The following is a 116,984-nucleotide window of genomic DNA, read 5'->3' as shown; positions in this document are numbered from 1 at the left end:
ATCCAGATTGTAAAGCAGGACCAGATCCTAAATTTGTTAAGGGCGTGAAAGATTTCCGAGATGACTTATAGCTACGTCTAAAAAGTCCGTGATATATTACGTCAAAACGTTTTGTTACGAAGTTATTGTGAAACGTAAGCTATTAAACCAGGGGCGGGCAACGTACGTCCCTTTGCTATTTTTTGTGCGGCCCTTCACCTTCTCCCAGCTATTTTTCCCTAAATAAGGCTATGAGCGTGCACCAATGTTGGAACTTTTGCTCTTTCAGTTTCCTGTTTAAAAGTGCAATGTAACCCATTGGCTACACCGCTACACTAATGCAGTTGTTGAACTCGAATGGGAAGCATCTATTACAAAACAATCTTTATTCATAAAGTTTTACTTGCATCACGTTGGTATGATAAAGAATTGTTTTGCAACAATTACACTTGTCTGTTACGACTTTTGCCGGGCATATTGACTGAGATGTTATGTTTAACAGCTGGTTTTGAATTATTGCTGTTAAATAGTTTGCGTCTATGCACATCTGGCCTGGAACCGAACATTGACAAGTTGGTTCAAAATATCCAACATCAGCCTTCTCACTAACTTCTATTTGAACATACACATGTGTCTGCTATGATATTTCATATTCGCTTGTACTTGTGTTTTTCTAGTAAAAGCTGAAAATATCAATTAATGTTCATTTGATGTGCGGCCCTCTTGTATGCATTATATTTCCTAACTGGCCCTTGTGTTAAATAGGTTGCCCGCCCCTGTATTAAACGAATTAACTGGAAGAAAACCATACAGCGAGTTTATTTTGTTTAAGTTGTAAACTTCAAGAAAAAGGAATAATTTTCTTCGCAAGACGTGAAAGTTTTCTCAGTTTAGAACCGGGACTCTGATTAATACCACGTAAAACTACCCGAGTCCCCACTCCGAGACGGGGATGCGAACATTTATTGCACATTTTTGCGCACATTGTGCAAAATAACGCCACGTCCCCTGTTGCAGTTGGTGGAGCGACGGTCCCGATATGGCCGGAGGTCGTGAGTTCGAACCTCACTACAGGGTATAGTTCTTTTTCTAGCTAATCAGCAGATTCGGTGAGTCTTCGATGGCTTTCGGTGTGCTAATTGCGTTAGCACTAATTGTTGGTCAAAATGCAGCTTCAGAATCACAGTTGTTGAATACATATCTGTGTGTGTCTTTCATTGTAGCCTACAACAGAATGAATTTGAAACACGACTTCACAAAGTTACCCTGTGAAACAAGTAACTTTTAGGAAAGTTGGCTAGGTGTTATTTACCTTTACAACGGCCATAACGCGTTTCAGATTTGCGCAATGCGCAAAAATGCCGTTATTCTAAGATGACTTCGCAAACGAGCTCAATCATAGCCTACCGGTACTTTAAATAAAAATAAGACTGAGAAGTTTAAAAAATGCCTTAGTGTAGCTGTGTCATGTAACAGAATATCCAAAACAAGGTAAAGAATGTCAGGTTAGAGATAAGGTTACGGTCACGGCTAGAGTTGGGACAAGATGGTAGGCCTAATAAAGGATGTAGTTGACCAGCTCCCAATAACGCTGCGTAGCTCCGTTGATAGAGCGACGGTCCCGGCATGGCCGAAGGTTTTGATTTCGAACTCCAACGGCTGGCTTGTAGTTTTTCTAGCCTGGCATTACTTCCACAAAAATCCTGATTAGGCCGACTGATTTCGGTAAACCTTTCCGAAGGCATCATGCAAATCTCACAGAGTTTAACTATACCGGTATACATAATTTCCGACATAACGTGATCAGAGCTAGCGATCATACAGGTCGACGATACAACATAATGTAAGAATATTCTTAGGGCCTAAACTTATGATTTTTTACATTTCGTTAAACCTGGCCACAGTTGCGCTGTCGGTCAACATATGCCCTGAAAATATTGAGGTGTTTCTTCACTTGTTTAAAAGCTTTACTACACTTGATGCAACATTTTACCGCGCAGGCTTTTCTTCTCTGTTTAACATGAAACAAAGTTAGGGTGACCAATATCTTTTGATGTTGTCGCTCACAAGTGGTTATTACTTTAATCGGGTCACGGATTTTTTATGTGTCAAAGACACTTCAGGTTATAGCGCCTCTTGATTAAACCTACCCGAGAACAATTAGCACTTGGATACGTTTTGAACATGATGCCAGTCAATTATTGTAGCTTCCACGATGGCGTAATATATAAGGGTATTTTGTTACTATGGGTAACTGTTTATTGACCTCTGCAACTTACAAACATAATCCGCATCAAACAGCCTTAATTGTTCCAACGAGTGGCCTGCTCGATTTGGTCCAGTATAGTGGTTCCAAACTGATGTCTGCGTAACATCTTTTAAATTCACACACAAACAAATATGATAGCCAATGTACATTCTTTATGTTGAATATGATCTGATAGCTTGTGTTCATTAAGTATAGTTGTATGATTAGTAAATTGAATGGTAAGAGAATCTATTTGCACATTAATTATTAATTTTCGTTGGTATAAAAAGTGTAGATTATATTTACCAAGCAAATACATGGTCCGCCAGATGATAAAGTATGAAAACCATTGGTCAAGTACGGTACCGTACCACCGTTGGGCCTTATTATACGTAGCCTAATACGGGTTAACCAAAGTATTTTGGTATTTACATGTCAAAATATTTTTTGTGACAACAAGAATATTTTGGGTCACAACATATGTTTTAAACCATTTGCTGTTAGAATGAATATTTGCTGTCAGAATGAATGAAGTTTAGACATAATTTTTGTCTAAATGTGCGCCTCGGCGATCGATCAGCGCCATTGCAATTTCCATTTCTTGTTAAATGGTGTTGCGAAAACTATAACCAAACCTAAAGAACGTCTATGGCGATAAAAATATCAACCAAGCCATTGCTCACGGCTTAAGAATTCATTGTAGAGAAAATGATAATAACAGTTAGTTATTTTACTTTATGGGATTTATAAGTTAGAAGAATTATAGTTTTTATTTGACTGTTCTTTGCTATAGTCTGTCTGTTACTATACTACGGCAAATTGTATTGCATATCGATGAATGTTGCTCGCCTTGCTAGCGTGGACGTAGTAGCGCAATTCCAGCAGTGGGAGTCATCTACCCTTTCCTTCCTGTCATTTCACTCAATTCTGACTTGCTAGTGGGTGCTATGCCTGCATCGTGTAGAGATTATATAGTAATCGTTTATCTCATTGTTACAGCCCTAAAGCTATTTTGACAAACTCTTAAGAAATAATGCAATGCACATATGAGTTTGTTGAGTTATAAAATTGCATTTCAACCCAAAGGAAAGGGTAGATTTAGTTTTCTATATTCAGTAGCATATGTACGACTGGTAAATATCGGCATAGGTTTCCATTAGCCAAATAGAAAACGAACATTTAGTAGCCTATGACTCACAGGTAAGAAGTAAGACTGAGAAATTATCATTGAGCAAACCAATAATTTATACATTCCGTTTAAGATTGATTTTGAACTGGATACAATGCACAATTGGCACGTTTTGGTATATTTGTGCGTTTTGCATTCTCATGTATGTTTCATTTGTTCTTACCAAATGGCTACAAGTCATGTTTCATACATTCGTGGACCAGTGGCAGGTTCCTATTTCGGATATGCAGTGGTACCCCATAAATCTGCTGATAAGTTGACGTAAGTGTTATCAATAAATTGTGAGTATATTAACTATTTTAATACTTTTTGGTAAATGATAAAATAAGCATTTTAGGACGGGAGTGAACAAATTTTCAAGATGAAAGCAAAAATATAAAACAGTGAAGCAAATCAATATCTAAAACGTTTTGTTGGATGGTTCGCGAGCAGAATTTAAAAAAACTGGTCGAGCCTGACCCACAGGCCGTATAGTTTGCCAATGCCTGATTTCGTAGCTCGGTATATAATTTATGGAAGTCCGATTCTTTATACCTTTCATTGTTTGGACGTAAGAAAACAATCTTTCATAACATATAAATCACGTTTCACGTAAGTTGTACAACCAAATTTGGCGATTTAGTGGTAGCATATCATAAACTCATTTGTATTGTCGTATTTTTAGCATTATGTTGAAAAGGTGTATTTTGATATGCCGTAGGAAGCCAGAAAAAAAGCAAAACTTTTACATTTGTATTTTTTCATCGTGATATCCTAACACAGTTTCCAATTTTTTTTTAATCTGTGACCCAATTTATTGATATAAAACATTTCTTGTCCACTTGTGTGCCGTAAACCATTTTGTGTACGGCATTTAGCGCATCGTCCAAATTAGATATATCATAGCAAAATCCTCTGTCTGCACTTGAACTGCCGTAGCGAATAAAACCTTGAGTCTAGACTCTAGAGACTACAAACCGACTCATCGAGGCATTAATGAATTTCTTCTCTTTAATTCGGTATATTATTAAGAAATCTTTTTCAGCTTTGTCCTAAATTTTCACCTTTAGCGATGGCTAGTGCACATTAATAAACAACAATTCTTTCAAACTAAAAGTATTTTTATGCCTTGGTATTATTTGACAAACAAAAAAGAAGCTTCAGTAAGTTTTCGACTAGACTAGACCAGGGGTGTGCAACCTTTTATACTGCCGACATGGGCGCCCCCACGAGGGGGCAATGGGAGGCACTTGCCCCTCCCCCCCCCCCTGGAATTTAAAAATGCGATTATTAGTATTATTGGTAAGTGTAATATGTATTACTAATGAAGGTCAGGAATATTATACATTTTTATCCATTGCCCCCAGTGGCGCATCCATGGAGTTGGGAGGTTCTTACCCCCCGTTTTGTAAGTGGTATTATCGTTTTCGTTCGTTTTTGTCACGGTATAAAAAACTATTCTAAGCGGCGTGCTTTATAAGTAGTGTTGGGTCATGCGTCTTCATCTAACGCGAAAATAAAATCAAGCGCAAAACGCCGTTTATCGTCTTTTGTTTGGTCGATTGTAAACGCCGGATTGTTTTTCTCTTTCGTTATTCGTTTAGGTTAACTGATTAGCAGGTGTGTATTCGACAAGTGACAACCCTAAGACTTCTCTCTTTTTTCTCGCTGAAAACATCGAGTTTGGCGCAGTTAATGTTCCTCGCTGTTCGATCTCTGCGCTAATATCCGATGTTGGTGTAACATCGGCATTTGTTAAACTAAAGCAGATTCTTAAAAGGAGGTATATTGGTGACTGTGCGCGTTTCAAAGTCTCCATTTTTATACATAGATAGTTAACGCAAAATTATGCACTTTAAGCATATTCTAAGTCTAAGACCACTTGTTATGTGTGCAATTGACACAACTTATTTTTTCCTCAACCGCAGCTTGTAATTTAACTGACTTGGCACACAGCTCGGAGCAGATGTTGCACTAATCGTGGCATAATAACACACGGCAAAACGATTTTCTTTCAGTACAGCAGGTGGCGAAAGGCTTGCTTGTAATTTAGCGCTAGTCCCGTTTATAGAACTTTTGGAAACTACGCTGCTGATAGTCGAATTATTATTCTAGCACAATTAATCACACATATTTCACGGTCTTGGTTTATTTTTTCGCCAGAAATTAACGATTGCACAATAAGTTGTTTGCATTTGTCGCCTGACAGGGGTGTTACGACGCACGACGCACGTGTTCGCTTTTGCATGGACATTAATTGGCTGTTTCTGATTAGTTTTTTTTCGTCTGTCAATCACCATTTTATAATGTCATACGGTCACTATTTTATGACGTCATTATTTATTAGCGTCAGCACGAAAATAGGGGAATTCCCTAAGTTGAAAATGCAGACTCCCCTGGAAAATTTTCTGCGGGCGCCTCTGACTGCCGGGCCAAATATTTGTATTCGGATTAGACCACGGGCCACTTGCATATCTCATCGACTACATGTTAGTGACTACCACGAAACGAAAACAGTTTTGTTTTTAGTTTATTGCGAATCAACCGAAAAGTTAAAAAATCTCTTTATTGAGAGCTTTGAAGCTGGCTTGCTCTCCAAACCACCCTATTTAGGTTCACTTAAATTAAGTTTTGGCAACTCGAAGTACATTCTCCAAGTGTACATTTGTTTGTTCTGGGCGATGAGGGGATTTCATGAGAACCCCAGTTCGGAAAAAAAATTGTTCACACACGTACGTTAAACCGAACAATAACATGTTTTATGAAAATCTATTTAGATTGAGATGTTTGCGGTGAAAAACCTAAATTGACTAAAAAGTAGTTAAATTTCAAATAAGAGAAAAAGATCAAAAACAGTCATTTTTTATTATGCTTTTGCTACATAGCTATTCAAAAGCATTTCAAGAATAAAAAAAATTGCAGCGCTCACCGCTCAGTGCAACCCACGTCCAGCGTCCAAAACACACAGTTTTGTAGTTTTATTTTGTTAACAGGTCATATTACTTTGGAATTACGTTCTCTTTCTGCTTCCGTCAACCATCGAATTTTTGACTCAAAATTATAAACAAACTAGTAAATAACTGTTAACAGCTACTGTAGCGATTGATCCATGGTTGTTTTGAAACAGTAGCACAACAAAAAGATATTGTTGAAGGCGATTTTACTCGTGGATGAATTAGATGTTTGGTCAAAATGACCGTTGGTGGTAATTTAAAGTAAATCGCTTACTACCTCATACTGTGAGTATTCTAACAAACTAAACATTTATATACTATAAGGCGACCTAGACTTAGGAACATTCAGGAAGTTTCAATATTTTAACAGTTAACGAGTGTTTTGTGTTGCGGGCCACAAACCAAAGCACGCCGCGGGCCACATATTTTGGTTCCGCGGGCCGCAGGTTGCACGCCCCTGGACTAGACTGTTAAACTCCAACCACACTTGGGCCCACAGATTTTTGGAACCACTGTCCTAACACGATTGTGGAGGCCAAAAGCGAATATAATCTACTGAGGCTAATATGTATTTAGCCTCATGCTTATTGATACAAAGTTTTAAAAAGGAGCTTAGCGTAAACTAAACAATATAAATTATTCTGAACTTCATGGATTTTCAGCCTTAATTTTTTCAAACAAAACGAACAAAACCGAAAAAATTAGAAACGCAGAATTAGTTTTGAGTTAACTCCTATGATACAGAAAACCTTGCTGTATATCGACTTCAGGTCGCAGCTACCTTGCCTCTGAATTTACCTTGAATAGTTAATGTAAGGTAGGTTCTTAAACTTTTTGTAATACTTCAAAATTTGTTTGCGCGGGGCATACAGCAGCAAACACAGAAAATAGGTTACACAACAGACTAGAATACTAGATAGTACAAAAGGGCTTTTATGGATGGTGGAATTGGAATATCGCAAAGCATTTATTAAATAGATGCTTCATAAATGTAGGAATTGGTTGTGCAAAGGTTATTGTAAGCCTATTTTTTAAATAACGAACCATTTCCTTCTTTTTTCGTAGTCTCTACGTTGGTACTCCAAGATTTGCAGAAGTTGATTCCTTTAAAGTAAAATCGCCTGCCAGGCAAGGTGCGATATATAAGTGTGACTTCGCCAACAGCAACTTCGATTTGAGAAATACGGATCTTGCAAATTGCTCAAAACTTAATTTGGAAGAAAAAGGCCAATTAGGAAACGCAGGTAAGATTTCGATGCTGTTTTTAAATGAAGACCACGTTTTATTGTTTCGTTGAGGAGGTTTATACGGAAGTTTAAGAACATACAAAACTGGACTTTTAAAGTTGGTAAAAAGTGTAGGCTAAGTGCAAAAGAGGCAGCGTTTTAACAATTTGAAGCCTCGCAAATATGTTGCGAGTCAATAATAGGGCGGATCTTTATGGGATCCAAAACCATTTGGCAGCAGGTTTAAACTTTTAGTTGAGGAGCGCAAGTTAAAAAACAAAGTTGGTAAAAGTGGGCAGCGTGGTAAAAGGGAAGAAGCACTAAGCTTCAACACTTTGTGTGTATTTAGTCATAAAGAAATATTTTTAAACGTTTTTATTACGTAACGGTCGACAAAAATATATTAGAATTGTTTTTTTGCGACTGAAAAAAAAAAGTAGATTAATGATCGACCAGTTCGGTAAAAAAGGGAACAAACGTCACTAAGTGCTTCGTTAGGTATGTCCAGATACAACAGTTGGTAATTTTTATTTTGGCGTGTATGCGAATGTGTTTCGCGTAAGAATTTTTTCCACATAACAAATCTTTGAGGCAACTGGCAGGAGTTAATTCAAAATTTTTGTTTCGGAGGCTATAACATTTGTAGGAATGACGTCGCAAAGTTACGTCATCACGTGACGACATACTAAAACTAATCAAACACCTGTACTAATGAATCTAAAGCGAACTAGTGCGCAAAACACATCTAAAAATATGACCAATCGCGCGAAAATCTAGTAATAGCGCGATTTGACTTAAATTGGCAAAACATTCGAATAAAAGGATATGTAGGGCATTAGCCCCACAAGATTAACTCGCTCATAATCGGGTCAGGGAATTTGGTGTTGAAACCCTTTTTCAGGGAAGAACGTTATAATATGATTAAAAATCCAGGTTTTAAGTTAATTGATTTATTTTTCGGTCTGTTTATATCAGTTGTTCTAAAACTCCGTTAACTTGTTTTGGAACGGTCCAGTCCAGAGCAGCATTTTCCAACTATCGTCATGCTCATAACCAAAGTGAAGACATTTTTCCAGATTTTTAGATTTTTCGCTAAAGTCACTCCTTGTTACCATACCCATCCATAGAAAAAGTGCCTAGGTTATTTTTAGGTTCACATGCGCATGTGCAAAAAATGACGTTTTCCTTTGGATGGGGATGGTAACAAAGAGTGACTTAAGCAAAAAATCTCAAAATCTGGAAAAAATGACTTCACTTTGATTATAACCGTGACGCTATAAGTAATTACTTTCACATGGCGGTCCAATGTTGGAAGAGCGGATCCAGGATTTAGTTTAAGGGGCATAAAGCTTAAAAAATTTAACATAGGACGTCACAAGTTATGTAATAACGCGACGTCATATTTTTTTCTTATTTTATTGCTTATGCATAACATGCTATAAAAGTGAAGAATACTTGCGCAGACATGGGGATCAATGAAACACTGGCATATTGCGCCCCCTGTTGGCGGAACTAAATAAAATTTTGATTGTGGAATGAGATTTTGTATACAGAACTTTTTTGTTTTACAGCGTGCTTTTGGAAATGGTTGATTTATTTCAATTTTTCACTTTTCTAGGCGAAAAATGTACTCTTTAGCTTGATATTAGTAAGGTGTTTTGATAGTCTTTAGGTAATCGTAAGGCAGTGAATACTTTTTTGTGGAGAGAGAGGAAATCTAGGTACATGTTGAAAGTTAGTTTGATTAGTTTGGTTCAGAGTACTGGCTAGCCATGAGTTTTTTTTATTAAAAATGGCGATTAGAGGACCTTTAGAACAATCTGTTCCATTGGTCTCTCGATCATTTTGTGATCATATTCCTAAATTTTAAGGATATTAGTATGCCAACTTTTAAGACATGAACATCTAATAAGGGGTTGTTCACTGATGGCCAGAGCTGCGCAGTCGGACTCGGTACTCGAAGGAGTCGGACTCGAGTAAGAGGTCACGTAAAACTACCAGAGTTCCGAGTCTGACGTGCGCATGCGCAGTACCAAAAACTGATATTGTCGATTGCAGTTTGTAATAGAGAAATAGCATATGGTGGATATTTTCGAACCATTTATTTGTGAGGGGTTATATGACATCCCTGTGAGTGGAGTGCTGCATATCCACCGTATTTAGTTACGTAAATTGGTGAAATACTGGCTCTAGAGTCAGAGTCGGACTCGGGACTCGACGAAATCGCACATTAGACTATTATTATATTTGCAGATATGTTCTCCTAAAAAGAAAAACAATTGACATCATAAACCTGGGTTGCAAATTATAACAGAAATAAAAAAAATCATTTTAGCATTTCATGCTTGTTGCCATGTGTTTTTATTTTATTTCTGAAAATACATTTTCTTGTGCTATTGTTTCTACACCATTATCTGAATAGTTATGCACTTCAGGAATACTTAGCACAGTGTTTTTAAATGCAGTCTTTCTCTGTTCCATAGGTCCCATGGGGTGTTCCATAGGTTCTGTGAGCCTGTGGGGTGGGACCGATGGAACAAAAAGTCACGTTTTTTATATTAAAAAAAAAACTTAGAAGGATATCTAGGATTTTAATTTTTTTTTCATGTAAGTACCCATAGCTGTAATATTTCCAAAGAAAATAACCGCGAGTGTTTTTGAATTGTAATTCGAAAAATATTATCGAAAAAACAAATCCGTTCCATGGGTCCCGCACCTCCCCTACATATAAAGCAGCACAGCGCCACACGGACAGGCCTTTATCCAAACTTGCCAAATGCGTACGTGCGATTAGACGTAACTTTCTCTGATAAAACACGTAAAAATGATCCAATATTATACTTTGAAGATCCCTACTGACGAGTCAAAAAACGTGCAGAAAAATGTTTTACAAAACGTACAAGAAAGTTTTACAGTCATAAAAAAATCAAAAATTTAAGCTACCTAGCATTTTTAACATAGTGACACTTTGTTTTTTTCAATACCTAGCTACAGAGTTATGCCGTTGCCCCCCAATGACCGCTCCGTGCCCACCCCCCAAGGGGGTCGAGGGTCACGGTTGAAAAACACTGGTTTAGACGATTCGCGGTTTACGTATGGTTATGCTAACCACACAAGTAAGACCAAGTTAGAATTAACTTATTTTAAAAAAGCTGACATATTATTTTGAAGGATGCACATTGCACAATGTACATGTTTAGCAGTTACCATTTTACCTAAATTCAGGTTAAATGATATCGATGGTGCAATGGTAAGGTGTTGTATCCAATTTAGTTCAGTTTATTTATTTTGTGTAGTGCAGAAAATACCGACTATCACTCATAGATTGGAACTAATATTTGAATGCCATCTTTGCGAAACCAGGATAAAAATTTTCCGTTTTAAATATAACATTAAATTCAACCTATTTCAAGAAAAACGCGGTGCAGAACTGTATAATAATAATCAATCAGCATTATACAAGCAGTGGTTTCAGCTAAATATGAACATCACACAGTTAGGTTAAAGATGCGCTTAAATGTGAACTGTAAGACCTGCAAATTATGCGTTGTTTTAAACCCAGTGGTTTTATCTAGCTAAACCAGTTTTCTCAACCTGTGGGTCGCGACCGAAAATTGTGTCGTCGTTTGATTTGATTGGGTGGCTGATTTCAGTTTTTTTTTATATGGTTAGATTTATTAGGATTGGTTCTGAAAAGGATTTCTCCAAAATTTTTGGAATTTTGCGAAAACAATACAAAGACATTGCTCATTTTACCTAAATTCGCACTAAATTATTATGTTTGTTTGCTTACCAAAAAGTTCAGTAGGAGAATTGGTCGCCAAAGATTCGTTGTTGAACTTAAACTTTAGTTTTAAGGTCGCCGCGATAAAAGGTTGAGAAACATCATACTAAATGTTAGTATAGCAATGTGTTTATGTTAGTCAGCATCTATAGCAGTGGTTCTTAACCTTTGGTAACCTGTCGAACCCCTATACTATTTTTTTCAAATTATAAACTTGCATTTGTTTAGATTAAATTGGCCGAATTTTCAATTGACAACGTTACATGACACCTTGGCACATAAAACAGATTAGAATTTAGCTTGAAATAACAGCATATATGTTTCAGAGGACGTTCTCGCCGAACCCTTGAAAAAGCTGCGTCGAACCCTAAGGGTTCGATCGAACCCTGGTTAAGAACCACTGATCTATAGGTATAGCAAAGGGGTGGCCAACACGCGGCTCGCGAGCCGCATGCGGCTCTTCACCCAGTTATATGCGGCTCTTACGTTTATGTTGCACTTATGAATTTTTTGAATGTTTTTCATCGTTAAGTTATGGATTATTGTCGATTTCGACTCAGACTGTTTGCCTAAATCCATTGTATTTTTAGTAACACTTTTGAAACAAGACAAACGCAAAAAGTATACCCAAATAATATTGATATACGACATTATTATATCGAGAAATGTGTATTTTTTCATTCAATGCGTCGCGCAATTTTTTAACCCTTCGCGCGATCGCTTTGTGGGAGTGAGTAAGAAATGGAGTGATAGGCCATTCATTTCGTTCCATGTGTGTAAGGTGTCGCTCTTAGTGGTAATCAGGTAACAAATGTGGCATTTTGTATCTGATTAGTTGGCTACCCCTGGTATAGCACATTCAAGTTGCTTATTGTGTCACAATTACGCATTGCATAAAGGGGGTTTTAGATTGCTAGGTGTAAAATCAATAGTTCATTGCCATTCAAGAAAACACGATTTTTTACAACCCAACATATGCGATGGTGTACACGGCGCCTTTAATAGAACTTCCTTTAAATCAGGGGTTCCCAACCTTTTTTGCTGCTCGTACCCCTTTGTCAGGTCAGAGCATTCTTCGTACCCCCAAAAAATTATTATGGAATTTTTCAGATATATATTGCTAAATTGCATTGCTTTTGTACCTATATTAAACGTTAACCTACACAAATCGCAAAAATAAATTAAACGTCAATTATTTTGTTTGTCACTTCTTAGTGGGATATTTGTTGCGACTTCATTGATAAATTTCGCTCAAACGATGGTCGATTTTACTCAAGGAAAATTAAGATATCATAATTGAGATTTTTTTTGTATTCTTGACCCATGTCTATATTTGTTTCGTAAATTGTTCGGTCATAACCTCCGGAGGCACAACCGATTTCTGTGCCCCCAAATACTGTATTTTACACTCTAGTTCCAGAGGTGAATAAGAGTGAACAGTTTGTGGCAGATTTACAGCAACAGTATATTGAATGCCTTTATACGTGCATTTTGTTCCGAACTTTGTGATTGGTTGTTGATTGCTGACTGCAAGTAAATTCATATTAATTTCTCAATCTCTTGAAGACGGACGCATTGTTATAAGACAATGAGGTTTCTTACTAAATAACAACAAATGTTTGTAGATAATTGATTTTTTTTTCAATGCAAATACCGTAATGGCATAATGTAATTAACAATTCCAAAATACAAATGTACCGTACTGTTAAATCTGTTCGAAAAGCTGCTCTGTGGTCCAAGGATCTTTGTACCCCTTGATGTTCATTCTCGTTGAGAACCCCTGCTTTAAACGGTTAAAACTAGAATTACAGGTTCGGTCATTTTAAACGTTTTTGATTTTTAATTGTTTGTATCTCCGCTTACGTAACTATTAGAATACAGTCTAGGACAAGATCACCTTTCACTAGCCTGTTAATCTTCAGTTTATTAGAATAACCACAGTAGGCCTATGAGATAAAAAGATTATTACCTTAAATTACCGCCAAAGGTCATTTTAACCGTAAAGCAAATTCTAATTCCTCCACGATTAAAATCGCCTTAGCTTAAACCAGCGGTCGGTAACCTCTGTCTCGCGAGCCATGGTGACGCTATATGATTCTTTTAATGAGGGAACTTTGCCTGTCGATAAATCAAAGATATTATTCTAGCATTATGTGAATTAAACTGCACGTGGCCATGGCCCTTTTCCAAACTGTAGTTTTCATTTTTTAAACAAGACTATAGTAACAAATTTTTCAGCGCTTCGCGCGAATCCTATTTGCCTCTTGTTGGCTGTTAGTCTGTTTGACGGATCTTTTATTGTTCAGAAAGGTCTTGTTAGTATCATAACACTCTGTATTTAAAGTTATATAACTTTAGCACTTTTTCGCTTAGTATGCCCTGTCTTTCAAATAAGAACAGAACAAACAACCCTTTTCAAATCTCCACTTTGTTTAACATAAACTAGAATATGTTTAAACATGTTATATGACTCTCATCGAAATACAACTAAAAGTATTCCGCTTTTATAGCTCCCTTGGGTAAAAAAGTACCCGACCACTGGCTTAAACGCTAGCCTTTTTTTTGCAGTAGCTGGTAACAGTTAGCTACCCTACTAGCTCAGTAATTCTTATCCTTTTTTTTAACCGACTTTCCCAAGTTGATTTTATTTTGACCTAGCGAAATTGCTTATTTGTAGAGGCCACAGTTCTTCCTTGAATTGATACCAGTTACCCAAACATAATATTTTGTCGATTTCAAACCCAAACGTAATATTTTGTCGACAAGTCAAGGTGTGCATGGATTATAAAGAGTGCGTCGTGTTTTTGGAAATAGATTTAAGTAGCTTGTGTTATTTATTCCTTATGGAAAGGGCACTTTGCCTCGATTTTCTCCGCATGGTACATTCGATAGACACCTTAAATAGAAGGACTAGTATCTCGCACTCTCGGGTTACGAAACTTGGGTCCCAATCATAGACACCTTAAATAGATGTGGTCCCAATATTTAATGTTATTATCTCATATGAACGCCGCCAATAACATGGACAGACTACTCGCATTATGCTGTTAACGAATGGTTACGTGACACATGGAGGGTTAAACTGACTTTTACAATGCCTAAACTATACTAATTAGAACCTTGGGTTGCTCATGTGTTCTTCTCATTTTATGAATGAAAGTAGATAAATAAATGATTACATATTATAATTTTATCTGTTCTTTGGATTCGAGCTTATCACTTAATTTTGGCTATAAATATATTATATACTTTGTAGTTCTCGATTTACCTCGATCTCTAGATTCTCTAGATTTAGTTCTACTGCATATTCGGAACAAATATTTTTAAGGGGTCTCTGTTAATAACACACAATGCCTAAGATATGTAATGTCTATGGTTGTCGAGGCAATTACAGGGAGGAACCGTATTCCAAAGTGGTATCATTTCCAACTTACGAAGTAGAACGAAGCCGCTGGATTAATGTCATGCCAAATGAGCGTTCTAGTTTGCTACAGCTTAAGCAGATATATGCTTGTGCTAATCATTTTGACTGTGAATGGATTTCAGTTAAAGGTGGAAAAAGATCAACCACCGTCCATTTTCCCTGGAGTTTTAAAGTCATGCTTAAAGCAGGTCTCATCAGCACCCAGAACTACAACTATTTCAGCAGAGGCCAGAGTTGAAAGGAACGATTCCGTACCGAAGGTCTGAATAAGATAGCTGACTTTTCTTCCTTTTGTAATGACATCAAGCAGCATTTCTAAAAGGATGATCTTTTTTTTGTGATAGTGATGATATTTACATTTCTAAAACTGATGCAAAAGGACGTTCTGTTATCCAATTTATTCATTTTCAACGCGTGCAATCGTAATTTGGATTAAATGTGCTGAGAAAAGTAGAAGGACATACCTAAAACATTTTTCCAAAGCTGGTTGTCTGTAAAAGAATAGCCGTCTCAGTAAATGGTCACAGTTAGATAAAATTCTGTCATGCATAACAGAGTAATTAATTCAAAGATACAGACTATCTAAAAAGTGCTGTAGAGGAATTGAATAGCACGAGTTGTTCTGATTCGCCTCGTTTCCAGTTTATTTATGCTCAGTTACAGTTACTGCTCACTCCTCAAGAAGGTCTACGTTTTGACAAAAATCTTTATATTCTTGCTGCCAAACTTCATAACATTTCCCCAGCTGCATATGAAATGATACGAAAGTCCGGTTCAATTGTGTTACCGAGAGTGGAACTGTTAAAAAACTACTCTCATGTAGTCTCCATGATGAAAACTTAAAGCAACTTTTCCAAAAGCTTCAACCTCAGCAGTGTCTCGTCAACATTCTTTTTGATGAAGTGAAGCTCACAGTAACACTTAGGTAGCCTACTCAGGTGGTCGTGTTGTTGGTTATGCGCAAAATGGTTCGGTGATACCGAAGTTCTTGCAACACATGCTTTGGTAATTGAAGTTGTCTGCCATTTTGGTGGTCCTAGATATTACGCATTTACCCTGTTGCAAAACTTAATTTAGATCAACATTCTACTGGAAGCTCTAGAAGCGGCAAACAATGCTTGTGGTAGTATAATTTCTTGTATAGGAGGTAATTGCAACACAAATGTGGCAGTTTATGGCCCTGGTAAAGTCTTCATTGACGCTATGAATTTTTATGCTTTCCTTGTTTTTGACTACGTTCATTCTTTTAAAAATGTAAGAAATAACTGGATAACGGTGCATGATAAGGAACTTTCTTTCACAAAAGATGGAAACACATATATTGCACGATGGAAGGACATGGAAGCACTGTACAATGAAGACCGGAAAAACAGCATCCGTCTTACCAAAATCACATACACAGCTGTGTACCAAAATTCTTTGTAGAGACAAAGCGTGCTTTTTGTATGCCAGATCTTTAATGACAAGACAGTTGCTGCCCTTTCAACTCTAAAGGATAAACTTGGCATTAACGAGGGCACCATTATTTTTGTCAAACTCATCACTGATTAATTTAACATGATGAATGTGAAAGATCGATATTCCGGTATTGACATGCGTGATGAGTGTCGTTAACCATGGACCAAGAACTGCACTAGTTTCAAGAAATCCAATGAAACTTGTGACATTATATCCGCTTGTGCATTGTCAGGTGGTCGAGGTCGGACGCAGAAGCTTACTAATCAAACTGCAGAAGCATTTGTGTTAAGTATTACGCATTTTGAGCCATGTACTGTAGTCGTTTCGCACCCTGCGGCTTATTACGTTATTCGCATTCTTGTGCTGATGGCTAATTGATTACAATGCTATTGTGTTGCTATGCTAATTGTTTTCTGTGCTACTTAAACCGTGGTTGCTTTCATTTCTTTGCCTATTACTTCACTGCTCTGATCAAGAATACAACAAGTTGTACTGTCTACAAGAGCCAACATCGAGGCCGCAGAGTTGCTACTGACTCAGCACAACTTCATCTACGTTCTACCCGGTGTGTTTGCTGATGAGGCCCTTGAAAAGTCATTTGGTCAAGCAAGACAACGCAGTGGAGGTAATTTCTATATTGACATTGTAGATATCAAGGCAGCTGCAAAAACCAAAAAACCTCCATGCACTTTTAAAATATAAGTCAACTCCGTGCGAGTCTCATGATGTTCCTTGCACCTCTAACATTTGGATTGATGATGATCAATTTGACATCACCATTGCTGACACTGAAGACCTAGTGCGATCTAATGAAAGTGTCAAACATAATGCTGGATATTTGGAACACAGATATCGAGCTAATATCTTGCATATCGAAACTGAAAATGACGACGACCATCAGATTAATTCGGAGTTTCCCACAAACTTAAATAGAGGTGGACTAACTGTACCTCTACTCTCAACAGTACATTTCGTACATTCAGCCTATAAACCAGTGGTTCTCAACCTTTTTGTTCTCGCGACCCCCCTTAAGTTTTCGATAACTTACGCGACCCCCCAATTATAGTGTATGATATATAAACCTGAGTAAACGAAAAACACATTTTAAATTTGGCCAAATTCAAAAGGGAGAAAATCTAGTTTAGGATTGTATCAAAATTTGGCTACTATCTGCTATGCATAACAAGCTAAAGTTACGGTTTGAGCCAGGGTTGCCAGAAATTGACATTTTAGGTCAAATAATATTTAGCATGAACCTAGTGCGAGACTAAAGGTAATCAATGGAGGTAACTGTTCTTGGTGAGCAGCCAAAATTCTTTACAAATTTACAAAACGGTTAGTCGCTAACAGCAGTGCAATCTGTCTGTAAATTCTATTTCTCTTTGCCAAAACGGCAAGACCAACATTTTATTACCGGTAGGCTATTCTGTGGATGTTTTGGAAAAGGCTATTTAAAATGTTATGATACCGCTGAAAAGTAGAAATACTTTGCCTGTAACCTACTGTAAACCTAGCACAAATTTTATTGTTACTTGGCCTAAATTTCAATTTGGAACTAAAAGCGCCCTATACTACACCTGACGCTTTAGTACTGCAGAAAATTATTGCAGAAATACGCATCAAAATCGCGAACAATTTTTCAATTCACGTTGTTAAAGTTGGTATAAACAAAGTTTGTAGGCCTCGTGAGCCCGTGGTTTCACTTCATCCCACAATGTTTCAAATCAATTCGGTCAAATTAGGACAGAAAGCTTACCGTCGGACACAGCAGCTAAAATAGAAAAATTTATTGTTTTTGATTCAAATTTTAGGCCTTCTGGCAATCCTGGTGCGTCCATTTATTTTTATTAGACATCGTTTGACTGAAGCTAGGCTTGATTCCTCAATTGAAAAGTGTAATGGTGACGTCATAAACGCGACAGGTTCACTGCAGCAAAAGCCGCACAATAACAAATGTTAGACCGGCGGTTCTTTTGCTCCTTCTATACTGCTAAACTGTTAGTTCATAGTGCCTAATTCTTATGATTATTTCCTTAATGAAATTGTATATGGCGAACCCCCCAGACAGCCCTTTGCGACCCCCTTGGGGGTCGCGACCCCCAGGTTGAGAACCACTGCTACAAAACTGTTTGGTAAGTGCAACTTGCATTGCTGCCGAGCTCATCTCAGCCATGCTTTGCGTCGTATCGATAGTCCAATGGTTGTAATTCAAGGAACATGTCTTACTTCACCAAACTTCCTTTTGAAAGCATTTGTGCTTGACAACAGTGACAAAGAAAGACAACTCGGCTGTTTGAGAAAAAAAAATGTGTGTTTCAGTTGTTTAAGTGAGAAAATATGCAATATTTAAAGTGATTTTGCGCTATTTTTATGTGATATGACCTTGTAGAAGGTTAAAAGTATGAAAAAGTATTTCCTCACCCTTCAAAACCCCTTCAGAAAAAAGAGACTCCAGAATGAAGGTTCCACCATGTATTTGAACAGGGAAGAAGTAGTAAGCCTCTCTACATGAGCGTGTTAGCTGACCCGTGTTAGAAAGCGCGCGAATGTCTACAAAAGCGCGGGAAAAGGAATTGATCTACATGAAGCACATTATGCGCGTCAACTTCAAAATGGTGGAAACCCAGCGAAGTTTAATCCATGTTAATCTTGAACTCCTAGGCACCAATTATCAGATTTTGTTGATATTCATCATTAATTTGTAGCGATATGTCTATTTTTGTAATTACATCTTCAAGGATACTCTATTATGCAGTACTATTTTCAATAAACCTAATTCAAATGGTCAAATTGTGTGGAAACGATAACTGTTAATTATTTTCTGCAAATAATATTAATAATACCCATTACATAATGTGTCCAATGTCCATATACCTATTATAGCCTAATATGTATATATAGCCTATATATTAAAATATTGGTGAAAATATATTTAATAGATAACTGTATATAAGTAGAATGAAATGAATTATAATTTTAACAACAAATCGCAAAGTAAACGCCAACCCAATAGATAGAAATTTTCCTAACACACTTATTAAGCGACTAACCTACCTTTTACGAGCGTGCTAGACTTAGCGCGCTTTAGCACGATAAAAACCAGTCAAGCGAGGCGACGTCGCCGTGCGTCATTTTAAGTGTGTCAGACAAGCGCGCTAGCTCACTTATTTTGCTCATGTAGAGAGGCCTAATGTAACCCCCTTCACGCGACTTAAAGAAATAATTACAGAAAAGTTTGTTTAGGTATTTTTTTATTACAGAATGTCAGTAGGCTATTCCTAAAATCCGAACTGGTGATCTCCGAAAAAACCCGGTTTATGAAGAGGAAGTCTTATATAAGAACTATTTAAATACGTAACAATGAATAAACAATAGACAATTTGAGATAAACGTTGCTGCTGATCCAAGTGGGCATTGTGACATATTTCCTGCTTTTATGGGTTAATATGGTTTAATTGTGTCGCAGTTCCTGATTTGCAATGCTTCCACGACGATTTTTACAACAAATTACAGAAACACAAAAACTTTGTCAAAAGACATAATTCGACAAATTTTGACTTTATTGTAAATTTTGACTTTATTTTGACCTATAAACTTCTTAGAAACAGTCACCTAGGTGCTAAAAACAACTTTATTCTTTGTTTCGTGGACAGACAAGGTCGTTACTTATCATATGTAATTTCAATCTAAAGCACGGGACAGTATAAAAGCAAAACTAACAACAAACGCAAGATGAAACCAATAAAATCATTATAACAAGTTAATATTGGTGTTTAATAAAAACACATTTGTTCATCTACTTCAGGGGTGGACAACTTCTCCAATCGGCGGGCCTGGTATGGAAAAAAAAGTACGGCGGGCCGGATTCCTAATCGATATATTAATTGTACTGTCATAGCCTACATGTTTTGTTGCATAATGGCGGCTAATGTTGTACTCTTTAAATACGGCAACACTTTCATTGCACAGCAAACATACTGCTTTCTTGTAAATTTGAGTGAATAAGTACTTCGGCATCCAATCCTTGTTAAATTTGCAACTTTACGTTTCTTGGCAAAATCCAAGGGAAATATTGATTGTAAGTTCTAAAACTAATTTTGGAGCATACGATAAGACCTAAAAAGGACCGATACCTAAAGCAGAGAAATCAATAAAACCATTGTATTAACACCAACGACATAACAAAGCCAAACACGCAGCCGCTAATTTGGCACCTGATTTTCTGGCCCTTTTTAGGGTTATTGGTGGGTAATTAGGGTTAAAATTATTAGGGGGTTTAGCGATGTTCTTAGGGATGGGGTTTGGATTAGCTAAAATGTTTTATAGGCCTAATTGTGGTCATTTAGGTCCTATTTCGACGGGTTTATGGCTTATTCCGATTTAGACTGTACTACGACGATTAGGTATTAGTCCTATTACGGTCTTATTCCGAATAGTGTGCTATTCCGACGTTAATGTTGTTCTTATTTCGATCTTATTGCTGGATTCCTAAAATTTTAACTCAAGACAAAGAACCGAAGAATAACTAAAAATCACTAATATTTGACGTAGCAAGCAAGTAGTGGGGGATTGCGGCAGACTATTGCCGCGGGCCACATTATTATGTAAAACCGGAAGCTGTCTGCGGGCCGCTCAAAATCCCCTTGCGGGCCGATCCGGCCCGCGGGCCGTATGTTTCCCGCCCCTGATCTACTTGAATACTTATGCCCCCGGGTTTCATCATCCTAACTTCCGATTGAGAACAGGCGGTGCTTTGTGACAACGGAAACAAAAGAAAATTATACGCTATTTTGGCGACCTTAAAACAATGCTTACTTTAGTTACATGATCAAGTTCCCAAATTAGTGATGAAAGACGTGAAACTTAAAAAAAAAACAGTTTAAAACGAACGTCAAGAGCAATTTGAAGTAAAGCTTCTTATGGTTAGACCAGCGGTTTTACTGGGGCCGTTCAGCAGTTTCAGAGGGTCCGCAATGAGAATTAGTCTTGTGGTTTTTAAACATTAGGCTTTAGCAAATGTTAAACATATTAGTCTATTTTTTTAACATATTTCCGTCACCATTCTTAGTCTTATTTATGCTTTATTATTCGATAATATAGTGTGTTTTATGATGTCTTTTATGACATCATAAAGCATCTTTTATGATGTAGCTACTACCTGCAATCAGCGAACCGTTCGCGTTAGTTAGAAAGTTGTTACATTGAGAAAGAATCGTGACTGCACTAGTGTACTACAAGAAACATGGGTCAACTCACCCTTGAATATTTATAGGGCCTCCAAATATCAAAATAAAAAGGGACCACGAGGGAAACTATTTAGGAAATTTTGGGAACCGCTGGGGTATACAATATTCAAGGTCGGTAAAGGTCTGATACTAGCCAGCCTAAATCAGAGGAAGCACGATTAGTCCTGTTCACTGGATTCAAGAAATGATGTGCTGTGATTCATAAGTGCGTTGCAAAAGCAGCTAGAATTGTGTGATTTATTTACTTACGTGCCATGTGTGAACATTTATGTTAAACTGTGCCCCAATTGGACGATTTTTTTCATCTCCTAACTAAGTCATGATTATTGGAACCACCTTATTGAATTTAATCTGGCAAAAATACAAATTATTGCCGCTAAAAACACTAAACAGAAATAAGGCTGTTGACTTCGAAACTATCACATGTTGCTTAAAGCCATCAAACACTTAACACAATATTGACACTAATTTATCCGATTTGGCTATGCAAATTTCCAAAGACAGTCGTAATTTTTATAAAATCGAGGATTCGAAGGTTTTGGATCGACGTTTATGGGCCTACGGCTTGTCAAAGTTAGTGCGGTACGGTGTATTTGTGTAGCCTAATTCAGAGCCTATATTCACTGTTTATGTGTTCTATTAAAAAGTGTAAAGTTGTAAACTATTAATTTAAGTAACTTTATTTTTTTTACCAACATGTCTTTTTGCGCCAAAGAAAACAATGCTTTGGATCGGGTTATAGCTATAGGTACATTCCATTACTGTTTTGCCAAGATGTCGAAAAGCCCGTTTACATGCACGTTTCTTAAGATCGAATTAAGTTTTGAGCCGGATGGAAATTTGATCTGTTTCAGCATCGTAATTAAATGGCGCGAAATTTAAACCGACGAGCTTTACTCCAGTATTCAACTTTTTGTAATTATTTTATTGATGTCATGTTACGTTGGTTGTTAATTTTGCATTCCTGGTGCCCTATGCTTTACATCAAAATAATAGATGTTTAAATAAGTTACTTAAAAAAATGGTTCATGCTTTTGCGCAACGCGAACTTTTGGGCTACTGTGTGTCTTTTTGGGAGAATATTTGCTACTTATTGCGGCTGATTTTTGCCTATGTTTAGTCAGAACAGTATGGTATGCCACCCTCTCCACAATCTCTTTTTTTGTCAATTTTAGCAACATAATAAAAAACAATTTTGTGTTTTGCGCCAACTTAACATTCTTATATCACAAATTGCGGGAAACCCAGACTTTTTTTGAGAATGTAAGGCAATAAAGACCTTTGCTAATATGTGGCCAAATAAACGCCTTTTAAAAATCAAGGTACACCACTTTTTGTATTGGTTTGGGTTAGGTTGATTTTTAAGTAATTACTAAGGAAAGAGTTTTGTGACCTTTACTTTATTTTTTTGTAATATATGACTGTACCAAATTTATGCTAATTTCAAAATTAACAATTTGCATGCAAGCTTTTAAATGTTTTTGTAACAATAGCATATTTAAACAAACATGTGTCTTTTAAAAATTAAAATGTTTAATACACCTACTTAATAGGCATTAACTGCTTAATAAGCCTTTTTATTTATTTAGTAATACGAAATAATGGTTCCACGCATGCTAAGGTAGGTTGGTATTTATTAATATTAAAGTTCAAAAAGTACCTTCAGCTGTTGAAATCCATAGAAGGAATAACTTTGATATGGCTGACCTGTTGTAAGCGTTTATAATATTCAGGGACAGATAGTGCACCAATTTAACCACTATTCAAACTCAATACCACTTTCATAAATATATCTGTAAAAATGTCAATACAAAAGACAGAATAACCTACCTAAAATTACAAGTACCTCATTATTAGTAATGAACATCTCTGAATAATATCTTAACAAATATATATATATATATATATGCTATCATAGTAAATATATGCTAAGCACAATGTGACAAAAGGATAATTAACTGTACATTTTAGTCATAAATTTTGTCTCGCTTGCTAAACAGGCCTGTATTGTTTAGGTTTTATAGTAGGTTTTGCTTATAACTTCCTCCAAAATGCATAATTATGCGAATTTTACCACAACTAAAATGTTCTTTATTTGGTTTGAATTCGTATTACTGCATACGATCTAGCTATGTTTGTACCTTGCTGTTCTTTGTAACATTAATTTGTCTATTTCTGAAAAGCAAAAAAATATTTATTTGTATGGTTACAGGCTTACAGCACAATTTCAGTTAACTGATTTAGAATGTTTATGACGTATTGGGATAAAGATTAGCCTATTGTTTGACATAATATATAATTGAATAATTTGGGCAAAACAACAAGACAATTTCAAACGAGTTTTAAGGGCATTGACCTAATAGCTGTATGGAATTTTGGTTTAACTAGAACAGCGGTTGTTAACCGGGGGGGCGCCAAGGAATTCTAAGGGGGACGCGAGCTCGACTTCAATATTTTAACTTTTTGCAGTGATTTTAATGGTTTCGTTTGGGTTAGGCATAATTCCTACATACAAACTCTGTTTTTTGCCAACTTTAACATAAAAACTGCAAAAATTTTCGCGCTGCGCGCCAATCTTCTAATTCCCTTTTAGAAAATCAACGCTATCACCGCCCTATTAAATTAACTTATAGATAAACGATAAAAGCTATCACCCTTTCGGACTATATTCCATCCATATTTTATATATGATAACAGGCTATAGTAACAGGGGTAGTCAAACTTTTTTTGCGCGAAACTATATTGTTTTTGCTATATTGCCGTTGTATTGTGTGTCGTTACATCTTTTGAAACACGATAACGCAATGTTTAATATTTGCGCTTGACATTTTTGCGCTCGACATCATAACTCTTACAACTGTGGAGTAAATGCCCTCGCAACACGTTTGTCAAAATCAACTCGATAAAATCAATTTTTAGAGCTCGCGCAATTTGTTGAGTGCCCAATGCAAAACGCCTCTTCGGTTGCAGTTTAGCCAATTCGACCAAATAAAACTCAAAATTTTTCGCGCTTCGTGCGACCAACGACACCCTTCACTATTTTCCTGTTTTCTCAGTGATATTTAATTGCAAAATGTAGAAATATTTTTATAGGGGGGGGCACAAGGCATGAGAAAATTACCAAAGGGGGGCGCGGCTGAAAAAAGGTTAAGAACCACTGAACTAGAAGTAACAGGTCAAGGGCAATGACAGGTAAATGAACATGCCGAGAATGCCCCTTGCCCTAATTAAATATTTAACAAAAAAATAGTTTTTGCATCACTATTACAAACACTGTTAATTTAAAAAACATAAATACGTTTTCCTACACAAATTCTAAATCCTCCCTTGATACCTTAAAATTCTTCCCTATAGGGGTTGGAGTAAAATAGCGCTAAACCGATTCATAAAACTCCGGTTTTGGTTTGGTATAACTCCTTGGTTTAAGACTCCTTGGTCGCATAACGATTTTTATCAGACAAACCTATTTGAAGCTACATGCTTGCAGTACTGAAGCTACATGCATGCAGTATGGCAGAAAGCTGGCGACTATGTCGGCCGAAGAATCAGACAGTAAACCAAAGATTTGGTCAAAAAAATACAACAAATTTTTATTTTTTTAAAAAGATCGAGCGTGTGCTTGTTCTACACTTATTCAATCCAATATTTTTTTAAAATACTGAATGTGTAGGAACTTTATGCACAAAAGTGGAAATATTTATTTTTGTGTCATTCTGCAAAAAGTCGCGAAAGCAACGTTGTTTAGCAGGGAAAAGCCAGTGTTTGGCATATAGATTGTTTTTTAGTTTAAAAAGTAGTAAATTTTGATGGAACTGTTGCGTATTTTCAGTTTTACTGTTTTACTAGATTTGACAATGCGCATGAGAATAACGAGGATGGCCATGCTGTCCCATCTAAGGCTTAAACTATATTTTTGGCTGTTTTAATTCTGTAAACGCAAAACAAATTTGCGCTTAGAAACTTCGGCCTCTTTTAGCTATGGTTGTGTCTCTGAAGCATATCTATTCAGCCAAGAGATATTATGCATACTATGGATGTTGCACTTCACTGTGTGACAATTTTGGAGAATTTTCGCCAAAAATGCTTGTCACCAGAAGGCAGGCAAGATTCTGCCAGCCTACTTGCTTCCTTGATTGCAAACAAGCGTAATTATTACATCTTTAACACATATAAATAAAATATGGTGGATTGGTTCCATAGCTATGAAGATGCTCTCTGCTAACTTTAGCCTAAAATAAATCTACCGTTTAGAAGTGTCCGCCATGGCGCTAGATTCATGTGATATGTCATTGTTTGGGTTTTGTGGATTTACCAATCATCATACCAGCGATTTCAACTGGACTTTGACAAACAGGTAAGTGTGACCTGATAAAAATATTTTCAAAGTGGGTGTTATGTTTACACACTTTTATTTTCATACTACCCTTTTTGCATTTTATACCAAATGTATTCAGTCAAAGCAATTTGTTTGTGCTTTACTTAAATCGAGTTATTTGACTGAGTGGCTTTTGTATTGTAAAGTAAGTAAAATCTATCCAAACTAAAACTTTTGCAAAATAAGCGGACTAAATGGTGTTTACAAGTTTACTTCTTACTGACAACACGTTCGGATGAACCCTTGTAGGGGAAGGTGACCCTAGATTAGGGTTGCAATACGTCAGGATTTTCCCTGACATGTCGGGGAATTTAGTGTTGAAATCTGCGTCAGGGAGAAATGGCAAAATCTGCTTATATGTCCTGGATTTAACTGTAATGTTAAAATATATGGCTAATACATTTACAATGTCCAAAACGATATTTGTTAATACCAAAATTTGTTTATATATTTGTACTGTTTAATAAATAGCTCAAATATTCACATAGAGTGCAAATACTGTTCATTGTTACATCACACACTACCAAGTTTGGCTTTTTAATAATTTTCTTTTCGATTTTGAAAATAGTTTTTACATATTGCGTTCTATTTTAGCAAGCTTAGTTCGAAACTTTTATTCAGCATGTATTTTCACTTTTGTACTGCAAGTTAAAGTTAAATGTGTCAAACCCTAAACAAGTAAGATTATATATTTTTCTTTATTAAATAGGGAGTTGCAGGTAAACATTATTTGCCTGCCGCTAAACTTACTGTGGAAACACACTTGTTGAGTTATTTAAAACTTTAAAGTATAATTCTTTGGCTACACACAATTTTTTTTATCTGGCTAAGCCGCTGTATATTGTTATAATAAACACGATCTCTTTTAAAGATTCGAGCTGAGTTTTTTTATCTTAAATTTACTTCTAAGAGAAAATGTATATTCACAATGCAATACAAGTAAAATATCCATGCTTCAGAAATGGTAGAATTTAAATGGGAAGCAGAATGTTTAGTTTGCAACCCATCAGTTCTGATAAACCTAGTAAAAAAAAGTACCTGATATGGACTATGGAGTTGGCCAACGCAACTGCAGTAAATTTGTCAGGGGCCCCTCGGGTTGTTTTCAACCGAGTCCGCAGCCCTGCTTTATATGTAACTAACTATAATTTTGGCATCTACGTTTTAAGTTTCTGTGATGAAAGCAACTTATTTAATGATCATTTATACTTTATATAAGTGGTTACTAACTTGGGGTTTGCAGATCCCTAGGTTGTAGAAATTACTTCCAGGTGGTTATTATGGCAGCTGCATTTTAATATATTGCTATTTATTAATATCCTTAACATGGCCTACTGAAAAATTGGATTGGTATTTATTCGGATTACAGGTTACTTACATAAATGTCACTTTATTTGGTGTTAGTATAATGAAGATGATTTAATGTTTTTAACTTAAAGCTGCAAAACAAAAAGTTGGCAACCCGGAATAACACTAAAAGATTTTAGGGGTTTTATGGGTTAATAATGAAATAAACAGAATACATAACAATACCAAGGAGACAACTGTTGCATTTGAAAATGATACAAGTTATGTCCATTTTAATAAGGAGCTATCATTTTCGTTATAGGTTTCACAAGTTTTAACCAGAAAAACTTTAATACAGTTGCTTAAAATTATACTTCTGGTTTATGTTGTAAAGCATTTAATGCATTCCCACTAACCATATAATAAGATTTTACACCCCTGTTAAAGTTAGAAAAAATTAATTATTAAAATTCAGTACAATAAGAAACAGGCACACAGAAAAGATTTGACTTGTGTCATGTGTGATGTGAGCTATTTTACATAGGCAGAATATATACTGGATACAGTTTAGCCAAGGTAAAAAATTGACACACGCCTAAAATTCCAAAAGAGTCGCATATGAGTCGAGCGATTATTTTTTGACTAATTTTGTCAAAATTTACTTGTTAGGTCAAAATTATTTCAAGTCAAAATCATTTTAAAATGCACATAAATCATTTACAAAATTAAAAAAACTATATTCAGCTAGATCTGAAACTGTCGTCCAGTTAAAAAAACCCACAGTTTTGAGTTACATTCAATGACATTTTAACTGTATTATATCTTCATTAGTAAACGCAAGCTTGCTGAATTAACCACTCAGGCCTAGTTTATCGCATTAGACTCAGCATGAACTTCATTTTTGTATCATATAGCTCTTTATCTCTGATTTGGACAAACAGTATTTGCTGTCTTTTTCGCTTGTAACATTTTTTAGGTCAAAAAATCATCGCCCAACTCATGACTTATCCAAGTAAATTTGCATTCGTCCCAATAAATCAAAATTTTTGTTTACCACAAAATATACAGTGAAATTGTTTTAAACTGGTTGGTTATAAAGTTATTTGTTGTAGCAGTTAAGTTAATGTGTTTTATTCCTTGTGGTTAACATGGATCAATTTTAAATAACAGATTCTTTCTGTCCCAACTTGCAGATCATATTGCCTCGTCGTTTGAAACTTTGGTTTCTAACAATTTAGGCAATTTAACAAAAAGTTAAAAAGCTTGATTCAGACTTAAGAGTTATATGTGTTGAACGAGCATTTATGTCAAAGGTATTAAGTAAGCTTGGTATTATTAAAAATCATTGTTATAATTTACCATCACAGGCATCTTTCCCCTAATGTCGTCTCAAAAACCTTTTACTGTCTACTTATATTTCACGACCACCAAACAACAATGCTGGATCCACCACTGTTATTGTGTTGGTATATTTTGCTGTTGTATGATTTTAAGCGAGTTATACTGGATAGGTGATACTAAACAGGTTTAACAAATAAACTTGTAAAAAACAAATACACGTCAATAAAACACACATCATGTTTATTTGAACTTGTTTTAACATTAAATTGATAGGTCAGGTATGTTTAAAAAAGTACGAGGAAATAAGTTTCAAATTCGGAACCAAAGTTGTTCTGGGTGCAAAAGGATATCAGGTCCGCCATCGTACACCGTTAATGGTGAGTAGTACTGAATGGCATTATTTAGCATTTTTTGTTCAATTACTATACTAGAGCATGTACGTACACACACTCTTGACTGTTAGACCCACTTCTAAACTGCACAGGTCCCAGAGATATCAAACTAGTCCCACCTTCTCTGGTTTGGGCTCATATCGGAGCCGATACTCGATGCCAATGGTAGTATCTGTACTCGTCCTTTCTCTGATAGCAAATAAAATTTTTAGCAATGATTGGCAAAAAAAGGAGTACACTAGTCGCCTATTACCGAGTATATAAATAGTTAATAAGGTTAAAACAGCGTTTCTAAATGCTTTTTTAGTGCGCCATGGAATGCTGCCAGGTGCGCCGTGGGCAAGTAGAAAAAAATTTTTTTTTAAATGCATATCATATATTTTTTATTACTTTAAATTTCTCGTTCATCGCACAGTAATTTAAAATAAAGCAACTGTGAGACGTATAAATACAAACATGCCAGCATTTTAAGAGAAAAGCTGGTCTTATTCAACTAAAATTAGAGCTTGTTTTGCTCGCTAGGAGAGCCGCCAGGACATTAGGGTGCGCCGTGAAGTAAGTAAGATAGAAACACGGGAATTAAGAATTATTATTAAGAAAACCCCAGCACTTGGCCGCACAAGTGTCGGAAGGTGTAACCGGCAGATTTGTCGTTTAATCGAAATACAAAAAAGTAGAGGTGTTAAAAGAACAAAGTCTTGGTAACCCGTCTACAAAATAAAACAATGGTAATTTGAAAGAATACGTGTATTTAAGACCGACCAAAATAAATATTCAATGTTGATAATTGATACCAATCAACATTCCTTCCTTGCTCGAAAAATAGCTTACAGTTAGGGATGTCCGTTAATATAGATAGAAGCCAAAACCCGATAACAAGTGGTAGTATCGGTGCGCGTCGACTTTCAGTCATGTTTTCGTTCTAACGCAAAAACGTTTGATGTAGCTTGTTCGCTGCAATACGATAAGCGAAAAGAATAAGCCAGCCTGCCCGGTTCGGTTCTAACATACATTTGAAAAATAAACGGGACCGATGTAGCCTACATAAAATAGTGAAATACCAGTCTAAAGTAGCTAAAGTTTTAAACAGTTAAGAAAATTTGTTCCTATCCCCTAATACATTCCAGCACAATTCTATGACACTTCTTTAGACAAGTACCTCAACGCGGATTCCAATGTCTTTAATGGAAAGGATTTCAATCACCTTGGAGCTAGTAAAAAGTACATACTGGTTTCACCGAAAATCAGAAAATGGAAGAGTTTAACACAATGTTTACGCTTTTGCTACTATGCTTTTTCTGCTTGTCATAACTGTAAACGTAAGTTGAAGGTTTTGCTGATGGATGAATCACGACCATTAAACGGTTCCCAAACCCAACTGTTTCTATTTGATGGTACGAAGCGAAATGCAAGTAGATACTGGGATCACGTAGAAATAAACATCACTTCACCAGTTGAAGGAAACTATCATGTATGTAGTTTATACTGTTGTTTTTTACTGTTATATTACCGAATATAAGTGAAAAAAAATAACTATTTTTGTGAAAGTTGATCTTTGAAGCAACAGTTTATAACAATAAACGAAGAAAATTCAGAATTCCCGGAACAAGTGATATCGTACTGGCGGACATTTCTGTTTCAAATCTTCCTTGTAGCGGTAAGTGACATATATAGAGAAATATAAGCATGAGCTTAACAGCAATAATTAGCCTTGTAAAATAAATTTTAGAAAACTGTTAGTGTTCGTCATACGTGCTGGACTTTTAAAATAAAGCTAACATTTTCATAACGGCCATTTCAAGTCGATGGTTCTTAATGTTTCAAACAAATTTTATAATTCGCAGCACACTACAAAAGTTTCCTTGAAAGAGATGCAAATAGCACAATATATTTTCGGAGTTTGACACCGATCGTTGGATAAATTTGTTATCAGACAGCAAAAACTCGTCAAATAGTTTTCAGGAAACAATGCTTTATTAAACGTAGCGTATCGCATCAGTGAGCTGCCCTTTTTAGGTAAAAATCGCTTAATTTATTGATACCAAATAAATTAAGTAGGCCTACCCTTCTAAAGTTGTTACCGAAAATTTAGGGAAGTAGAATTAACACATTTTGCCCAGATATAAATAATTTGCGTGTTTAGAGCGTGGATCGAATCAAAAAGTGCGTGAAACTAATGAAATGTGTTTAGTTCAAACACTAAAGTCAACTTCTGTCAATTTAACGTAGTTGTTTTGACTATGTTTTCTAATGGCCTTTGGAGAATGTAATTTAATTCAAGTTTTTTGAACAAGGCAGAAAAGAACAGAGCTTTCTTCACAAATCAATTATTGGTTTACCAAATTGGTATCCTTTATAAATGGCATTAAAGCAATCAACTGAGTTTTCTCAGTTCTGTTTCTAGATTATTTAACTTAAATACACAAAATACAGATAGTTTATACTTTTTTGAAACAAAAGTGTTCTCGAACTGTAAATCTTTCAAAGCTGAAGACAAGTGTTTTATTCTTCGTGAAATAATGTTGCTTGACAATCGAACTCTTTTATAAGTTTTCGCCGGCAGCATTTTAAAGCATCTCTTTGAAAACAATGTCTAATTTTGGTGCAATATATGATTTCACGCCAGTGTATATTTTTCACGTTAAGCAACGTACGCTCAAAAGAGATTTTCAAGTGACGCGAAAATTCTGGTAATTTAAAAAACAATTCTATTCGTATAACTTCGGTTTTTTAACTGTGGGTTGCTACGTCATTGTCACTATAATAGGTATACCTACCTGGCCTAGCCTGGGTAGTAAGCCGTTTTTTATACTTGTTTTATCATCGTTCGGTTGCTACTTGTTTGCCCCGAATAACTTATGACTCTATAGTACTATTGTTAATTACGACCCCACAAAAATTGTTTTTGGCCGAACATTTTTCTAGTATAATAGGTTCGGTATTTGCTCGTCAGATGTAATAGTATTGGTGGAATTCAACCGGTTCGCACAGGTTTGCGCAAACCGGTTGTTAGAATCGGTTCTTGAAAGTCAAAAAGTTAGGAGAGCCGGTTCATGGCCAACTTTCTCCAAAACATAATTATCCGTATATAATGATTTTAAGCAGGGTTGATATGGTCTACTTTACCTAAAGAGGCTATACTGCATAGTGAGGCTATAGGTTGTTTAAATTAGCCAACATTTTTGGTTAATTCACATAATTTTTATATTTATGAAAAGCGGATTTATCTAAAATTCCATTAGTATTTATTAGTCCAATGGTGGCATTCAGCCGCTTCGCTCGAATTGCTTTCTAAAAGTGAAAAAAATTAACTTCCTTTCATTGGACTTGTGATTCTAATATAACTTACGTGGGATTATTTGTTGAGGATAGTGTACTGTAGACCTTTCATTAGATTTGTACAAAACGCGATAAAATTGGATGAACTATTTAAAAGATTATACAAATTGGAGAGATTCGGAGTCGTAGCTGCACCAGCTTACGGCCACAAAGAATATAAGTAACTGGAACACTTTCAGAAGGCGCGATAATTTTTTTTATCGTTTATACCAGTGGTTGTTAAACTTTTTTCAGCCGCGCCCCCCTTTGGTATTTTTCCTATGTATTGCGCCCCCCTACGAAAAGCAATTCGGCATTTTTCAACTAAATATCAGTGAGGCAACATGAAAATAGTGAATTGTGTTGTTGGTCGCGCGAAGCGCGAAAAAAAAGAGTTTGTTTGGTTGAATTGGCCAAACTGTGATTCAGGAGGCTTTTTGCATTGGGCACACAACAAATTGCTCTTGCTCGACACATTGATTTATATCAAGCTGATTTTGACAAAATTGTTGTGAGGTCATTTACTCTACAGTTGTAAGGCTGTAATGTCCAGCGCAAAATTTAATTATTGCGTTATCGTGTTTGAAAAAATGTGACGACACACATTACAACGGCAATACTGCAAAAGCATTATAGATTCACGCAAAAAAGTTCGAGTCGCCCTGTTGCTAGCCTGTTCCCATTTATAAAACGTGGATAAAAAATAGTTCGAACATGGGATAACTTTAATCGTTTATCTGTAAGTTAACAAAATTGTAATTAAATAGGGCCGGTATACCTTCGATGGTACTCAAAGAGACTTTGTGCTAAAAAAATCAACAAAAGATTCGCGCGTAGCGGGAGTTAACGTTGGCAAAAAAGGATTCTTTCAGCTGTAAAAGTGGAGCCCAAAAGAGATCCGTGGACAGTAGTGCAAATTTCAAACTTGGGTAGCGGGTTGAAAATACCTTACAGCCAATAACGCATTTACTGATTTAATGGTTTTCACCTAGCTTTCTATGTCTCGAGATATGTTATTTTTCGAACGGTTACTCTTGTGCTCATTTGAGCTTAACTGAAAACGTGAAACTTTCTGTCATGTTAGTTTCTCTCATTTTCTCTGTGATATGACTTCCAGTAAGATTCAAATAAATTGAAAACGACCACTAGATGTGTGAGTTTGACGTTACAGTGAAATTTGTTCTTTTTTTAATTGTGCTAGTTGTTTATTGTCTAATAATTTTAACACAGTTTACGAATTAACATCCAAGCGGAACAATATAATTTATTAAGCCTTGGTTAGTAAACCAATATTTTACATTAACAGTAAACTGTCTTGTCAGAAACATCGACTTACAAAGCATATATACCAATTGGAATGTTGGCAATTGTTTGAGCGTTTTTGCGGGTGTTTATATTTCGTATTAATTTTCTCATTTCAATTTAAAATAGTGCTTATAAAGCAACACTAGCTCTAAGTCTGGGAGTTTTAACTATAAAAATAAGGCCATTGTATTATTAGGATGAACTTTTAATAAAACCAAATGCGCAATAATATCTATGACGGAATAAGACCTAACTCGACAGACTAAAATCAAAACCTGTCAGATCAAGTTTCACTGTCCGACGATAAATTAAATTCAACATTGCAAAACTTTCGAACAACTGTGCTTCATCAGACTAAGAAAAAATAAAAGCAATCGAAACAGCGCAAAGAGCAAAAAGCAATACAATGTAGCTAGCCTCACATCTCTACAACAGCACCTACAAGGGGCTTACATTTAAGCAAAGCATTGTAAAAAAATGTTGCCTATAACGTTAACTTGTAAATTTAGATTTTCTGACGCAATTTTACACAGCATGCAGGCATACACTCAGCCTATATTTACACCAAGCCTCCACCAGCTTTGCGCAGCTAACGCATATCTCTGCGTCGTCTGCTCTACGTATTGACACTTTTCAGTGCTTTATATAATTGTTTTTACTCTTAGTTTGATCTGATTACATCATTGTAAAATTTGGGATTAAGGCTAAAATAGACTAACCAATATGTCGTAAGTCGCGGGCCAAAACCAAACTCAGAAAGGTGTCTGCGGGCCGCACAACATATGTTAACTGAGATTTCGTGTTATTACAATTTTAAAACAACTGTAATTTAGGCGGGCCTTGGATTTTTTTGCATTCTAAAAACGCGCTTAATTACTTTTAGGAAGGTACAGTGTTGGCGCAAAGCGCATGAAAAGCGTTTGCTTGGTTTGACATTCGAGTCCATACGTCGTCATCCAAACTACTAATGCAAAAATGTGTTAAAAACTAATTTGAAAAAACGCAATAATTTAACAGTTAATGTATTTTAGTGTCTGTTAAGCATTTAAATCGTGGAAGACCTAGCGAGCGAAGCGTGCGCGATTTTTTTTGTTTTTTTTATTACATTTTCACAAAAATAATATTTAAAAATTTATGTCCAATATTTTTGAATACGTTTTGCGATTGTCCGCAACGCACTTGGCAGCCTTCCACGGCGCAACGGTAAAGAGGCGCTGATCTAGTTAAAAAACAGCATCAGAACGTAAATAAAAACGGACGTAGAAAGAACATTCGCGCGAATTGCGAAAATTTTTCGCATTTACGTTTAGTTAAAATAGTCAAAAAGTATTAGAAATGGAGTCGTGTCCAGTTTGTCCAAGAGGCGGCGGGCCGGATGAATTACATATCCGGCCCGCGGGCCGTAGGTTGCCGACCCCTGCCTTAAACCCACCATTTGATATTTAATGCAAAACTTAAATACATGTAAATACTCTTCAAAGACCAACGTAAAGGCGTCCTGTAATATGTTCACCTTTTCTGTGTGTCCACGGCCATAATCTGTTAACCGACCAACAAATTATAGTTGGACCACCAAGCATTAGACAAAAAACAACTAGTACAAATAAATAAACAACTCATTCCACTGTACCTTTAAACGCCCCAACCATGGTGTTTGTTTATAACTAGGGCAATTATTTTTTGACTTGTCAAAAAACGTCTAAATTTACACGTCAGGTCAAATTTTGTCAAAATTAGTTAAAGTCAAAGTCGACAAAAAATTTACATAAATCGTTTACGAAACTAAATAGTCTTTCAGTTAAAATTTTACCAAAAAAAGTTAGTTTTGAGTTATATTTAACGACAGTTTAACTGTATTATATCTTCATTAGAGCAATATACGTTATAGCATAGCCTGTGACGCGAACTGGCAGAATTATGCATTAGTTTTTTTCTCTAATTTGGACAAATTTTTCGAACAGCATTTGTTGTCTTTTTTTGCTTGTGACTTGCAACTATCCTATTTTCTATTATGATACCTAGCTCTTTGTTAGTTTTCTTGTATTTAAAAATGTCAAAAATATCAATGTATTTTAAAAATGACTAATATCAACTATAAGCATTTGCATAAACCCGAAAAATAACTGATTTGTGTTCGACCGGTATAGTCAGCCGAACATCAAAAACTTGTGTTTGAGGACGCCAAGACACTAATGCAATACTTTTAAACAAAAATATGTTGTTTAAATTCATGAATTTCTAATAGGTCAAAAATTTGCCAAAATTTCAATTTTTTGAGTCAAAATTTCTCATTTTTTGGTCAAAAAATAATCGCCCTATTTATAACTTATGTCTTGCTGAAAGTCATTTCACAGATAAAATGCAAGAAACTGCAATGACTTAAAATTTTACTTTTTCAGTTAAGTTCCAATAAGCACAAAAGTGACGATACGAAAAAGGCCTAATCTCCAGACATAAAAAGCATTTGAGGAGAATAAATAAGTCATATTTCTCAAAAAGGCTTCTTATACGCAATTTAATAACAACTTTGAGTTTTGAAAATCTAAAATGGCGGCTTTTTCAAATCACTTGTTTCTAATTTTTTCGCAGGAAAAGTGAATATTATCAGTTTCTATCTAACATTAACAACTTTGTTTTACATATTAATAGGCTGATATTTTTTGTTAGAGGAGATAACCAACTTGAATGAGATAGAAAGCGAGCAGTCAATCGGATTGCACTTGGAGACAAAAAGTGGGAAACAAAACGATAGCATTTTCCTTGCTGTAAGTTCCGGTCACTGATGAAAATTACGATCAATTTTTAAATATTGCGTCGCAATACGAACACTAAGAACGAAACTGTTTATATTCTTTGATAGGCCTAAATAACTAAAATTATCCGAATCCCTTTACCTATCATGAAATGTGTGGGTGTAATATGTCATCTTTGGTATGGTAATATAAGAAGTGGTGAAAGTAAGCCCGACCGTGACATTTACTCCGGTAAAAGAACCATTAAAATAAAAATATCTTTTCTCACCAGGTAATCCTACAAATAATTTTGTTGTCCTGTTTTATTTACGTTATTGCAAAAAAATTATTACCCTTATATCGAGCAATGTGCGATTTTTTTCAGGGGTCTTTTGCGTTGTTACGTCCTTCTCAAAATCTAACTTAAACGTCATAAACGAATTTTCTCGTCGCGCTAATGCTTTTTCGACGACTCGTTGGATGTATTTAAACTAAGATTTTAAGCACTCTCGATTTCTTATTATGACGTAAATTTGTGACGCTACCACTAAAAATATTCATGCGTTCCAGGAATAAAAAGTTTCCTGCGTTTCGGTATAGGTAATTATTGTCGGGTGATTTTCAATAATTGTCTGTTTTAAACATTCATTCAACTGCTATAATTTTAAAGAAAATTGAGAACTTATGTCAGCAAACTTGCTGAACGTATGCCAACTAAAGTAATATACTATAAATTTGCACCTGTATTCTTCTGTTGCAGATACTGATTGTTCAAAACTATGTTTATTTGAATGTTAACTTTTGTTTTTGTTTCATGTCCAGACTTGTGGCCCTTTATGGCAACAAAACTGTGGTCACGCCAAAGAAGTAAGTGGAGTTTGCTACGAAGTTTATGCCAACGCAACTCGCGTATTGGATGTCAACAAGTACGCACCAATACCCCAAGGTAAAAATTATCTAGCAATATTTGTAGTTTCTTACATTGCTTTGTTAAATCGTCTTGGAAATTTTAGAGTGCATACGTGGAAAGATCGACATCGTGTTTCTGGTCGACCAATCTGGCAGCGTAAATCAGTGCAACTTTCAAAAAGTTAAGCGATGGCTCCGAAATATTGTTAGAGGATTTACGTTAGGAGTATCCCAACAAGATGTGGGGGTCGTAGTGTACAGTAATCCGGGTATGTCGTGATAAATTTTAATTCCGTATTTTAAAATAGTTTTTTATGTCAAAATTTTGTAAAAAAAAACAAAAAAGTGCATTCAGGCTGTGTTACGTCGGATACTATGGCTCGCGAGCCATGTATGGCTCTTTTGATGACGCCATATGGCTCTTTTATTGATGTAATCTTGCTCGCAGATAAATCTGAACTATTTCTTTCTTATCATCACTTGAATAAAACTGCAAGCGGCCCTGTCCCTTTTTAAACTGTATTTCTTTTACTTTAAACCTCGTCTAATAACAACTTTTCCGTGTTTCGCGCGAATCCTATTTGTCTTTTCGTGACTGTTAACCGATTTGAAAAAAATCCCGTTGCATCCAAAGGGCGTAATCAAAGATTTACAAACTTATCCAATGTATTTTTTCGCGCTTACCATGTTGGCTTTTGATAAACGAACCAGTTCTAATTAATATGTTTGCCAACCTAAACAATTGTTGAGAAATATAATACGGCTCTCATGAAAATACAACCAAAAATAGTCGGGTTTTAGGTTCCCGACCCCTGCCTTAAATGGTAATTTTATCGACAGGTTACACGCGAGTTGTAATCGATTTCGGGTTTAAAAAGTTTGGTAACGATGGAGAAAATAAAATGAAATATATGGTAAACATTTTGAAAGAACTACCTTATGAAGCAGGACAAACATACACAGGTATGGGACTTATTTGCTCACTATGTACCTATTTTTAACATTTTTTTTAAAGGCACTGCCTTTAAAACGGCTAACCAAATGCTGTTTGGGAAAAACGCAAGAGTCGATGCAAAAAAAATTATAATTTTGTTAACGGACGGTGCCACAACGAAAAAAGATCGAAAACTTTTAAAGTAAGTGCAGTAAAATCAATAAGTTAACACAACTGCTTATTTTTTAAAAGCGACACGACAATTAATAAAAAAGCAATATTACAAATCGACAACGCCAAAATGTTCTGTAGTTTCTTATCCTAACAATTTACGGTTTCGCAGGGCTCAGACGTCGCTGTTACGGAAACGCAATGTTACTATCCTAGCTGTTGGAGTCGCAAGGTACCTCGAGTCTGAACTCGTACAGATTACCGGAAATAAAAAAAACTTCTTTGCCGTAAAAAAGTTTTCAGAATTAGAGAAAATTAGGGATAAATTACGCAGTTCTGTTTCAATTGGAAAACTGGAAACTGGTAAAAATCATATATTTTATTTAACTATAACAGGCCAAACAACATGGGAATTATCAAATATTTTTTATTAGGTTTCACGTTATCTGCAAACAATACTAGCGATCAACTACAACAATGTCAAACTGGATTTTCAGCGGGGTATTTTGGCGTAAGAGATTTATAGATCTTTTCGTTTAGTCTTGGATATGTTTAAACATTTTAGCGTGTTTCCTTGTTTATCTATATAAGAGTTTTTAGATGTTTATCGCTTACAGGAAAGTTTGTTAATGGGATCACCTGGGTGTTACGATTCTTTTGGAAATGTCATTCGCCACGATTCAACCAACGTGCTGGTAATTTGGAGAAACTTGTCTTCTTAAATCCTGTGTAATTTTTATTATCCAATTAATTTATGTTTTTAGAATATGGAAATAGTTGGGTCAGGGGCTGAATCGGTCTTACAACAAAAAAATGGTATGATTCAAAACTAATACACATTTTCACGTTTAGGTACTTAAAACATTCAATCTAAAATTGGCATAGTTTCAAAACAAATAACCTTTTAAAGCTTATGCCAACATGCTAAATAACTGTACTATATATTTCGTAGAATCATCTAAAATGGATCAATACGTCATTCCTACGCTGCGCCAATTAAAGCAAGCATTCGTAGAAAAAGTTTCACTTGGAAACAGTTACTTTGGTACGTAGTTAAATTATCATGTTGTCCAAACAAGTTTAAAAAGTTTGGTTTAATTGAGAAGGAAACGCGTTAGGCCTATTGTTATTTAGCGGTCCTCAAACTTTAATTGTTTCGATCAAGTGTAGCCGACCGTAATTTCACATTTCAATACGATGGATGCACAATCACATGTTTGGCTTTTACCATATGGCATATTTGAGGTCCGAACCTACCGTTATTTAGGTCGAATGGTTTGATAGTGCAACTCTCAGACCACGTGTCGGATCCGATTTGTTTCGGTATTGACTTTTAGTTGTGCAGAAAAGGCCTACTCACACTGTTAGGTTGCAACAAATGCTTTCAAACGATTTAAGAAAATACGTTTTCCACTACCATTGTTCACCATGTCACTGAACTGTTATTAAGCCCGTTTATATGCACGTTTAAGCCGGATTCGAATCTGATTCGTTAATTCATTCTCTCTCGTTTTGGCGCTGGAATTAATTAAGTTCTCTCGTTTCCTAATCTGACAAAAGGAGTGGTTTTCAATCCGTTCTCCGCTTAATCTGTTCGTTTCGCTGACGGCCGGAATTGTTTGATGTTGAATGACCTGCTTTAACGCAGTAAACATCACGCCACTTTTGGGGCATTATGACGTAACACGAACGGCTAGTCGTAAACAAACCAAGTTTAGCGCATAAGGAAAGAACACATTACATACACTCGTTAGAATCAGATACTAATTTGTGACATAGGCGCTGGGCTAGAATCCACAACATATAACATTATTTGGGTTAGGATGTGGGTGTGGGTAGGTTTAAATAGTAATAGTTGGCCCACCCTCACCCAAATATTGTACTTTGCTTTAATAATTGTCTCAACGCTGTGGTAGGATTCTAGGCAAGCGCCAAATACAGTTTTCATTAATGTTTGGTACATCTTATCACCTTCTTTTGTCCACTTTGCCTTGTATATAGCGTTGGCCAGCACAAACAAGCTTAACTTTCCTGCACTTACATTCTGTGTGCCAGGTAAACTGAAGCACAATACAGACAGTCAAAAACGTACTTAATCGGCAAACCTAACTCAAGTAATTCTTGGGTTTTTTTCAATGTTAGGTTAATAAAAATGAACAAGTAGCAATAAATTGCTACCGCAAGGAGTAGCATAAGCCGAAAAATTGGTTGTGCGTTAGAGGTTTACTGGAATATTACGTAATAATGCATATCAGTGCAGTTTGTACACTCAAGCTGGCTTGAATTTCGCGCCATGTAATTACGACGCTGGAGCGGATTACTTTTCAAGCCGGCTTGAACCTTAATCTAATCTGCCTGAGAAAGGTGCATATAAACAGGCTTATTGATACGTCTCAATCTTTTATCAAACAAGCCTGCTCTACAATGTCCTGTCGAAGTTAACAATAAAACATGTGACCGAACTAAGGCAGCCGTACTAGGCCTAGTACTGGTAGTGATATACCGTGGATGAGCACTCAGTTTACATTTCAGAATTTTTTGTAACAGCCAGGGTGTCCGGATGCAAAAATTAAAAAAGGCCAAACTTTCGCAAAACAGGCCAAATGTGAGAGAAAAAAAGATCAATTTTTTTTTCGCATAGAACTTCCGGCTAGTGCGAGAACACAGTGCCATTTGGATGCAATATTTAATGCAAAACTCAAATACACGTAAAAACTCTTCAAAAAGCAACGTAATGATGCCCTGTAATATATTATTTTACTTTTTCAGTTAAGTTCTCCAGACATAAAAAGCATTTGAGGAGAATAAATAAGTCATATTTCTTAAAAAGGCTTATTTTACTCAATTTAATAGCAACTTTAAGCGTCTGAAACTATGAGTTCTAAGAGCTGAAAATGTTCGTACCAACCTTGTAGTGGCAGCTTTTCAGCGCAAAAATAAAATATTAATAAAATGGTAATATTTAAGTAAAATGATTAATATTTTTCGCTGTGTGTGTTTTGCTAAATTAACTATAATAGGCCAAAAAAGGCCAAAGACCAAGCAAACATCTGCGGCTATTCTTAAAAGGCCAAATTTCTAGTTTTTGGCTGTAAAAAGGCCAATCTGGCAAACCTGTTAAACTGTTGTTTGCGATACAATAAAAAGAAGGTCGTTTGGTGACGACGTTAGCAAGTTTTTTATGTCGTTTAAACAATAACATTTTCAAATAACGAACGAAACCGGCTTCAAAACTTCTACTATAATAGTCATCGTTGTTGTTTGATTTGGACGTTTCATTTACAAAACCATTGTTTTTGATGGAAACTTAATAACATGTGTTTGTGTCGCTAAATTGTTTGATTAAAAATGGTAGAGTGGTCCTTGTCAAGTAAGGGTGTATTGAAGCACTCCGAAAAGGTCAAAGTTCGAATCTACTCAAGTTTACCCATATAAACAAACTCTGTATAATATTTCTTAACAAAATAGTTTTTAAGGGACATACTTCAATTGCTAGTAATATGTCGTTTAGGCTACGCAATGACCGTTGGGAGATATTTCGGAAAAGACCGCGATGAACATATAGCATCAAGTGCGCCTCGCTTTAATGGAACTGGAGGAGTGCTGATGTTTTCCTATGGACATCAAGGTTCAATAATCAGAAATGAACTATTTCGTGGCAGACAGGTGGGGTGATTAAAAACACATCTTTTTTTGCATATAAATTTTTGTAAATATAGTCTCCAATATTACGACCTAAATAATTAATTTAGTTAAATTACCCAGACTGTTTTTAGAGATATATATTTGCTGAAAAGTGTGTTTATGTAAACGTGCTTTCGATCATGTTTGACTATCTGGTGTTATAACATTAAGAGATACGGGTTACAAAGGAATTTGTTAAGCTTATGCGTTGAGCCTGGAGATGTTCATTTTCACAATCAAAATACATTCGCAACGGTCAGGCGCGCAGAAAAATCTTGTATATTGGGAATTGCGTAGACATCTGGTTCTGTGACTGCGTTAAGTCTACGATAATCGCCACAAGGGCGCCATCCGCCAGCAATATACCAGAGAAAGGTTGGCCCCAAAGCGCAAATCACTATCAGTAGAGAGTTTGCTGGCAAATAACAAAAATACTAGTTTAGTATTACAGATTAGGTAAAAACATAATATTGAAAGTGGTTTATCGTGACTTTGATTAAATGACCCTAAACCAGTGGTTCTTAACCTTTTTTCAGCCGCGCCCCCCTTTGGTAATTTTCTCATGCCTTGCGCCCCCCTATGAAAATATTTCGACATTTTGCAATTAAATATCACTAATAAAACAGGAAAATAGTAAAGGGTGTTGTTGGTCGCCCAAAGCGCGAAAAATTTTTAGTTTTATTTGGTCGAATTGGCTAAACTGCAACCGAAGAGGCGTTTCGCATTGGGCACACAACAAATTGCGCGAGCTCGACACATTTATTTTATCGAGCTGATTTTGACAAACGTGTTGCGAGGGTATTGACTCCACAGTTGTAAGAGTTGTATGGTGTCGAGCGCAAAAAATGTCAAGCGCAAATATTAAACATGGTGTTATCGTGTTTCAAAAGATGTAACGACACACAATACAACGGCAATATTGCAAAAACAATATAGTTTCGCGCAAAAAAAGTTCGACTCCCCCTGCTGCTATAGCCTGTTATCATATATAAAATATGGATGAAAAATAGTCCGAAAGGGCGATAGCTTTTATCGTTTATCTATAAGTTAATTTAATAGGGCGGTGATACAGTGGATTTTCTGAAAGGGAATTAGAAGATTTGCGTTTTTTGCAGTTTTAATGTTAAAGTTGGCAAAAAACAGAGTTTGTATGTAGGAATTATGCCTAACCCAAACGAAACCATTAAAATCACTGCAAAAAGTTAAAATATTGAAGTCGAGCTCGCGCCCCCCTTAGAATTGCTTGGCGCCCCCGGTTAAGAACCGCTGCCCTAAACCATTGTCGAGGTCTCCGCATTAGAACACTAAGGAACTTATTCAACCGGTCCCTTCGTATTATTAAACGTTTTTTAACAACCCGGAAAAACCTTGGAAATGTTTGACCAGTGATTGACATAAACTTGCAAATGTGATTAGAAGGATTTCTTACACCGATAAGTTTTATATGGCGTATTGGCCGACTAAATTTTGGAACTGGTGTAAGGTGAGTTTACTTGTTAGCGCTGTAGGTTATTCTTTTATGAGATTTTATAAAGAGTTTCATTTACCACTATCCAATGATGACATCACTGATTCAACCAATCGGAATAATGTACAATACCATTGTATTAGGGCTGCGGAGTCGGTTACAAAAAACCCGACTCCGACTCCAGAGTCCGGCACTGACTGTACAACCTGTATTCCGCCAATTTAGGTAACTAAATACGGTGGATATTCAGCAATCCACTAATTGGGATGTCATATATTTCAGTTACTCACAATACAAAAGATCCACCATATCCTACACCGCATTTACACTTTGCAGTTGGCGGCCATGTCAGTTTCAAAATTTGGTACTGCGCATGTCCACTTCGGGCTCGGGTAGTTTACGTGGTCTTACTCGAGTCCCGAGTCTGACTCCAGCAAAACAAACCGACTTCGTCGAGCCCCGATCCGACTCCACAGCCCTGGTATTACGACCACCGACATAATAAACCCAAATATTAAAACCCAAGTTTAGAATTTTAGTTACCCATGTTTGGTTAGGGGCGGGTTATGGGTAGGTTAGCAATTTGGTTAGGGTTGAAAATATTAAGGGAGTTAGTGATAGTTCAGGAGTTAGTGATAGTTCAGGGGTTCAGGGGTCGGCAACCTACGGCCCGCGGGCCGGATCGCCAAAGTAATTCATCCGGCCCGCCGCCTCTTGGACAAACTGGACACGAGTCCATTTCTAACACTTTTTGACTATTTTAACTACATAAATGCAAAAAAAATTTCGCGCTTCCCGCGAATGTTCTTTCTACGTCCGTTTTTATTTACATTCTGATGCTGTTTTTGAACTAGATCAGCGCTTCTTTGCCGTTGCGCCATGGAAGGCTGCCAAGTGCGACGCAGACAATCGGAAAACGTATTCAAAAATATTGAACATAAATTTTTTAACTATTATTTTTGTGAAAATGTAATGAAAACTCGCAAGAAATTTAAAAGAAAAGTTATACCAAAAAAAAAATCGCGCTCGCTTCGCTCGCTAGGTGTGCCCGGATTAAAATGGTTAACAAACACTAAAATGGATTAACTGTTAAATTATCGCGTTTTTTCAAAATAGTTTTAGTACATTTTTGCATTAGTAGTTGGGATGACGACGTGTGGACTCGAATTTCAAACCAAACAAACGCTTTTTTCGCGCTTTGTGCCCACCCTGTACCTCCTAAATGTAATTGAGCACGTTTCAAAAGTGCAAAAAAATCCAGGGCCCGCCTAAATTACAGTTGTTTAAAATTGTATAACACGAAATCTCAGTTAACATATGTTGTGCGGCCCGCAGACACTTTTCTGAGTTTGGTTTTGGCCCGCGACTAGAAAAAGGTTGCCGACCCCTGGGTTAGATGAAAGGCTGTATAGGCTTTATTCTGGCCATATGGCTTATTCCGACGGGTTTAGGTCTTATTCCGATTTAGTTCTTATTACGACTATTAGGAATTAGTCCTATTTACGCCTTATTCCTAGCTGCCTATATTTCTGAAATTGATGTCCTCCTAATTTCGGTTTTGGGGCTGGAGTCCCTTTCCAGATATGCAACTATGAAGCTTTTGTAAGAAATACTTGCAAGCAATTAGGTGAAATACCGGTATACCCCAAACGCCTTTGCTTCGCTCGCCAAGTGCGCCGCCACGTTTGATTCAATGTCCGTGCTGACATGCAATGTAACATGTCAAAGGAGTATTTTCCCAAACGAAATGTATCGAATTGCTTGGGTCTCATCTCAAAAATGCTCATTCCCTTCATGCTCCAGAAGAAAGAAAGGACGTAACACAATTAGGGTTTAAGATAGTACAAAACTCCTTGTTCTTATGATTCAGCATGTATTCGAAGATCGGGATAGTCTAGAACAGGGGTTATTAACCTTTCCTGTATGTTTTACCCTTTTTACAAAGATGAATGTCAGATTTACCCCCCAGTATATAAAATAGTGCTCAACTTTAAAAAAACGAAAAAGTAACAAATTACATCAGGTATGATCAATGCGAAGTCTGTCCTTGCTTTTTGGAAACAATCTTGTTGTCAAAACATTCCAGTTTGGTCCTGTTTTTTTTTTTTCAGACTGGACAGTTTTAACTCAAAAAAGAACCTGTTCGGTTTTGCTTATCATAATTGGATGATCATTTTCTAGGTGTAGTTTAAAAGGAGTAGGTTTCATGGTACTGTTTGAAAATGTTTTCACGCACGAAACACACTGAGGAACTTAAAGACAATTTTCAATAAGATATGTAAATCCAAAATTCAAATCATTTTTCTTGTACTTTCTCTTATTTTGTAACATGCCATTTTTAAGATTACATTTTTTGTTACTTTTGCAGAATATATTAATCAGTCAATGAGTTATTTTACCACTGAAAGGCCTTAATCAAACTTGGCCAGTCAAGCCGTACCCAGTAACAAAAAGTAGGCAATCACATGCATAACCACCACTGAAATTTCAAATGGTGTACTAAACCTTACACAGTTATCGCTACTAATTAATAAAGCACTTAAAACCCGCTATCGCTAAACTATCTGGACCTGAACTGCACAAAACTTAAACTTAGTTAACACTGTTTGCTCGCAGACACGTTACCTAAATCTATGTCGTGACTGCCGAAAAAGCTGATGAATTCAAACAGCAAATGATAACGTTAGCGATACAACACGATAAAAAATCAATATGCTACTAGGCTAGCTTCGAATAAGCTGTTAAGCCTGGGAAACTAGGCTACCAATACCTACAGCGGGCACAATTTGTTCTGTCCCGTCAGCTGATGTGGATAGTTTGATTGGTAGCTAATTTACCTCAGGTTAAGAAAGGCTGGTCTAGAAATTGTATTTTCGCCCTAAACCAAAAGGTAACTCATCCAGCTAAAGCTATATACTTTTTATAAATAGTAATTGTACCGCAACATTCTACTCAACTACATCGTCTTCGTTTTATGTCAGCCTTTCTTAACCTGGGGTAAATTTCCTCGTTTTAGGGGGTAAATCAGCTATCAACCAATGTATATACATAGGTTGACGGGACTCATTTTCGTTGTGCATTATCTACTACTTAACCAGACATTGCACAACTCCTTACCTAAAAGCAAGGACAGCCGTCGCTTTGAATATAACTGTAATTTTAATAACATGTAATTTGTTACTTAAGTTTTTAATAAATGAGCACCATTTTATATTGGGGGTAAATCTGATATTCATCTTTTTAAAAGGGTAAAACGTACAAAACGGTTAATAACCTCTGTTCTATGTCGTTGAAATTTAGTGTAAAGCAGTAGTTATTTTTTATTATGGTGTGGCGGTAAAATGTTGGACCAGTTGAAATAGGGAAAGTTTTACATGAAAATAGCTAGCAATTCGACGAAGTGTGTTTAACCCCATTTTTTTTAATCTAATGTTTAACTTTTTTAAATGATTTTATTTTTTTAAATGATTTTGTATTCGATATTTGGTGTTCATTCTGTTTTATCCTGTCCCGATCAAAATTACACATGTCTAGTTAAATAACTGAAGTACAATAATTGTTCAAATTTTTTATCGATTTGCAAGGTTTTTGATAATAACACTGGGGAACAAAAATGTTGTTGCATTGACACTGACACTTGCCCTTACCTAATTTTGTGGTGCCAATTCAAATAGGCAGTTGCAAATTTTGCAATATAAACGCATTATGATCGGGTTTATTTGTAATAGCCATGTAGTCTATAAGCGATTTCATACTCAAATTCCGTATTATAGGCTGCATACGGCGACTAGTATATATAAGCTGCTCACAAACAGTCACAAAACAAGTTGATCAGTAATATCTCCCGTGAAAACTTGGAGTAGTGAAATATTTCGCGTGCTCGGGGCAATCTCGCGTGATTCTCCAGCATTAATCCGTCCCATCTCCCCAGGAAGCGATGCTCCAAGGTCCTGATGAAATCGCTTACCTTGTTTATCGCACCCCAATTATCAGCAAATTCATCGAGGTGACTATTGATGAAATGGAGCTTGATGCTCATGTTGCACCCAAGGTCGCGAAAAGCTAGCAGCATTTTACTAACCAGAACTTTGTAGCTATCTGCATTTTTGTTACCCACAAAGTTTTTTGTAACTGCCACAAAAGATAGCCATGCGACTTTCTCCTTGGTGCTCATCCTTTTGATGAAGTCCTTAACACGTACAAGGTCGAATCGGAGGTCCATTTAACACATCCGCCTTTATTTTGTCAAACGACATGGCAAAAAGTATGTACTGAACCCAGTGACTTTACGGAACTGTTCATCAATCCGAGTTATGTGAATGGGGGAAACACCATCATATAATATAGATTCGCATATTGCTCGAAACAGTTTATAGTTTAACTTAACCGAAATAGCACTTTCTAGAGTTTACAAGTCACAAGGCACAGCAAGCCGTGTATTCATAGTTTTTATTGGCTCAATGGATTTTGGTAAAACGGACGAAAACATAGTTTAAGGGGTAGAATTCCGGAGAAAATTTGTATTTACATAGTTAAAGTTGACAAAACATGTTTTTTAGGTTTGGCATTGCCTGGAGGCTATCAATAACTTTTTTCAATTTTCAAAATATAAACTTCGATATAGCTTTGCGTAGGCCGTCTGGTAATGTTTTAAAGAACGTTCTCGCCAAACCCCTGAAACAGTTTCGTCGAACCCCAGCGGTTTGTTTGAAACCTGATTAAGAACCACTTGTTGTAGACAAAACGACACAACTCACGGGCTACCAAGCCAATACTATAACGAGGTAAATCAGGGGTGGGCAATTAATGTCACATGAGCACCAGAAAATGTTTTGCCATGCCAAAAAGGTGATCTGAAATACACACAATATAAATGTGATTAATTTGAGAAAACCCATTAAATATATATGTTTTTTCAAACTGCAAAGAATAGAAATAGGTGAAGGTACCTCAAGGATAATTTATTCAATTAAATATTATAGAATCACGAAAAAAAAAATGTCGAGCCTTAATTTCGCTTAAACAGTTTTTTTGGAAAATGAACTGCAGCTCCATACAATTTCTTGACCATAGTTTGCTTAAGTCTGATTTTGAGACTAGAGGTCGCCATACTACATATTTTAACGAAAAATGGACAAAACTTGGGGGGTTCGCCCGTTTTTGTCAGGGTTTAACTCACCGTCCGAAGCGGCAAGGATTTCTAATATAATTGGGTCACGCGTCTCAAGCTAATGCGAAACCAAAATCAAACGCAAAACGCCGCTTTTCGTCTTTTATTTGGTCTCGACCGTAAACGCAATATACTTTTTTTATTTTGCCTTTCATTATTCATTCAGGTTGACTGATTAGCGTGTATTCCACAAATCAATTTATCTTTTCCCGTTTCGCACAAACACTTTGCAACCTTCTTATATATATTTTAAACGGAATTTCTTTAGCACATTAGCACACGTGTTCGGCCGAGCATCAATCTCAATTCTTTGCATTGCAACGGCACTGTTTTTTTTAGTTAGGTGAATATTATGGTGCGATTCTGACTTCGGAAGATGTCAACTCTGATGGCTTTGATGATTTATTCGTTGGTTCTCCCTTACACACTGCAAATAATCCAGATGAGGGACGGGTTTACGTCTATATGGGCGGGCGTACAATGGTAAGTAATTATTTAGTCACACACTAAAAAAAATCAATTACCTTATTTACAAACTAGTCCAGGTTTCCTGATGTTATCTTGGACGGCAGCCGACGTGCGTTTTCAAGGTTTGGATCACAGATTGCAAGCGTTGGTGATATGGACTTGGATGGTTTTCCAGGTTTGCCTCCGTTATATACAACCTATTTGTAAAGGTACATGAGTGTTTATGTTATACGCCAGGGGTGTGCAACCTGCGACCCGCAGAACGGAAGTATGTGGCTCGCGGCAGGATTTGTTTTAAGCCCGCGACACGATCACAGTTTTTTTTATTTCATATAAAAAAACTCAGCTTGTTATTGCTTCGATATACAGAGTGGGCCAAAAGTAGGCTTACAGTTATAAAAAGTGGGGTTTGAGTCTAAAAGTAAATATATTGTTTTGGGGTTCTTCTCATACACCTTGTTCTTTACAACACCCCCAAAAAAGAAACTCATTGGTGTCAGGTCAGGTAAGCGTGGTGGACATTCAATGCTACCTCTTCTTCCAAGCCAACGCTGTGGAATAACTCTAAGCCTACTTATGGCCCACCCTGTATGCCTGGCAACCCCCTTGGCTTTAGATTGGAATTGGCTTGACGTTACTATGTGAGCATTTTTCTAAACTATTTATACAGATTTTGGCTCTTCATGTTACGTGTTGTTTCATATCTAACAGACAAATTTGATTGCCAAAAGCATGAAACTTTAAACGAATACAATTTCTAACAGATAATTTAGTTTATGAGACATTAGACCAGTGATTCTCAACGGGGCTATCTTGGCTTCCTTAAGGAGGAATTTTTAATATTTGTGAAATATTTTTCAATAATGAAATGGAGAGGAAACGTTCATGAAAGTTTTTTTTGTTATGAAAGCAAAAAAAAAGTTTTTTTACCTGTAGTCAACATGCATTGTAAAGAGTCTGTTAGGTCCATAATAATCGTCTATTGCATTTTTACAGTAGCAGCCATTTTTCTAGTCTACAGAATATCGCTCTGCTACTTCTATGTCACAAAACCTTGCTAGGCATGCCCCAAGTTTATCAGAATATTTTATCGTTGCGTTTTCCAAAGTTGCTGTCTAATAGGCACTAAACAGCATTTTTGCCATATGCAAACAATTAATACCCAGTTACCCGCGTTATAGGTTTAAATTTCCTCAAATTTATAATTTTTGAACATCTGTAGTGTACTGTCAGAGGATAAAAACTTCCATTGAATTAAAAATTATTAGTTATTACTTAATTTCTTTTTTGAGGTTTTATTGTTTGAATGCCAGACATTTAGTTAAAAGCCTTAAATCCCTCTTGGCCTAAAGTTAATGCCCACTCTAGTAAAACTTCATAAACATTTACAAATGCGTTATTTTACTTTTCGAAACGTATGTTAAATCACTCAAAGGCTAAGTTTTTGAAATCATTTTGGAATAAACTCAACTTCAAGATGATAGGCGCGCTTAAACTAAGTTTATACACTAATGATTTTTAGCCCCAGGCCTACTACAAATGCAATTTTTTTTTTAATAGTTAATGAATAGTCTTCATTGAGTTTTCGCACTGTAGTTATCCTATTGGTTGTCGTAAAAGACAATTTAATTAGGTGCAAAATACTATAAAAGGGTATATATTTTTTATAAATACTATTTTATTGTTTTAATGTGGCCCGAAAAAAAAAATTTTTTTTTGGACACATGTTGTTTTTGTCCGAATTATTTTTTTTTTTTTTTTTTTTTTTTTTTTTCAGTCAATTTTTTATGGCTTACTTTTGACAAGGAAAAAAACATAGTTGGAACATGAAATTTTCACAACTGTTAAATACCCTCCCAAAGTTGTTTCTAATATAAAAGAAAATTGCCTAGGTTCTAAGGGGTGGTTTTTAGGGGGGTAAAACTGTCATTTTTTGTTAATTTTGGTTTTCGGCACTTTTCAGAGATGAAAAAATGTAAAAAAAATCTGATATATTTATGGATGATGGATACATGACATATACAATGCTAAGTAACAAAATTTTAAACATTAGCCCTGAACTGTTTATCCGGGGGGTCAAAATGCACAACACTTTAGGAAATTTCCATGATATATTTACACTAGAAGGAAATTACATAAAAATCTGAAAATTTCACAAATGTTAGAGAACCATTTAAAGCTGATGTTAAAATAAACATTTTACCTCTTGAAAATAGGGGAGTATTTTAGGTGGGCAAAATTAAAATTCAGCCATTTTTGTGTTTAGAGGTGTCTAAAAAACTAAAGAAAAATTGTTAAATAGTTTTCAATTATAAAGACAAATTATAGGTTGCTTCACAGCAAAATTTTGACCTTCAACTCAAAATAATTAACCCATGGGTGAAAATAATTAACCAAAAATATAGAATCTAAAGTGATTTTTTGATGGAAAAAAAATTGCAAAGAAAGTGGTGTACACTGCCTGGCAGATTTTTTATTTAAACTTGCGGCGGTAAAATATGTTGTTTTGTAAGAGCAATAAGTTAATTCACTAAGACGAGACACTTTGCACAATGGATGTTGCACGCGCTGGACAAAAAAAGCACAGCAGGGAGCCAGCCGCTTCGCGGCCAGAATAAGGCAAGCGATATGAACAAATTCTGTATTGAAGGTTTTCTGCCGCTAGATTAGAGTAGATAGCTGTAAAGAACTAAATCGAACACATCACACTATTGATTTTTGTCCCCAATTAGATGCGTATAGGGGTGCAAGAAAAAATTGTCAAATATTTTTCCATTATAAAGACAAGTTATAGGTTTGCTTCGCAGCCAAATTTATATTAAGACCACTGGCAATCAATCTTGTAAAAGTGCACCATGTCCAACCTATAACACGCAACTTCGGGCCACATCCGCTTTTGCCTGCTAAAGCACCGAAACTGGAAGCACAACATTGGGAGTATATGGACACTGACAAATAAGACCCGTTGAAAGAATATAGAATAACCAAGGAATAACACCCTGGTAAAGTATAGTGGAACTGCACCATACCCCCTGATATAATATAGTAGAACCGCGCTAGAACCCCCTAGCAAAATATACAAAAACCGCACACCCTGTCTAGTTTTTTAATGTAATTTTCTGAAAAAACCCAATGTGTTTTCTTCTACCAAAGTGAGGGGTAACCGGCAAGTTGCCCGGGGTTTCAAGGGACCTGAGATTTTTTAGGAAGACCGTTAAACCGCAAACAAATAAACAACATTGGTTTGCTCTCGGCTTTTAAGAGCTTATAGTGTGTTTTTGTATAAGTGCGTTGCCAAAAATTTCAATCCTCGCTTGTGTACCGCAAGTACAAAAGGTATTTGAAACACAGCTTTAAGGCTCTTTACCAGTGGTTCCCAAACTTCTTTGGCTCACGGCACACTAAAAAAATCTTAACTATTTCGCGGCACACTTTTAACAGAACAACAATATAGTAATTTTACATTCGCCCTTCACACACGACAAACATTATGTAAATTTCTCAAAAAAGTTGTCGTATGCTTACTGTAGGTGTGGCTTTCTGTCAGCATGGTACATCGAGGTTATACTTAAAAAAATGTGGAGGACTTGTGTGTCTTTAGCTGCTGGGGAGAAATTGACAGTGTTTGGGTTAATTAGGGAAGAATTAAAAAAAACGTTGAAAATCACCGCGCTAGACGAAATACCCGTCGTTGCCCAGGTTAAATGTCTTCTTTAATGTGAAATGATAAAAAATCTTGGACTATTGACGTTATGTAAAGTGATTACCGCTGCAATAACGCGATTATTTATGAAATCTACCGCAATATGCGTGTTTTAACAAAATGAAACTTATGTAAGTTTACTGAAGCCTTGCATTTAAGTCGATGATTTAAAAACTAATTATGGCAATTTTACATGCAGCTAAAAGGTAATATTACGTATGGCATAAATTATTGTAATTACTGCGTGGCCGTAAAAGTCTTTTTTTTTCGCTTTCGTAAAACTGCTATTCGTGTGTTGTGGCTGAAATGGATTGAATGAATACTCCGCCATAGCGCGATCCACTTGGCTAAGCAAGCACGTCACGTATACTACCAAGTAGCAAGGCTGTTCCTGGTAAAATTGCTTTGTAAGGCTAATAAGCTATGTTTGCCTGTAATAATTATTCATTTTTTACTATATGGAGAAGCGAGGCCACTCGATATGGCTTTCGATAAACCCATTTTCCTTATCTTATGATATGGGCCGAAAATTCATTTCCAGGACATATCTTGTTTTCTGATGAAATTTGTTTTTTGGTATGTTCAAGACCTATTTTTGTCAAGAGTTTGAGAAAAACTGTAAATTGTATAAACTTGATAATTCAAGACATGACGTGATATTACTGTAAACATATTCATTTAGAAAATTAGTTTATTAGAAGCAATTAATTCTGTTTTAGAAGCAATTAATTACAAAAATATATTTGAGAGAAAAATATTGTTTTTATTTATTTCAAACTTAAGAAAAAACTATTTTAAAGTAGGTTGTACATTTTGAAGGTTGGGACCAAAGGGGTCTAGGGGGTAGTTTTTTATTCTTAAAAAATTATATATATATATATATTGTACATGGTTACAGGCTTAGACAACTGTGCCTCGCGAGATATATGCGACCTTTCATGTTTATTGGCCACTATACACTGCACAGTACAACTTGCTTAGGTCGTCGCCAATTTGTTATGTGTGGCTGCTGGCAGTCAACCAAGTGTGTTTAAGGACGAAAATGGATTTAGCTATCCTACTGGTGTAAAAAAGAAAATTATATTTTGAAATATGACTGTGACAAAATTAGAAACGGCGCTGGTCTTATTGTGTCATAAATGGGTTGACTAAATACTTCCCCACAATAAAAGTAATACCTTTTTAGGATGTGACTTGTGTGGAAGCGGCATTTATATCGACTGGAGTAATTTTTAAACAGATACGCAATTATTTTGATTAAATGTTTTGAATTATTATTTGGAAAAGTTCATGGTTTTTGCATACCGGATCATTGCTCTGAATAATACTATTGTAACAGTAAACTGTTTATTAAAGAAATTGCTATTTCGGCCACGTTAGAGGATGAAACTGGAGTTGTATATTTGTATCATGGATATATTAATGGATTAGATACAAAAACAAGTCAGAAAATTGTTGCCAAAAAGTTATCACCTTTACCTGACTTTTTTTTGGATGGATTTGGAGTATCTTTATCTGGACATATAGACATTGATTTAAACGGATTTCCAGGTTAGTTGTTGTATTACTGCTTTCTAACGGATAAATATTCACATTTTTTTTATCAACAGACTTGATTATTGGTGCTCCAAAATCCGACGCGATCGTGGTTGTTCTTTCACGTCCTGTTGTTTACTCAAACATTTCCTTAAATTGTGATTCAATGAACAAACATCAAGTTTTTTTTTGTTACGTCTGTTTTTCGCAAAACGGAGTTATAATGATTAATAACTCAGGTAATATTATCCCTAACGTCATCAATTCTGTGTAACTTGGTAAAACATTTTGTAAGTGGTACCAGTAGGAAGACCAGGTACACCAAATCAAGATGTGATTACATGATATACCGAATCAGGAATTTAGCGTATTTTAGAGGTGGGAAACATAATCATAGTTGTAGTATTTTGTAAGGAGCTTATCAGGTAAGAATATCTTTTGTATGATTTGACTGCCTGTTCATTTCATGTGCGTTTGTTTACCGATAATGTTTGTAGTTATACCATTTGCGAATAATTTTGTTTTTATGAATTACCTGCATCCAGTGCCCCTTGTAAGGTGCGCAACTGCGCAATTACGCTGCTACACCAGATATTTGCTTTTGCGCACTCAGATTATTTTCAAATTAAAACTAAAATAACTTCATTTTTTTGCCACAAGAGTTTGAGCTTTTCGCATTGGCCCTTTTTCGTTGATGTTTGTAGCTAAAAGCAATTAAACAAATCAAATCCGCATTGACGATTGTGACGTAATAAATTACTCCGTATAATCGTTTTTCATCATCCATGCTGTGTATGTTTTTTTATCTCACTTGATTTCTGTGCAGATACAGATGTGGGGTCAATAATGGCCCTCACAAATTGACAAAATCATCTTGATAAATGCAAATGAACGAATAGTTCGTGATTCTTGATTGTGTGCTAAAGGCATCACGCATTCTAGTTTCTTAAATTAAACATTTTGTCAATTTAAACCAAAATCGGATATTTTTTCGAGCGACGGCTTTGTTGCCATGTCCTTGAATATATTTAACTCGATTGCAGTGGCACATACAAGTTTATTGAGAATATTTGTTTGGTGACGTCACGTTTCGTGACGTCATCTTAAAAATTTTCACGCCTCGCCCCAATATAAAAAACATTGATCTGCCGCGGACCCCTGCCAACGCAGCCTTAAAATATCCTTGCGCACTACAAAAAAATTTGCGCAGTAGAAAATTTTCTCAGAGGGAACATTGCCTATGCCATTTTCTGTAATTTAAATTATATTTTTTTAGTAATTCAATATACTATCAAAGTTGACCAACAATACAAAAGAGCAACATTTGTGCAAACCCAAACAAGGACCTTGACTGATTATGTCACTTTGTTAAGAAAACAATCTTGCAGAAAATATGGAATATCTCTCAAGGTATAGTGTTAAAACTACCAATCTATACTGGAAAATGTTGATAAACAGTAGAACAAGACATTTATAGTAAGAAGCAAGGTAAATCTAAAATCCGAATTTTTGCCACAACATAAACTAGACATACTAAAGTTGTGACAATGTCGCCATAACATCTATGTCCACTGTTTTATAGCGATTTGCGCAAATGTTAGGTTTGGTGTTGGGTAAATGGCATTTCGATCCCTTTTAAACTGCCAATGTTTTTAAAAGACTACTTAGTGTGCATTCTTTCATATTGTAGTTTTTCTATGTTAAACCAAATAAACACGATCTTTTTATTTGCTCCTATTATTTGACATAAGTCGCAACAATGTGAATAATATTTCTGAATAGCCAAAACTGGCCAAATATGTACAGCACATGCAATCGCACATGATACGACTCATTACAGACTAAACATGTCGCAGTACTTTTCTAGAAAATGTTTTTCTTATTGCTTTTAGACAGGTATACGTGATATGATGCACCCAATACACGTTACCTTATGGTTCAAACTTTCAAACGTTCATCAAAATGATTTCGGAAATCGAAAACAGCAAAGAACCCGCATGGAACGTTCCACAAACGGGAACAATACCGAAAGGGTTACTTATGTAAAGGATCCGATTTTACCGGTACTTTATATGTAAGTTGTTACAAAAAAAAATCCCCTACTGCTCCCCTTTTGCATAGATTTTTAACAGCATTCTATTTTAATGTGTCTCTTAGACATGATACTCTTTTTTGGGCGATAAAAATGTGGTAGGCGTTATACATCAAAGCAATTCCTAATTGTGGCATAGTGAACAATTTTGAAGTGCTATATATGCGGATTTACATTTATACATTATTAAATCAACATTTAGGAAATGAAAACCACAGATATCAAACAACTTTCGCAAAATTGAGAAAGATTTGATAAGAAATTGCAAAGCCAAATAGGTCGAGTAGATCGACAGCATCTTGGTAAAGACGTTTCGATACGAGCTTGTATTATCTTCAGTTGATGTGACTGAGAACCACATTAAGCATCACTTATAAGAGAAGGGACGCAATTTAGTTTCGAACGTTGGGCCTTTTTTAGCACCTTCAGGTGTTAACAGGTACAGCGGTGTTAATAAGGTGTCAACGTTCAGTTCGGGGCTGCAGTCTTGGATAGATAGCGACTCGAGTAGCCGCAATCTAAAAACGTCTGAAGCCCAACCGAGAACTTCGGGTTTGCCAAAATCAACCTTGTGATCGGAATTTTGCAGAAGATGTCTGCAAACCTTTGATTTCTCATCGACCCTATGTTATTTGACCCTCGCTAACAGGTTCCGTCAGGTTTGGCCAATGTAAGAAGCACCACATGAACAACTTAATTTGTACACGACACTAGATCGCTGTAAATGTTCTTGGCGATCCTTGATTGCAAAGCATTTCGTCATCTTAGTTGTGTCATGAATTAACCGAAACCCAACTTTGCCACCAGTAGAGCGGAGTACAAACCTATGTCTTCTGTTTCCGATCACAAGGTTGATTTTGGCAAACCCGAAGTTCTCGGTTGGGCTTCAGACGTTTTTAGATTGCGGCTACTCGAGTCGCTATCTATCCAAGACCCCGAACTGAACGTTGACACCTTATCAACACCGCTGTACCTGTTTAACACCTGAAGGTGCTAAATAATGGCCCAACGTTCGAAACTCAGACTGATAAAAATTGCGTCCCTTCTCTTATAATTGATGCTTAATGTGGCTCTCAGTCACATCATCTGAAGATGATACAAGCTCGTATCGAAACGTCTTAATCAAGATGCTGTCGATCTACTCGACCTATTTGGCTTTGCAATTTATTATCAAATCTTTCTCAATTTTGCGAAAGTTTTTGGATATCTGTGGTTTTCATTTGCTAAATGTTGATTTAATAATGTATAAATGTAAATCCGCATATATAGCACTTCAAAGTTGTTCACTATGCCACAATTAGGAATTGCTTTGATGTATAACGCCTACCACATTTTTATCGCCCAAAAAAGAGTATCATGCCTAACAGACACATTAAAATAGAATGCTGTTAAAAATCTAAGCAAAGGGGGAGCAGTAGTATGCTTAATATGCTTCTCAGTCACATCAACTGAAGATGATACAAGTTCGTATCGAAACGTCTTAATCAAGATGCTGTCGGATCTACTCGACCTATTTGGCTTTGCAATTTATTATCAAGCTACATTACAGATCCGTGCATAGTGTACCTGAGAAAGATTTTTGTTTTCAATTTTACATTTAAGCGCCTCTTTGCATTGTCTGTGCGATAAAAAAAATATTTAAGTGGACACGTGTTTCGATAAATTATGTCGAAGGGAGCGCGTCCCCAAAAAGCTACCCCTCTGAGTTAAATTTCGATTAAATATTAAAGCATTTTTTTGATAAAGGTTGGCTGGCCGCTTTTTTGATCGCCAGCATATTATCTAGGTCTTCAAATTTAGAGTAAAAAAAAAATAAATTTATGAGAAATGCTTTTGGTTTTACAGAATTTAACTGATCTGTTAATTACTATGTTCAACATTTAAGTAATATACTCCTTTATTTAAAAATTTTAAACTTAAATTTTTAATTTCACTATTGAGCGGAAAATAATTTTTAATTTCACTATTGAACGGAATTGGTTTACGATTTGCATTCTATAGCAATTACCCCGTACCTCGCCTTTTGTTGTAACTTTGGTTATCGTCCAAATGACTGTCAGTTACCGTGACTCTTTGCGTTTGCAGAGTGTACGAAAGTATCGTAATCCAGCAAACCTCGGGCGCCTTATAATGAGATACATTTGTTAAAATTATATACAAAAGCATTTAAAACATATTGTATTGCAGTAATGATCCAACTACCCATAACGCAATTGTTCCATTTCGAACTAATTGTCAAAGTGTGACAGTCTGTAAGTCAGATTTGTCCGTGGAAATTTTTCTCATAGATCAACATGGGTAAGTCAATTTTATAAATAAGTTTATAAATCCAACAGCGTAAATGTGGTTTGTTGAAAGTATATTCCAAAACGTTTAAACCTGACAAAAACACTTTAACATTATAATACTAAGTAGAACTTCTGATAAAAAAGTTATAATCTACATAGTAGGTCTTACAGAAAAGCAAATGCTTTCTATGGGTTTAAAATTGTTCTTTAAGGCACATGACAGACTATTAAACTACTTTGTTTGAGTTTTTGAAAGAGTGTCGATCAAAATTGTTAACGCTTTGTTTACATTTTATCATTGCCTATAGTAAAAAAATTGCAAATGGGGAAAACCTTCAAATATTCTGAACAACATTGTTTTTAAACTTTATACCTAAATAATAACATACCTATTTATTAATAGCAATAAAGTTCATGATATGCTTGTTGAGAGGAACAAAAACGTTCGATTAAAAGTTAAAATAAAAAACGAAGGACCAGACGATGCGCATGATGTTTCTATAAATCTACTCTACCCAAAACTTATTTCTTTTGCTTCAACTGGCGTTATAAAGGTGCGTGTTGCTTACTATAACAATTTTTTTGATAATCTTGGTTTCTATCGTGTAAGAAATGTGACTTTTTTGAGATCATAAACCTTTTATAATGTTGGTTTCTTTACAGGGACGTAAAACTCAATTAATAGAAGACTTGGACTCCGAGCCCAAAGTTCTTTCGACTGGAATTCTTAGGAAATTCGATCTTTTGCCACCAAATCTGGTATTGTATTGCTAAAGTACCTTCTCGTATTAAAATGATAATGTATTTATATATTATGTTTGTTTGGTTCTATTTATTTCACAGGTACAACATTGAAAGTACATAAAAATATCTAAAACGGGATATAGTAAAAAAATGTATTTTTTGATGCATAACGAGCACTTTCCGATATGTAAATTACCTTTTTGCATTTTTAAAACACTGTTAACTTGTAGAATTTTCACTGGTTTCAACAACAACTTTAGAGTGCCATTACCTAGGCGTTTTGGTTAAACAGACTATTCTGAAATGGGCTTTACATGCTAAAGTATGAGGTGATATTCGTGCGAAACTTTTCGCCAACTTAGTACATTTAAATGCATTTTATTGTGCTTTGCACTAGTTCTTGCGTTTTTTAAATATGAACATATTATAGAGTTTAACGGTCCTATTCAAATTACGCCATAAACTCTATATTTAACGATTAAATTTAACACTTTTTTACTATGTTTATGGATGGCGCTGTACTGAAGTTAGGTCCATCCTTGAAATAGCAGTTGTTATAATAAAATGCCTAAAACTACACGTTTTATCAAAAGTAAATTAATATTTAGTAGGGCCGCCGAGACATTGCTGAGTTTGAGTCAGGCCCGCGACTAGGAAAAGGTTACCTACCCCTGGTCTAGTAGATCCTCAAAAAAATATTTTAACACCTTTTCATTTAAGATTGGTTAAAGTAATTTTAATAAGTTTGCATTTATCGGAAAAAACTTTCCCGCCATATGTAAAGCAAAATTAGGAAGGCATATATGTGGGCAATCGAATTAAAAACGTACTAAAAGATCCACATTTTCAAAAATCGATGTCAAAATTAGGATTACCTGCTTGGCAAGCATTTAAGTGCATAGCTGAAAAAATGCTAAATCCCCATCGTTGAAAGAAGGAGTTAATAATAATCTACTTAAGGCTTACAGAGAGATAGGTTTCCGCGTGTTACTTACAATACATTTTCTGCATTTTTCAAAAAACCTTTGCAGTTATTGACAAATAGAAAAACTAAAGGCAGTTTAGGAATTAGTGCAAAAAATACATCTGAAATGATATACTAACAAGTCTGAACTTAACCAAAACAGTATGGCAGATGATTACGAGAACTACATAAGTTTTCAACGGCGATCTTCTCGTAAACCCATGGTATTCGCGCTAAGAATTACTGACCTGATGGTAAAATGTCAAATCCGATCCATAAGCGGTCAAAAACCTCTTGAAACAATATGTTTATTTATAAGTATTGATTATTATTTTTTAACACTGGAGTTATATGTTATTGTGAAGGTTTTTAAAAGTATACATTTTACAAAAAAAACATTTGTTTAAAAACTGCACTTTTGCTTGGCAACGTTAATTTATTGCATAATGGCAACGGTGTCCAACCTGCGGCCGTCGATAAATAATTGTGCGGCCGTTAACACGTATTTTAATAAGCATGTGTTGGCGGCCGTGACCGTGCTGGCATGCGTTAATGGTTGATATGCTAAATGTAGATTCTAATTTTTTACGACTTTAGGTAGTGCAATTAAATCAGTGACCTAAGCTCTTTCGCTACATTCTCAGTGAACAAATTCCTTATGTGCGCTCAAAAAACTTGATTTCATTGATTGATTGATGCACAAAGAAATCAGTGTATGACAGGGGTAGGCAACCTACGACCCGCGGACCGGATCGGCTTGCCAATGTAATTTATCCGGCCCGCGGCCTCTTTAGACAAACTATTAGACACGAGTCCATTACAAATACTTTTTAACTATTTTAACTCGGCAAGTGCGTAAAAATTTTCGCGCTTCGCGCGAATGATACTTCTACGCCCGGTTCGTTTACGTTTTGAGGCTGTCTTTTCAACTAGATCAGCGCTTCTTTACCGTTAAACAGTGAAAGACTAACAAGTGGTTTGCGGACAAACGGAAACCGTATTGAAAATTTTGGTCATATATTTTTTATTTGTTTTAAATTTTTGGCAATGTAATAAAAACTTGCACGAAATTTAAAACTAATGCCAGTATAGAAAAAAATGCTTTAATTTGGAACTTTGAGACAGGTGTTAAATTAGACGGGGTTTTTATGTTATAGGCCAGCCAGACATTCGTCTACCATTGGTGGTCAATATATTGGCTAAGAGCATTAGAGCAGGCCCCCTAAAAATATTATTTTTTGACAAATTTCAATGCAAACGCTATTTTTTCGCGCTTTGCGCGAACTTCTTCTATCTGTTCTTATTGTATTTTAGTCCCTTTGAAGTAAATCCGTTAATATAAAAGTGCTACTTACTTTTGCGCCGCATTAATAAAAAAATCCAATTGTTACATAAATACTTGTGTTTATAACAATATGCGATTATTTTATGTGCCTAAACCCATTTCGATTTAATTAAAAGTTTTGCCATATCTAAATGTAATAAACGCATTTTTTTCGCGCTTCGTGCGATTAATCTGCATTTAGGTTCCATATTTTACCACGATTTCGTTAGACAACAAAACGTCTTTTTAAGATTAATTATTTTTGAGTCATCCCTATAAAAATTTAACTTGCGGCCGTGAGGAAAATAAGACTGTCCATGCGGCCGTCAAGAGCTAAAAGGTTGGACACCCCTGCATAATGGTATGTTTCCTAGAAAGCATCATCACAAGTATTTATGTCGTGCAAAAGTATTACTAATCAGGAAAGTAGTTTAGACAACTATATTGAATTGAATTTTATGTTAAATGGCGTAAATAAACAAAATAAATATTCACAAATTTATTAAAGAGCAAAAATGGTGTTTTATACTAATCGTCTGCTTATAGATCTCCGGAATGTCATTGACTTCAATGGAAAATAGATTTGCTATTAAGTGAAACCTGACTTGAATATGAATTATATTAATATTTCAGAGTCATAAGGAAACATCTTTTGAACAAGTGTTTTTGTTCGATATATCTTCAACATCCTATGATTTGAGGAGAGCAACTTTTGTTGTTAATGTTACATCAATCAGTATCGACTCAAAGCCAATTAACAATTGGAAGCAATTGGAAGTGAACGTTACTTATATCGCCAAATTACTTTTAAAAGGGTGAGTTTTACCACTCATGAAAGCAGTGCTTCGCAATTTTTTTCCTCTGTGGCACACAAACAGAGTTTAAAAAAATAGTCACCCTTGCAAAATATACCTGAAACGACCATAGACACATGGACTAACAAGGAAGCCGTGAGCAAATAATTCCCTTGTCTTCTATTTTTACGACCCTCCTGAAAAGTTTTTTTACGACCCGGCCGCTTAAAATCCTGGGAATTGTATCCCATTATGAAGAGCAAAAGAGTTGGCATTGGGGCATTCTGAACGGCTTTCAGAAACTGATATCGTACAACTGCATTTTATTCTGTTTTTTTTATTTTCTTGTAAAACACCAGTCAATATTAGTTTATACAATGCGAGCCTATAGAGTAGACAATGCTATAGTAAGAACAACAATGCAAATCATTTTGCACTGCTATATTTCATGGGTTTCGGGCGTATGTATTAATGTAACCAAAAAAATAAATTTCGGGACAGCGTAACGTTTCATCCGAGGGTTCAAAGTAGGATTTTTTTTAATTGGCATAACGTTTTTACTTATGCCTTAACAATTCACTACGTGGCACAATACGTTTGGTAAAAAAAATCATTTCATGGTGCGTTTTTGTGTATTTCGCGGTAATCAGAAAACATTTAGCCAACATTTCAAAACAGCAAATGCGTTGGTCGTTCTTTGCACTTTATAAGAATACGTTCAGTTGGAAAGCGGCATTTTATTGACTAGCACATGTGGTATAAATACTGGCAACTTCTTCATGGCGATAAACAATATTCGTAAAATAGAGTTTTAAAGCCGTTAGCTCAAAAAGTTAAGACTTTGCAAATTAAAAACTTTTAAGCTCACTGTTTTGTTAAAACGGTGTACAATGCAATTTTTTATATAACCTATTAGCACTGTTTTGTGTTGCGTCTGAAATGAATTTATGTCATTATAAACATGAAAGACGCCAGCGCCCATAATTTTATTTTTAATTATAATATACACATTCAAACATATAGTGTCCTTTGCAACGATTACTGTTTTTCCCCTAGGTGTATATTATAATTAACCGTATCGCCCCCAAAAAAGTATGTATTTGTGTAAATATATAAGACATACTTAGATTAGGGATTTGTTATACCAAATTTGAAACAGACTGTGCGAAGTGTTTTAATTTGAACATCCCTACTATATACACATAGTAGGTGTTTAAAAATCTTTCCCGATGTTTTCTAATTTAATTTTCTTTTCTTTTTCAGGCGGTCAATTCCGTATACCTGTACACTTCCAATTAATGCTTCAACCGATTTTTCAAACATTGAGAGTATTGTCAACGTTGGGGTTAACATCATACACCGTTATGACGTAAGTTTGGTGAATTAGTATTTATAATAAACACATTTTTTTTTAATAATTTTTTTTAGTTGACCAATATCGGATCTGTAGACTTAAATCAATTGACTGTCAATATATCATGGCCGGCATATCTGAAGTTTAAAACCAACCTGTACAACCTTCTTTATGTCAAATCAATTAGTTGTAATGCCCCAAAGGTTTGTAAAGTGTGTAAACTTTTTATTCATTTTTAAAACCAAATTTTGTATTAGATTTATTGTTGGTGTGAATATAAAAAGCTTGACAGTTACGGTTTCTCTAGCAAGAACAATACAAAATTGTATAATGACAGTTTTTTCAAAAAACCTCCAAACGAAATATTTGATGCAAGCAAGGTTAGTTTTTTTTATATATTGTATTAACTGTTTTTTAGAACAATGATATTTTTACAAATAGAAATTTCAATTTTTAAACCTTGTACAATATGTGCAACTTCTATGTCATGTACACAATTTAACATTGGGAAACAGTGTCAGAATTGAAGTTACGGCTATTCCATATCCACCTACATTAATCAATTCTGTGGTGAGTAAGAGTGTGTCGGTATTGGTTTGACTGAATAAAAAAACGTTAAATAACTCCAATTTTACATTTGGATGAATGTGTAAAAATAAAAATAGATACACTTTTTCTAAATTAAGAATGAGATTACCCTTTAATCATTAAAAAGAAAAAAAAGTCTGGTTAAAGACATGATAATGATTGAGGAATTTCTATGCTCTCTCTGATGGCGAAAAAACAACTGACCCGACAGCGATGTTGATTGTGTACTGTCAATTCCAACTTCTATGATACTTAATACTATTGTATTCCTATTCCTAAACCTGCCAATTTTCAAAACATAAAAAAACGACAAATAAAAAAATTCTGTTATCCGAAGTCTAAACTCTATTGCAACAAAAGCTGTGAATTGTCAAACATTTTACATTGACATTTACAAAACATCAAAGACTTGTAAAAAGATAAAAAAAACAATTGAATTAACGTATATAGGTATTTCAAACTACAATTTTACCTATGTTAGGATAAAGATATGATCCTTTGTGGCACATTAAACTTAAACATGACATAAATGTTTTAATAATTTTTTTTTACTTGGCGGTAGCCTTATAAGTAGGGCGATTATTTTTTGACTTGTCAACTTGTCAAAAAAATCAAAATTTTGAAATTTTTACACGCTCGGTAAAAAATTGTCAAAATTATTTCAATTTATAATCGTTTACAAAATACAACATTGCAAATTGGTATGTTACAAAATTGCCACAATTATTTGGGTAAATTACACAGCTTCAGCAAACGTAGACAGGTAATTAAGAGACACTGATTGATAGGTGTGATTAAAATAAAATCGTGCGCGCTCGTATTTATAATGACACAAATTCATTTCAGACACAACAGATAAGATTGCTCTTTTGTTGTATGTGCAATGCGCTTTGCACTTTGACAAAACAGAGAGCTTAATTTTTTTTAACTTTGTAAACTAGGAAAAACATCGTCAAAAACTGAACAACACACTTCATAGTTATTAAATATCGATATATCTTCTGTATATAGTGTTAGGAAAATCGAAACATAATATAATAACTGCTTGTCAGGTAACTTACGCGCCCAACGTAATTACGCCACAGCCAAGTAGAAATAGTTTCTTGACCAAGGAGAAACAATTAAACGTTGTTAGCTTGTCCAAACGCGACGTAAGCGTGGGTAAAACAGTCACTCTACGTAAGCTTCTGTGCAGTTGGCCATTGACAATCTTTCAGGTTCATCATTGTCGGATTATAAGGCCTTAAGGGCGGGCTTACGAAGCCATGGTCTTTAAACACAACGAGACTGATTTGACTAAATAGCAAAATGTATAGACCCAAATCAGTCGGTATCCTTTAAAGTCGACGTTAGAAACAATATACTCTCCGAAATATAAGCTAAAGCTGCATGAATGTAGACTTTTTATGGTACCAGCCGTAAAACATTGCATCATACCAGTGGTTTGTAAATATCGTGAACATTTAGTACGCTATCATTTTTGTTTAGATACCTATTAAAGTTCAATCAAAAGGTACAATTGAATTAATTTCACCCGGTTCTATACAAATTCAACAATATGGAAATAACCAGGTTAGTTTTTTAAATATGTGCTCGTTTGCTTAATACTAATTTCGTTTACTTTTAAACAGGCAGAAACAGAAATCTTTGGCAATTTAAACATATTGCAAACAATAATTAACAACCAGAAAACTTCCACGTTTTTTGAACTGCCATTTTGGGTTTATATTATTAGCATTGGTGGTGGAGTTTTGCTTCTTCTCATTATACTATTACTGTTACGACACGTAAGTTCTTGCGTTTTTTCGGTGAAAATATTCATGAGAGAAAATTAATTGTCAGAAATATAAAAGTATATGAGGTGCTGCCGAATCTTGAATGGCATGTCTATTTGCCTGTCTAATCATTTTTGAAATCAAAAAAATTTCAATTAACTAATCATTTTTGAAACTATGAAAATACATTTTTAATGTAATAACATAGTGAATCATTACTTTATTAAAATTTAGAAAAGCTATTCTATATTCCCCACATTCACTGCTCCTTAACCTTTTGTTAGAAGTTATCAAAGTATATAGCTTAAAACAAAAAATACACAATCATATTGACACTTATTTAAGGTTTTATTGTTAAAGCGCAAAATAAGTAGAACTATAATGTCAATTTCGCTTCCCTTGTCTTTCAATTTACTGTTTTATCCTATTAAAACTTCCGGATAAGGTACGGGAAGTTGTCTGCGGTACCCCGCTTGTGGATCAGTAGACAATAACGTTTAAGCGCTTTACCGATAAACGTACCAACCTGAATCTTGTGGGCGAATCTTGTATTGTAAAATCATATCAAGGAGGGTATTAAAAAAATTGGTATTTGTTTACTGGCCCTTCGCCCAATTGCCGCTGTGTTCAATCCCTCCTAGATCTATCGCTTATTTCTAAGAGACACTGACAAAATGAATCGCAAAAAGTGAATAAAATACCCTTTCATCGTTTCACATATTTTCTCGTATTGCTTAATATCCATTTTCCATTCACACAATGGGTGTGTATTGCAGATTGGATTCTTTAAAAGTAGATATGCCGATAAGAAGAGAGCAGCACAAGAAGAATCGGAATGGGGTGAAGCCGCAATGCCGTTGAAAACATAAGCCTCACATTTGTTTGAACTTTTTCGTTGTTTGTTGTAAGATAAAACGTATTTTATTGGAATAATTTTGAATTTCAATAACACTACTAGTACTGTGATCTATATTTTTTACGTGGTAATTGGATGTACATTGTAATTTGTGTTGTTAATGTTTATTGTTTATACACACAACATTAGGACGTGACATTTGAATTTATAAGCAGGATTGTGATAAAAATGTCTGATTTTTAACGGATTAGAATCGGAACTCGGGGCCTATTTAATAGAAAACTAAAAAGGAGTTTAGGCATGATTTGCGATCCACACACCGACCCGTGCTTTGCCCTAAAAAGTTAATTTTACCGCAATTGCAATTAAACAGTTGAAGCCAACTAATGTAGGGTTGCCATATTTTGAAACACGATATCCTTGACAAATTTACCGCGGTTGCATTGGCCAACTCCAAATCGGGGAAAACTTAGAAATGATGTCTTCATCGGAAAATATATGACATTTTAAATCTGCCCTAGCTTTGTAAAAACTTGAGATATGTGCCTGGGTTTTAAACTAAACGCTTCCTATTAAAATTCTACCAATTCTGAAGCATAGATATTTTACTTGTATCGTGGATTTACATTTTCTCTAGGAAGTAAATTTAAGATATTAACAAACTCGAATCTTTAAAGGAAATCTTGTTTATCATAGCAATTCGGCTAATAAACAGCAGCTTGGCCAGATAAAAATTTTGAGTGTAGCCAAATAATTAGACTTCAAACAACTCAAAACTAGTGTGTTTCCATGCTACATTTAGCGGTAGGCAAATTATATTTACCTGTGGCCCGCGGGCCTGGGCTTGGACCACCCTGATCTAGTTTATGTTGAAACAAAAAGGTGATTTAAATAGGACTGTTTGTTCTGTTTTTATTTAAAACAAAGACATATTAAGCTCGAAAAAAGTACATTGGCTAAGAGTAGGCCTACAAAACTTTAATTACACAATCCGTGATACTAACATGACTAATGGAACAAAAAGAGATGCAGTCAAACGGACTAACAGCCACCAATAGACAAGTAGGTAGGATTCGCGCGAAGCTCTGAAAAAAAAGTGCTACTGTACTCGACTGTAAAAAAATCAGGTAGGCCTACCGTACGGTTTGGAAAAAGGCCCTTGGCCGCGAGCAGTATTATTCACATAATGCTAGAATGTTAGCTTTGATTTATATCTGCGGGCAAAACTCCCTCATTAAAAAAACATATGGCTGCACCATCCATAACAGCAATGTTCCCAACCGCTGTGTTAGTGCAAGCAACTTCATATTGAAGGGAATCTACAGAAGCATATCATCATTCAATGAAAGATGCACACACATGTGTGTTAAACAACTGTGATGGTGTCCTTCTTAGGCTGCTTTTCGACCAACGATTACGGCTTACGTATCATTAGCCATCGCAGACAAATTGTATCTGTCGATCAATTATGCAAGCAACGCAGGCTAAAAACAACTAGCCTGATGTAAGGTTTGAACTCACGACCTCCGGCAATACCGGGAACGTCGCCCCACTGAGGAGCAAGTCTAGAACTCTAGTGGACATTTTATTATTTATTGCTATTATCGAAACTAAGTTTTAAACCCAAATTTAAGACGTGACCCAATGACCATAGGAAGTTGACTGTTACATCGTATTTGCCAGTAATTACCGATTTCTATGAGACATTGGTGCTGTACCGTTGTGAACTAACTTTTTGATACATGCGGTCTTTCATTTTCGCCTGACTGTCGTGGCGCAAGTTTGTATTGCTGTTTTTGGTGTAACAGGACGAATTTGTCACTCGGAAGGTTATTCTTGTGCGTTTTCTTGTGTACTTTAAAAGAGTGTAAATTTGCTCTTTGACGACTGCATTTGCCTTAACTCTTAGTAAGTTTATGTTTATGCGTGTGACGTCATAATGAAGCATTGTTGGCGCTGGTCTAGAATCCTACCACAACGAAACACCATTCGGGTTATGGTACAGGTTAGCGTTTGGGTTAAGGTGGGTCAAGTAATATTATTAAATTGGGAATATAATAATACTTGACCCACCCACACCCAAACGCTAACCCGCATCCTAACTCAAATTTTGTGCGTTGATTTTAGAACTGTGGTAGGATTCTAGACCAGCGCCGCATTGTTTGTTAAATTGCTTGTTTTATTTAGGCGTTTGAAATGTTATGTACTGATGCTGTTTGCTTCACATTCTCCCGGTTCCCCAAATAGTTGGTGAGCATAATATTTGAAATTGTTCCACGAGTTAATTGTTTTTTGACACATTGCCTTTGTATAGAAACCGTCTCCTTCCTGTATTGTGCCAACTTCTTTGATTCTTCCTTCAGTTCAACAACAAGTTTCAAATTCAAACTGTGTGTGGTTGTTTAAGAGGCTGAAATAGGAGACGCGATTCGCTACAAAATTTAACCTCATATAGCGTTCTGCGCATAAACCGGGGCGCATATAACGAACGTTATATTGACCGTGTCTAAAACAACGGAGATGTTACCGGTTAGCACGCCTCTGTCAAATGATTCTATGGTCAGGCGATGTGTACAAAAGAATTACCGGTACATAGGCCAAACGAACTAACTGAATTTAATAGGAACTTCTTCTTTCTTTTGGACGTTTTTTACTCTCCAGTTTTATATGTCTGTGCAGTTTTCAACCAGTCAGCGTTTTGTTTCACAGTCCAGAATGATCAGACCGTTCATCCCGTTGGGAGGTCGATAGATAGGGCATTCCAAAATAATGTGGTTAGCGGTCTGTTCCTTCGCGCCAGCACACTCGCACGCCGCAAAAGAATCAAGGCCCCATTTGTGCATGGATGACTTGAAGCGGCCGACCCCAGATCGCAGTCTATTCAGGCGAACCCATGCTAGCCGCTTAAGTCCAAAGCCGAGCGAGTTTGCAGTAGGACGGGGGATGTATGAATGGAGAGGGTTGGTTCTGCTTTCCCACTCCTCTTCCCACTTGGTGGCCATCCACTCGGCCACACTTTTGTCCCCACTGTCTTGCAGCAGTTTAAGAGTGGCCGGTACAAATGGATGCCTTTGACCTCAGTCTAGGCCGGTTAACCGGCCCTAGTAGTTGTGGGTGTAGCAGGTGGCGTTCGTCTAGAGCGCGGCGACCGATCGACAAAGTGGCTGCTTTTAGACGTAGGTCTCCGGGTTGAATGCCTGCTAGCAGCGGTAGTTGTTCTACTGGGGTGGGGCGCGCAGGCTTCCAGAGATGATGCGCATGGCGTCATTGAGGCACTTGTCGATAAGGTGTGTATTGGCGCTTCTGCCCCCCACAGGAGCGCAATATTCGGCGGGGGCGTATATACGAGGGCTAGGGATGAGATGCGCAGGACGTCTGCGCTAGCTCCCCATCCAGTGCCCGCCAGCTTTCTGATAAGCGCAACTCGCGATGTTAGCTTTCTTCGCGTTGTCTCTAAGTGTTGGCGGTACGTTAGTGATCTGTCCAGCTGTACGCCGAGGTATTTAGGAACGGTGTGACAGTCCAGTGTTCTTCCGTTAATGTGGACACTCAGCTGGCGATGGGCCTCCGAGTTGTTGAGGTGAAAGGCAGCCGACACAGTTTTTTTTCCCCTCGCTAAGCTTAAGTCTCCAAGTTTGGAGGTAGTCGGACAGAAGCGACAGGTCTCGGCTGAGGGTCCTCTCCAGGCGCTGCCATTCTACGTCAGCATGTAGAATAGCTAGATTGTCCGCGTATGCGTATTTCTTAAAGACTGTGGCAGGTAGGTCGTGGATATAAACATTAAAAAGGAGTGGAGCCAGGACTGATCCTTGGGGAACGCCGTTTTTAAGGCGTCGTAGCCTGCTCCGTTGTCCAGAGTTGGTATTAAGGACGAAGCTACGGTTGTGTACAAGTTCCAAGATCATGTGAACCATGTGCTTGTCCGGAAGCATGCGCAGCAGTTTGCAGACGAGGCCGCGGTGTCACACCGTATCGTATGACGCCGTGAGGTCAACGAATACGGCACCAGCCTTTGTTTTGGCCTCAAAACAATCTTAGATGTCTTGCGTGAGTTTAGTGACTTGATCCACAGTAGATCGTCCACGTCTGAAGCCAGCCTGTTCGCACGGAAGTTGTGGATCGATAACTGTCTCGACGTAGAATGGATAAGGCGCTCGAGGATCTTAAAAGGGACGCAGAGAAGAGAGATGGGGCGATAGCTCTTTGGACCGTCTGTGGGCTTGTTAGGCTTTGGGGTCGCAATTACTGTTGCCTTTCTCCAGGTTTTTGGAATTCTGAGGTGTCGCAGACATAAATTAAAAACGGCGCGTAGTCAGTCCTTCAGTAAACTTCCGGCATTTAGTATAAACTCTGGACAGATATGGTCAGGGTCCGGGGCTTTTCCTGGCTTGAGGCGTTTGAGGGCCGCATACAGTTCAGCAGAAGTGAAGTCGCCTGAGAGGTTAGAATCTACACTACTGGTTTTCCATAAGCCGACACTTCCTTGGCCACAAGTCTTGAGGATTTGCGGTACGTTTGTTGAAAGGTTCCATTTCTCACAAGTTGTGATGCGATTGCGTTTGCTAAAATGGGGCATTTCTGTGGGGAGAGTGTCGACCGGCCAGCAAGTTTGTTTATCGTTCTCCATGCCTTACGACTGGAGTGTGTATGGTCAATGGACTCCACTGCCTCGGCCCATCGGGTACGTCGGTTTTTATCAAGGCAAGTAAGTTGCCGCTTGATCCGTCTCTGGGCCTAGAGTGGCGCCTAGAAAGGCGCTGTACAGACGACGACACTATTTGTCCCAGCATGGCGTATAGGCCTTACAAAAGCCACGGGGAACAGTTTGTTTGGCCGCACTTATTAAGAGGTTGCACATGCCTTGGTATGTCTGATTTATGTTGGACATGTCTGGGGATGGAAGGTCCTTCGCTTCTTCATTGGTAATGCGGTAATATCGTTTCCAGTCGGCTTTACGAAAGTTCCATCTTATCACAGGCTTGCACGTTATTGTTTCCACAAGGTTTGTTGAAGTTATCAGAGATGGTCGATGTTGTGAACGTGGAAACTTTTCAAGCACGCGTCGTTCCGGCAGTGGAAAGTTACCGGCGGTCGCTGCAAATGCCAAGTCTGGATTTGTGCCAATGTTCCAGCGAGCAGAGTGGAAGCTGCAGTTATCTTTAGGGTTGTGCAGCAAAGACAGGCCACTGTGGGAGGCCCAGTTGACTAAGCATTCCCCATCTCTGCTGCTAGTGCGATAACCCCAGTCTGTGTGCTGACAGTTGAAGTCACCAGTGTAGATTGATGCGCGGGCGGAGGCTTGTAAACATTGGCGATGTTAGTGTCATAGACAGACGTATTTATCCATTCTACCTCTGAGTTGAAAGAAGATTGCCCCCCTGGTGACCAGCTTAGTTCCTTTCGAACTAACGAGGCTAGGCCATGTTTTTTGCTGGGAATTAACCCAGCTAGCACGTAGTTGGAAAGCGCTAGTTTGTTTGTTGTTAACCAATGGGTTTCCTGGAGTAGGATGATCGATGCTTTGTTGTAATGAGCAAGCTGTTCGATGTATAGGAATAGGAATTGAACTGGACAATAACCCACCCAACTAAAATAATGTAACGGGCAGAAGTTATTATGCTGGACTGTTAGTAGGGCCTACTGTACCATGAACCTTAAGCTATTCCTGTAAGTTGATTGCCGTTCTGCTGTTATGCAATAAACACAGATACGTTTAATATGTTGCTGTGGCTAAGTTGTTAGAACACGCATGACAACCTTTACAACTGGAGATGAATCAATGTTGGCGTAATCAAGTTTGGCTTCCTCTAAACCAGGGATGTCCAACCTTTTAACAGAATGGGCCGCAAATTGCCACTTTAAAAATTTCGATGTGCCGCAAAACTCATTAAATTAAAGAGGGTGGCGTCATTTCGTGACGTCATAAAAGAACTTGACTGATAAACATCCGCTCTTCGAGAGTAAACTCGTTCGCAAATATGTGAAATGTTAGCCTTATCGCGCGAAGCGCGACAAATTTAGGTTACGTGTAGTATCATGCCATGGTACGACACCTTTGGGCTGATTTATCCTTAAAACAGTCCGCAAAAGCACACATTTAGAAAAACACACACCTTGCTTAACAAGGATGGCTGCACAAGCATTCGATGGCTGTTAAAACGCGGCATTAGACTCAATTATAGTCTTAGAAAATATATGAGATTAGGCCTTCATTTAATACTGCTCGTTCAACGCGTTTTGATAATAGTCGAAACAATTATTTTAAATCACGCAAGGATCAGGCGGGGGTTGGACATCCCTGCTCTAAACCAACAGTTCTCAAACTGGGGTCCGTACAGCAGTTTCAGGGGGTCTGTGTAGAGGGCATGATTTATTACCGAAAAGAGCTTTGGTGTTTACCGTATGTTTTATAAAGTTTCTGCTTATGTGACAGTATTATTGCCTATGCCAAGCAACGCTAACTCACACCAAAGCGTTAAGTGCTAAATGGCCTGTTTCGCCATTATCATTGCGGTCAGAATTTGATTGTCTGTAGCTACTTAAGACCGCTGTCCGCTTGTAAACTAACTTCTTCTTACCTATCGACTAGTGCTGTTTACAGCGTTCACTGTTTGGCCGCTCTACAGTTTGATACTGGTTGTTTGTTTATCAACTAATACAATTCTAATCACCAGAACGTCTTGTGGCGGCTCGCGATACGCACCTTCAAGTTGGAGTCAGAACAAAAGTGTCAATTAGAACACTCTTTATAATATATTGCAAAGCCAAAAAGGTCGAGTAGATCGACATCATCTTGATTAAGACGTTTCGATACGAGCTTGTATCTGTAGTTGTAGCTGATAATGAGTACTCATTTAATTGCCTTTTGTACCTCGATGTATCAATCTACGACTACAAGATAGATACTGCATTCAAATTGAAATGTTCATCTTCTGCTTCTAACATACGAGCACTCCAATTGGTTCCTTGAGTAACAGACAAGACTTTATTCGATACTGATATTCATAATAACGAAATCTGCTTCAGTCACAAAAGCACTCGAGTTTGATGTCTGGGTAAAAGCCGTAAAAGCCATTTTATATTGATTGAACACGCTATTTATAGACGAGAATCAGTTAACAAAATTTCTGCGAACAAAGAAGGATTTACGTCATTATTTCTTACAATATCTAATAAAAGGTCACGTGACAAGGGCGGATCCCTCAAAACCTTCTTTGTACTTATTTCTGACACGAAACATACAATTTTTACGTCAAAACGCGATTGCGAAACAGCCTCTGACTTCAGTTAAATGACAACAGTTTGAATACCACACGACCGGGGAAACTGATTTATGTTTACACCGCGGCGTGGATCGGCGTTTTTAAAACATATGCTAAAACGGATGTAAATGCCTTGACGCATAAAAATTGGTGTCAAAAAAATTGAATCTTGCACATTCGCTGCAAGGATATCGCAAACATTGAGAACGTGGTTGCAAGAAATCTAGGTAACGGAATTTTACCAAAAACTTTCCGTTACACAGCGATTAAAACAAAAATTCTCTGTAGCAAAACAACAATTAACGAAGTGGTTGCTATATATCATCTTCAGTTAATGTGACTGAGAAGCAATTCAAACGTCAGTTATAAGAGATGGGACACAATTGTTATCAGTGTAAGTTCCGAAAGGAAGAGCATAATTTAGCCCCTTCAGGTGTTGAACAGGTGCAGCGGTGTTGATAAGGTGTCGACGTTTAGTTCGGGCTCTTAATCACGATGATGTCGATCTACTCGACCTTTTTGGCTTTGCAATTTATTATTGAGCTACATTACCGATCCGTGCATAGTGTACCCAAGAACACTCTTTTGTTGAATAAACTAATATAAGCTCAACAAACTAATCTTGTGCCCCACAAATTGGCGACCCGACGTGTCTACGAACACCAGTAACTATAGCAATTTTTCGCTACCATTAAGCGTTAAATTAAGGGTTGAACCGCGTTTATCTGGGTTACCCTAAGGCGGAAAGAAGAGTTCATCTGTTTTGCGATTTAGCCGTTTGGTTATTTTCGCAGTAACTTGAACGAGTTGTTTCTTGGCGATATTCTTAAACCTGTTCCACAAAAGGTTAAGAAATTGTCAGAAAAGGACAAAACCTTTGGTTGGAAAAACGAAGCCTTGGACCATAACAAACTTTTTTCTTTTGAACTTGCGGTCATGTTTGGGACCTGCAAGGAGTCAGCATTTGGAGGAACTGATCTCGTCGAAAGATACGTCACGAGACGCTCCATAGCATCATCAAAGCATTTGCTTGAAATACGGAACGCTATTGATGAAGTACGGTACAAGCTGAAACAAAGCGCCGCCGATAGAGGACAAATCACCACTCGGAATCATGAGAAAACGCAATTGTCGTTGTACATGGTTTCCAGAATAACTGATTTTGCCTAGTTTACCAGGTGAAAATATGGTACTTTTAAAAATATTAAAAAATATATAAGTTAAAATGCCGACCGAAACATCTGTAAATTTTTTTTGTGAACGAATTTTTATCAAAACATTTAAATGTATCGAATCTCGCAAATCATGCATATATCTAAAATGTCTAAGTTGAAACGCCGATTGCAAGATCTGTTGATAAATTTTAAAAGTGCTTAATTTTTGTGCTTGGAGCTCAATAGTTTGAAATCAACGCGCTAAGCTTGTGAATCACGATTTAATATTGTTGTGCACAAAATAATTTTGTGTTAAAATTCCAAATTCTTTTAAACATTTGGTACGTTTTTGGGTTTTAGTTAGGGAAGTCTGAAGTACGCACAACGCGTTTATAGTTAGGTAGATTACAAAACACGAGACGTAAAATTCCTCGTAAAAAGCATGATGATTTATCCACGCGCGAAACATATGCTTCAATTCGTGCAAGTCCAAACACGAATTTAGGGATAAGCCCATTTCCTGCCTTTGTTGAAAGCAATAGAGAATAAGTAGCAATTTAAAAACGTATTTTCTTGTGATGCGTCGTTTGTTTTAAAAAACTTACATTAAACGAATTGTACAAACTAAAAAAATTGCAAAATTATAAAGGTGATGTTGCTCAATATTAAACATAAATAGAATGTATTCCCGAACAATTAACTGCCTCCTCCTTTCTTTTATGTTTCCACAATTTTACGTTTTTCACCATATATGACGGAAGGACGTGAACAAGACAAAGGGACAACAGCACACCTGTCGTCCGTTGGCTTATCGACAGACGAATACCATCTTGCTGTTAAACGTGTTGCTAAAAAGCCACAACTCGTGTGACTCATTGCCTTGTTTATGTTCATTTCGCTCTAATCGTATAAAGCACAAATCTTAATGGGTTGGAAAGATATATGTAGAGGGAATGATTTATTACCGACTAAGAGGTTTGGTGTTTCCACCGTATGTTTTATGATGTTTCTGCTTACGTTACAGTATTATTGCCTATGTCAAGAAACGCTAACTCACACCAAAGTGTTAAATGCCAACTGTCCTGTTCCGCCATTATCATTGCGGTCAGCATTCGATTGTCTGCAGCTACTTAAGGCCGCTATCCGCTTGTAAACTAACTTCTTCTTACCTATCGACTTGTGCTGTTTACAGCGTTGGTTGTTTGGCCGCTCTATAGTTTGAAACTGGTTGTTCGTTTATCAACTAATACAATTCTAATCACCACAACGTCTTGTGGCGGCTCGCGAGTTAGATACGCACCTTCAAGTTGGAGTCAGAACGAAAGTGTCAATCAGATCACTCTTTGGTTGAATAAACTATTATAAGTTTCAACAACTAAACTCGTGCCCCACATCCGCAAGGAGAAGTAGTCTTTTAAGTTTTTAAACATTAGGCTTTAGCAAATTTTTTTAAACATTATTGTCGCAACTAATAAACTTAACGGAGTTGCGGTTGTTTTATAATTTGTCGGAGGGTATTTTTCAGGGCACTATTTTTAAGGGTGGTTTGTCTAAGTCAGGGGTCGGCAACCTTTTCCTTGTCGCGGGCCAAATTAAACCCAGGAAATTCTCGGCGGGCCGTAATAAATTTCCACTAACAATTTTAAAATAAAAACGCGTGGCTTGAAATTTCAAGCATTTTGTTACTCTTCATCGGGTGCGTACCTAAATGTTTCATGGTATTTAAATTGGGCCAAATTGTACTCAAATAATTGGCGATGCACGAAGCGCAAAAATAATGCTTGTATTTGGTTAAAAGTAGAAAATATTTTCATTTACAAGGATACGTGACACATTGGGCACACATAAAATAAAACCTATTTCTTTTACATTTGTTGATGTTTATCATAAAAGACGGGATACATAGAAAAATGAGTCGGGTAAATACTTTCTACAATTAAAGTAGGATGCTGCTTTCGTGAAAGCAGCAACAATATTAGGCCGTACATGTTGGCAAAGGCACTGTGTCCATAACAAATTCGTATTCCCCGGACAAAATAATTCTCAAGCATGGGTTAAACAAAACGTAAGATTCCATCAAGCTGGCCTCTTAAAACTATTACATATTATGTTGTACTTTGCGTCATTTGCTTGAGCCGCGTTTTATTGCCGACGATTTAAAAAGGTAACATGTTACGGATAGCGTAATATCCTGGCTTGAGTGCTAAATATAGTGTGTAAAGTGGTACCGGTAAACATTTTAATTTTTCTAAATAAAACATTTTTCTCTAATCGTTAATTGTTATAGCCTACAGCATATAGGTTGGTCGTCCCTTGACTATTTTTTTGCTTATTGTGCCTGAAATGGGTTAACTAAATGCTTCCCCACAAATGGAGTCACATTTTAACCTGTGTGGAAGCAGCATTTAATCGGATGGCGCGTTATAAATTAACGCATTTATCTGCGTGACTGTGAAACATCTAATTGTTCGTCTTCGCAAACTAGCATTATACATTTTGTTGAAACAAAATTCCAAATAATGTGTGCCTATTTGAAATGAAACGACTAAATACCCAACGGTTAAGCACGTCAAACATCTTTTACGTAACAAAAACCAGTTACATATGTCAATAGGGAACCACTCACTAACGTAAAACCTTAAGTTGTATAGCAGCCATGGTTCGCATTACGTAATATTGAGCAAATACGTAACCTTGGTACCATACTGCGTCCAACGAAAGTAAAATCTCGTTTGAAACTGAAAATTGGTTACGACTAAAATCGCCGCATTAAATGCGAAATTTTGCGAACTCTACCTAAATTTTGCGCGGTAACATACTTCAAGAAGTCTTAAATCTAAAAGTAATTAATTTTAATTAAGGCAATATACGTAATTTAATTTTATTTCCACGCAGGTAATTGCTATTAAAGTTTTTTATACGATGCAACAAAGTATGTAACCAAAAGCAAGTTTAAGTTAAACCACTTGCAAACATAAAATCTTCAAGCATATACGTAATCCCTGTACCATATTGCGTCAAACGTAAGTAAACTGTCGTTTGAAACTATAATTGGTTACGGTACTATTAAAACCGCCGCATTAAATGCGAAATTTTGCGCGGTAACAGACATCAAGAAGTTTTTAAACATATATATAAGTCTTAAGTTGGAAACATTAAAACTTATTTCCATTAAGGCAATCAGTATGCTATGACTTTAATTTGATTTGTAATGCTGAAAACCCGAGACATTTATCGATCCAGAATTGTTAACAAACGTTAAACTTTAAGTTGTGACAGCAATTGTTTAGACTTGCGTAATATTCAAGCAAATAATACCGGCACCAAACTGCGTCATATGTGAAAAAATCCTTGAAAATAAAAATTGCTTAACAGTGACCGGGTTGCGACGGCGCTCGCTTACCTTCCTCAAAAAGATATCTCCCAGCACCCGCCGGATAATATCAATTTAATTTTTTTTACTCACCACACATAAAAAAGAAACTAGCCCCAGCAACCTCACCCCCAGAAAAGTATTTCTTAACACCCGCTGGAAAAATATAAATTAATTTATGTTAAAAAAAAATTCCTTGACAGCCTTACCAACCAAAAATGAAAAGTGAAAAGTATTACTTATATTTCAAAAAGAATTGCTAAATGGCTATATCTTTTCTAATTTTTTGTTGTAAATCTGAAATTAAAAAGGACAAATTGGTTAACCGGGCCGGACACCGGGACATGGCCTTAAAACCGGGACTGTCCGGCTAAACCGGGACGTATGGCAAGCCTAGTAATATAGCGTGTTTTATGATGTCTCTTGTGACAGAGTTTGTACAGCTGTGGGAGTTATTCTTGTGTAGAGAAACGACGCATGTCTGTTTGTGCTTGTAATTATAGCGTGTTCGCCTGGTAAAGTGTTAAATATTTCACCTCAATACTCTTTTCCTTTCCTGGACATTCTGGCAAATCCAGCCGGCATTTCGACTTAGTTAATCCCCATCGCAGTCGCTCTTGTGCTATATAGTGTCACGCTGGATAAAAAACAACAGTCAACGATGCACTCCTTACTGGCAACACGTGTTTTACTGCGCTGTTTATTTGAAAGCGAACTATGCTGAATTATTGGAATGTACAATAAATCTATAAGCGACCTGACAGTATGCACTGCAATGACAGTTTGTTTAGTTTCGATTTAGTGGAGTCCAGATAGTACGGTGGTCATGTCTCACCTGGTGAAATATACACTTGATCCAAACGAAACCATTAAAATCACCGCAAAAAAATTAACTATTGAAGAAGAGCTCACGCCTGCTTAAGAATTGTTGGGCGCCCCGCTGGTTAAGAACCGCTGCTGTAATGCATACGGCGCTCAAATTTTGCATTTGCAAGACAAAAATACAAAAACTGGGGATTCCCCACTGTGCAACTCCGCCAAGAGCTAGCCCAGTGGTTATCAACCAGTGGGCCATAAGAACTGTTAAGGTGGGCCACAGACCAATTTAAAAAGCTAGATTTAGTTTCATTTGTGTCACTATATTTAATTTTACAGGAATAATGGCTTGGGGGGGTAATTTTTATTTAGCCGCAAGGGCGCTGGTCTAGAATCCTACCACAGTTCTAAAATCAACGCACAAAATTTGAGTTAGGTTGCGGGTTAGCGTTTGGGTGTGGGTGGGTCAAGTATTATTATATTCTTTATTTAATAATAATACTTGACCCACCTTTACCCAAACGCTAACCCGCACCCTAACCCAAAAGGTGTTTCGTTGTGGTAGGATTCTAGACCAGCGCCGCCGCAAGTATCTCACTAATGCATAGTTGAATAAATATTCTGTTTTGAAATATGTTCTGCTGTGTTTTGTTCTAAACCTATTTTACAGTTTTTTCTTTCATAGAACTATTGGGCCACAGAATTTTGCAACTTAAATGTGCCGCGAAAGAAAAAAGGTTAAGAACCACTGAGCTAGCCAACCTACAAAATCTCGTCCGATCTCATCCTACAATTTCAATAGCAAAATAAACATATTTATTCAGCAATTAGAAAAAAAATATTTTACCACCACACTAAGACAGGTATATATATTATGAAGACCAATGTCCAGTTTCTGTAAGCATTTTTAAGTTTATAGCCTAATAGGAACTACACAATTATTTTTAGTGGGCCGCGAGGTATTTTAATAGTTTAGTTTTATCATGTAATTGTGGGCAGCATGACTGATAACCGTACATTTATTGCACAAAATTTTTAAAATTAGTGTGTGGGTGGTGTAACTTTGTGACGTCATTCTAAAAATTTGCATGACCCCAGGCCTAGCAAAAATCTTAGATTTCCCCTGTTGTTGTCATAGTTTTAGTAGTGGGCCTTTAATAACTCTGGAAAGAGTGCTTTATGCAGCGAAAAAAAGTTTGCCGACCACTGATCTACAGTCTTTTTTATACTTCTTAGTATATAAGCTGATTGACGCACTCTCATTTTAATTATTAACCCTGATGAGATCAGCGTTTACACCAGAAGAGCGATTTCTATCTATTTTAGTAGAACTGTTCAGCTAAATACACAAATTCCATTAAATAAAATATCAGTATTTTATCTGACTTGTTTGTCAGTTAAATATATTTTTCAACTAAATAAATAACAACTAAATATATATATTTTTCCCTAAAAAAATTCACAGCCTTACAAAACATGAATGTCAATCAGTTGAATATTTCATTAATTCCCTTGCGATACTGTAAATCGAAATCTCAATCAAAATCTGCATTTCCCAATGATCATGTTGTTTGTAAGCTTTCACCAAGTAATCGCTCAGCAAGAAAACTTGTCAACACAATATGGAATGACAACAGTTATAATTGCAATCTGTCTAGTAACACGTGTAAAACAAAGAGTTGCAAAAGCAAAAAATTAGATGTGGAATTTAAAGGATCTGTAAAAAGATGTTATAGTTCACAAACAAATGTAGATAATGGATTTATTAAATTCTTCAGACCACAATTTGAAGATTTCAAAGCTTGCCATCCAGGTAACATAACTTATTTATACCAGTGTTGCAAAAAGTACAAAAAATATCTGTAGGCAAAAAGTATGCAGTTAGTTGTAAAAAAATAAGAGGTCATTGTTTGAGATATGACAATTGCATACTTTAACATATAGTTTCTGTTTTATTTCAGAAAACGTTGACTGCTCCTTGAAAATAAGGAAACATGTTCATGTTTCAAAAAAATTACGAAAAGCTATTACAATTTGTCATACCATTTTAAAAAATTGTTGCAAAAAATGTTATTTTCCTTTACTAAATTTGCACTGTCCCTTAAATCAATTAAACATTTTGTCAGAAAGAAAATCTTTCTCAGAAATAAGAGATGAAAACAAAACTTTAATTGAAATGCATTCATCAACAGACAAGGTATACTTCATATTGTAATTATTTATGGCAGTACAATTTGGTTGTACAAGTTGTAGTATTTTTCTAATGTTTTCAGGTGTTCTTATTTATTCGGTCAGTTTCTAAAAGAATTTTACCAACTAAGGAAGTTTGGGGTACACCAAAAAATGAAAATAACTTTTACAAAAATTTAAGAGTTGTTTTGGAATCACGTGTGTTTGATAGTATATTCATTGATGAGTGTATAGCAAATGTATCAGTCAAAGATATTCCATGGTTATCAGGTAAGACCAAAACAGTGATTCATAATGTTACCACTGATAAGTTTGATGATGCTCGTTCCTACAAAATATTTTGCTTCAGAATTGCAGTTCCTTTAAATTAGCTGAATTACTTGAATTTATTAAACAAGAATTAATTGCCTCCTTGAATGTTGATTTTATTGCCTGTTTTGTCACTCTCTCATTTGGCATTGTATTTTCTTGTCACAACCAGATATGTAACTTTTGTCAGCCTCTAGTAACTGCCCACTACTTTTTTTTTAATAGGATTGTATCTAACTTCTGACCTATTTTGTTATTCTATTCTGTAATTTAGAACTGTTTTAAAAACTTCTCTATTTTAAAGTTTATATCCATAAAATAAAATAATCACTTAGGATTGTTGCAGGTGCAGCACATAGACTAACCCTTTTATATTTGTAAAGGTATCTATATGCCATTAATGTTGCAATTGTTCAAACTGTGTGAATTTCCAGTGTATTTTAGCCATTTTAGGGTTAAGATTGTGCGCTGCCAATGCGCATGCTATTCGCTCCAGGTGAGTGCTGTTTGACAACCACTCAAGTCTTAATAGGGTCCTCCGTTTTTTTTTAGGAAGCAAAGGAATCCACTATGTCGCAGAATTTTTACCACTACAAAATGTTTTTAAAAATTTAAGATTGTCATAGACCAAAAAGTTCAAGGCCTTATATTACAAATTATTTAAAACAAAATGGAAAGACTAGCATTTTTTGTTTTAGGCATACTTGCAAATCAATTCAGCAAACTTTTAAAATGGTTACAAGAATGCAAAATATAAAAATTCATGTTTTCTGCCTTTATTTTTGTTTTTTAGTCCAACAAAGCCAAAGCTTGCTACAGAAGTTTGTGTGGTGGTATATTGTAAATATCATATTTGTTATATTAAGAAAATACTTTTATGTAACAGAACATGGAAGATTTCGCAACAGGTATGTTGTACCATATCAAAATTTCAACACCAATTATAAAGAGAATAGTTGTTATTCTGCTATGTTTGCTTTACATTATAGTTGTATAACATGTAATAAACAACATCTCTTTATTAAAAAACAAAGAGATCAAGGTAGTACAATGTAAATATAAAACTCTATCATACCTCAAACATAAAAAGTATCATGACTAAAAATATTTTATTGGACAATTTTTTTGAATAAAAGGAGGAAAAACGGAACTTGACTTTTTAATTATATATAACTGGATAGTTTTTTTTCACCTAGCTGAGGATTTCTATTTTCATATTTTTTGTGGCAAGGTATTTAACATAGATTATACTGAAAAGAATGCTAAAATATTGTGAAATAAGTAAAAGCAAATATTAAACAATATTATACATCTGGTAAAAACTTTGTTGCCAAATTAGAAATAAAAAATAACACGAACAGGCAGTATAATTTAAACTCCGTTTTAAATTAATCCTTTCTATGTTTTACTAACCACTTATGGCCACACAAGTTTTATTTCTGCTGCTGTGTCTTTTTACTTTTAGACCCAAGCCTGATATATTACAAATATTTAAAAAGGTGTTTTACTATAAAAAACTAATTTTATTCTCTTGTCGTTTCACATTGCCTGTTCTTTTACTTCTATTCTAGCAATATATCACACTTACTATATATATATAAAAAAAATTTACTTATGTTGAAAATATTTTTTAACCTATTCCAAATAAGTAATAATCAAATGAGTATGCTGGAATTTAGAATCGTTTAAACCTTACTACAATTTGTTTTAGCTTTTAGTATCACTTGAACCAAATTGTTAATTTTCTTTCAGGTTACTCTTTTATCGACATGAACTGTGGACCAAAATTGTTACTAATGGAATTGATATTTTACTATTGAGTCAGATTTGGTCATCTGTCCCAAATTCACTGCCAAATAAGTCTTTTATGGAATTTACTTGTAGATTTTTCCCAAAGGATTCAGGAATACGACCTATAATGAAATTAACGAATCAGCCATTAAGAAAATCTAATCAGGTATGTAGAATTTTTAACACTGCTTGGGCTTGTTTGTCTATCACATTTATTGCAATAAAAAAATATCTTTTCAGGGTCTCACTGATCAAATTATTTTAAAAATATTCAAGAAAATATGTAAGAAATGTCCAGCATTACTCGGTTGTGGTATAAGAGGTAAAAATGAAATTTATCTTCATTGGAGAAAGTTTGTAAAGGATTTGCAAAGTTTTCAATTAAACAACATTCAACTTTTTTATGCAAAGGTTAGGTTTATAATAATTTTGAAAGTTCAAGTTTCTGTTAGGATATTTACCTCTTTAAAATAAATATATCCCTACCAATATTAACCTGCTTATATACCCAACATTTATTTGTTTATAATGTCTTACAGATACAACATACAATTATTTTTGTAAAATGTTTGAACTGGTGAAGAACGTAAGACCACCAAATAGTTTTTTAGTTTGTTTTTATTTATGTTATATACAACATATATGCACAAAATATGGGTGTAAAAAACAAATATGATCTTGCATTATTGTCAAGTTAGGGCTGATACAAATTTTATGTTTGGACAAAACTTTTCTCTGGAAAATATGCGCCCAGCTTAAACTTCAAATATGCGTCCAGCTTAAAGCCTAAAAAAGACAAAAGTGTTGTTTCCCAACATTCAATGGTCCCGTTATGTCATACCTTCCTCCAGCCATGTTGTTTTCTAGACTTATAACATAGGTGATTAAAAGATTCTGGTAGTCTGCGATGCTTTCGGTGGTCAAAGCTATGTGCATTTTCGTTAAACATTACAGCAATTATTATACTGGCCAACAAAAGTGCCAAAAGATATCTAAACGGGTTCTGGGTAATTTTTTGACCACTGAAACAAATTTTGGCTAGCCAATATTGCTAACTGTATCTGCTAAAAAAAAGAACAAAGAAAAGCAGCTATTAGTAACAAGCAATTGTTTCTTAACCAGTATGCATTCTTCATTTGCAACTAGATACTTCCATATTTAGTTCAGTCTGTATATTATTCTCTTGTGCTGTATAAATTTATCTTTGTCAGCTTTTTTATAATTGTGAACCATCGGACAGCAAACCAGGTGTTGCAGGTGTAATAGTAGGTATTTTTTTCTTAGAAGCCACAGTTTCTTTGTATTGCCCAACACAGGATTTTCATGCAAGCAAGGCGAGGCTATAAAATCAACAAGCCTCCCACAGTGAAGTTCAAACTCACAACCTCCACCATAAAAAGTGTGTTCACCAGTGTTATCCATGATCATTTACATAATAAGTAAAAAAAAGCAATAAATCACAAAATTTTATTACATCATGAGCTCCACAAAGCCTGCAGTAAAGGGTTGCTTGCATGCGGCCCGCAGTCCATATGTTGTGCAGGCCTGCCCTACAAATCAAAAATATATGTCTAATAAAATGATGTTTTTTTAGGTAGATATACAAAAATGTTTTGATACCATACCGATTGAAAAACTTTTAGATGTTATAACTGGTATTTTGAAAATGTAAGTAGACTTTTTGAGTTTAAACATGTATTAAATATTTCTAGTTTTAACACTAATAATTTTTTTTATTTAATTTCAGGAATGACATAAAAACCTTAAAGATAAAAACTTTAACTGGGGTATGTATTTAACATAAATTATATCAGTGCTTCTTAAACTTTTTTAGTTTCGTTCACCCCTAGCATCTATCTCCAAATTTCATTCACCCTTGTCTCATGATGTGATAAAACTATCTCGTCTATATATAACAGCACAAAATAACTTAGGTTGTTTCGATTTTTGTTAAGATCAACTCCAGCTTTTGCCATTGTAAATCTACAATTTCTCGAGTCCAGAGATATAAAGCTACAAAAGCACAAAACAAAGTCACCAAATTGTTGTAATTTTTATAATAGGGCTACCAGATTTTTAGCACGCATAAGGGAACATTTTTTTGCCTGCAAGTAAAACGAAAATAGAATTGTTACGTTTGAGAAATACGTGCCATATCCACAACTTTTTTCAGCAGCGGCACCCTTTGTAATTTTCCATGACTTGCACCCCTACGAAAAGTAATTCGGAATTTTTAATTAAATATCACTCAGACAACTTGAAAATAGTGAAGGTTGTTGTCGGTCGCGCAAAACGCGAAAAAAGTTGGATTTAATTGGTTGAATTGGCGCTAAACTGTAAAAGCAGGAGGCTTTTCGCAAAACATTTCGTCCCCCTGTTAGCCTACTAGCCTGTTATCCAATTATATAAAATATGGATTGAAAATAGTTTGAACGGGAGATGATCGTTTATCTATAAGTTAGAAAAATTAAAATTAAATAGGGCCGTTATACCTTCGATGATATGAAAACATGGATTGTCACTCAAAGAGACTTTGTGCTCAACAAAGTAAACAAAATTAGATAACAGAAGATTCGCAAATTTTTTTTGCAGTTTTAATGTTAAAGTTGGCAAAAAAACAGAGTTTGTATTTAAAAATTAACATAGAGCTCGCCTCCCCCTCTACGAATTGCTCTGAACCCCCTAGAAACCCTTTTTAAACCAGCAATTCAGCATCTTTTATGGCTTAGGTATTTTTTGAAAATAAATACAACCTCTCGCCTAAAAGTCTTGTTAAAAGTATAAGCAACTAACTCGAAGTCCAAAAAAATAGGACATTTGGACATTTTTGAGCGTCCTCGGAGGACCATTCAGTTTTCTCAAGAAAAGGGAACAAATCCTCCTAAAAGAGGACATATGGTAGGCCTAACTTATACACTCAGTGCAAACCAACTTAAATATTACAATAAGCAAAAAAAAAACCAAAAAACAGCAGTTCAGTAGTCGATTTACTTCAGAAAGTTGTTTACTAGTGACTATAGGATGCTCTTGAACTTTCGTTCACCCTTTTTCACCCCTTTTGGTTGGTTCACCCCTGCAAACATTTTATTCACCCTGGAATGAACCATTCACCACTTTAAGAAACACTGAATTATATAATAAACATTTTCTATCTCTTAGTAATTCAATTAAGTAAAATATGCCCAATTTCGTGTTTGGGGTTTTGTAACCGGTCCTATTGATATTTTTGTGTGACGAAAAAATTAGCATCACCTACAACTGAAGTTACAGCAAATTTAACGTGCTTTAAACCTTTGGTGTTTTAAATAGGTCATGTCAAAGCATGCAAAAGTATGCTGCCCATAGACAAGTAGTTTATTTCTATTTATCTTGGTTTAAATTTAGTTAAGCACGTTCCCATTGAATTATAGCAGCAAATATGCTTTAAGTCATTTAACAAAAATATATTACTTTTACTAGTGCTGTTTCTTAGTACTATATTAAAATACAAAAATGTAATAACATACACAAGTAGTATACACCGTATATATATGTTTGACAAATAACTAAATTTGTTTAAAGCTTTTACTGTATAACATATTTTTTGTTTAGTGGAACCTGACAGTTAACAATTATGCAGAATCCATTATTCATTCTTTGGAAAATTCACTCAAAAATGTTTCGATCATTGCTAATAATCAGGTATGTTTATTATATTGATAGTAGTTCACTTATATGTGTTGGCCTTGGACTTCTTTAAACGCTGATTGACACCCACTCGCCCGACTGGCGAGTGGCTTCGGCGTGAAATTTAATTAGTTGGTGTAGAACAACTTGTGTTAAGCACCACTACTAAGCAAAATATCACTTAGCAGCAGTTATTTCCTTATACACTAAGATGCAAACACATTCAACACTACACAAATAAAAGGTTAATCTAAGTCACGTTCGAAGCTCGTAATAAAGACTCTTTGTCCCGTTTTAAAAATTAGTTTACCGGCAAACAATCAAAGAAGTCATTGCTGCAGTGGCAACTGGTAAATAGTTATGAGGTTTATTCTTTAACTTAAACATTGTTAATTTTTAAATGTTTAACCCGATCGTTTACGCCTTTTGAAAAGTTTATTGGACTTGTGATGTACCCAGCGGTAAGAATTTAACTTTACTGCATTTATTGAATTGTTCGTATAAGAAAATTATCAGCAATCGCTGCAGTTTTTGGTAACAAAAAGTTTTAATAATATTTGTAAGTAGTGTTTTTTTACTATGTTTAGAGGCACAAAATGGCTAACTGAACACAACGTTTTTTTTTTAAATACCGTCTATTTGTGAAACTATAGCTGAGAATTAGCAATTAGTGTACGTAAGTATATTGTTGCGATCTCTTAAAGTTTACAGCGGTCAACCAAGCCAAAGTTTAAAATATAACTGTCTGTAAATTATTTATATCGCAATTACTGTATGTTTAGATACAAATCGAAACCATTGCGGATGCCCTTGGAAAATTAATACGACCAACTATAAGACGTACAATTATTTAGTCATTATTTGCTGTTTAACCAGTAACTATAGTGTTAAGAGAGTGCAAGGATTTTTATAAAAATGGAGAACAGGCAAGCCGTGGTGGCTACTAAATTGTCAGTGTTATTTTTTCACTAAAGATTGTAAAAAATATTTCGGCTAAAAGCATTGTTTTAAGCGTAAACTGCTTGGTGGGTTATAATTTATTCATCCATGCATGTCAATAAACGACCAGACTTATATAAAAACTAATGTTCACGTATAGAAACTATAAAACAGGGTAACGAAAAAACAAGAAATGGCCCCGTTAGGACGTAAATTTGCAGACGACGTGCCAACATTTTTGGCGAGTGTTATTTCGTCCGGGCGAGTGCTGATTGATAGCCGCTCGCCAGCCTGGCGAGTGGAAATTTTTGCTTTGGAACAACCCTGAATCTACTATATAGGCTAGTGTATTCTTACATTTCGACGACTTAAAATAATTATATTTATTTTTGTTTTCATGTATAGAACTTTATTAAATTGCAAGGAGTACCCCAAGGTTGGTGTTTATCTGCCATATTGTGCAACTTGTTTTATGGGCATATGGAAAGACTGTATTTTAAAGAATACATCCAAGATGACGATACAGGTTTGTATAATGTATTTTAATATATATTTTGAGTTGTTTTATTTTTATAATATCTTATTTAGTAAAGTCCAACAGACATTTGCCAAGGCTACTTTTGCGTTATGTTGATGATTTTCTGTTTGTAACCACTTGCAAAGAGGATGGCATGGTCTTCATAAAGTAAATCTATTATAATTTATGTTACTAAAATGTTCTAAATATAATTACCTTAATATTATTTTCTTTACAGAAAAATGCATAAAGGTTTTCCCGATTATGGGTGCTTTGTCAATCCACAAAAAAGTTTTGCAAATTTCTCTGTTGAAAAAGCTGATTTTCTTTATTGTAAGTAAAGTAATGTTGTACGATATGAAGATCTGTTAATCAGGTATGATTTTTTAAGGTTTTTATTGATTAAATACATAGACAGCCAAACTTTTTTTTATTTGGACTTTGTTGAAATCCAATTGTGGTTTTAACTCCTTGTCTATTATAGGCAAATCTTTAACAACAGTGAATCAACATGAAACATTTCAGTGGTATGGCTTTTTGTTTCCTTCTTACTGCCCGTCATCGTCAATGATAAACGGTAGTTTTATATGAAATATCTTGTTTTATTCAGAATCCAAAGGTTTTATTGTATAAAACCATAACTTAAAAGAACATACTGTTTTTACCCTTCCTGTTAAATTATTTGCTTAACAGTTACAGTGGATAACTGTAATGTATAGTGTACCTTGTAAACCAGAGCATATTGTTTTAACCTTTCCTGGTAAATAAATTTGTATAAAAATTACATTAGATAACTGTATAGTGCAGAGGTCCGCAAAGAGTGGGTCGCAGGATCATTAAATTTGGGTAGCGAGACCTTCCTCTTTGGGTCACGAAAAATTAAAATATGTTTAACGACGACACTTTTTGTGGTGGTTTGTATGAACAAAAGTTTTTTTTGTGCTGCTTTTTTGTATGAAAATTACCTTTCATAAAAACACAAAAAAATAATCTAGGTTACAAAATTGTGATATTTTTCTTTGTTATTAGCACAATATTATTTTGTTTAGTAGCACAATTATTGTTTGTTTGTTACGTCACAGTTGCACACTAAGCCTGGTAATACGTTATACCCAAGATTGCCATCGACATGGACCCAATTTAATCAAAGTGTGCACTGCGCACCTTAATCAAAAGGTGATTTAATCGAAGTGTGCACTGCGCACCCATTTCCCCATTACCAACCACTTCGCAAAAAATGCTGCCTTTGTCGCACCCTATTCTGCTGTAGCCTAAACAGCAGGAACATTGTACTGCTGTTTACTGCTAAAATGTTGTCCACTGCTGTATCCTAGTACCACTGCCCTACCTATCTCACCACTTAGAAGTAAAATCTGAGACTTGTACGCCACGGGAGTACCTTTTCATTTATGATGTCATAAAATCTTGGCGCAAGTGCATACTTTTAGAATATTATGCAACACCGGTTACCAGAGGAAAACAATCAAAGTTCTGTAGTTGTTGAAAAGAAGACAAAATAAGGACGCAAGTCAAAAATAGGGACATTTAGTTTTTCTAAGACCTGGCCCTTCAAAATAAGAACAAATCTTAGAAATAAGGACAGTATGGCAACCCTGGTTATACCTGTTGGCCGTTTCCAACAAAAAGGGCTTCAAAAAAATTCATGTGTTTTATGGAACTTTGTATAAGTATTGTGTTTTATGGAACTTTGTATGAAGTAAGGTATTTATTGCATTTAGAAAAAATAATAAGCTAGTTACTAAGAGTGGAGAAGTAGCAGATGTGCCGACTTTCTTGCAAACAAATGCTTTAAAGCTCGAAAATACAATCATAAAAACTTGCTGTTATTGCTACCAGTCAGATTATGCACGGGAAAAAATAGCTGATAGATATTAAATATAAAGTGACCAGTTTATCCCAGTTGGTTGTATTGGTTAGATATAAAATGGTTAATTACATTAACTCAAGGTCGCTCCAGACATGACTATTCGCCACTCTGTGATGAATTGGGATCTTAGCATATAAGCCTTTCTTTCTTGTGTATATATATTTAAAATCAACCCTCGAAATGATATGTTATGTTGTGTCTGAAGCATTAGCTTACAATTCCCATTAAGCGCAATAAAAATGGGTCTCTAGACACCTCTACGCTAATGTTTGGTTTGCTGCAAAAAGTATTTTCGGCCCCCTGGTATTGTTTACTTAAAACTTGCCAATTACAAACAATTTTAAAATGTTAATGACTTCACATGTCAATGATATTAGTATCAACTCGAGTGTGAAGTTATTTAAAAGGCGACAGTTTAATCAGGTCATTTTATTAGAGATACTTTTAATGTAGATGCTTAGAATGGTTAATAACCACTGGCCTAAAAGGTTAAAGAAAGTTTAACCAACTTATTACAAGGGGAACATTTGTGTGAACTAGTTATGTGTCACCATGGTGATTATTTGTTGTATACACAATGTTGTGTATCATTATGTAATAAGGCTAAATCAGCAAAACCTCAATAAGCTAATCATTAGGGATAATGTAACTGTTTAACACCGACACTTTAAATCAGGGGTCGGCAACCTACGGTCCGCCGCCTCTTTGACAAACTAGACAAGAGTCCATTTCAAATACTTAATGAGACTATTTTAACTACATAAGTGCTAAAAATGTTCGCGCTTTGCGTGATTAATCTTTGCACGTCTGGGTTTTTTACCTTTTGAGGTTGTCTTTTGAACTAGATCAGCGCTTTCGTGGAAGGCCGCCAAGCACGTCGCAGACAAAAGGAAAACGTATTCAAAATACTAAACCTAAATTCTTTAACTTTTTTATATTTTATTTTCGGCAGATTAATAAAAACTTGCAAGAAATTTAAAAGCAAAGGCCAGTGGCGCTCGCTCAGCTCGCCGGGTGCGCCCTGACTCTTACAAAGGTTAATAAACACTAGATTAATCATTAAAGTTATCTCGTTTCCTTAAAGTAGTTTCATTACGCTTTTCATTAGTGGTAGTATGGATGACGACGTGTGCACTCGAATTTTAAACCAAACAAATTTTTTTCGCGCTTTGAGAAAACACTTTACTGCCTCCATAAATGTAATTAAACATGTTTTTAAGTGCAAAAAAGAACCGAGGCCTGCCTAATTCACAGTTGTTCTAACATTTTAATAACACAATTCTTAGTTAACTTATTGTGTGGCCCACAGAGACCTTTCTGAGTTTGGTTTTGGCCTGCGACTAGAAAAAGGTATAAAATTTAAAACTGTTCATATATTTTTAGGCAAAGTCAAGCGTTTGAGTAAGTCAAAGAGATCGGAAGTTATCTGTAAGTTGAGGCAGTCTAATCTTCATAGTAAAAGATATTTTACATGTAGTATGACATTACTAAAATGGTTGAAACAGAATTTTTTTTGACTGCTTCCCAGATACGTGGTAAGGAAAAAGCATGAGTGGCTGTTGTAGTTTGTGCAAATGGAAATGCACAAATTAATAAAATGTGCTTAACTTTTCTGAACAAAAAAATTTAATTGGTTGATTTTTTGTTGGATTTGGCTGAGTGTTTTTTGTTGGATTTAGCCAAGTCAGTATTTTTATTTCATGTTGCACCTTTAGAACTATTACTACAATAAGTATTACTCTGTAATAGGGGTGTCTTATGCTTGTTTGTATCCTTTACCAGATATTTTGTATAAAAAGTTAAGCCGTCTGATAGCTTGTTTAAACAATTAAACAAAGGCCCTGTATACCAGGTTATTAGGCCATCATTTTCTTTGTGTTAAGAATATTATTTATCATTGATTGCAACTTGCTATTATTTAAGAAATTCAGTTTTCAATGTAGAAAACACTTCATTGTATTGCCACCTATGGCTGAAATACTTTGATTTACATATTATCACTTATATCAATTTCCGTGAGGATCAGCTTGGTATGGAATGAGTGCTGTCACTTGGGTTTGGGTTGGATGCTTTTATATGATACAAAACAAAAATAAATAAATAAATAAATTCATGGTCTAACCACCAAAAATTTTCAGATTTGTAAAACAGGGAAAAAGCTAAACTCATTTAGGTGTGTAGTAATATTTGTACAAGATAGCTGAATGATGTTACTTATATAAAATACTGCAACAAACAACTTGGTTAATGTTTTATTAAACAGGGGTGCAAAATATAGATATGCTATGTGTTTAAGTTTGATTTAAAAAGTTAAAAGGCAATGAAAGGTCTGGCAATGAAAGGTCCAACACCTTGCAGAATTCACTTTTGTGTTAAATGAGTTGTGACACAACTACCTTTAGTGGATTTTTATGTGACAACCTTTCCCAACTTTAAGAGTACAATTCAAAGCAGTTTAGTTTTATTAATATTTTTGTCAAACAAACATAGAAGGTTAATTTCACTTATTTATTAATAAGAGCATTGATATAAGTTCTAAAAATAGGATGAACTACATTAAACTTTGGTGACATAAATGAATAGTCATCACCTTTCCATCTTAGTCCTGAAATAATTTATTTTTTTCAAATTAACAAAATTATAGTGCTATTATCAGAGCAGTATGTCTCTTGGACACTGTACCATCTTTGATATATTTACAAGTTACAATCGCCCTTAACACACAAAAAGTATCTCTAAATGTTCCAATATTATCAATTTATAATGGATAGTGCGTATTGTCAAAAATGCTTCCGTGTATAGATGTGGGTTATATTAATACTATAAATACAAGTTTCGCATCATACTTGACAACCTCTTGAGGCACACTAGTGTGCTGCGGCACACAGTTTTGGAATCACTGTTTTAGATGAAAGAGTTAGCTATGTTATTAATGCTAAACATTTAAAGATTTAATGGTGCTCAATATTAAGATCACAATTATTGCCACAAAAACTACCAGACCTTACTTTAAATAAAAAAATATTTCTAAAGATTTTCTGCACTGTATAAAAAACTAAGCCAGCAATTAAGAATTATCAGACCAACGAATTTATTTTCAATAAAAGTTTTGGGTCCTTACAATGTGATATTTAATATTTTAAATTGCAGTATATATAAAGAAATATATTTCTTTTAAAAGTTGATGTGATGTGTCCTGTCCACTGTTTGTTGGATATTGGTCAGATGTGTTTTATACAGATTTACCAATTTATAAAAGTGTAGTAACATCTAACATTTAAAGAAATTGTTTATAGGTTCTAATCAATGGGGAGTTGGAATTGATTTGTCACTTTACCAAAGACTTGAATCAATGAGAGATTCTGTATCTGTTGACCGGACATCTAGTTTTGATAACACCCTTGCATCCATAAGCAGAGGTCTGAAGTTTCGTGCTGCAAAAATTTGCTTCAACAATGCGGTAACCTAAATTTATATTATTATGTACTTTTTTGCTTGATGAAAACCATTCTGCCTTGTTTAGTTCAATGCGCAAGTGAGAAAGGAGCAAACAATGTCTAGTATAAATTCAAAGGGCTTATAGTAGCGAAATATTTTTCTCCATTTTACTATTGTTTTTTTTTTATGCACAGCTGCTGGTCCAATCTTTGTTTTCTTTTAACCAGACATTGGCGGGCCGAAATAAATTTTAAAATGTGGAGATTTTAAGCATTTTATTATGACAACCATTAATCAGGGGCGGGCCAAGCATATTATTGCAATGCAATAGATATTGCAACTATTCATTTTTTGTTTTACTAAAAGTGTTGTTAGTATATTTAAAGTTCCTTGTGACAAAAAACATTTAATTATACACCTTTATTCCTCATTTATTCCTATCTGACTAAACAAAGGCCATTTGTCTAAAACATTGAAATTATTATGGGAGTTAAAGGGTAGGGTTTGGGGTTTTGTAAAGTGTAGTGTAGGCCTGATTCTGGCTATTTTGGTCTTATTCCGATAGGTTTAGTTCTTAATCCAATTTAGACGGTACTACGACTGTAGGTATTAGTCCTAATTTTTGTGATTAGTTTTAAGTGCAGTTAGTATCTGTTTTGGGCAAAGTTACTTTAGGGCAGTGGTCGGCAAACTGTGGGCCGCAGAGCCATTTTTAGTGGGCCGCGAGTTACTTTTGAATAGCTTAGTGTTGTAATGTAGTTGGCCGTGTGATAGCCGTACATTTTTTGCACTTTATTTCAAAAGTTTGCGTGGCTAAGAATTTTTAAATTGACTCAGCTTGGAAAGCCCACATGCCAAATGTATAATTTTACATTATGATCTGGCAGTGCTTTGAGCATAAAGGCGCTGTGTAATATATCATCTTAAAATCAAATATCCTGAATCCGCCACTGTTTCGTAGTGGGCCTTCAATAGCTCTGAAAAGAGTTGTTTGGGACGCGACAAAAAAGGTTTGCCTACCACTGATTTAAGGAATAACTACTCGCTCATTGCTTATGATTCAATATGTGTACATTTTAATAATTTCAATGTTTTTAGGCTTCATTGCCGTTCACAACATTTACGTAGTTACTCAAGTATATAATTTATTAAAACTTGCATGTTACTTAAACAATAAAATATTTGCTACTTGAACCCATCCCACTCACGACTCATGGTTTTATTGGCTACGCAGTTAACATGGCACTTCACGTTTTAAATTTAAGATTTTTTGCTTGTTTAAAATCCTGTTGGTATACATATTTAAACCAATCTGAAAATAAAATGAAGGTAAAAAGTTATATTAAGTTTGTTTGTAGAATATATGCATCTATCGCGAAATTTTGAGACTATGTAGGGCGTAGGCGTAAAGATCACAAACTGTTTTATAAAAAAATGGGCCACGGATTAAAAAAAGTTTAAAAACCACTGTAGTAGATAATAAAAAACAAAATATTATAAGGAAAACATAAATGTAGTAGGAATATCAAATCCCATACAGACGTAGGTAGCATTTTGAGAGTTTTTAAATGTCTTATTCATTTTCAACATAGTCTTTGCGGTTGGTATTCTTTAGCTTGCGTAGGCCTAGAGTGCTTTTTTGTCTTTTCTTTATGGTGGCTGACAATAAACTTTTGAGCATAATGGTTGAAGGTTGTAGTAAGACATAGTATGAGTATCAAAGTCCATGCAGAAGCAGTCACGATTATGTTGAAAATGAACAAAGAGATATTCAAAACGTTCAAACTGCTACCTACTTTCCTATGTGCTTTGATATTCCTACTACGGTTTGCTAAAACCTCCAACCATTTTGCTTCAAAACATGAATGGATTTACTGTTTTATGAAAATGTTCCCGCTAATGGTGAATCCAGTAAATCTATAAGAACACTCAATCACAAATCACCTGGCCAACAATTTTCTTTAGCCACATGTAATCATGTATTTTTGAAAAAGAAAAAAATTGTTAACAATATGTCTTTAGTCCACCTGGAAGAAGTCCTACAGAACTGTTTATACAAATGATTTAACCTCCCTTTCTATTTTGTTGTGTTTAAACAGTTCTTGGTTGTTTACTCGACTTACTGTACTATTGAATTTGTGAGACCTTTTACCACGAGCGAAGCGTGTTTAATTCGCATAAGGTTCGACAAAGTCACTCATCTGGCCTTTTCGCCAAATTTTTTTTATTGCACTTTTGTTCATCAGTGCGTCATTCAAATGTGACATAATATATTATATAGGCCCTATTTAAATTACACCTAAAACTAACATAAATTTTAACCAGATAGACCACCTGTCTTAGTGTTTCACGCAAATTTTTATGCATTTTCTATGCAGTCATAAAAATGTGGGGCTATTGACCTTTTTTGCCAAAATCGATAAATGCCACCTTATCAAGCAACATGCGCATCTTTTTGTAAGCCCAATGTATCACGTCTCCTTCTAAATTCAAAGTTTCACCCATTAAATCAACTGAACAACTCCTTTTTTTTTTTTTGCACGAACGCCGCCACCTTCTCTGTATAATTTATTTTAATGCAAAACAATTGATCCGTCCCTGTTTGAGAGTTATTATAATAAATTCCCCAGAAACCACACGTTTTACCACAAAATTGTTAGTGGAGATTTATGGTCCACCATTAAATTGGCCGACCAATCAAGATCTTTCTTACTTTCGGTTTGGCCTTCGACTGGGACAAGGTTACCGACCGCTGATCAGAAAAAATTATGTATTTCTTACGGTTATACCTTTTCTGTAACAAACACTTCTCGAAACCGAACTGTTTACTCTTATATGATTCAGTTTAAAAAAAATGAATAACTGATTTTTTACCGTGAATTTCACAAATTGTATAACCAGTCACCTACAGTAGTTTACAAGTTATGATTAGGGCGATTTTTTTTATTTCGTAAAAAAAAGTAGTTTTGTTGAAATTCAAGGGTAAGTTTGTTGGAATTCATACGTAAGGTGAAACTTTGTCAAAAATATTTTTAAAAATGCACCGTGGTATTGCAAAAGTTGTGTTGCCGCAATGTGTTATCTTTAATGCTTACAAGTTCATTGTTCATCCCATGGGTCACCAAACCTTTTTTCATAACGGGCAAAATCCTGGCCAGATATTGGTGTATGTTATTGTTAAACGAATGAATTATAAATAATTTTATAATTAACAAAGCTCGTTGAAATTGTCGTTCAGTTTAAAATTTAATTCAAATTTAAATTTAGTTTTTACACACATTCAACAATTTAGGTTTTGCTTGAACTTCTTTTTGCTTAAAATAGTTGTTTATTTCTAATTGTACAAATATATTACTAATAATATCATCGAAAGCATTCTAAAAGCTGTTAACAAGAGTATTTTATACCTAATTGTTGTTTTGTTTTAATATGATTTGTTAACTTTACGGTACTGCTTTGTAACTAATTGAATATTGAAAGACGAGTTTAGTTATACACACATTTTTAGGTTAACTCCAGAGTGCAAATTTTAAGCAACATTTATCATTTATCCGTTTTGGCTGCCATGAAGTGGCTTACGCATGACATTGCTCATCAATATCACACAAAAAGATGCTCCGGAGAAGCTGTTATGGGAATACAAACACTGGTGGATCACATGCTAGAAAATCACTTTTCGATTCAAATGAATGGTATTTATTAAGGTTTTATTAAACTAACTATACGTAAAATATATATTTCATAATTATTATTAGAGAAATCAGGTGGCACTGTATAAAGACAAATTGTATTTGATTCTCGACAAGCTTTTCGCACAACCGTGCTTCATCAGGTAAATGAAAACAATTAAAATGCACGTAATAGCACAGGCGCAAGTAAAAGGCGATAAGAATGGTGACGTCTAACATATCCACAGGCACATGCTCGCAAAAGCGTGTTACTGACGCAAAAACAATTATGCTATTATTACGGCAAGCAACACAACCTTTCTGCATTTAACTGCCGACCAACTGAGTATATCGAAACGCCAACACAAATATATTTACACTTCGCATGACGGAAACAGGTTACGTGTCATAGCACGAAAAACCTTTTTCAGGGCAGCGGAAATGTGTGTCATCACATAACGGCGCGTATTGCTGGGAATGTTTTGATTAGCAAGTTCTTACGAGCGGCAAAATAACGGTAAATTTCCATTACGTCATAGCGATAAAAGACAGGTTTTATGTGAAAACAAACGAGGTAAAAATATGCAATACGATAAATTCCAAATTATCCACTAATTATTACTTATGACGCTACACATATAAACCAGACTTGGACAAACTACAGTTAAGCAATTTAATGCTGCTCCGGCTAATTTTTTATAAAACCATTTTAGGCAAATTTGGCCTTGAATTTTTTTAATATTTCGTTGAATAAATGACCCATCTAAGCCATTCCTACTATTGCCACCTTGTCAAAACGGATATTTAACCTTTGTTAGACAATAAATCGTACTTTATATTGTGGATTTTAGTTCCCTATTTCACCCGCGGATTGAAGTGAAAAACAATTGCCCAACCTTCGCATATGCTCTAAAGCAGTGCTTCCCAACCAGTTGCTCACGTGGGTCGCAAAGCTATTTCAGGTAGATCGCAAAGCACTTTTAAATGTTACAGTTTTACATTAGATCGGGAAACTATTGCATTATCATTAGGTAACATTTATGCAACAATACCTCAAGTAAACGTAACAATTAGTTGAGTTGTGTAGCATTAACTATTTCCGTACGTTCTCCAGTAGTAAAGACGCGGGTTTTGTGTAGCTTAAAATTTGTTTGGTCGTATCTCATTGTGGGTCGGACAATAAAACTTGCATTAAAAGTGGGTCGCGAACAGAAAAAGTTTGGAATTCACTCTCCAGTCATTTAGGGCAGAGTCAGGAACGTTTTCTTACACGCGATTTGCTAAAAATAGTGTAAAAGATCCGGTATTTGATTTTTTTATTGTGACGCAGGCTAAAAAATCTAAGAACCACTTCAATGCTACTGTATCTATCAAGTGCGATATAGTTCGCTACATTTGTTTTACTTAACCAGTCATAGTTTTTTTTTAATTAGCGCTTTTAACCAAAGTGTCGCGGAGATTTTTTAGTTGGGTTGTGCACTTTTATTTAGGGCAAAGGAATTTAAAAACTTAATAAGTTCAAACATACATTTCATTTATTTTTTAGGATTTGGTATGTATTATTTTTTATAGCTATGTATCATAATAATTTTTACATACCAGAAGTTGTGTTAGCGGTAAATATTTTGCGGTTTGTATTACAATTGAGTTTGGTTCTCCCTATTAATTTGTTATACCAGACCCCCAATTAATTCCTTATAAAGGATATCACGACTTTACAGGTTAGTGAAAGTGGGCTTCCTTTTTTTAATATAAACTTTTAAATTAGACCGACATAAGTATTCTTAAGCTACGCTTGCATTAACGGTACCTGCTGAATTGGTTTTGAAAAAAAAGTGGTAATACTGCAAGGTTGACATGGTCTTCAAATTTAACAACACACCTTTAACGAACAAATATTACAAAAACTCAAGCGTTGTTTTGTTTACTATAACATCTTTTTAACAAACTGTAGTTTTACGCGCATCATATTAGTAAGATTTTAAACTCTCCCCAAATTGGCGGATAATATAATACTTTATTAATGCAAATATGACACTCTTGTTTTTGGCTGTCACAGAATATTAGTTAGCAAGTAATCAACGATACGTATATGTTTTTATTTCAGGTAAAAAGTTCCCCAATCGCATTGAAGCAATGTGGATCTGTTATCACGCTTTCGTAACAAGTCTTTGGCGACAGAAAGTGGCATACAAGGAAATTATATTTGGTTTAAAAAGGTTGATCAGAAATATTAAAAATAAACTGGCTCACTCAGAAAAATGGAGTTCTAAAAAATACCTTTTCTACAAAGCTATTTCGAAATTTCCTCCTGGTCTAAAACGTCTATCGATACGGTGATACATAAACTTAATGTGCTACAATTCACCTGGAAGAATAAGTTGATTTTAAATGTTTATAATAACAGAACTTTTAAATTTCAAATCAACAAACTTAAATTTCAGTCTAAATTGGTTTCTGGTAAATTGGTTTCTAACTTAAATTTAAATGTAAATTGCTTTTGGTTTTTATTATTTTTTTTTAAATTACCCAATTAAAAGCTTTAATAGTGTCATCGCACTGAAATCTCTAAGTGATTATGTCGCTTGAATTACTGATGCTAGTGTGTAACATCTAATACAGTGGTTCCCAATATTTTTGTTCTGTCGTCCTCCTTTTTTAGTTTTCAAAACCTCGCAACCTGAAGTTTTCGTAAATGATAAACATAAATTAGAGTTAATAAGTATACTGAAATTGGGAAAATGTTCACATGTTTAGACGAGTTGTTTCCTTCATTTAACACATTAGGCTACGACCTATCATACATAAACCAGAGAGTTAATTAGAAACTTAATTCAATTTTTAATTTTAGCTTCTTTGTTATTATTCTGCATTTTGTTCTTTAATTTCTATACCGGGTGCACAACATTTTCCCTGTAAAGTAGTCCCTATATATACAGTATAGTTACTTTACTATGCATCAGTGTTGTAATGACTTGACTTAAGTCACTCTTTATATGACTTGACCGGGACTTTTCCCATTCCAAGTCATCGGTTGCCCAAGTCAAGTACCAGTCAAATCATTATGAGAACAAGTCAATTTCAAGTCATGTCAAAGGTACCGGTAAACTGTTAAACTATTAAAATTGGTAAAAAATCGTCCCGATTATAAGCAATAATTTAACTAATAAAAAGCACAAACGCAATATACAGCACTAAAAGTATTTAATGTGCAAAACTTTAGACAAATTTTAATAAAAAACGCTTACCCTAATGTAATCCCAAGTAATTTGACAAAATGTCTGAAGTCCAAGTCGAGTCATTTGTCAAAAAAAACTCGAGTATAGTCATTTGAAAGCAGTGACTTTTAAGTTAATGACTTGAGTCATTACAACACTGTGTAATAAGTACGATGCGCATTATTGTGCTAGAAAGCCGCGCTTATTTTATTCATTTAAAGACGTCTTCCAGTGAAAGTATGTCGTATCAGCAGGGTTACCATACCGTGCTTATTTCTAAGATTTGTGCTTATTTTTTGGCTGCAGTGTGTTAGAAAATACTAATGTGTTTATTTTTAAGAAACGTGCTTATTTTTTAGTTGTATGCTTAGTTTGTCATATTTTATAGTTTTTTAACCCCACAGCAGTTTTTATTGCACGGTTGCATATATTTCCTTCGTTTAACGATATTCAAGTTAATAAAGTTCGACAGGAACATATTATACCTGTCCCACAACCGTAAATCCTAACAGTTATCCGGCCCCGACGGTCAGGCATTACAATTTTCATGCCCCTTGTTATAAAAGTTTGGTGAACCTTGGCCGAAGGGTTCACGTCCATTTATCTTAGAAGTTTAGCCGATTCAACCAAATAAACGTATTTTTTGCACGTTTATCGATTAGGCTGCATTTGGCACAGAGAACAACATGTTTTTTTAGAATTATTTGTTTTTGGATGCCACCTAAGCAAAATCCTGAATCTGAGTTATCAGTAGCGTGCTTATGTTTTGGTCTTAGCAGATGGTAACAAGGCTTTGGAGCAGGCGTAAATGTTAAATTGCTCCGTCTCCAGCTCCGGAGCTTATTGATATCACTGCCCCGGCTCCATTATGTCAAAAAATGTTTAAGGACGAACGCTTAATTAGCAATATCTAGCGTTTCAAAATAGTGACAAACAAAACACCGCAATAGAAAAGAAGGCGCCAAAGAGGCAACAATTCTTAATTTTGTGAAGGATTGCTATTAGATTATGTGAATTCTGCCATTAGTAGTAGCCTAGCATCTTAGCAAATACATCGGAGCCGGAGTTATTTTTTAAACAACTGCTCCTGCTCCGGCTCCATTTGAATTTCACGTAGAGCTCCCTGTCCGGTTAAAATGCACGGCTCCGGGGCTCCGGCTCCAACGCTCTGGATGGTAACCCTGCGTAATAGGGCATCGCAAGCAATGCCTAATTTCACCCCATTCTAAATTACGCTGGATTTGTTTCAAGATTGTATGTCAAGAAAGCACTTTCCTCGAGGCCTACTAAGTTCCGGAGTCAAGACAATTTTAAGTTTTTCAGACGAACCAGACGAATACAGTTTACAAGCTTTTCGCCAATTTGGCGTCGTAGAGCTCTACACCCAAAGAAATCAATGATTTTGAGATGTAAGACATTAAAGCTTTCATGGATGAGCAGTTTGATCCCAAACGTTTCATGGCGAGGGAAAGGTTTAAATTTTAGAGCAAAATGAAGCGCAAGCCGGGTGAATTGATCCAGAAACTAGCTGCACGCTTTCGTCAGGTGCTAGTACCTGCGACTTCCCATACTGCTGGCCAATTAAATAAATCACCGCCGACACGATTTATCTGCTCCGTGAAAAATTAAGATGTTCTGAAGGCTGTTTTCAAAGTGAAGAGCGATTGTCGTTTTTGACCGCTCTTTCAATTGCTACGGAGACGGAAGATGCTGCTCAGGTTGCCAAGGAAACCTTCGGTGCAGAAAATGGATGCTGCAAACAAGCTACACAACAACAAAAAATAATTAAGCAAAGGAAACCGAAGTGTCATTGGTACACGAAATCTAGACACAAAACACCAACCGTTTCAAAAACTTAAGGTATTAATTTTGTAGGGACATCTGCAAGCAGTGTGCAGTTAAATAGGGCCGTTTCGCTGAAACCTGGATGCTGTGTAAAAGAGCGATAGAAATGCAGTTGTGTTAAAGGGCTCCCAAAATGCATTCCGGCATAAAGATCCCGAATTATTGCCAAACACTCCACTGCTGTGCCAACTCGCTCTAAACTTTTTCTTTTTTCCATTACCCACCAATACCCCCCCAAAGGGCCAAAAATCCAATGCCATAACAGCGACGCCCAAACGGCGCCGGTAAAACTAGGGCGTCCAAACGTCGAAGCCAGACCGACGGCTCCCGACAGTCCTATACCCTCTACCTACAATTTTAGCTGTTATTTTTCCATTTAGTTCTAATTTCTATGAATGTTGTCCTTATTTTCTATCATTGATTGATGTACTGTTGATCCCCTTCATTGTGAAGTTGCTTGCACTAACAAAATGTTGCAAGCATTGGCGTATGGTTGTTTCTCGACTCGCTCCTCTCTGAGCCTGTGTAGCTCAGTTGATAGAGCGACCGTCCCTGTCTGACCGGAGGTCGTGAGTTCGAACCATACTGCAGGCTATTTTTTTCTGACCTGCCCTACTTGCATCATAGATCGACAGATTCGGTGAGTCTGCGATAGCTTTTCAGTGTATTATTTCTATGAATTGATAACTTATTCCGAAAGATTCTTTTCTTGTTCGGACAATTTTTAATGTGATTCTGTCGTAGATATTGATGCGTACCGGTATTTCGATTATGTCACCATTGTAGAATTTTGCTTTCGGCTAAGAAGTAGCCTACCAACGTTTCGACCACATATTCGGGCAATAGGGAACACAATAAGACCTAAAAAGCAACAAATACCTTAAGCAGAAAACTTTATAAAACGATACTATTAAGAGCAACGACATAATTAAGTCAAATACGCAGTAATATCAACGACAGAAAAAGAACTTGAACGTCTGAATAAGGCATGAACCTGTCGTAAATTTATCGAAAAACCGGATTTTTTAGCCCTGTTTGGGTTATTGGCGGGGTTAGAAAATGGGTTAGGGTTGAAAATACTAGGGGAGTTAGTGATGTAGCCTACTTCGGGTGGATTTTGGGGTTAGATAATGTGTTGTATAGGCCTGATTCTGGCCATTTAGGCCTTATGCCGACGGGTTTAGAACTTATTCCGATTTAGACGAGACTAACAACATTAGGTAGGCCTATAATTCCTATTTTGGTCTTATTTCGACGTTGATCTTATTTCTGTATTATGGCTGGAGTCCCGGGCAATATAATTGCAACTATAGGCGAAAAAATATATAGGCTTTACGACAAATAAAAAAAAAGGAAAAACAACAATGTTCCACGTCCTAAACCACAAGGCGCGAAAAATGAGATAAACACCCGATAAACCCGACAATGTGAAAAAACGAGGCTGCAACTTTCTAAAGCCCGCTACTACACAGAAAATGATATGAGGTGCAAGAAAAGTGTCTTGTTTAATGTTCTTTGTGTTGGCATGTCTATGTATTGCGCATGATTCCAGAAAGCGTTGGTAGTCTGCCTTTCGAGTCACAATGCACCAACATTCAAAGTCGATGTAATGACTTTGGCTGGTCGCATTGACTGGCTAACGCTGATTTCGATGCATCACATTGACGGACATCCCGCTCACATTTGGCATAGGGTTTTACACCCTTTTATTTGTGTCGCGAAAGCAGCCTACCCGGAGTTCGGTATAGGGTTATGGCTTCTGACATTCCAAAGTCCCGTGACACTCGCTGAATAACCTCCGATAAATTTGGGATGTAGGCAGGGGCGCGCGCAGAAAGATTTCCAGGGGGAGGAAATCAGGGGCGTATCCAGAAGATGAAATAGGGGGTTCTGAATTTTCAACTTGGGAAATTCCCTTATTTCCGTCTAACGTTTATTAAAAATGACGTCATAAAATGATGATTGCAAGACGTCTGTCGCAAACTAAAACTAGCATAGCAAAAACAGCAGATGTCCATTGTCCACCCTTAGTGTAGTTTATGTCGAATAACACGCCACGCCTTGTCACAAAGTCTCGTCAAAACAACAGGTAACTTCAGGTCAACTGGTCGCACGATAATGTACCACATTAGGAATATTACGTCACAATGACAGATGGCAAATTAACGCAACTTCTCGGAATATATAGTGGTTTTACAGGTATATCACAATTTGTGACATCGTCGTAAACTAGTCAGAAACAGTCAGTTAACGACCAGCAAAAGCAAACCTTAACTTAGGACGTAAAACGAACACGTGCGTCGTCGACACTCCTGCCAGGCGCCAGCTGCGAAACCACTTGGCGAAAAAATAAATCAAGACCGTGAAATATGTGTGATTAATTGTGTTAGAATCATAATTCGACTATCTGCAGCGCAGTTTCCCCAGTTTTAATGAACGGGACTAGCGCTAATTTACAAGCACGTCTTTCGCCACCTGCAATAATAAACGACGATCGTTTTTTCCAGGGTGTTATTATGCCACGATCAGCGCAACATCTGCGCAAAGCAGTGGGCCAAGTCAGCTAAAATAGAAGCTGCGGTTGGGGGAAATAGGCTGTGTCAATTGCACACTTAACACGTGGTCTTAAGAGTATGCTAAAAGAGCATAATTTTGCGTTAACTATCGTTGTCGTTTGTCGAAATACACACTTGCTTATCAGCCAACCTAAACGACTAACGAAAGAGAAAAACTATCCTGCGTTTACGGTCGACCAAACAAAGGACGAAAAACGACGTTTTTCGGCTTCGCATTAGCTTAAGACGCGTGACCCAATTACATTAAAACACTGCCGCTTCGGACAGCTTGTAAACCCTGACAAAAACGATAATCTCTTACAAAACGGGGGGTAAGAAAAGAACCCCCAATACCCCCTGGATACGCCACTGGGGGCAATGGATATTGTATAATGTTTGTAACCTTCATAAGTAATATATATTACACTTACAAATAATACTAAAAATCGCATTTTGAAATTCTAGGGGGGGGGCAAGTTCCCCCCCCCCCAGGCGGGGCGCCCATGGATGTAGGGTATTTTGTTGCAATTACATTGCCCGAATAGGTGGTCAAAACGTTGGTACTTTAATAAAATTTTGCCGGAAGAGCAATTTTACCATTGAAACAATGCCTGGGAGCAACAGTATTTTCATTGGATTATGTCGTTTGTCTTAATACTATGGTATTCTAGATTATTCTGCTTTAGATATTGTTGCGTTGTAGCATTGTAGGTCTTATTGTGCGATCCCGGCGTCACGTAGTCTCTCAAACTTAAACGGTGCCAATTGTACCAAACAATCGGACATTTTTTAGCGCAAGCTTTGCTGCCATATTCAAATGTACTTAAACACGATTGCAGTTGCAAATTTTTTGAGTACTTTTATGACGAAAAAATTTAACCATATTTACGGTCTCAATTTTCCCAATTACAAATATTCAATAGTAATAGAAACAATCATATACGCACAGAGACACAACAATTACGTGTAGCGTTTGATCAAACCTTTCCAACGAAGCCACACATGACGCGGTGAATATCGAGGCCATGCGTTTTTGTCGATGAAAACCGATAATAATATTCATAACTGATCGCGGTAACTTTATAGCTGCGTTTGTATAAATTTTATTGTAGCTGTTTGAAATGCAAAAAAGGAGGACATTTGAGTATTTCTATCCGTTCTCCTAGGACAAATAATAATTTGTTATCAAAATAAAATAATAATTTGTTATCAAAAATCAAAAAGAGGCCCTACGGTAACCCTAGTTAAATATCATAAAAGAAATGTTTTTTGTCAAATGACAATGATTATGTTGAGTGCATTTTACAGCTATTTCAAAAATACTTCTGGCTTAAAAACTGAAAGTAGAATTACGTCATTATCAAGTCAGATTAGGACCAAAATACTACTAATAGGTAATAGTCAAAGTATAATTAAAATCGGAATAAGACCTAAACTACCAGAAAAAGATCTAAAAACCTCTTGCCTAACCCCAAACTCCATCACTAACATTCTTCAAATATTAATCCAAACCTAAGTTTTAATCTTGCCCATTACACGCCAAATATCCCAAACAATGGCAGGCACTTCGGTGTCCCCCAATCGTCCCATACAATCTCCATGCAGTTTTAGGTGGTACTTAGGTCTTAAGCTGATGAGTTAATGACTTTTTATGACTAGATAAGGTCTTATTCCGCTGAAAATATTACTGTGTATTCCCTTTATTAGGTTGTTGATGTTATTACTATGGTAGTATATAGATAATTTCGCTTAAAATATTGTTGCTTTGAAATTCATGTTTGTTATTGTTTTCTAAGCTATCATACAAATCTCTTACAAAAATGCCAATTGCAAAACAGAAACTTAAACACCAAAAAAAACAGCATTAAAATTGGTGAGAGTGTCAACAATAAATATATCTGGATATGTATGATTTAACCAAAGTGAAAGCACTTAAAGTTTGGAAAGCATTGATCAAAATAATTTATATACAAATAAAACAAACAATATATATATCATCAATTAGTATAATATCCATTTTTTATTAAATTAATAAACACAAGGTAATCCAGCTGATTTTCTTGCTTTTTGAATTACAGCTCTAAGCAAAAATTGTTGTCGAGACAAAGCTCGGACATGCTTTAGAAACAAATCGGTATCAATAACATCTTTGTGCAGAGCTTCACCAAGATAGTACATGGTATCCTCCAATGCCTGTTCCTCGGCAAACGATAATACAATTTGTTTGTATACGGGACTTGTTGCTGTAACAACATCATCTACATCAAGATTATCTTGTTTAGACTGCAACTTTTCAATTTCTAGAATCAATCTTTCATTTCTCTCTTGGATCGAAACCATGTTTTCATTGGCACCATCTACTTCTTTGTTTAGTTCATTTAGAATGGACAGAATTTTTTCTTGCCCAGTTTTTAATTCGGTCTCTACTTTTTTTAATGATATAACTTCATTTTCTGCCTGAACCAGTGTGTCTTCTAGTCTCCGTTTCAATTTGTCATTGACAGCTGTCAGAAGCGATGCTTTTATCATGCTATCATCTATAGTTAATTCTTTAGGTTTCTGCTGTTGGCTTTGGGGTGCAAAAGAGGGGGTTGGTGCTGGATGACGTTGATTTGGTTGAGCAAACCCCGGATAAGGTGGATATCCCAGGGCAGAATTATTAGACGGATAAGGAGGCTGTTGAGTTGTACTTGGAGGGTAGGGGGTGGGTTGTCTGAAGTTTGGGTGATAACTTGTTGTAGGTGGCCCCTGTGGAGAGAAACCGGGTGAAGGATATGGAGCTCTTTGTTGTTGATGTGGAAATGATTGAGGTGCTGGGGGGCGTGTTGGTTTTGCAAATACTGGGGGTTCCTCTCCAAAGACTACACTCATTACTTGAACACAGCCTGTTAAACTGTGGCTTCCTTGTCGCCAGTCAGTTAAGTAGGGCAAATAAATTCTTCCGTTTGAATCAACATGCTTTCCCTGTCGAACTTGCATTGTATTTGTTGGTTGAACAAAACATAGTGGGGGAACTTGTGGGTGTGCTTCTTGTAACCAAAAGGCAACAGGAATGTTATATCTTGTACCTTTATAGGACACTGGAATAGTACCCTTTAAACACAGTAAACTCTTTCTGGAACCATCATTGTATACAAAATTATCCAGCATTGGGGACAAGTCTTTATAATGGCTGACAGCATTCATGATGTCTTGCCTGGCCATATCCATGTGCAAGTATTTTCCTTGCATTTGAGCTCTTAAAAATGCATCCAACTGTTGTGACATAATGGCAGACTAATATTTATAATGACTGGAATAAGTTCAGTCCTAGGTAAAAAAAATGAAGAGGTAAACACATATGTGTTTAAGGTAAATAAAATTAGTCTGTATTCATAAGTTTGTGGCATGGTGTGACAAACTTTACAAACCAGATTACTGTAAAAGAGCATTGGCTCTAGCTCCAGAGCCTATGCAAGCCCATAACAAAAAGCTCTGTAACTGTAAATGTTTTAAAAAGTTTTTTTAGCTTTAAAAAGTTTTTTTTTTCCAGTCTAATATGTTACATTAGCTACACCTAAACAATTTGGTAGTTGAAACAGTTTAAACTTCCGTTCACTTGAGCCTGATTGAAAAACAAATTAGAAAAATTCCTCATTACCTTTTTGTTACGTATACCTGACAAACTATCCTGAATCAATATACCTGCAAACTAGTTTGGAAAGTATGGCAGATTTCGACGAGATCTCGCGGGTGCACGGCCGAAAAAATCAGGGTGACCGGGTGCAACAGCAGTCAAAAAAATTTCCGATGTACACTGTATTGCATACATTGTACTGTAAACGTTTGCGCACAAGTGTTTTACATATTTGAGGTGCAGTGCAGATTTTTTTTTCGGGGTGCACTTTTAAAAGGTTGAAAAAAACTAGCGGGTGCACTTGCCATACTTTCCACAGTGGTGCGCAGATAATTGGGTTAGCATTTTGGTTTAGGATGGGTCAAGCATTATTATTACATAATGGGGGTGGTTTAGAATCCCACAGTTATTAAATCAACACACAATATTTTGGTTAGGATGCCAGTTAGTTTTTGGGTGTGTCAAGTATTATTATATTCATTATTTAATAATATTGCAGAACCTACTCCAACGCTAACTCAAATAATGTGCGTTGTGGTAGGATTTGAGCCATCGCCACTCGCTCCCTAACCCAAATATTGTGCGTTAATTTAATAATTGTGGTAGGATTCTATAATCTAGACCAGCTCCGTGGCACCGTAACCATCCTCTGCGTCTTGCCGTAATGTGTTATCCAGATTGGAAAGTCTGGCCTGTTGCAGTTTCAGCCGCGGCCACAACCGCGCATTTATGGAAACTGTAATACTGCTAAAATACAAATATATGGACTTTAACGCCCTTACTATTTTTGAGAACTATAAAATATAATAGAAACGTTAGGCTTCTGTGAAAGTGACGTCACGTCTATTCCCTCATGTATGACCATGACCGAAATGGTGTCACCTTAAATCAGGCCTGCACAACTAAAAATGGTAGAAGTGCCACAACAAGCACACAAATAAAATTCTCTGGCCACATACTGAAGTCACATAAAAAAATTTGCGATGACGTTACAAAGGCACGTATATAATAACAAAACTAATCCTAAAAACATCTGTTTTTCTCGAGCACACCCGTGCGTCAAATATGCAGCTGAAATCAATCCAGTCTGATCGTGCAATTTAAAATAGAAGCAACTATACAAACGGGGTGCGGTTGTTGTATATTTTGTCAGAGGGTATATTTTCAGGGCTTAGTATTTGCTTTATTTAAGTGTTTAGCGTTATTTACCAGGGTTACATTCACCCGATCCGTTAGAAATCAGTGCATTTCTAAGCAAAAAGGTCTACGACAATCAGGGCATCCAATGGCAGAAAAGTCTAGACTTTTAGACCTTGAGGTCCTGGCAATGCACTGATTTGGACCTTTAGGTAAACTCCCGGCGAAGATAAATTAAAAATATTCATTAAAAGTTCAGAAAAGATAACAAAAAATATGAGATAGGATTAATAACGCTTGACCCACCTAAACCCTAACGCTAACCCGAATCCTAACCCAAATAATGTGCGTTATTTCAATAATTCTTTAAATGCTGGGGGAAAAAGCCCAAACTCGGATGGTTTCTCGTCCATTGTATTTAAGATTATTACGTCACAAATTGAGGTATTGGGGCCTGAAGCGTTATAATTATTAAATATCGCACATTATTTGGGTTAGGGCGCTGGTTAGCGTTTGGGTTTGGTGGGGTCAAGTATTGTTAAACTTAATCTTCTTATGCACATTTGTTAATGCAAATTAGTGCATTGTCCAAGACCTCAAAGTCTAAAAGTCGGACTTTTTGATCCTTTGAGTGCACTGATTGCAGTAGACCTTTTTGCTTAGAACTGCACTGATTTCTGACGGATGGGGTGTTACATTTTAAAAGTATCACCGGTATTAATTTCACTTTCGTTCGTGGTTTATTATTTACGTTGTTTGTTCTATAGTTTTCTTAACTTGTTTCTGCAAGTAATAACAGATATGAGCCAAAAATTTCCCGGCTAAACTTATGGATTAGATGCAGGGTTCCCGCTAAGCGCATTTTTTTTTTAATTTTGGGCACTTGGGCAATTTTTATACGTGTGGACAAATAAATTCCCAAATTAGTTTTATCCGAGCCACGTAAGGTCAAGAAAAGTGCCCAAAATAGTTTTATCAGAACTATGTGTGGACAAATAAATTCCCCAATAAGTTTATCCGAGCTACGTACCAAAAAAGTGCGCGAATTTGTTTTATTGCAGCTACGGTGTGACCAAAATGTGCCCAAATTAGTTGTTTGGAGCTACGTACGGACAAATAAATTCCCAAATTACAAAAAGTGCCCAAATTACTTTTATTTGAGCTAGGTATATCAAAAAAGTGCCAAAATTTGTTTTATTGGAGCTACGTGTAGACAAAAGAGTTCCCAAATGTATTTTCTGCATGGGCTACGTAAAAAAAGCAATGATGTGTGTTCTATCCCACATGGATCGACTAAATCAGGGGTTGGCAACCTTTTTTGCATTGCGGATCGGTTCAAAACTGAAATTTTGCCGCGGACCGGCCTTGAAAAAACAACAAATGATAAGTAAAGGAAATTTGTTACAACTTTAATGCGAACTTTCAGCTTGTTTTGCCGCAAAGACATTCTCCCATTTAGGAATTATTGAACTTAATGAGACCCGCGGTCGGTGTCCGGCCCGCCAAGGAATTTAACCCAGCCCGCGGTTCATTTCGATAAAACTTTTAGGCCATTTTTTATAAATTACACTTGTGTACCAATATTACCTATTCCTACTCCTACTCTTACCAGCTTGTCGTAATAGGGATATTTAAAGTATTATTTTAAAAGAAGTCGCACTTTTTTTTTATTATTATTTTAAAAGAAGTCACACGTATTATGTATAATAATTAATGTATTCCAGATACCTTTGACCATGCCCTACACGACACTTTTTATTACGTAAATACAAAAAAATTAAAAATTTAAATAATAGCAATATGATAAAGTACGAACCACGGTTCGACACCAGCAAACTATAGAATAGACATACACATCGTACGTAAGGATGCCAGATAGGCTTTTTTGACAACAAATTACAAAAATCTGGCTTTTTTAACGTGATTAATAAAACAAAAATCATTAGGCTTTTTGACTTTTTACTGTCATTTTAAAGAGACTAAAACTAAAATTATAGAGGCTAAAACTTATTAAAAAGCATACATTTTTTCGAAACTTTTCTTGCATATCAAAATAACAAATCATTTCATTATGGGGCATTGTTTGCATGAATTTATTCTATTGGACTTTAGGATAAGCACGCTTGAACATCAATACATGATATTTTATCCTATCTTTCTATATATTGTAAGTATTCTACTAGGAGAGACTAATTTTGCAATATAAATATGTATTTTTGGATGTTGTGAACGTGCTATGTAACTCATATGGCCACAGCACACTAATTGTTTCGAACCTCACGAGAGCTTGATACTAAATGTGTTTTATCATACCAATCAACCATGAAGTATATTTAAACGAAAGTTAACGTGTTTTGAATATAAAAATACATTAAATTGTTTTTGACTTTTTTTACGTAATTTAAACACTGTACCGGTACGCCAAAAAACTTTTCTTGTTCAAGCGTAAAAAATGCGTACTTTTAAAACCGTTGCAATACGCGCGATAATTTCCTTGATCATTGGGCGGTTAAATCACGCTACCTGTATAAGACGTAGTAAACCTGTCGAATTAAGTTCTAAATCTATTGAAATAATGCCTAAATAGACCAAATGAAGCCTAAAACTGTACGCCTATAGGGGTATGGGACGATTAGGGCACACCTGTCTGGCATCGGAAAAAATCTTGCATTGGCCGTTTTAGAGTCGACGTTTGGGCGCCTTTGTTTGAACAACGCAGTTGAGGCGCCACTGTTAAGGCACCGGATTGTTTACCCCTGTTTGGGGTTAGGTGCGAGTAATGGGTGGGCTTATAATTTGAGTTAGGGTTGAAATTATTAATGTTAGTGGTGAAGTAAGGCTGGGGTATTGGGTTTGTTAAAAGGTTATAGGCCTTTTTCTGGCCAATTAGGTTTATTCCAGGGGGTGTAGGTCTTTTTTAATGCCTAATGCTGAATTCCCTCTAATATAGCGCTACTATATTTTCAGCACCTAAAAATAGAACAAGTAAAACGAAAGTAAAATTGTTACGTTTAAGTTTCATGATGTTTTACATTTCATTGGTAGTTGCAGGCAAAAGTTACAAAAACGAAGCAAAGCAAAAGTTACAAAAATAGACGCAAAAACAACAAATCAAATTCATTTTTCAGATTCAGCCCAAAAATACTTTGCGGTTTCCTTAACTTTTTGCAATAAGGAATGACCATTTTTAGAGAGAACGTGAAGTTGTTTACACGAAATATCATTGAAATTTAAAGAATAATAAAGAAAAATGAAAGTATCTGCTGAAAACTACCTGCCTAGTATAGAGCAGGGGCGGGCAACATATCGCCCGCGATGAGATTTTGAGCGGCCCACAGACAGTTTCCGGTTTTACATGATAATGTGACCCGGGCCACAGTCTAACGCAATCCCCAATTACTTTCTTACTACCGGTACGTCAAATAATAGTGATTGTTAGTTATTCTTTAGTTTTTGTTTAGGTTTAAAATTAGAGGACTCTAGCCATAAGATCGAAATAAGAACAACATCATTATCACACAGTTCGGAAATAAAACTAACACACATTACGAAATAAGACCAAAATAGGACTAATATCGAATAGTCGTAATACCGTCTAAATCGGAATAAGTCATAAACCCAGAATAAGACCTAAATGACCAGATCAGGCCTATAAAACATTTTACCTTACCCCAAACCTCACCCCTAAGTACATCACTAACTCTATTAATAATTTCAACCCATTTTCTAACCCCACCCATTACCCACCGACCACCAATAACCCCAAACAGGGCCAGAAAATCAGGTGCCAAAACAATCAGGGCGCCCAAAATTCAACACCAAAGCGGCCAATGCCATGGCCCCCATCGTCCCATATCTTCTCCCTGCAGTTTCAGGCGTGATTTTGATCATATAAGAAGCCTTATTTCGAAGAATTTAGGACTTATTCCGAAAGATTTGTGTCTTATTCAGACGATGTAGTTATTATTCTGTCGTATATATTTAATTGCTGCGTGTTTGGCTTTATTATGTCGTTGGTGTTAATGCTATGGTATTATGGATTTTTCTGCTTTAGGTATTGTTGATTTTTAGGTCTTGTTTTGTGTGTTCCAAATTTAGATTTAAAGTTTACATCAATATTATTCCTTGGATTTTGCCAAAAAACGAATAAAGATTGGATGCCGAAGTACTTTTTCAAGTCGGCAAGAAAAAATCAGTTGTTTACAGCAGTGGTCGGCAAACACCGGTCCGCGAGGAGTTGGTTACCGGTCCGTAGCGGGGTTTTCAGATTAAAATTTTGTTTAAACACGAACTTTACGTTAAAACCTGGTAAAAAGTCAAAAATATTTAAATCTATTTTTATATTTAATACATTTACCTTCGTTTTAATATAGCCTACTACTCCATTGTTGATTGGTCTAATAAAAAATCACAATTAGTATCAAGCTCTCGTTAGGTTCGAAACAACTAGTGTGTTAATGTAGCTATATGAGTTACATAGCACGTTCACAACATCCATAATACATTACAAAATCTAACTTCTAGTACTTACAATATATCGAAAAATGGGCTAAAATATCATGTGTTCTAATTTTAAGCGTGCTCATCTTAAAGTGCAATAGAATTTCATGTAAATAATGTTTAAAAACTATATCCCATAATGAAATAATTTATTATTTTGATTAGGTAGCAAAGGTTTCGAAAAAACGTATGTATATTAATTAGTTTTAGCCTCTATAGTTTCAGACTTTATAAAAATGACAAAAAAGCCAAATGATTTTTCTAACATTAACCACGTTAAAAAAAATGATTTTTGTTGTCAAAAAAGCCATTCTGGCAAGCCTTGTACGTATGGCTATCCTATGCCTTTCAGGTATTGGTAATATTGGTATACAAGTGTAATTTAAGAAACAAAGTAAAGGCCTAAACGTTTTATTGAAATGAGCCGCGGGCTGAGTTAAATTAAATTGTTTGGCTGGCCGAATGCCGCCCGCGGGTTTCAGTAAGTTTAATAATTCCTAGATGAGAGCCTCACTTTGCGACAAAACAAGCATAAAGTTCGCATTGGAAGTTGTAATAAATTTCCTTCCCTGAACATTTGTTGTTTTTAAAGGCCGGTCCGCGATAAAATTTTAGTTTTAAACCGGTCCGCAGTGCAAAAAAGGTTGCCGACCCCTGGTTTACAGGGCAATGAAAGTGTTACCGTGTTTAAAGAGTAGAACATTAGCCGCCATTATGCGACAAAACATGTAGGCCATGGAAGTACAATTCAGTTCCCCATTTCAGGCCCGCCGACTGGAGAAGCCCGCCCCTGGTATAAAGTATAGATATAGACTAACTAGACAAGCTTCTGTAAAAAATAAAAACATAGCCTACCAGACAGTAACACTGATAGTAGGCCAGGCCAAAACTCACACCTTTGCTTTATTAATGAGCCTTTTTAAAGGTTAGGTTTGTTGTAATTTTTTTGGCGCAATGTTTGCAATAACAATCACGAAGGTAGGTCTGGTAGGGCAATTTGTTGGAAAACCTTTTTTAAACCAGCAATTCAGCATGTTTCGTGGTAACAGTAATTTTTGGAAATAAATAGAACGACTTGCCTAAGTCTTCTTGAAAGTATAATCAACTAACTCGAAATGCGAAAAAAAAGGGACATTTTGAGCGTCCTCGGATGGACCATTCACTTTTTTTGAGAAAAGAGGAAATATCCTCCTAAAAGAGGATATGTGGTAGACCTACTCTAAAAGTGCTTTAATCTCGACTTACTTATCGGTGGATAAAGCCAATCGAAAATCGCGCAGTGTTTTAAGTATTCTATGAACGCTATAAGTTTAATATAATTTCGCAGCTTACAACTTTCCGTAGTGATTTATTTTCAGTCGCGCAAGTTTTAGTCGGAATTTTATTTTCAGCCGCGCATGTTTTCAGCTGCAAAACATCTCCCCCGCTCAATATCGAAAGTTTCCAATCTGGTGTGTTAGTTAACGAAGTTGCAATAACACATGTATCAACTGTTCAAAAGTAATTACATTTTAATCGTACACAAACAAATTTAAATTATAAAGAATCAAAAAATCCGTCAGCACCCTTGACCATTTTAAGTGTCACCTCCGCCTTTGTAATTTTTTTAATGACTAAAATGACGAAAATGACACAATGAAAACAAACAAGAAAGCTTTTAGGCGGCTAACGACCATTATCTTTTGTGTATTGCCATACTTACTCTTTTTATAGCCGAATATTTCTCGGAAGTTCGCACAGAGGATAACATTGCCAAAAAACGAAACATAGTCAGGGCATTGGAGCATAATGGTTGGAGGTTGTAGTAAGACGTAATAAGAATATCAAAGCCCATACAGAAGTAGGTATCATTTTGGACGTTTCGAATAACTCTTTATTCATTTTCAACATATGTTGAAGTAAAATCCTAATCACTACCCGATAGAAATATTGTAGTGTCGTCAGCAATTAAGAACACTTTAAATTCCTTGCCATTCTTAACGCAGCGGCAAGGCATTCAATGCACTGAACGAATAAAGTTGGAGAGAGAGGATCTCCTTGGAG

The 116,984-nt window shown here is 35.9% G+C and overlaps 3 protein-coding genes and 1 pseudogene across 5 annotated transcripts; 3 read left to right on the top strand and 1 right to left on the bottom strand.

Moving 5' to 3' along the window:
- Positions 1-3,318: 3,318 nt before the first annotated feature.
- Positions 3,319-67,233, top strand: LOC146164343 (integrin alpha-1-like). Its single transcript, XM_083382225.1, has 35 exons — positions 3,319-3,427; positions 3,490-3,677; positions 7,415-7,593; positions 25,739-25,841; positions 28,764-28,867; positions 30,034-30,353; positions 30,431-30,539; positions 36,173-36,270; positions 37,060-37,183; positions 37,251-37,415; positions 37,987-38,109; positions 38,162-38,282; positions 38,424-38,614; positions 38,686-38,762; positions 38,869-38,946; positions 39,016-39,067; positions 39,204-39,296; positions 41,763-41,917; positions 48,913-49,056; positions 49,114-49,216; positions 54,101-54,295; positions 54,355-54,519; positions 55,557-55,690; positions 56,173-56,354; positions 58,560-58,670; positions 59,064-59,214; positions 59,324-59,419; positions 62,326-62,507; positions 63,750-63,855; positions 63,915-64,043; positions 64,098-64,220; positions 64,282-64,410; positions 65,917-66,000; positions 66,060-66,215; positions 66,980-67,233. Exons 2-35 carry the CDS (start codon positions 3,511-3,513, stop codon positions 67,070-67,072), a joined length of 4,542 nt encoding a protein of 1,513 aa, XP_083238351.1. The 5' UTR covers positions 3,319-3,427; positions 3,490-3,510; the 3' UTR covers positions 67,073-67,233.
- Positions 16,341-18,753, top strand: LOC146164344 (uncharacterized; annotated as a pseudogene).
- A 14,500-nt stretch (positions 67,234-81,733) lies between the features above and the next one.
- Positions 81,734-100,704, top strand: LOC146164342 (telomerase reverse transcriptase-like). Of its 3 annotated transcripts, XM_083382009.1 has the most exons (15): positions 81,734-81,861; positions 81,938-82,124; positions 82,957-83,071; positions 83,916-84,120; positions 84,195-84,365; positions 85,549-85,622; positions 85,702-85,741; positions 87,546-87,635; positions 88,965-89,085; positions 89,148-89,244; positions 89,315-89,409; positions 89,561-89,653; positions 94,261-94,424; positions 97,911-98,094; positions 100,178-100,704. In XM_083382009.1, exons 1-15 carry the CDS (start codon positions 81,841-81,843, stop codon positions 100,408-100,410), a joined length of 1,890 nt encoding a protein of 629 aa, XP_083238135.1. In that variant the 5' UTR covers positions 81,734-81,840; the 3' UTR covers positions 100,411-100,704. The 3 variants fall into 3 exon arrangements, with proteins under 3 accessions (XP_083238135.1, XP_083238136.1, XP_083238137.1); XM_083382010.1 differs by lacking the exon at positions 89,561-89,653; XM_083382011.1 differs by lacking the exons at positions 97,911-98,094; positions 100,178-100,704 and having other exon boundaries at positions 89,561-89,603; positions 94,261-94,335.
- Positions 100,705-106,550: 5,846 nt separating this feature from the next.
- On the bottom strand, positions 106,551-108,992 carry LOC146164341 (tumor susceptibility gene 101 protein-like). The gene has a single exon (XM_083381810.1). The coding sequence runs from the start codon at positions 108,953-108,955 to the stop codon at positions 107,717-107,719; it is 1,239 nt and encodes a 412-aa protein (XP_083237936.1). The 5' UTR covers positions 108,956-108,992; the 3' UTR covers positions 106,551-107,716.
- Between the last annotated feature and the right edge of the window lie 7,992 nt (positions 108,993-116,984).

This window comes from Ascidiella aspersa, chromosome 2 (assembly GCF_963924565.1).
Source record: "Ascidiella aspersa chromosome 2, kaAscAspe10.2, whole genome shotgun sequence".
NCBI lineage: Eukaryota > Metazoa > Chordata > Ascidiacea > Phlebobranchia > Ascidiidae > Ascidiella > Ascidiella aspersa.
Note: the sequence above shows the minus strand (reverse complement) of the source record. Positions and strands in the feature narration are given on the sequence as shown.

Bases quoted from the DNA above. Each gene is read 5' to 3' on its own strand.
- LOC146164341 (XM_083381810.1), bottom strand. From the start codon at position 108,955: ATGTCACAACAGTTGGATGCATTTTTAAGAGCTCAAATGCAAGGAAAA.
- LOC146164342 (XM_083382009.1), top strand. From the start codon at position 81,841: ATGCATTCATCAACAGACAAG. The intron at 84,121-84,194 runs GTATGTAGAATT...ATATCTTTTCAG, and splicing joins CATTAAGAAAATCTAATCAG to GGTCTCACTGATCAAATTAT. The intron at 94,425-97,910 runs GTAACCTAAATT...ACACATTTTTAG, and splicing joins AAATTTGCTTCAACAATGCG to GTTAACTCCAGAGTGCAAAT.
- LOC146164343 (XM_083382225.1), top strand. From the start codon at position 3,511: ATGCACAATTGGCACGTTTTGGTATATTTGTGCGTTTTGCATTCTCAT. The intron at 38,615-38,685 runs GTAAAAATCATA...ATTTTTTATTAG, and splicing joins AATTGGAAAACTGGAAACTG to GTTTCACGTTATCTGCAAAC. The intron at 64,044-64,097 runs GTTTGTAAAGTG...ATTTTGTATTAG, and splicing joins TTAGTTGTAATGCCCCAAAG to ATTTATTGTTGGTGTGAATA.